Source organism: Adiantum capillus-veneris, chromosome 5, assembly GCF_014529385.1.
Source record: "Adiantum capillus-veneris isolate H3 chromosome 5, ASM1452938v2, whole genome shotgun sequence".
Classification (NCBI taxonomy): Eukaryota; Viridiplantae; Streptophyta; class Polypodiopsida; order Polypodiales; family Pteridaceae; genus Adiantum; species Adiantum capillus-veneris.
In genome coordinates, this window is record NC_140935.1 from 117,681,986 (window position 1) to 117,826,164 (window position 144,179).

Sequence of the window (144,179 nt, forward strand, 5' to 3'; positions counted from 1 at the left end):
CTCATGCATAGAGACCCACCCTTTTTCTTCACAAATAGTATTGGTGCCCCTGCTAGTGACTTTGAATGTCATATAAAGCCCTTGGATAGGCTTTTATCAATGTACCTTCGAAGCTCTACAGGCTCATCTTGGGATAGCTTGTATATTGGACCAAAGGGTGGTTGAGTCACTTCATGTACCTCAATGCTACGATTATAAGGTTGATGCTCAAGAAGCATGCCCATGTTTTTCTTTTCAAATACATCCTTGTAATCATGATATTGAGGTGGCAATGCTTTCATACTCTTTTCTATGGAAGAATCAATTGGTACTACATATATCAAGAATGTCGGGTTTCTCTTGGTTGCTTGCATAAAGATCCTAGCTCCAACACAGAGTGCTTTGCCATGCTTTATTTTTTCTTGTTTTGGTGGTTATCTTTTCTCAATGTTTCAAGACCTCCATTCAGCATTTGGATTGTGTAAGTCTCAAGCCAAGATAGGCTAATAATGACTGGATTTGTTGGGAAATGTATGCCATTGAATGCGATCTTAGAGACTTGCTCATTTATTGTAACCTCCAAAGGTTGGGTTTCATACTCGATGTCTCTTGAAGAAAATGGTCATCCATCAATCACCTTTGTAGATGCCGGAGTGAAATTTTCCACAAGCATTAATCCTTGGTGCTTAGCCAATTATTCATTGATGAAAGAAGCGATGGTGCCACTATCCAATAGAGCTTTCACCTCCAATTGGTCTTTTGTTACGCTAGTTCTTATTGGTAAGGTGAAATTGGATGTTTAATCTGTAGGTAGGAAGAGACCTTGCCGAGTCTTAGTTTGCACATGGTCCAACCGCACGGTCTTTGCTAAAGTTGGACATCTATGTTTCTCAAACTTGATGGAGTTATAATGCTTTGTTTCTTAGGTTTTCTATTTTTTTGGATAGATTTGAGCCATATGTCTAGGTGCCCCACAATACATGCATAGTGGATTTATTGTTCCTTGTTGCCTCTCTAGTGATGAAAGGTGTTTGAACCGTGTTGCATCAATCTGCATGGGTTCGGTATCAATTTCTTGATTCCCTGAACTCCCTTCAATAAAGGATATTTTTGTAAAGACAGTGGGTGGGGTTGCCTCGTGCCTCTTTTCTTCCCATCTTTCAAAGAGCCTACTATCACACTCTATGATTGAGACATGAATTCACTCAGGGTTTGAACCTTTGGCATAGTAAGCAAGCAATCCTTTAAATCATCTCGTAGACCCCACCAGAATTGGTTGATGAAAAAATCCTCATGTTGGTTAAATCACATGTGAGCTGCCTAAATTCAGATGCATAAATTGATGTAAAGCAAGGGCCCTGTCGTAAATTGTGAAGCTTGGTTTCGACAACTCTTGACCTATCTACTTTCCCAAAAGTTGTTGAAATTCTCTTACAAAGGCCTCAAAGTCATAGAGTAGAGGAATGTCCCTTTCATCATAGAGTAGAGGAGTGTCCCTTTCATCATAGAGTAGAGGTGCAAACTAGGAGAGGGTCGTACTTGAGGAGCATGCCGATGGGACCAATTTGGGAAGCACCATTAGGGTAGCACTTAGTCTGCATGCGTATGAATAGCTTCACTTGTTGGAGGAAGCTCTAAAATATGATCTCGCTCCGTCAAACTTTTTGGGTAGGGTGACCTTGGGCTCCTTCCTATTTTGCAGTAGATTGGTTGAAGGCATGGTATGATTATGGCCATGGTTAGCTTCGTGTAGCTCTTGGATCTGGTGTTGAAGTTATTGCACTACCGGACTTAAGGAGTACAGTTGCTCTGCTCTTAATTGTGTATTGCTCTCATCTAGCTCTTGAATTTGTTACTGCAAGTTTTTGAAGGTGGACACTACACCTTCCAATACTGGCTCCATGTCTAGACAAGATTAAGAAGTGGACTCTTGCCAAATTGTTACGGTGCGTCTTGTGCTAGAAGAGATGCGCTCATAATAGTTTGGCAAGAATATACTTCTTAATCTTGTCTAGACATGGAGTTTGTATTGGAAGGTGTAGTGTCCACCTTGAAACAAGAGCTTGGAACTTGATTAGCACTTAATCTTGATTACAAGACTCAATACTTGATTAAGAGAACTTGATGCAAGACTTTGATTACGAGTGGATTAGAAGACTAGAGTACAAGGCAACACTTGGATTACAAGATTGGAGTACAAGGCAAGACTTGATTACAAGAACAAGACTCAAACAAAAAGACAAGAACTAAAAGAGGACTTACCTTGCAAGAGTCTTACGAGTGTGCCACATGGCATGACTTGCATGCCAACACATGGTGCACATGCATTGTGACACATGACATAAGAGCTATGACACATGGATGTTGACAGAAGCGATGATGTAGACAATCGTCTAGAAGCTTCTACTACAAGCTTCATCACATCTTCTAGGATCTTCCTTCTAGAACCTTCCAAAGTTGTCTCAGAGATTGCATCTGTGACAAAGAATTGAGCTTGTATATCCCATAGGACAAGGTACTTGTTGATGCCACAATAATATAACCTAAACTAAGATTGTGAACCATGCATTTGTCATACACAAAAGTTACCTGACAAGTCCAAGCCTTGCTAATGCAAAAACAAACAACAGGTTCTTCTTGATCCCAGGCACAAAATGTACATCAAAAAGTGTGAACAAAATACCATGAATCGTAGTGAGTACAATCTTTCTGACTCCCTAAGCTAGATAAGAGGAACAACATCAAGAGAAGTGAATAAGTCACAATGAGGTGTATTATTTTTTGTAGCATTACTACCATAATTCCACACATGTGAATCTACAGATGCAATCATGCATGCATCATGGACAGAAAGTTCATATTGACAGTATGCACTAAAAGCCCATTCTGAATCAACAACAACATTTATAGATTTTGTAATGGCTACATTTGAAGAAGATTCACTTTCTTTTGTGCATCCCTTTGTAGTGTTTAGCTTAGGTCATTGCTTTATCAGTTGATCACTAGCTTTATACCAACTACAATAAAACTTTTTCTTTCCTTTCTCGGCAAATTTACCACATGCATTGTTGTTATGGGAGGCATTTGTTATAGATGGTTTTCTACCTGAAAAAGAACTATTGGAGGTAGAAGCATTGTTTATTACCACCTCTTCTTTGTGCAACAACAAAAGCTTAATATACAGCACATTGCTTAGCCCTGTTTTTTCTCAATATATCCTCTTGTACCGATGCATCAAACTTAACAACGTTATCATTGCCATGTGTAACAAGCATCAAAGTAGTAGCAAAAGTCTTATACAAATGTGGTAATGCATCTAGGATAGTTTGCAAAAATGAATGGTTGGGAATGACTTCAGCAATGACTTAACACCATTATCATTGCCCTCTGTAACAAGTCTCAAAGTAGAAGCAAAAGTCCTTTACAAATGTGGTAATGCATCTAGGATAGTCTACAAAAGTGAATGGTCAGGAATGACTTCACTTGCATCAATGAGTTTCTCATTGATAACTTTGAGTTTAGTGAGAAAAAATTCCATTTCATCTTCCTCATACATGACCTTTGATTCTAATCGTTTGTGACATTTTTGTGCCCTCATTATTGTGGCAATCACTTGGAGACTTTTGTTAGAACAAAGCATTGATTCATAAATGCCATTTATGTAGCATTACCGAATCAATGTTTTTACAAGGGTCAAGGGACACATGATCATGGTCTAGCCTTGTTCTCTACTTTGCCTAAGCTTCCACAAAACCCTAATGAGGCTATGTCTCTCTCCCATCACATGCTACCTTCTCCCACTTTTACACTAAATGCCGGTCACATTGGAACTTTGTATAATGGGGAGGGAGAGAGATTCTTTGCCTATCTCTTGGCTATACAAGTATGAATGCAAAGACTTTTGGTAAGAGAAATTTGTGTGAGAGAGTGCATGCTAACATGTTTAGCTTGTGCGCACGCGCGCGCGCACACACACACACACACACACACACACACACACGGATAGGGTAGAGAGAGAGAGAGAGAGAGAGAGAGAGAGAGAGAGAGAGAGAGAGAGAGAGAGAGAGAGAGAGAGAGAGAGAGAGAGAGAGAGATTCCATGCTCATCCTTGGAGGTCAAATATGACCTATGGGACCAAAATAAACATTTCATGTGGGGTATGCGGAGCCAAAAAGTGACTCTCAATGGTCAAGGATTGTGGAAATGAGCACCACAATTGAGATTCCACATCATAGTTGGGAGATGATGTGTGTAGGTAGAGCTCAAGATTGAAAATGTGAGGAAAGCAAGTTCTAATATGATAAAATCAATCGAGTAGGGGACTATACTTGGACTCAAGAACTTGCTAGAGGCATAAAGTTCATATTCAATGAGACTCCTCACACTGATGCTCCAACGTCATGTCTTGCATTGGTAGAGAATGAGAGTAAAGCCAAAAGGAAGCAATAATGGAAAAGGCACTTCAAGGTGATACGCTCAATCATGTGAGAGTGGGTGTGGATCCCTCATTTGAAGAAGAAAATGGTTTTGTAATTTGGTGCAACGTATGTGGTGTAATGAATGGTGTGAACCTTTGGATTTCTCCCAAGCCGGGATACATTGATGCTATGAAGGGTTTTTCCTCGATTGTAGTCATGTACTGTACAATTCTCTCCAGACCCACAACCTCAATTGGAAGTGATCCAAGCTCAAGAAGTAAGAGCATGTATGGATAAGCAAATGGTTTTGTAACTTAAAAGAAATCAAATGTAATAAATATTGATTTATCAAACCACTTTTAAACTAGAGGATTCACGCAATATAAGGAGATGTGGTGAAGGGTGGGGAAATTTGAAAGGACCAAGATAAGAGAAGAGATGGTATAAGCACTTGTGGTGAATTAGGGAATGTTACTTTTAGGTCTAAAAATACATAGAGAGATTTTACTTATCAGGGATAGTTCTAATGATGTTTCAAGAGGGGTATTATCAGAATGCATTAAGCAATTTCATACCTTGGCGTGATATGAGAACATTGTACGTAGATTTATCTGCAAAATTTTGCTAAAAAAGAAAGCACTACAAAAAACTTTGTGTTAAATTCAACAACAATCTAATCATACATTGAATTTACGTGGCCAAAAGCCGGAATATCTAGAGTCTATTGATTTTAAAACTGATAATTCGGGAGAGAATTTGTACAAAATGGGAACAATCATAGTGATAGACAGATAGGGGACATGCCATTTTGACAATGAGAAGTCGACATGAATGTGTGTAATCAAAAAATATAACATGAGTGACGTCAATTACCAAAACATAACAATAGGGGGTGGCGGAGGGTTGTGAAGAGAGTGAAATGACATGAAATGCTATAGAAACCGTCTTTAAAATGCCAAAATTACCGATTAAAATAAAGTGAAAAATCCTTCTGGATCTAATCCAATACCTAGTTACAAAAATAAAATGAATTATAATGAAAGACTAAAACTAAAAGTCTAAAATCATCAGATGAAATGTAGCTGCATCGTCGTGAATGCCCGAGGATGCTCGACATCGTGCATTGTCAAAGAAAGTATTGCATTGGAGTCGTAGTGGGACAGGCAAGAGAGAGAGAAAGAGAGAGAAGAAATGAAATGTGATATTGACCGTCTCCCAGTGCGTATGGGACCAAACCCATACAAGCTTTATCCATTGCAAGTGGCCATGAAGGGAAATCCCTACCAGCACAGTGGCACGTATCTGCAAGTCCCGAAGGCCCCCCTTTGGTGACCATCCTTGCCCTATTGTGTCTGGTAGGCCCCAATACTTATGGCCTTAGCGCCCTGCATTCCTCCAAAACAAAACGCTTCTCCTTCTCTCGGATCACCGCTTCAGTCACCCAATGTCACCTCTTTTGCCCTGCTCACGGCCACTTGCAAACGGCACCCTCCAATTGCTCTCCTTTGTTTGGTTCATGGACAGCCCTTTGGCTTTAACATGCAACTCTCGGAGCTTTCAAGATCAACATCTATAATATTCTGCTTTGCCTGTTTCTCTCGCGATCATCCCAGCAAGTGAGGATCTCATACACTGCATGAGGAATGGTTTTGAAATGATCTGTGCGAGAGATTCTTTTTAATGCTGCTCTTTCTCTTGTTTTTTTTTGTGTTTGCGGTCGGGCTTCCTTGGTAATGCTATGGATGAAAGAGAGCGTTGGTTGGCAAAGGCCGCTCATGATGGGTTGCACAATGCACATGTAGAGGTTGTTTGCATGGCAAGCACAAAGTGGAACTGAGCGGCCGCTCGTGATGGGCTACACGTGCAATGGTACCAGGTGAAGCAGGAGATTGGGTGGCGCTGTGGTGTGTCAACTAGAAAGAAAAAGGCGCAATAGCGCTCTCTGCATGCTGAAGATTTAAAAAATGTGGGCGAGCCGCTACCGGCCCCGCTGCATGCAGTGGAGGGCGTGGTTGATAGAAAGCGGCACTGAAAGTCTGAGAGACAGAGAAAGAGAGAGATATGTAGTCGGACTGCTGAGGGAGGAGACCGGTAGCCGCTTGTGTGTGTGTGCGGGTGTACGGGGTAAAAAGCGGCCGTAATGCTGTGGTGATAAAACTGTATGGCTAGTTGCTGTGGTGTGTGGTCGATATGGTTTTCGTTAAATTTCGGCCTGCTAGCCCTCGTGGCAAAGCAACTAAAGCCGGTTGCCGGTTGTTTTCAACCGGCTGGCAAGGTTTGACCAAAAGGGCAACACGGACTGCACACGGCCAAGTCGAACACAGGACCTCTAGCCCAGGATGAGAGACCCTCACCGCTACGCTAGGTGCGTGCGCTTGCGGTGTCAATGATGCCTGCACCTCATATTTTAAAAGCTTGTGGTGCCCCCCCAAAAAGCGTCGTTATCGGCTGTGCAGGTCAGCTTTACCTACACGCATGCAAGCTAGCCGAAATTTATCCATAGCCGGTCGATATCTAGCATGGTTACGCCAAGCAACCATCAACATGATTTGGAAAAGAGAGAGAGAGACAGTAAATGAATAAAACTGCCATCTTATGCATTTATTTTTAATAAAAAAAACTGTACGAATTGCATGCACCGCGAGTCTGATAGCGGCTGCATGTGAGTAGGACAATGGCGGCTTTGGTTAGGTAGCAAGGGACTGGATTTGTTGTAGGTGTTCACAACATTTTGGGTTGGCGTCATGGGTTGTCGTCGACATTGTGCACTCATGGTGAATAGGTAGCTGGTACCTATATCCATCACGCTAGTAGCAACCACCGAATGATCACTGCTGTGTAGCGCTGCTAATGTGCCACGCTTTTCCAACTGAGTCGCATTGGTATCGTCGTCCAGGTCTGCGCATGACAAAGTGCTACAGCTACGAGCTATACTCAATGGACACGTCTGATTCGTTCCCACTAAGGGACCTCATGAATAATGAGGTGTTTTGAGCACCTACAGGGTCTTTTCAGTTCCAGGGGTGTTCGGAAGACTTTGAATACATTTCCTTTCCCCTTGCACTACTCTAAGTGTCTCTTCCCACTACGAGAGGGAGAGACAAAGAAGAAATTAAAAAATAACCGCATAAATTTGTCTTGTTCTTCCTCTGCTACTCGTTTGTCAAGAGAGACTCTCCATACAGTTCTCATCCATATTCCGTCTTCTCCATCTCTTGCTACTTATCGATTTGTACATGGTTCTACTAGTTTAAATTTTCCTTAAAGATTGTACATAATCCCAGTACATTTAAATTTCTTGTATTCTTCCTTGGTTGCATGCATAACATCTGATAGATTGCGACGCTCTTATTAATTGTAATCATAAGATCCTAATTAACTATCCTTCACAACACCTAAGTAATCCGAGGATCACGGTGGTCTAACTTAACTAAACTATATAATGATCAAGCTAAGAAGAAAAAAAACAAACAACGAATTTGACCAATAGAATCATTGTCACAGTATTACAAAAAAATTAAAAATGAGCTTAGCTTTGGAGTATGATTACTATCATAATTCCCTTTGTCAGAGTGATGTCCATATTGCCAAGGACATTTTGCTAGCTCTGATACCACTACTACAAATAGAGGCGCAGCGGCCCTGCAAAATACCAAAATAATACGTTGCAAGCCATAAACGAATGAATATACATACCTGACAAATCGCACAATGCATCGTCCAAGCTGTACGCGAACACAAAGAGAGATAGAGAGAGAGTGTGTGTGTGTGTGTGTGTGTGTGTGTGAGAGAGAGAGAGAGAGAGAGAGAGAGAGAGAGAGAGAGAGAGAGAGAGAGAGAGAGAGAGAGTAAGCAAGAACGTGCAGGTGCACCTCCTAGAGCGGAGTGCTACGTCGGCACGGTGGGAGAGAGGAGAGGAGAGGAAGAAAAGTAACACAGACACTGGTTGCAATCTCCCCCCGTGCAAGAGTGACCATTTCCCTCTTGCACATATTTGATTATAGATTTCTTGAATGGTCAAATTGAGTACAAACTGGCAAGCCGGTCATAAATGGTCGAAGCACTTCAATAATAAAAATATACATAAAACGTAATATCCTTCTGCATAATCCATTATCTGCTGATGCTTTTGCCACTTGCCAGCTACAGTAAATAAAATATCAATTCTCATAACATTGCCATTCTTTTCAACCTATTCCCTTATCTTTATTTCCATGACACAAGTGTGTGTGTGTCTGAGAGAGAGAGAGAGAAGGGGGGGGGGGGGGGGGGGGGGGGGGGGGGGGGGGGGGGGGGGGGGGGCTCGTCACTATATGGCACGGCTCTGGGTGAGAGGGGATCTAGGGCCCAAATTTGGGGGCGCGAGGCGGCTTTAATCTCCGTTGTCGGATCACACAATGAACTAGGGGGGGGGGTGAACTAACGGTGAACTAGGGGTGGATAAGCTAGGGGTGGGTGAACTGGAGGTGAACTAGGGGCGCCTAAACTAGGGTATGATCATGTGCCATGCCAACATGGACAGTGACGTGCGCTAGCGTGATGGTAGGGCATTCATGTGGCAACCGAGACGTCCCAGGCTCGACCCACACCCCGCGAGGCCGGTGAACTAGGGGGGGTGAACTAGGAGTGAACTTGGGGCATCATTTTTGCCCCGAGTTCACCCCTAGGTCACCCCGACTTCACCCCCAGTTCACTACGTGATCCGATGGCCGAAATTAAAGCCGCCTCGCACCCCCAAATTTGGGCCCTAGATCCCCCTTGGCTAGAGCCGTGCCATATAGTGACGAAGGGGGAGGGGGGGGAGGTTGAGTACTTGTATGCTTGGAGCCCTGTTAATTATATATTAAGCCCACCTTTTAGCATGTGGCGCTACCTATTGATTTATTAGACTTTGTTGGGTTTCAAGCGTAGTCTAATCCATGTGGGAATTGCTCCTATGATAGATAGACAAAAATAGATATACACCACTCTTTATCTGGAGTTTGCACGGTAAAAGGAGTGGCTAATGTTAGTCTAGTTCATTGCATGTAAAAAGATTCAATCAATAAAAAACATAGCGTAGTGGAATGCTTTTCCCGAGCCGAATGTGATGTCCTTAGTTTCATTTTCTTTATGTTGTCATAGTCAATAAAATTTTATATGGGTTATAGACACGGCCACAAAAAAAAGCGGCAAGATCTCCCATATTTGTTAGTTTGGTTGAGTTCTTGTTATTCCACTTTTATTGTTGTCTCAATGTTGTGGGTTTGGGGGGGGGGGGGGGGGGGGTTTCCTTTTACTCATGTTTTATTTATGTGGTCTATTAAACTCTACCATATGTTTGTGTAGACAGACACAAATAGATACACACCACTCTTTATATGGAGTTTGAATGGTAAAATGAGTGTCTAATGTTAGTTTAGCTCTCTCTCTCTATATATATATATATATATATATATATATGTGAAAAGGGTCAATCAATAAAAAACATAGCATATTAGATTTTGTTGGTCGATCAAGTCTCTTTCTCTCTCTCTACACTTCTGCTCGCCCATCTCCCATGGCTCTCTTTTGACTACACCCACCATAGCCCCTCCGGATCCTAAGAGACTTCACATTTGAGAATTCCCCAAAAAAAAAAAAGGTTTTGTCATGGTTATGTTTGACAATTATACGGTTCTTCTAGGTTTCTATTTAATGCCAAGGTGTTTAATGTATATTACCATATACCTATAGCACATCCACATCAAAATTCCATTCAATTGCTCCATCATATATTGAAGTGCTCGTGGCAATAAGGGGTCGACTAACAATCCCTGCCCATCTCTTCTCTAACTTGAAATTGTTTCAATTGGTAAGACGTTATTTTTACCACCAATGCGTTGAGTGACAAGCCAAGGTTAGTGCCTCCAGTGCCGAATCACTCACAATTGTGAGTTTTGCTATTAAAATAAAATAAAAACGGAGAAGGATAAGGACGTTCAATCAAGAAGTTGCAAGTCAGCCAAGGCAAGCAAAGCTTTGAAAAGCGAGTTTAAAGCATGTGTTTTTCAAGGGTTGTCTTTCCTTTTCTCTAGACAAAAATTTGGCCTTTTTTTGTGTATGCAAAAGTGAAAAGGGCCACACGTTTCATGATCAAAGGGATGGAAATAAAATTGGAGCCACTCAAAACATGCGTTGATATAAATTGTGCATAGTTTGTTTTGGACTATGGGATTTTTGGACTATGTGGAGACTAACATTAGCCACTCCTTTTATCATGCAAACTCCATATAAAGAGTGGTGTGTACCTAGGGTAAAGGGGCCAGTGGTGGGCCAGCTAAGAGGCGCTAGCTCCCTCCTCCGTTATCAGATTCGAGTCGAAGGAGGCGCAGAAGATGCGCGTTGAAGAGAGGATTTCATAGCAAAAATCTGAGCGCAATCTGCTTATAATTGCAGTATAATACATAGCATAGCGCATTCTCCAATGCAAAATGAAACCTCTCACGTGTTAGAGACAGGCAAGGCCCATTAATAATCAGTTTTTCAGCAAATCAAAGAAAGACACATCACCAAGATTCCAAGCATATTCTAGTTTTTTGGCTCTATATTGGGGGGAGGTGCAGCTTTGTTCTGGTACCCGTCCCCTTATTGGCCCCTTTATCCTATTTGTGTCTATCTATCACACGAGCAGTCCCCACATGGGTTAGACTAAGCTTGAAACCCAACAAAGTCTAATAAATCAATAAGGTAGTGCCAAATGCTAAAAGGTGGGCTTAATATATAATTAACAAGGCTCCAAACATACAAGTACCCCCCCCCCCCCCTCTCTCTCTCTCTCTCTCTCTCTCTACGCACTTCTCCACGCCCATCTTCCATGGCTCTCCTTCGACTAAATCCACCATAGCCCCTCTGAATCCTAACATCTCGGGGGTTCACTCAACAATATGTAGAATAACACGTGTGATTAACAGAAAAGGTTAATTTCTTTTATGAACTTACAGAAAATATACGTACGAAAGGGTGATTTAAATTGAAAAAGTGAAATTTTTGGTACATAAGGGGTTGTTTTTATCGAGAAAATTGGTAAGTAAGGGGTATCTATGTAGAAATAGGGGGTTTTATAAATACCTCTTGAATGCACGTGTTATACAAGATCTCTATACAGTGACAACCCCCCCCCCCCCCCCCCCCCCCCCCCCCCCCCCCCACCAACCTAACATTAGTATCAGAGCCCATGCGTTGGTGGTGGTGGGCATAGCGTATTGAAACACTACCATTTTTGTGGCACATGCAAGGCTTGTCTGCGGCAAGAAGTGCTACGAATGACGTTCGAAAATGCTACTTAGGCTTTGCAACAGAGTGCCAAAGAAGTGGGTCCTTCGTTGGCAACCAGAACACTGCGTTCCAAAATGCAATCCAACAAACATTTGCTAGTGTTTCAAAGTTGTTCGACGATGGGCAGTAGCTAAGCAACCGAGGCAATGCATAGCATTTCAAAATGCCCCATCGACTGCTTATACTGCATGTGCTAAGCAAAGCGGTGGCGTGAGGTGCTAGTTGGAAGAGTTAGAACTTGTAACTCTATAAATGTCATCCAAGCAATAGACCTGAGAGAGAATGATATGGGGATCATTTGGTGGTATAATTGCTTTGTTTTCAAGCTTTTCTTGAAGGTTATGGCTATCTTGTGGGGTTTGTCTATAGTTGGGGATTGGTTTCAATTTTTGACACTTCTGTACCTTGTTGTTCTTTTGTCTCACACTATCCCTACTGTTTATGACACATACAAAGAGCAAATTGAATTGTATGCAAAGGAAGGCTATGCGCAAACACAAAAACATTATAAAAAGGTCAGTATGACAATTCTCAAAAAAAAAAATGGAATGCTTTTCCCAAGCCGAATGTGATGTTCTTAGTTTCATTTTCTTTATGCTGTCATTTTTGTACGGGTTATAGACACTGCCACAAAGAAAAAGTGGTAAGACCTCTCAGTTTGGTTGAGTTCTTGTTGTTCCACTTTGATTGTTGTCTCAATATTGTGGTGGGGGGGGGGGGGGGGGGGGGGGGGGGGGGGGGGGGGGGGGGGCTTCGACTCATGTTTTAGGTGGTCTGTTCAACTCTACCATATGTTTGTTACAAGCCCGTTGTCAATGGTTTGGGCTTGAGGGGGGAATTGTTGGATTTCAAGCCCAGTCTAACTCGTGTGGGAACTCTTCTGGTGGTAGACAGACACAAATAGATACACACCACTCTTTATCTGGAGTTTGCATGATAAAAGGAGTGACTAATGTTAGTTTACTTCTCTATATATATGTAAAAAGGGTCAATAAAAAAAAACATAGCATATAAGATTTTGTTGATCGATCAAGTCTCTCTCCCTCTCTCTCTCTCTACACTTCTGCACGCCCATCTCCCATGGCTCTCTTTTGACTACACCCACCATAGCCCCTCCAGATCCTAACAGACTTCACATTTGAGAATTCCCAAATTTTATTTAGGTTTTGTCATGGTTGTGTTTGACAATTATACGGTTCTTCTAGGTTTCTATTTAATGTCAGGTGTTTAATGTATATTACCATATACCTCTAGCACCTCCACATAAAATTCCGATTAGTTGCTCCATCGTATATTGAAGTGGTCGTGGCAACTTCATCTCTTGTCTAACTTGAAACTGTTTCAATTGGCAAGACGTTATTTTCACTTCCAATGCATTGACAAGCCAAGGTTAGTGCCTGATATTTATCCAAGGCATGCAAAGCTTTGAAAAGCGAGTTTAAAGCATGTGTTTTTCAAGGGTTGTCTTTCCTTTTCCCTAGACAAAAATTGGCCTTTTTTTGTCTATGCAAAAGTGAAAAGGGCCACACGTTTCATGATCAAAGGGATGGAAATAAAATTGGAGCCACTCAAAACATGCGTTGATATAAATTGTGCATAGGCCTAGTTTGTTTTGGACTATGGGATTTTTGCTTGTGAGCTCAAGCACTTTTCACCTTTTGCGTATCAATTAGGTAGCCAAGTGTCAACGAATCAAGCTAGCATGAACATTGGTCTTTTATTCTCGATGGTTCTCTTCCAATGAATGCATGGCGATTGGCCTTTGTGTCATTGGCCACATGTGAAGAAAGAAGGTGGGTGAATACTCTCACATGTTATATAAGCTTGAGGAAGCTATCAATGCAAGTTCTTCACAATGACTAGTGTGGCAAGGTTAAACCCTAAGCTTGTGTTGACACGTGACTTTAAGAGCTCATTACAAATACTTTTCAGACCAAGGCACTCTACACACAATGTAAACAACAAGTGGGGGACTCAAATGGCGAAGCCACTTTGGCCAAAAATGAAGTACTCCAAACAAATGGATGTGGGCAATAACAACACACTTTGTGCATCCCAAAAGGGGCTTAGTAAGTACACTCCGATGTACAAAGAGCCAAAATAGCTCGTAATGATGCTTTTATTGTTGGAAGGATCTTGCATTAATCTTGTTAATTTGACACACATTTTTCTTAGGCCAAGGAAAATCATGCTTCAACACCGACACGCTTTTCTATCTAATTTTGTAATTTGTATGGTAATCAATGAATTATTCTTTTTCAAATGAAATGATGCATTGCGACAATGTAAAGAATACGCTAATTCCAATTTCATAACTTACATATGTCTCCTTTCTTACTAACTGAAATTGTGTCCTACACAAATGAAGGTTCCCAAGAGAGGAGAGCCATTAATTAATGGTAGTAAAATATAGTTTGAAAATATGGACACCAACCATGAAGGCTTCTAGCTCAATTGATAAGTTGTTCAAACAATGCTCTTCAAACGCGCCCTACTTCGTGGTTACAATGTTGTTCGAGATTTTCCATGCACCATGGTTGTCAGGCTTTGTTGAAACCTTGTAGTAGCTAATAGCTATGTTGGTTCACAAAGCCTAGCACTAGCACAAGACTTGTGGTTTTGAAGCAAGCCATGACAAAGGAGGAATCACCTTATTGTTGGCTTGCCCAAAGGCAAGGGCCTAGCATCTCTTAGCCTTTTTTTGCCTCTCTAAAACTCTAAAACTTCATTACTATTTTGAGAACTTTATCTATATTGGGAGAGAAATAAAAGCGTCATTGATGAGATCGTATAGTAGTTAGTCCTTCAAAGGTTATTCTTCTTGTCCTCTCTCTCTCTCTCTCTCTCTCTCTCCCCCCCCCCCCCTCCCCCTTTTGGCAAATGTGATGATTCTTATGATTTATCCGTTGAATTAAGAGTGAGGCCGATTACAAAGCTTTCTTCACAATGTAAGACACTTATTTCATATTTTAGATATCAAACTTTAAAAAATAAGAGATGGGACTTGAGATAGCCTTTTTTTTTTGGCAAGCGTGTGACAGAGTAATTTTTTGACGTATTTGAATTATTGTAAAGTGATTATCTTCCTTTTCTCTCTACGACAATAATATACAATCCCAATGTGTAGTGTTATGCTCCTGGATTTTGCTGCAACTTTATGATTTCCAATAGAGGAACAAAAAACGAAGATTTATCTGCTTCTTTGAAATTATAAATTGGCTAACAAGGCAACATACTCATGCCTATTATGGACTAAGTTGTTGCTTTGGGGTAGAAATTGTGGAGTACAAACCAAGCCCTGATGGCAAGACATTGTCATATATGGGAGGAGCGAGAATTCAAGTTTACATGTTGGAATGCACCTTACATAATGAGCTATTGCTATCTTGTATATGTGCATATATGGGAGGAGCGAGAATTCAAGTTCACATGTTGGAATGCACCTTACATAATGAGCTATTGCTATCTTGATTTATGCCAAACTCGAAGGAGATTTGGGATGCATGAGTAGGGGTGTGTGTGTGTACCCATCGCTTAGGCCTTGGCTAGGAAGGGCATAAAACACATAACATGAAAATAATTTTCAATTGCTTAGTCGCAATGGTGTGTATAAGATGATGCCTTAGGTAAACATCATTCTTTTAGTCAAAGTTCTTGTTGGAGAGTTAAGCCAGAAGCACAAAACCTACATTTTTCCTATGTAGGTTTTCACCCCCTAGTGTCTTTACTCGAGCAAAGAAGTTAATACATGTGAAAACCTACACATGCCTTTGAATGAAAATACAATGCACTTCAAGTTCGGTGCCATATCATTGGCACACTCACCTTAGTTATTAATGCTCCTTTTAATAGGGAAGGAAAAGAAAATTGTTTTCCATTGTAACTTTGCCATATGGCACTGATCAACAAGCTTTATCCAATGGCTCACAATTCCTCCAAAAGATACTAAGATCTTATAGGGTAGAAGTGCTAGTATATAGAGACGATGAGATGGTGGCAATTCACTTAGGATGTGTTGTGGATGATTTTGATTGCTGAGAAGTGGGATTGAAAGCTGGAAACAAAGGCAATGGACAATTGAAGCAATTTAGCCTAGCAGATGATGCATTGTAAAGAGATGTGCGACACCCATCTTCATCTCGCTGTGTAAAGAAACGAGCACCAATACGCACCAATAACATTGGATGGGCACCCTCCAAAAGGTAGAAGCCCGAGCATGGGAGTTGAACATCAATCTGAATTACATGCACGTCAACTCATGCTAACCACAAGCTCACCTAGTTGCATCTCTCTTCTGGAGCAGATGTTGATTTTTTATTGGGCGAGGTGTTCTCTCACTTTTGGGGCCCAACCGCTTACTGGCTCTTCCTCAACACTAAGTAACACCTATATTTAATGCGAGGGAGAGTAATGGGATTGACAGTGGAGAAGTTCACGCACGAAGATCGCAATCGCAGATATCTACTCAAAAACTAAACCCGGACAGGCACTAAACCTGGACAACGTGGGCAATGCACCCCGAACTCACTATATTACAATGTCAAAATGGTTTGGGATACACAATGTGCACGCGGGTGAGGTGGTTAGTCCATACGATCCTAAACGTGGACCCCGAGGTCACGGGTTCAAATCGCGTAAGTGTGCCTCGTTTTTCACGCTGTCCTCCTCATTATATATAGGTGTTACTTAGTGCTAAGGCTGGCTCTTCCACCCTACAGGCCAAAAATGTGGCAAAACGAGAATGTATTGTTGGGCTCATTTTGATATTTTCGGAACATCTTCAAATCCGAGCAGGTTGACAATACCACATTGCCACTTGTAAAAGGAGGAAATGAGCTAATGCAGAACTTCAAACCCTGTCTAGAGGCGCACCTTCCCTGATAGTAGCAGCTTCCATGGAGTGTTTCACGTACTTGACATCTTCTCCATCGATATTAAGCGAGCGAACATCTGCTGGGCTCAGCTCTCTTGCATCGCCCCTTCCTTGTCGTCGCCACTGTAGAACAAAGGTTTCTGCTCCGTTCTCAAGACGCCACAATGTACGCTACATTTTTACATTCGCGTCCCTTAAATCTACGCTGGTGCGTGTTGTGTGTGTGCGTGAGAGAGAGGATGAGAGAGGAGAAACAATAACGTGTTTATATGGCTTTTCTTTCACTTTAAGCTTCAAAATTTCTATGGGATTGGTTTCATTTTAGGAGACACAGCACGACATTTCGATGCATTTTCCCTTTCGGCATTTGTGAAGCTGCCTGCTCGGAAAATTGAAGCTTAGTGACTGGGTTTGTTCTGTTGCAATGAAGTAAAGGTCATTTTAATCTTTTGTGGGTAGCCTGCAAGTTTTTCCCACTGCACATTTCTTACATGAGCAAGTTATTTAGTCATCGCTGTTGGTATCCTCACAATATTTTTACATATTGGGTTGCTCTATTTATAGATTAGAAATTGGTGTTTGGCAGGGATGGATGACACCACGGGAACGAGGTTCAAAGCTACTTGGATGTATCAGAGCAGTCAAGGGAACGGAGAAGCCCACTTGGGATGTTAAGAGTTGGACCAAGGCACCTTCAAACCCGCCCCTTATTGAAAAAGTATGTTTTTGTAAGCCTTAAAGGTTAGCACAGCTGCCTTTTTGTTTTAGCATGGCTTTGCAAGTTTGACATTTTAAGGTGTACAAGAATGGTGATTTGAGTAGCAGTTTGGTTTGATTCAGACAAGATCCATGACTTCATACAGGATAAAGAAGAGGGCGTGGGACCAAAGCTGTCAAACACATATGCAGCATGGGCCAAGCCAGTGGAAGAAGTTGCTGATGATCTTCGAGTTGATATGAACTCGGGGCTGAATTCAATCGCAGTGGAGGAGAAACGGTCTAGATTTGGATGGAATGAGCTAGCAAAGCCAGACAGAAAACCTTTCTGGAAACTAGTTGCAGAGCAATTTGAAGATACTCTAGTGCAAATTCTGCTTGCCGCAGCAGGTGTATCCTTTATCCTGGCCCTTACAGACGTGGAAGAAGGTCAAATAGTTGGCATTGAGGCCTTCACAGAGCCCATTATTATACTCTCAATTATTGTCCTCAATGCTGTCATCGGGGTTTGGCAAGAAAGCAAAGCAGAAAACACCTTGCAGGCACTCAAGCAGATGCAACCTGAGTCAGCAAGGGTGTTACGAAATGGAAAAGAGATAGCAGAGCTTCCTGCCAGAGAGCTTGTTCCTGGTGACATTGTGGAATTGCGTGCAGGGGACAAGGTTTCTGCTGACATGCGCGTTGCTTACCTGAAATCGGGAACAATTCGTTTGCAGCAAGCATCACTAACTGGAGAAAGTCAGCCAGTTCTGAAACAGGTGGAAGGGGCTTTCGATGAGGATATTGAGTTACAAGGGAAGGAAAACATGGTTTTCTCTGGAACGACTGTCACAAATGGCATGTGTGTCTGCATTGTCACAAATACGGGAATGGATACTGAATTGGGCAAGATACAAGCACAGATTCAAGATGCTTCTTTAGCAAATTACGACTCTCCTCTTACAAGGAAGCTGGAAGAGTTTGCTGATAGCTTGACCAAATTTGTTGGAGCAATTTGTGTTATAGTTTGGTTGGTAAACTACAAGTATTTTCTGACCTGGGATGGTAGCTCTAGTTTCCCCTCCAATATCGATTTCAATTTGGAACAAGCAACCTACTATTTCAAGGTATGGGTAGCAAATGCATTGAATGTATTTAATCACGAGCTGACCAACTTGTGAGATTACTTCTTCATTATCTAGTTTGATAAATTTTACATTAATTAATCCATGTTGTCTTGAGTTAGCAATGTTCCAAACTGTAGGGGAAGGTTATGTATTGCTGCAAATGTCATTGCCAAATGATTACAATCTCATTGCTGATAGGCTGTATTTTCCACAATTTGTGAATTGTAATGGATGATATTGAAGGTTGCAGTGGCATTGGCTGTCGCAGCCATTCCGGAAGGATTGCCAGCGGTCATCACTACCTGCTTAGCATTGGGCACCAGGCGAATGGCGGAGGAAAATGCAATTGTGCGCAAACTACCTTCAGTTGAAACTTTAGGTTGTACAACAGTTATCTGCTCAGACAAGACTGGAACATTGACCACAAACGAGATGTCAGTTGTGCAAATTGCGACCATGCAAGAGTCTGGAAAAATGCAGTGCCTTACGGTGACAGGAACAACATACAATCCAATGGATGGCGAAGTAGTTGGCTTGCAAGGTGGTCTAGATTCAAATATTGATGCTCTTGCACAAGTCTGTTCTGTGTGCAATGATGCTGGTATCCAATGCAAAGATAATCGATATGTAGCAAGTGGCATGCCAACAGAGGCAGCTTTATTGGTAATCTAGAAGTTTATTTGAATCAAGGCTTGATAATTGCCAATCTTTTGAATGGCGTTGCTGATTCACATCCTTGCTTCCCTAAGGTTTTGGTTGAAAAATTGGGTTTGCAAAGGGTGAACACGCAGAGCAGTTGCGTGGGAGGTCAAGACAGAAGTGGTGAAGGTTTAGGTATGCTATTTCTTTCCTTTGTTTGCTACCTATGCTAGGTGCCCATTTTGGAAGCATTGGAAATTACAAAACAAAACGTTTAGCTGTCATGTGGAGTTTTTCTGATCAGATTTGCTATCTTTTATTATCAGTCACATTGTATTGTGTTTAATGTTTCTTTTAGTGCTAGGTTTCATATGGCGGAGTCTGCCCTACATTTCTTAGAGTCGCGACTAAAACTTACCTTGCAAACCTTTGTATTGATGCTTGTTCGTGTGTGTGTGTGTGTTTTGTGTTGGGGGGGGGGGAGGTGCATATATTGATTCTACTTCTACACCTACTATTGGGCATTGTTGATGGTACTGTGAATGTAAAAGTATTTAGTTAATACTACATGTGATGGAATTGATGGTTAGATTGACATGAGGATGAATCATGACTCTTATGGGTGGGGAAAGAGACAAAGCGAGGAGTCCTTCACAAGAGAGGGGTGAAGGATTAAGGGTAGGGGTTTGGCTATGAATGGACAATGCCTTATTCTCACACAATACAATTGTAATAGACTTGGACACTCCTCCAAGTCGGGAATCTACCACAACACATGTGAGCAACTGAAAGAACTAAACAAAACTGAGGGAGAGACGACACGGCACGACGTAGTTCCGCGCCCAAAGAGACTGGCCCCAAAGACTGATGTCCGTTTCGGTATCTTTATTATTAATGCTTCACAAGGTACAATGAGGGTCCTCAACTCAGTAGTGCTTCCAAGCTTATCTGCCCGAAACTGAGACCCTGGCACTTACTTTATAGGCCCTAGGCCTTCCAAAAGCAGAAATGTTAGGTGCAGCGGAATGAATGTTTGCGCTTTGCTCAAGATGAGTGCTCCGAACTGTGCTCAAGGTTCCTTTTGTTCTTATGGACGGTAGAGCCGTCCGTTCTTAATGAGAGAATGCTATGATCACAAACAAAACGAATGGACACAGTGCGTGCAAGTGTATGAGATTGAGAGAGAGAGAGAGAGAAGAGAGATATGACACCAAAGACGACGTAAAACCCTCCTCCGAAGGCCCCACTCTCGTCGGCGAGAGTGGTCTACTTATGATTGCACAAACTGGTACAAACTGTAAGCATGAGATTGATGCAAGTCTAGGCTATGTCGACGACCACGACGGGGATGGCGACGCTGACCTAAGGGCTGAAATCTACAATCTTTTATCTGCTGTCCAAAAATGCTATAGGCTGAAATCTGCGGCAAGTCCAAAAGCGCTGATTCTGGGACTGTTCTGTAGGTCTATGTCGCTGAAAATCTGCAGGTTTTAGGGCTGAAAACTGAGGTTCTTAAGGGCTGAAATTGCTGGTCTTTCCGGGCTGAATCTGCTGGTCTTTCTACTGCTGAAAATCGCTAGGGCTGAAGGCTGTAAAGGCTGAGATTTGCAAACGCTGGGATCTCCAAAACGCTAGGGTGCAATCTGGAAAACGCTAGGTGTGCAGGGACTTCTTGCGGTAAAGATCTACTGCTGATGCTCTGTATCTGAGATGCTTGGCGATGATGCAAAATGCTAGGTGCAAGGGAGAAATGGCGATCTTGGGTTGCTGAAAAACGCCAAGAGAAAGGGGGGCTGGCGGTGAGGAAAAACGCTAGGATTGAGTCTTGCTTGAAGGGAAGTCTCCCCAGGGATCTTGCTGAGAAGTTGCCTGTTGAGCTTGGCTCCTGTTGCCTCTTCTGCCATTTAGTGCTAGTTTAGGTTTGCTTATATACAAACTTACTGAATTTGCCCTACCTACTTTCCAACAAAAGTCACTTAAAAATAACAAGTGAAAAATGTCAAGAATAGGGAAAGTAGGCTAAATGCACTCGAAAATTCCCTTGAAGGATTCTGATGGGAATGCTTATGATCATGCTGTGTGCAACTAGAGGATATGCATCTACACTAAGTGATTGGGTATGCACGGTCTACGAATAGACTCACAAAAGTGCCAGATCACTTCTAAATCTAGACTAACTGGACTGACTGAACCGTGATCATGCTGTAGCTTGTCCACGGACACATAGGGCTGGATGTGTCACCTGACAAGAACATATGAAAAGCTTCAAGTCTGAAAGCATTTGGGCCCAAAAGCTAGCACTAAGGAGACTCGAGAGCCAGCGCGATGTGCGGAAATTCGTACAGGTGCCATGTCAGCAACGCAAATTGCAAAAGTCCATACGGCCTGCCACATCATTAGCGGAAATCGCGGATATCCGTATAGCGCCACGACATCAGCCCTCCCACGTCTCTTTTAGCCGTTTGTCCCTCGAGCCCCATCGAACATGACCCCATGAGTTGGTACAACTTATAAAATGGATGTCCAACTAGGCGTGCCTTCTCAAACCGTAGAAGCACCCAATCATCTTCCTTCAATTGCAAGCCATGTCGATGCTTGTTCGCTGTTTTCTTATGCCGTTTTTGAGACTTCTCAAGAGCCTCGAGCACCTCTGCAAAAGCAGTGTCCAGATCTTGAACATATTGATCTGCTTTAAAAATCTTTTCCTTGGTGCTTAGAATAGGTGGAACATTCTTTGATCTCAAATGGCACCTTCCCTGTGTTGTTGCAAGTGTTACCATATACATGTGGTAGTGATGTGTGTGAACACACTTAAGACCGCCGGGGTCCCTGACTAGGAGGTTTTCCCCCCCGTGCATTGTATATACGCCCATCACTCTAGGGCTAACTTATCTTTTCATTGCACACTAAGTAATACACTCTATTGTGTGCCTTGAGCTTCCTTCTTCTTCTCCAAGCAGTGTGTGTTTCCTTGCAACCGTTTTCTGTCTGTACCGTTTTCTGCATACTAGGTCTCTTACAGTTTTCTACGGTTTGTGCTATATAGCACTTGTTGTTCCCGCTTCGTTTCTCCTCTTTTTGGGGAGTTTTCATATCAGGTGCAGGCATTCGCCATGGCTGACAACAACATAGATGATGTGTTCAAGATGCTTGCTGCTGAGAACAGATTGGATGGGGACAATTACCCTATGTGGGCTTATATGATGCAACATGTTCTTGTGTCAAAGGGCGTTTGGAATATTATGCAAGGCATTGATGTACGTCCTTGTTCTGAGGATGTAGGCGATGTTGAGAATGTTGCAGGTTTTGGTGGCAGGATTGCTACTACCAGATTTGTTTTGCCTACAGCTGAGCAAGCTTGTTGGGATGTAAAAGATGCGCAGACTCACGCTTTGATTGCGTTGTCTGTGAAGCGCACTATCACTCCTCACATTCGTTCAACAAAATTTGCAAAACATGCTTGGGATATTCTGGCTGGTCTTTATGTAAGTTGCAATGAGGCAAAAATTGCATTGCTGCGTAAAGAGATGGAGTCGAAGATTATGCATGAGGAAAATGAAATGGATACTTTCCTTGTTGGTGTCAAGGCTATAAATGAGCAACTTGTTTCTACAAGCGAAGTCATTTTTGACAGTTCCCTTGTGCAGACTATTCTTGATGCTTTGCTAGATTCTTACCAGACTTTTACTAGTACTTGGAGACTTATGACCCACGGAAATCCTGAAGTTGTCAAGTTTGATTCATTATGCACCTTGCTGTTGCAAGAGTCACTTTTAAGAAAACAGAGCTAAACAGCGTGCAGTTGAAAAGGCTTTTATTGCTGCTCAAAGAAAAGGTGGTAACAGCAATGTAACCACTTCTCATGGTTCTTGTGTGAGTGGAAAATCTTCTGCTCCTAATGCTTCCGTTGGCAGCACTTCGTCTGGGAATTCTGGTGATAAGGCCAAAAAGAAGACGCGTTGCCATTATTGTAAGCTAATGATCACTTGATTAAGCAGTGTCTGAAATTGAAGGAAAAAGAAGCCAAGAAGAAAGAGGTTGGATCAACTACAGGGTCCAATAGGAGTGCAGCTATTGTAGAATCTTCTGTGAAAGGAGATTGTGATGCTGACGTAGATGCAGAGTGGGCTTTTAGTGCAAAGTGTACTTATGATTCTGCTGTCCATGATGCATGCATGTTAGTTGCTGCAGATTCACTTGTGTGGTATTTTGACAGTGGTGCTACAAAGCACATTACCTCACATCGTGATTTGTTTACCTCTCTTGAGTCTGTCCCTCATGGAAATTGAGTCACTTGTGCACAATGTGTTAGGTGCAGCGGAATGAATGTTTGCGCTTTGCTCAAGATGAGTTCTCCGAACTGTGCTCAAGGTTCCTTTTTGTTCTTATATAAGAGAGAGCCTTCTGTCTTTAATGAGAGAGTGCAATGATCACGAACAAAGTGAGTGGACTCTGTGCGTGCAAGTGTATGAGACTGAGAGATAGAGAGAGAAGAGAGATTCGACACCAGAGACGTTGTAAAACCCTCCTCCGAAGGCCCCACTCTCGTCGGCGAGAGTGGTCTACTTATGATTGCACAAACCGGTACAAACTGAATGCATGTGACTGATGCAAGTCTAGGCTATGTCGACGATGACGACGGTGATGGCGAAACTGACCTATGGGCTGAAATCTGCAATCTTTTATCTGCTGTCCAAAAACGCTATGGGCTGGAATCTGCTACAATCCAAAAACACTGATTTTGGGGGCTGATTTTGATGATCTTTGTCGCTGAATTTCTGCAGGTCTTAGGGCTGAAAACTGAGGTCTTTAAGGGCTGAAACTGATGGTCCTTTCGGGCTGAAAATGGCTGTTCTTATCTGCTGAAAATCGCCATGTCTAATTGCTGCAAATCTGGAAACGCTAAGCATTATGAAAAACGCCAGGGTTGCAATTTGGAAACGCTAGGTCTGGTGGTGTGTGGGCGATGATATCCTGATGCAAAAACGCCAAGGACTGGGACTTGCTTGGCTTGATGAAGAAAAACGCTAGGTGTTGAATTTTGCTTGAGAAGTTGCCTGCTGAGCTTAGCTCCTGTTGCCTCTTTTGCCAATTAGTACTAGTCTAGGATTGCTTATATACAAACTTACTCAATTTGCCCTACCTACTTTCCAACAAAAGTCACTTAAAAATAATAAGTGAAAAATGTCAAAAATTGGTAAAATAGGCTAAATGCACTGTAAAATTCCCCTGAAAGATTTTGATGGATTCTGATGGGAATGCTTATGATCATGCTGTATGCAACCAGAGGGTATGCATCTACACTAAGTGACTGGGGCGTGCACGGTCTACGAATAGACTCACAAAAGTGCCACATCACTTCTAAATCTAGACTGACTGGACTGACTGAACCCTTGTCGTGCTGTAGCTTGTTCACGGACACATAGGGTTGGCTGTGTCACGTCACATGCCCTCCTTTTCAAAGTGAGGTACTGGTACCGAAGTGTATGGTGTCCAGGGAGATCGCCAATAGCATCCGGAATCCTGGAAGGGACTCTTCGCCGGCCCACTCTGATGTGTGGGTCGTGCGGTACTTGAACTTCATAAAGTGCAACGCTGTCATGCCAAGGAAGAGACATGGAATGTGACTTCCGTGAATGCATACTTTTCATCTTTTCATGAACAATCCGCATACATTCGTGCTCATTCATGAGTGAAACGTGCTCAACCTACGAAAAGGGATCACATAAAGATGCTGACTAAAATACAGGAAACGATCACGAATGAAACACTCGAACAACGCGTGCATATGAATCATGCGAAGACATAATACTTCCTGTGGGGGTTCTTTGGACCTAGGCTCGAGAGCCAAGATCGGTTCTTCCTGAGGGATCGAATCGTCTTGTGGGGGTTCTGTGGACCTCGACTCGAAAGCCAAGATCGGTTCTTTGTGATTGATCAAATCTGCAATGAGGTTAGCTTCACTAGAGAAAGTATCAACTAACACATCATCCTTGTGAACAATCACATCATCTTCATGCAAATCATCATGCTTGTGAGAAATCACATCTTGATCATGCAAATCATCATGCTCATCATTATCATCCAAATCATCATGCTTATCATTGTCAATCAAATCATCATCATGCTTCTCATAATCATGCAAATCCTGTGTGTCATGCTTTGGAGACGAAGAGACTGAAAGAGTCTTCTTCTCCTGAATCCTTTCAATCTTGTCCTGCATATTAGCAATGAGAGAGGGAGAATGAATAATGTCCTCTCCACGAATGACAATGGGAGAATCACTTTTGGCATAGAGAGTGAAAGTGTTAGCCTCCCAATCAATGAGAGGGTTAAGATCACGAAACCATCGAACGCCCAAAATCATATCACATCCTGAGAGAGGAGAGACAAAAAATCTTCTAGTGAAGGCAGCTTGTTGAATTGTAAACAACACACCAAGACACTCTTGCTTTATGAGCAATCGCTACCGCCTTGTTGAGGTCGATTGGATCGAAGACTTCTACATCAAACTTGATATAGTCGTTTAACCCAAAAAGTCATCTAACCCAAAAAGGAATGCCTCTTTGCGTTCATCATCCGACTTGCGTAATTGGGTACCTAGCTGCAAAACACGGTTAGAAAAAGACATGACTGGCATACCGTTTTGCTTGAGCTTGCGCCAATCTTCCTTCAATCGTGCTAGGTACTGAGGAGGCATAAACCGCGCCTTGAGCTTGTCTTGGAAGTCAGCCCAACTGAAGGACAGGGGCGTGAATTCGTTGGCCTCCTCTAGGTGCGCGGCTAACTGTGCCTCTTGCCATGCGTGGTACTAATTGATGGCATCACCGGCAAGGTACATGGCTGCCGTCAAAACTTTGCTATTTCCAGTCTTCTTAGTTGTCGCAAAATCAGCATTATATTAATGCAACCAAGAATGAATAACCGTAGCATCCATCTTACCATCATACTTACTGAAAGTCAACTTCTCTGCGACTAGATTGTTGGAGTGTGCATCGTGGCTTGCGCCACTTGAGGAACTCCCACGATCTTTGGCTGGTTCCGACTTCGAGGCAAGTACTTGTCGAACCAATTCTTGAGTGCGTGGTTCTCTTTGAGCCTCACGCTCGACCTCCAAGGCCGCTTTTTGAGCTTCACGCTCGGCCTTCAAGGCCGCTCTTTGAGCTTCCCGTTCCTCCTTTCTTTGTGCTTGTCACGTGACACATCCCAACCCTATGTGTCCGTGGACAAGCTTCACCATGGCAGGGGTCCCGTCAGTCAAGTCAGTTTAGATTTAGTAGTGATCTGGCACTTTTGTGAGTCTATTTGTAGACCGTGCATGCCCAATCACTTAGCATAGATGCATATCTTCCAGTTGCGCACATCATGATCATCAGTATTCCCTTTAGAATCCATCAGATTCAGTTAGGGGAATTTTCCAATGCATTTAGCCTATTTTCCCTATTTTTGGTTATTTTCACTTATTATTTTTAAGTGACTTTCCAACAAAAGTAGGTAGGGCAATTTTGCTAAGTTAATATATAAGCAAACCCAAGTTAGCACAATTGGGTAGATGAGCAAAGAGCACAACAGGCTTCCCCAAGCAGCAGGTGTTCTCTCCCTCTCTCAGCAAGAACCTCGTCAAGCCACTTGGTGAGGTCACCCCCGTCATGATCTAGTGTTTTGGATCGCCTAGCCTCTTCCAGAACCTGGCGTTTTCATCTACAACAGCCATCGCCATCACACACCAGTTCCTGGCGTTTTTCCCCCGCGACAACCCTATCAGCCTTAGCGTTTTTGGGATCGCTAGCATCTGCAAATTCAGCGTTTTTCTTCAGCAAAATCAGCAAACAAACACAGCCACCACAGGGATTTACTAACGCTAGAAATGCTGCCATTTTCAGCATGGAAAACACCTGTTGTTCCAGCGTTTTTCAGCCTAGGACATTGACCTAAAAACGCAGCCAGAAGTGCAACAGTTCAGCGTTTTTGTCATTAGCATGAACCCCGACGGAACCAGTGAATTTCAGCCATAAAAACAACAATGAAGCATTCATTTTCAGCCTTCCAAAGTGGTGCAGACTTTCAGCCTATACCCCATTGTGGACAGCAGATAAAAGAGCATCGAATTCAGCCCTAAAGTCTTCATCGACATAGTCTCCGTTTGCATCAGCCCATGCATCATTGTTGTACACCTTTGTGCAATCAAAAGTAAACCACTCTCGCCGACGAGAGTGGGGTCTTCGGAGGAGGTTTTTACAACCTCTCGGGTGTCGTATCTCTTTTCTCTCCTTCTCTCAGTCTCATTCACTTGCACGCACAATATCCACTTACTTTTTCGTGATAATAGCACTCTCCATAAAGATGGAAGGCTCTCCTTCCCTAAGAACTAAAAGGAACCTTGAGCAAATATAGATCACTAATCTTGAGAAAATACAACATTCATTCCGTTGCACCTTACATTGGTATGAGTGTAACAAACTTGGACACTCCAAGTCAAGAATCAACCGCGACAGCACCAAATAACCACTTCAAAACAATTCACAGATCACAATAGATTTGCACTGGCCCGGCGGAGTTCCGTGCCTAGAGATATTGGCCCCAAAGACTTGCGCCCCTTTCGGTATTTCTTTTTGTATTAATCAATCATCAAAGTACAAGAGAGCGGTTAGGGTTTCACTCTCAGACTCTGCGTCCAGATGCTCTGAGAAGTGAGGCCCTCACCACTAATTTAAAGGTTACAAGGGATGCCCAAAAGCAGAGCCCCAAAAGCTTTTAAAATCAAAAGCATCAGTTCTCTCTCTCTCTTAGAGAGTCTTTTCTCTTTTTTTTATAAAAAAAAAGCAAAAGCAAAATTCGCGTCGCTCATCATTTTCCTTTAAAAAAAATAAAATAAAAAAAAATCCGCCTCCGCGATTTCCGGAATTTAGGGTTTTTGGCAAAAATTAGGGTTTGCAAGAATTTTAAGGTTTCTGGCAGAAATTAGGGTTTCTGCTGTCCGTCACGTCATCACTTTGTGACAATCAGAGATTTGGAAGTGTTCTGTACTACTCAAGGGAAGAACCACAAGAACCACAAGAATTTTTTGTTTTGCTTGTTGCGGTCGCATGAACCGAAGTTAGCTTGGGCGTGTCGATTCCTAATCGTGTTTTGTTGAAGAGTGACAGATATCCCAAGAAAGAAGGGCTTCTCTAGCCTCCCCTTGTGTCTCTTTTCACTCATTGAGAGCGGACCGTGCACTTAGCGGCCGGCCAATCGACGTGAGGTGGGAAAAAGCAACCTTGGTGTGAGCGCAAGGCCACCAAGGGGTGTGCCCGCAGAAAGGAGTAGAACTCGGGTGAAGAGAAGATCCTTCTCCAACGCGATTTGCAAGCGAAAGAAAACCTCAAGAACCTCAAGAACTTCAAGAACCTCAAGATCCTCAAGAACCCAAGAACCAAGACCCTCAAGAACCCAAGTTCCTCGTGAACTTAAGAACCAAAGATCATAGTGCATGGTCGTCACCCGAAGCGGAATGGATATTTCGCATACAGGTGATGAGCATGAGAAAGGCGACGAAGACTTGTCCCCACCCGGAGATGATTTCTTCAACCCTCGCCCTTCGCCATCTACGCCACCAAGTGCACCAAACCCTATGGAGGCAATGGTCAAGCAGATGATGGCCATGATAGATAGACAAGAAGCAAATTGCCTTGCTCAGGAACGTGAGCGCGATGAAAGAAACGCAAAACTTGCCGCAAAACAAGAAGACAATCGCCTTGCTCAGGAATGTGAGCGCGATGAACGAAACGCAAAACTTGCCGCAAAACAAGAAGACAATCGCCTTGCTTTAAAACGCGAGCGCAACGAACGCAAAGAACGGAAGCAACAAAGAAAGGCGGACGAGGCGGCAAGAAACGCGGCCTTGGAGGCCGATCGTGCCGCTCATAGATTGGCTTTGGAGACTGAGCGTGAAGCTCAACAAGAGCTACGCACTCAAGAATTTCTTCGACAAGCACTAGCCTCAAAGAACGAACCACCCAAAGATCGTGGGAGTTCGTCAAGTGGCGCAAGCCACGACGCGGATTCCAACCATCCAGTCACAGAAAAGTTGACTTTTAGTAAGTATGACGGTAAGATGGATGCTACAGTTATTCATTCTTGGCTGCATCAATTTAATGCTTATTTTGCGGCAACTAAGAAAACAGGAAATAGCAAAGTTTTGACGGCAGCTATGTACCTTGCCGATGATGCCATTAATTGGTACCACGCATGGCAAGAGGCACAGCTAGCCGCGCACCTAGAAGCAGCCGACGATTTCACGCCCCTCTCTTTTAGTTGGGCTGATTTCCAAGACAAGCTCAAGGCGCGGTTTATGCCACCTCAGTACCTTGCACGATTGAAGGACGATTGGCGCTCTCTCAAGCAAAATGGTATGCCAGTCATGTCTTTTTCTAATCGTGTTTTGCAGCTAGACACTCAATTATGGAAGTCGGATGATGAGCGCAAAGAGGCTTCTCTTTTTGCATTGGACGAGTATATCAAGTACGATGTCGAGGTACTCGATGCAATCGATCTCAACAAGGCGGTAGCGATTGCTCTCGCACAGGAGATGAAGCACAACAAGGGAAAGCCTTAGGAGAACAAGACTTCCACAAGCACCTCGCAGACTTCTCAGAGCCCTCAGAACGGTAAGAATGGTAAGAATGATAACTCTTCTAACCAATCTACCAACAGTATCTCATCAAAGAATTCTTCCAATGAACATAAGGGTAAGGCTAACACAATTGCTAAACCTAAGCTTACTCCAGATGAAAAGGTAGCACAAGGAATTGTAGGAGGATACATCACCTCGGAAGAACAAAGCACTTATTCTAAGGAAGGTCGTTGTTTTCATTGTCACATAAAAAGAACATGTCCTAAGCTTGAATCGAATGAATCTAAAGAACCCACAGTACCCACTACATCTGTCAATGCAATGAATGATAACACGATTGTGCCCGCAGTTTCTTAGGACCCTCCGATTGATGATTCTCTCATTAAATGTTATGGTCGTACGTCGGGGCACCGTTTTGTCATATTATTTGACCCAGGTAGTATGCATGATGTGATCAGTTCCTCTCTTGTTGAGAGAGCCCGCCTCGAGGTTAGTCCGAGATCTCCTATCGAGGTCTCTGGCTTTCGTCCCGGTATGGACGCTCTCATCACGGAGGAGTGCCTTGATGTGTTGTTTGCAATTCAACAGACTGCCTTCACTAGAAGATTTGTTGTTTCTCCTCTCTTAGGATGTGATATGATTTTGGGCATTCGATGGTTTCGTGATAATGACGCTCTCATGAAATTTTCGACTAACACTATAACTCTCAATGCCGACAATGATTCTCCTATTGTCTTTCATGGAGAGGACATTGCTCATTCTCCATCTCTCATTGCTAATATGCAGGACAAGGTTGAAAGGATTCGGGATAAGGAGATTATCTCAATCTCTTTTTCTCCACAGCATGACACACAAAATTTGCATGATTATGAGAAGCATGATGATTTGACGGATAATGATTTGCACGATGATTTGGATGATAAAGACAAGCATGATGATTTGCATGATCACGATGTGATTTCTCACGAGCATGATGATTTCCATGAAGAAGATGTGATTGTTCACAAGGATGATGTGTTAGTTGTTGCTTTTTCTAGCGAAGCTAACCTCGTTGTAGATTCGATCAATCACCAAGAATCGATCTTGGCTTTCGAGTCGAGGTCCACAGATCCCCCACAAGAAGATTCAATAGATCACGAAGAAGCGATCTTGGCTCTCGAGCCTTTGTCCAAAGAACCCTCACAGGAAGTATTATGTGTTCGCATGATTGATACGCACACATTGTTCGAGTGTTTCATTCGTGACGGTTTCCTGTATTTTAGTCAACATCGTTATGTGATCCCTTTTTCCTAGGCATGACATACTGTATGTTGAGCACGTTTCTCTCATGGATGAGCACGAATGTATGTGGATTTTTTCGTGAAAAGCTGAAAAGTTTGTATGTAAGGAAGTCACATTCCATGCCTCTTCCTTGGCATGACACAGTTTCCAAACGAGCACATGATAGTATGAGCACCAAGCATGGGCATTTCCATTGGGATTTGCCACAGTTGATTGATTTCGATCAAACAGAAAAGATTCGATCTCATTGTTTGCATGTGCTTGATGAACGGTTTGTCATTCCGTCTCTATGTTCATCTACATTGCATACACAGTCTTTAGAGAAGACAATATTTTTTTCCTTCACTTTACATGGAATGGGTATGTTCATGGTTTTGTGTTGGAGATGGTTTCAGGAATTTTCAACCATGGAGATTCTTGAAGAAGAAAGAAGCATGACTCTCAACGAAGTTGAAGCAAGGAAGGAGCCATAGAAGACTTTGTGTCGCTTTCGGCGCGGCCCAAAGAATCAAGCGTTGCAGACCTTTATGAAGTTCAAGTACCGTACGACCCACACATCGGAGTGGGCCGGCGAAGAGTCCCTTCCAGGATTCCGGATGCTGTTGGCGATCTCCTTGGACGCCATACAGTTCGGTACCAGTACCTCACTTTGAAAAGGAGGGGATGTCACGTGACACATCCCAACCCTATGTGTCCGTGGACAAGCTACACCATAGCAGGGTTCCCGTCAGTCAAGTCAGTTTAGATTTAGCAGTGATCTGGCACTTTTGTGAGTCTATTCGTAGACCGTGCATGCCCAGTCACTTAGCATAGATGCATATCCTCCGTTGCACATAGCATGATCATCAGTATTCCCTTCAGAATCCATCAGATTCAGTCACGGGAATTTTCCAGTGCATTTAGCCTATTTTCCATATTTTTGGTTATTTTCACTTATTATTTTTAAGTGACTTTCCAACAAAAGTAGGTAGGGCAATTTTGCTAAGTTAATATATAAGCAAACCCAAGTTAGCACAATTGGGCAGATGAGCAGAGAGTACAACAGGCTTCCCCAAGCAGCAGGTGTTCCCTCCCTCTCTCAGCAAGAACCTCGTCAAGCCACTTGGCGAGGCCACCCCCGTCATGATCTAGCGTTTTGGATCGCCTAGCCTCTTCCATAACCTGGTGTTTTCATCTACAACAGCCATCGCCATCACACACCAGTTCCTGGCGTTTTTCCCCCGCGACAACCCCTATAAGCCTTAGCGTTTTTGGGATCGCTAGCATCTGCAAATTCAGCGTTTTTCTTCAGCAAAATCAGCAAGCAAACACATCCACCACAGGGATTTACTAACGCTAGAAATGCTGCCATTTTCAGCATGGAAAACACCTGTTGTTCCAGCGTTTTTCAGCCTAGGACATTGACCTAAAAACGCAGCCAGAAGTGCAACAGTTCAGCGTTTTTGTCATTAGCATGAACCCCGACGGAACCAGTGAATTTCAGCCATAAAAACAACAATGAAGCATTCATTTTCAGCCTTCCAAAGTGGTGCAGACTTTCAGCCTATACCCCATTGTGGACAGCAGATAAAAGAGCATCGAATTCAGCCCTAAAGTCTTCATCGACATAGTCTCCGTTTGCATCCGCCCATGCATCATCGTTGTACACCTTTGTGCAATCAAAAGTAGACCACTCTCGCCGACGAGAGTGGGGCCTTCGGAGGAGGGTTTTACAACCTCTCGGGTGTCGTATCTCTTTTCTCTCCTTCTCTCAGTCTCATTCACTTGCACGCACAATATCCACTCACTTTGTTCGTGACCATAGCACTCTCCATAAAGACAGAAGGCTCTCTCCTTCCCTAAGAACTAAAAGGAACCTTGAGCAAATATAGATCACTAATCTTGAGAAAATACAACATTCATTATGCTGCACTTACAGTGCTTTTCTTTCGTTTCGTTCATCGCGCTAGCGTTCTAAAGCAATGCGATTTACTTCTTGTTGTGCCGACGCAATTCGATTCGCTTCTTGTTGTGCCATCGCAAGGCGAGTCGCTTCGCGATTGGCTTCTTGTTGTTGGGCCATCATGTCCAACATCGACTTGACCATCACCTCCATGGAAGTTGGTATAACTCGTGGCGTAGATGGTGAAGGGGGAGGGTCGGAAAAATCTCTTGGTGGGGAGAACTCTTCGTCGCCTCTCTCATGCTCATCACCTGTATGCGAAGTATCCATTCCGCTTCGGGTGATGACCATGCACTATGATCTTTGGTTCTTAAGTTCACGAGGAACTTGGGTTTTTGAGGGTCTTGGGTTCTTGAGGGTCTTGAGGTTCTTGAGGTTTTCTTTCGCTTGCAATTTGTGTTTGAGAAGGATCTTCTCTTCACCCGAGTTCTACTCTTTTCCGCGGGCGCACCCCTTGGCGGCCTTGCGCTCACACCAAGGTTGCTTTTTCCCACCTCACGTCAATGGGCCGGCCGCTAAGTGCACGGTCCGCTCTCAATGAGTGAAAAGAGGCACAAGGGGAGGCTTGACAAGCCCTTCTTTCTTGGGATTCCTGTCACTCTTCAAAAACACGATTAGGAATCGACACGCCCAAGCGAACTTGGGTTCGTGCGCCCGCAACAAGCAAAAAAAATTCTTGTGATTCTTGTGGTTCTTTCCTTGAGTGATACAGAACACTGCCAAAGCTTTGATACCAATGTTAGGTGCAGCTGAATGAATGTTTGCGCTTTGCTCAAGATGTGTGCTCCGAACTATGCTCAAGGTTCCTTTTTGTTCTTTTGGAAGGGAGAGCCTTCCGTCTTTAATGAGAGTGTGCAATGATCATGAACAAAGTGAGTGGACACTGTACGTGCAAGTGTATGAGACTGAGAGATAGAGAGAGAAGAGAGATACGACACTAGATACGTTGTAAAACCCTCCTCCGAAGGCCCCACTCTCGTCGGCGAGAGTGGTCTACTTATGATTGCACAAACCGGTACAAATTGAATGCATCTGACTGATGCAAGTCTAGGCTATGTTGACGATGACGACGGTGATGGAAAAACAGACCTATGGGTTGAAATCTGCAATCTTTTATCTGCTGTCCAAAAACGCTATGGGCTGGAATCCGCTACAATCCAAAAACGCTGATTTTGGGGGTTGATTCTGATGATCTTTGTCGCTGAATTTCTGCAGGTCTTACGGCTGAAAACTGAGGTTCTTAAGGGCTGAAACCGATGGTCCTTTCGGGCTGAAAATGGCTGTTCTTATCTGCTGAAAATCGCCATGCCTAACTGTTGCAAATCTGGAAACGCTAAGCATTATGAAAAACGCTAGGGCTGCAATTTTGAAATGCTAGGTCTGGGGGTGTGTGGGCGATGATATCCTGATGCAAAAATGCCAAGGGCTGGGACTTGCTTGGCGATGGTGCTTGATGAAGAAAAACGCTAGGTGCTGAGTCTTGCTTGGAGTGGAGAACCGCCAAGGTCTTGCTTGAGAAGTTGCCTGCTGAGCTTGCCTCCTGTTGCCTCTTCTGCCAATTAGTGCTAGTCTAGGTTTGCTTATATACAAACTTACTCAATTTGCCCTACCTTCTTTCCAACAAAAGTTACTTAAAAAATAATAAGTGAAAAATGTCAAAAATAGGTAAAATAGGCTAAATGCACTGAAAAATTCCCCTGAAGGATTCTGATGGGAATGCTTATGATCATGCTGTGTGCAACCAGAGGATATGCATCTAATCTAAGTGTCTGGACATGCACGGTCTGCGAACAGACTCACAAAAGTGTCAGATCACTTCTAAATCGAGACGGACTGAATCCTTGTCGTGCTGTAGCTTGTCCACGGACACATAGGGTTGGATGTGTCACGTGACACAATACCTCTTATCCAGTTAAGGGAGTTGGGAAGATTGTGCTTATTGTTGCAAATGGCAGTTGTTCACACTTGTTGATGCATTGTATGTATTTGGGATTAAGAAGAATCTTTTGTTTGTATCTGCACATGCTAGACTTAGACTTATAGTCAAATTTGTGGATGACAGATGTACAATACTTAATCTCAGTTTGGTGATGATTTGTTGCATGTGGCATTTTATGCCGTGAGCTGTATAAGCTCACCTTGTATGACAAGTGTGGACAGAATTTTGCAAATGTTGTTGTGGATTCAAAGGCTGTTTCAGATGCAAAACTTTGGCATGCAGGTTTTGGGCATCTGAATTTTGTCAGTTTGCTGCGTTTGCAGAAATCTGATATGGTTGCATCTTTGCCGCCACTTGAATTCCATGTCAAACATGTTTGTGAAGGCTGTATTTTTGAGTAAGATGTAGCGTTCGAAGTTTTTAAAAGGATGGTTCAGTTAGGGCCACATGCAGGTTGTAACTTGTGCATAGTGATGTTTGTGGGTCCATGTAAACTCCGTCCTTGGGTAATTACCTTTACTTCGTGACTTTCCTTGATGATTACTCGTGGCATGCATGGGTGTATCCGCTTAAAGCAAAGTCCGAAGTGTTTATGTGCTTCAAGCAATTTCTGGCTATGGCTGAAAATGTCTCGAAATGTACTATGGGCACCCTCCGTTCCGATGGAGGGGAGGAGTATATGTCTCATGAATTTAATGTATTTCTGGCTAGTCGTGGGATAAAACACCAATGTATAGTGCCGTATACACTTCAACAAAATGGTGTTGCTGAGAGGAAAAACATGTCACTTATGGAAATGGCATGATGCATGGTCAAAAGTCAAGCTTTGCCGCATTCGTTTTGGCTTGAGGCCAACATGTGTGCCACTTATGTACTTAACTGGTGTCCTACGAAAGCTTTGCTATGACTCCATATGAAGCATTGCATGATAGAAAGCCTTCTATTGAGCACATGCGTTTTTTTCTAGTTTGGCATTGGTGTCACAAACTCAACGCAAAAAATTGGATGACAAGGCTGACAAATACATTTATGTTGGTTATAGTACTGAAAGCAAAGATTATAGGTTGTATCATTTGCAAACAAAGCGTATCTTGGTCTCACGAGATGTTGTGTTTGTGGAAGATTCTGTTCAGCCCTTGCTGTCATGTACTAGAGACAGTAATGTAAGCTCACATGACATTTATGACACTTCGTTTCCTCTTTTTAGTGGTGGAAGTTCGAATCTAAATTCAAATGAGGCAAATGTACAGCCTATGGGGGTTTCTGAATATGTTACAGATCAGCCTATTACTCATGCAGATGTACATGATGTACTTGATGAGGAAAGGGCTGAGAATGAACAGGCTAGAGGTATGCCAAAATGGCTGGTGCATACTTTGCGTGACGGTAAATGCACCTTTGTCTAGTCGTACTCTTTCAGGTTCTCACCATGCATTTTATGCATTAGATTGTTATGCTTTGGCTGTGTCTAGCTTATTTGATGTTGAGAAACCTCTATCTTTTGATGAAGCACAAAATTCAAAAAATTGGATGGTTGCCATGCAATCAGTATATGATGCACTTATAGGAGATGACACATGGACTCTATGTGATTTGCCTCTTGGCAAAAAGGCCATTAGTACGAAGTGGGTTTACAAGTTGAGACGCAAGCCAGATGGTGAGATTGATCGCTGTAAGGATCGACTTGTTGCAAAGGGTTATGCACAACATAAAGGCATAGATTATGAAGAGGCTTTTGCTCCCACTTGTCGTATGACTACTGTGGGTTTTCTATGTGCATTGGCAGCTCATTTTGGTTGGGATGTATATCAATCAGACATTGTTATTGCTTTTTTGAATGGTGACATATTTGAGGAAGTGCATGTAACGTAGCCTCGTGGTTTTGTCATTAAAGGGAAAGAAGATAAAGTGTGCAAATGTAAGAAAGCTTTGTATGGGTCGAAGCAATCTCCTCGTGCGTAGTATGAGAAGGCTGATACTCATTTGGTCAAACGAGGCTTTCGTAACAGTCCAACATAAAGCACATTGTATGTAAAGCATGAGGGTGATGCACTTCTTATCTTCGTTCTCTATGTGGATAATTTACTGATCACTGGACCAAATGAGAGACATATTGCTAAATTTAAGGCTGATTTGAATGCTACTTTCAAGGTGAAAGATTTGAGGCTGTTGCATCATTACTTGAGTCTTGGGCATACAATTTAAGCAGTGTGATGATGGTTTTGCCTTGTGTCAGACAAGCTACATAGAGACATTGCTATGTAAGTTTTGACTTGAGGATTGCAAACCTATTGCCACTTCCATGGAAACATGTTTGAAATTGAGTCTTCATGATGCTGGTGATCCTGCCGATGTCACTCTTTACCAAACTGTTGTTGGATGTCTTATTTATGTATGCAACACGAGGTCGGATATTCAGTTTGCAATCTCACAAGTTAGCAGATTTATGCATAGCCCAAGGCCTAAGCATTGGCTGGTTGTCTAGCGGATCTTTTGCTACTTAAGTGGCACTTTACATCTTGGGTTGTTTTATCCCAAGGGGAGATCATTGCCGCCAGATTTACATGCTTTTTCGGACTCAGATTGGGTTGGTTGTTTTGACACGCGAGTGTCCACGAGTGGTTTTTATTTCATGCTTGGCAGTTCATGCATATCATGGTTGAGCAAGAAACAATCTACTGTGGCGACTTCCAGTTGTGAGGTTGAGTACATGGCAATCTTCACAGCTGCGGTTGAGTGTGTACGGCTCATACGCCTTATGGATGATTTAGGTGCTGGACAAGCCATTGCCAACACTATCTACACTGATAGTCAGAGCACATTGGCAGTTGCGAGGAACCAAGTTTTTCATGCTCGCACAAGGCACATTGAGGTGCATTACCACTATGTTAGGGAAAGGCTCTTAGTAGGAGAGATCAGCTTCGCTTATGTGCCAACACGATAACCTTGTAGACCTTTTCACAAAGGCATTGTTGTTAGACTTACACCACTTTGCTGCTTCACAAGTTTAGGGCATACATGTACGGCTAGTATGTCTCCGGGCTGGCCACCCATTGTCTAGGTTGCTCCTGGTCCAGCGGCCCGAGTTCGGGGCCGGCCGTCCACCTTGTCCGGGCGCCCTTATATATATATTTCTTTTCTTGTTGGGTCGTGAGGGATTTTATCGGCATTGTATACATCATTTGATCTCAGTTCTAAGTCTTTTGCTCTGGTACTCAGTGGAGGGGCTGATCGCCCCCTCTTCCCCTACATCAGCGTTTTGTGTCTATACTCTCTCTCTCTCTCTCTCTCTCTCTCTCTCTCTCACGCTTCCGCACACGCGCACTCTCGCATGATATCAGCAACTTCTCTCTCTCTCTCTCTCTCTCTCTCTCTCTCTCTCTCTCTCTCTCTCTCTCTCTCTCACGCTTCCGCACACGCGCACTCTCGCATGGTATCAGCAACTTCAGGCTCTTCATGTCCAAGGCGCATCCTTTTGCATCAGGTACCCCTCCCAAGAAGAAGATCAGTGAGTGATCCGGCTTCTGAGGCCTAGCGCTAGCTTCTCTGCCACTTTCCGTCGCGGAAAACGTCATCAGATTGCCTAGTGTTTTTTGCATCAGGTCTGCGTTTTTGGATCTGCATCTTTCCCCCTTGGCACCCCCTCCTGGCAACAATCTCACCCAATTCGGACCAGTTTTGCCTTGCGTTTTTAGGCCAGATCTGCGTTTTTTGGGACAGCTTGCGTTTTTGGACCTTGCTGTGTTTTTTTGGTTGCTGCTGCGTTTTCAGCACGACAGGTTTGGGGTGCTGGGCCTTACCCACAGATCTTGCCTCCGACTCGGCTTGGCATCCGGTGCCTTGCCGGCGAGATTCTTCTTCATATCATCAGATTTCAGCCGTTTACACCTGCTGTTTTTTCTCTGTTTTCAGCCCTCCGACGGCTGTGCACCAGAGACAAACCCTCCCTACACCCTCTGCACCGCTCTGGACCATGCCGGGAGCGTACGAGCACGCTGAAATCGCTGGACAGCAGCGTTTTCATCAACTCACAGTTGCATTTTTGGGTGGACAGTAGCCTGTTGGCTTGTGTTTTTCACAGAGGATGAAGTTACCTCCTGCTAGGACACCATGCGGTGGTGGTCCATGCGATCTCTCAATGAGTGCTGCAGTACGCGGTATCTTCGACATCCGCTTGATCATCTACTGGTGTACGATCCTTGACTTGTGGTTTGCTATGGACACATCTATGCACTCATTAGAGGAGTTCACACGAGATATGGCCATGCTCATGGCCCATGGGATTCCGACATTCCCAGAGAAGACACCACCGTCTTGGGTGGACAGACACTTATCACTTGAACTCGACACGTCATTTCACTTGCTTACACAAGAGCATCTACATGGACTCAGGGAGAGGATCTTGGATCTCTTCTTGGACAGGTTCATTGCTTGGATCTAGGGTTTGGAGTGGGACTTCAGTGCTTTGGACTCTCTTGGAGAGTTTACCCGCGAGATGCGGGAGATCAGGCATCCCGCGACTACATCCGGAGTCACCCGGAGCTTGGCTTGGATGGTAGTATATTTGCTCTTCTACACTCGTGATCATTTGGATTGCTACCTTCAGGGTTGCTTACACTCACCCTCGGTAACCTCACAGTAGACTTATCCCCCGACCTGGGCAGTAGGCCACTCCCAACTCATTCACATTGAGAGCCACACCGATCTGCGGTTTGGTGGTGCGGATTCTGTTTTGGTTGACACCGAAGGATTGGAGGTAGGAGATATAGGCAAGACGACGCAGACAAATTGGTATGGCCTTTCCTCTTCTCAGAGATTATTCACAGTGCAGACTGCTCAGTCTAGCTTCCCTTCTTCATACATGATGATTATGTTTTGATTGACACCGGAGGATTGGAGGCAGGAGATATAGGCAAGACGATGCAGATAGATTGGTCTGGCCTTTCCTCTTCTCAGAGATTATTCACAACGCAGACCGCTCAGTCTGGCTTCCCTTCTTCATACATGTGATTACGGTGCAGACAGCTTGGTTTGACCACACCTCTTCTCAGAGGCCCTTCACAGTGCAGACTGTTGAGTCTGGCTTTCCCCTCATCTTGGAATACCCTATTTATTGATAGGACACCATTCGGTGGTGGTCCGTGCGGTCTATCTGTGATTGCTGCAGCTGACGGTAGCTTCTACAATGCAGATTGTTTAGTCTGGCTTTCCTTGTTTCAGAGGACGTTTACGGCGCTGATTGTTACATCTGGCCTTCCTGGAGTTTTACAAAGCTTAGCCACTTGGTCACACTGGGTTACAGGTTCATGCATTGACAAGCTTCCGGTCACTCTCATGACGGTTCTTGTGCTTCTCCATTTTCTCCAGACGGTTTGACTACAGACACCACAGATCCTATTGGGCAGGACACTTGCATGCCTATTGGCACTTCTTTTACGACAAGGAGTAGTTTTCACACTCAGCTCGGGACCTTCATGCAGTATCTTCACCCTGTATTGGTGGAGTACAACAGTTTGCTACACTACTCGGGACAACACTTTACAGTGGAGATTTCTTGGCTGTCCGGATACCCCAGTTTGCGGCTACACTCACGGGGTTCGTTGGAGTATTGTCTATGGAGTATTGTCTTTCGGTGGACATGGCAGAAGACATCTTCATCATTTGCCTCACATCTTCAGCTTCATACAGTTTGTTCAACATCCGGTGCTGAGAGGGGGTGTTAGACTTACACCACTCTACTGCTTCACAGGTGTAGGGCATACATGTCCGGCTAGTATGTCTCCGGGCGGGCCACCCATAGTCTAGGTTGCTTTTGGTCCGGCGGCTTGAGTTTGGAGCCGGCCGCCAACCTTGGGTGAGGCCGACGACGTGGTCTATGTCGAAGACGATGACATCGACGACGGGGTCATGCTATTCATGCTTGTCGAAGTCGATGACGATGACGATGACGATGGCGACAAGGCTATGGCTAAATGCCTAACTGCTAACCGTGTTGATGGCAAGGGAACTGCTACCGCGACGAGGCTAGGGGTTGAAAATTGCTGGCGATCAAGGGGCTGAGATCGCTGGTTGTTCTGGGTGATGATGCAATCAACCTGGTTGAGAACGCTGAGCACCTGACTGAAAAACACTGAGGAGAAATTAAGAGGAAACGCTTGACTTGCCAATGTTAGGTGCAGCGGAAGTGTTTATGGATTTAGCTCGGATCTAGTACTGTCACAAAACGGGAGCGTACACGAGCACTTAGAAAATCTGAAAATTATAATTCTTTGAAAACATGAGAGAAGGGAGAAGATCGACACAGTATTGGGGACCAGAAGATGGGCTGGTCCCCCCCCCCGTTAAGAGTATTCTTTTATTTAGGGAGAATTCTTATACAAGCACGAGAACCCAAGGAAACCCCTCCGTTCTGTAGTCTTAGACCCGAAGGTCGTGCTTTCCCGTAAAGGGCTTGGGCACAAGGCCGTTCCTTCCCGTGAGGGACTTAGGTGCGAAGCCGTACTTTCCCGTAAGGGACTTAGGCGTGAAGCCGTACTTCCCGTGAAGGGCCTTCCCGTGAGACGGGAGATTCCTGCAAAACAAACCACACAAAGCAGCAATTCTCAATGCGTATCAACACCTTATACCTGTCGCTCCTTGCTCGGAGAATCAACCTCCGTACTCAATCGTCACGCGAGCACTTGCAAATTCCGTCGCCAGTCTCTTCTCCAGAATCCAAGCGCTTGCACTTCCTGCTGCTTCCGGCTCCTCCAAACTGAAACGCTGGCTACGCTTTTATAGGGTCCGACACCCGGTAGGAATAGGGGTCCAAAAGCAGAGCTTGGCGCTCCTAGAGAGAGGAGAGAGAAAATCGCGTTTTTTAGAGAGAGGAGAGAGAGAGATCGCAATTCAGCCCCCTTGCGTAGGTTTTAGCACTGGCTTCTTTTTTAAGGGCCTTGCTTGCTTTATTTTATTAATAAAAGCCGGGTCACTTAAAAGTGACCGGCCACTTCAATAAAATAAAGTGTGAACCTGTTCAAACTTTAAAAACTCACTCAATTAGTGAAAACAATGCTACACGGACACATTCCAGGCGTCCCCGGGTGCAGGACACGACACAGATGCAATGCAGACACAGACTCCTCGCGGGAAAACATCTGTCCTCCCAGGACTGTTCCTGCTTTTCGTAAAAAGCTTCATTGAACCCATCTTTATTCTTGTGCTTGCGTTCTTACGCGTATTTTCTTACTCAGTTGGGATTTCCTCCTCAGCCTACGGGATGCCCCCTTACTGATGCACCCGTCACCCATCATGTGACGCATCAGAGGCACTCGTAACCCAGCCCTTTCCACCGAACTTACGGAAACTCCTTCGCGATGTTTACCGTCACCCATCAAATGACACATCAGAGTTGTCCGTTCCTGATGGCAGTTCCTGTAGCTACAATCTTTTTAACAGTTCTTAGTGCACATAATAAAATATCCTAAAAAAGAGATTTAATCATTAAAAATAAGAAAATAGTCCAATTAGCAACATCCCTTTGGCTTCTACACAGTTGACCTCAACTGTAGTGCTTGGACATATACCTCCAGTATCTCGGGATAAGCTGCTAATTCCTCCTGTGTCATCCACTTAGCATCTAGATTCGAATAGTTCTTAAACTTAACCAAATACTTCCGTGTTATCTTTCCGGATTTGAGAGACCGCTCCTGATGACTTACTATCTGCTCTGGTTGGAGTATTTCTTCTGTTTCCTCAACCTTAGGAGGTTCCTCAGCGCTAGGCTGGCTCGAAGGCGGTCCTACATACTGCCGGAGTAAACTGACATGGAAAGCATTATGGATCTTCCAATTAGGCGGTAGCTCTAATCGGAAAGCGACATCATTCACTCACTCAATGATCTTAAACGGCCCATAATAACGGGTAGAAAGTTTTACCACTTTCCCCTTATGAGACGCTTGTTTCTTAAGTCTTGCCTTCTCAAACTTGAGTAAGACTAACTGTCCGACTGTTAAGTCTAGATTCTTTCTGTGCTTGTCTGCAGCTTTCTTATGCTTTTCCTGAGAGCGTAGAATAGCTCTCCTAACTTGCCCGTAGGCGGTGTCCAAATCCCGGACAAATTCATCTGCTGCAAAGATCTTATCCTTAGTTAAAAGGATGGGTGGAAGCAAAGGCTTACCATAGAGAATCTCAAAAGGTGCTTTCCCCGTCAATGAGTGTATGGTATTGTTATACGCATACTCGACAAGAGGCAAATATTTCTCCCAATCAGATTGCCGGTCTGACACATAAGCTTTTAACATATCCAATACTGTGGAATTGGCTATCTCACTTTGCCCGTCCATTTGAGGATGGTAGGCAGATGAAAAATTCAGCTTTGTACCAAGATTATCCATCAAGGCACGCCAAAAATTTCCTGTCATGCGAGGATCTCGATCACTCACAATTGACTTAGGCATTCCATGAGGCTTAAAGATCTGTGCCAGGAAGACCCTAGCCATATGATCTGCTTTGATCGTTTTCTTGACTGGTACAAAGTGTGCTTGCTTGCTAAACCTGTCCACAATGGTCCAGATCGTGTCATTTCTAGTCTGAGTTCTAGGGAGGTCCATGATGAAGTCCATAGCAATACTTTCCCAAGGTTCATTAGGCACAGGCAAAGGTTGTAGCAACCCAGGCGTCTTATGCCGATCATAATTCACTTTTTGGCAACCCAAACATTCCCCGACATACTTATCAATGTCTGCTTTAAGGCTAGGCCAAAAGAAATATCTTTCCATTGCTAAGGTTGTAGGGAGAATACCCCGATGACCCGCATAAGGCGAAGCGTGTGCTTCATCCATGATCTTCTTTCTTAATGGTTCCACCACACATATAGCCTGATGGTGGTAGAGATAACCGTCCCGAATGGAATAGGGAAACTCATTCTCTCCACGATGTAGCTTTCCCCAAATGGTGGAGAAGTCTGGATCATTCGGATACAAATCCGGTAGTGCTTCTAATTCTTGGTGATACACCGAAGTGATAGCGTTCACCCTTGGCCGCCTAGACAATGCGTCTGCGACCACATTCTTACTCCCAGCCGTGTGAAGGATCTGGAAGTGAAACATAGACAAAAAGTTTGCCCATCTCATCTGCTTCTCAGATAGTTTCCTTTGCGTAAGAAAATACCGCAAACTCTGGTGATCAGTCTTGATCACAAAATCCGCTCCTAGAAGATAGTGCTTCCAGTTGGATAAGGCGTGAATCACAGCCGTGAGTTCCTTTTCGTAGATTGATGCATGCAACTCTGCATCCTTAAGCCGTCTGCTTTCATAAGCCACTGCATGGCCTTCTTGGTTTAACACTGCTCCGATGCAATCACCTGAAGCATCGCAATGAACCTCAAATGGTTTCCTTAAGTCAGGCACTATCAAAATAGGTCCATGGCTTAGCAAGTACTTGAGCCGATCAAAAGCTCCTTATTGTCTCGATCCCCATTTGAAAGGAATCTTCTTCTTTGTCAAATCATGAAGTGGTCTTGCTACATGAGCAAATCCTCGAACAAACCTTCAATAATATGAACATAATCCCAGAAAGCTACGTACGTCATGTACCGTAGTGGGAATAGGCCAATCTTCTACCACTCGGATCTCGGCAGGATCCATACTCACTTTATTGTGGGAGACTATATGGCCGAGATAGTGTATCTCAGAGAGAAAGAACTCGCTCTTCTTTGCATTCACATGCAACTCATGCTTTCGCAATTCTTGAAACACTAAGTCCAAGTGCTTCCGATGTTCCTCTTCTGACTTAGAGAAGATGAGTATGTCGTCAAAGAATACTCCCGTAAAAGCTAGATACGGGCTGAAAATGCGGTCCATCATGCGTTTGAACGTCGCAGGAGCATTGGTCAAGCCGAAAGGCATTACCAAGAATTCATATAGTCCAAAGGTTGTGCGGAAAGCAGTCTTATGGACATCCTCAGGGGCGATCCGTATCTGATGATACCCACTCTTTAAGTCTATGCGACTAAAGACACTTGCACCTTGCAACTTATCAAGTATATCATCAATCCGAGGGATCGGAAAGCGATTCTTGATTGTGATCTTGTTTAAAGACCGATAGTCTATGCACATTCGAAACGTGCCATCTTTCTTCTGCACCAGTAGAATTGGAGAGTAGAATTGGAGAGCAGTAGGGTGAAGCACTTGGCCGTACTAACCCTTTCTCTAGAAGCTCGTTGACTTGCTTCAAAATTTCCTCTTGCTGAACAAGACTTACCCGATAAGGGGGTTTATTGGGAGGCGAGCTACCCGGTATGATATCTATGCGGTGTTCTTCCGGGCGTACCGGAGGGAGTTCATCAGGAAGTGTTTCCGTGAAACAATCCTTGTACTTTTCAATAAATTGAAGACGCTTAATTTCCAGACTAGAGAGAGAGTCCCTACTAGTTTTATCCTTTGCAAAAATCAAGTAAGCAGAAACACACTTCTTCATTTCTTTCTTAATGGAGATATGGCTTACAATTGGGAACTGCCAATCTCTTGCATCAGCTTGAATCTTTATTTTCCTACCCCCATGATCAAAAGTGAGGGTCTTTTCCACATAATCGGGAATAGGTGTCATGTGGAAGTGCCATGGCATACCCAAGATGATATCACATCCCTCGAAGGGTGCCATCAAAAATGATTCGTGGTCCTTGTACTCGCCAATCCGAAGATTGAGCTGTCCTTGCACGGGAGTTGCATTGGTTGTCAACCCCTCGAATGCCGATCTGGATGTAATCGGTGTGCCAAGCTGAGCCGGTGTGAGGCACAAACGTTCCGCAGTATCTAGGGAGATGAAGTTATCCGTGGATCCTATATCATAAAGAATCAGTACTTGCTGGTTGTTCAAAGACCCCCAGCCCTTCAGAAGTTGACGCTCTTGCCGTTGCTGCTTTAGCGGGTAGTCCGGTTTCATATGTCCTTTCTCGCCACAGTAGAAGCATCTTCCTTCCTCTCTGAAAGTTTGAAGTTGAGTAGGAGAAAGGTACTTAGTTCGCTTGCTAGTGCCCTCTGGCTTCTTAGAATGATCATCGTCTCTAGATGGAGGACGTTTTCTTCCTTGGCCCCCTTGGTCATGGTAGACCCCTCTTTGTCTTGCACGGTAAGTGCTATGCTCCATCTTTCTGGGCGTCCCAGTTGAGTGCAAATCCTCAGCAATGATTGCTGACTCCATCATCCTCTGAAGAGTATCATGCGGATACACCTTCATACTCTTTCGAAGCTGCGGTTGGAGACCCGCTTCGAACTTTCGTTTCTTTCCTCGTCGGCAATCTTCATGAAAGGAGTGACCTTCAGAAGAACTGACCAATACTTGTCCACATAGGTCGTTACTCTTTCATGTTCCTTCTGGGCAAGCCAGTCCCATTCCTTCCGTATGTCCTGCTCGAAGTCAGGCGGAAGAAATTGTTCATAAAATTCAGATTTGAAGCTCTCCCAAGTTCTGGCTTGAGAACCTTCCAGAATCTTGGCTAACCACCAATTACTTGCCGTTTCCTTGAGGTGCATCCCCACATGGCGTAATTTGGATTTTTCTGTGAAGTGCCCATTGGTAAAGGCGACTTCAAACTGTCTGATGAAGGACAGTGCTTTGGGGATGTCTCTCCGTCCGTTGTAGGTTTCGAACTTGATGTCCTTGTCGCCCGATTTGAAGACTCTCATGCGATGTTGAGACTTGCGACCATGCTTCTTGAATCGAGGTTTATCTTTAGGTTGATGTAGGGTAGTGGCAGTAGTAGCGGCTTCCTTCTTTTGACGAGATGATCGAGAATTAGAAGTGCACCTCGGCACGTTCTTCTTCTCTTGCCTCCTGTGGTCTCACGCCAACAGTGTTGTCTGGATGCTTGGCTGCATCAGTTCCATTCGTTTTCTTCATTCCGCCCAAAAGCTTTTGGACGTCTGGCAACAGTAAGATTTGTTGCAACTCCGCAAGATGAGCTTGCACTTGTTGAAGCTCCTCTTCAATGCTTCTCCCTTGGCTCGACATGGTTCTTCCCGGAATCGTCCTTCTTTGCAGAGAAAGAGAGGAGTCCGAGCTCTGATACCACTGTCACAAAACGGGAGCGTACACGAGCACTTAGAAAATCTGAAAATTATAATTCTTTGAAAACATGAGAGAAGGGAGAAGATGGACACAGTATTGGGGACCAGAAGATGGGCTGGTCCCCCTCGTTAAGAGTATTCTTTTATTTAGGGAGAATTCTTATACAAGCACGAGAACTCGAGGAAACCCCTCCGTTCTGTAGTCTTAGACCCGAAGGTCGTGCTTTCCCGTAAAGGGCTTGGGCACAAGGCCGTTCCTTCCCGTGAGGGACTTAGGCGCGAAGCCGTACTTTCCCGTAAGGGACTTAGGCGTGAAGCCGTACTTCCCGTGCAGGGCCTTCCCGTGAGATGGGAGATTCCTGCAAAACAAACCACACAAAGCAGCAATTCTCAATGCGTATCAACACCTTATACGTGTCGCTCCTTGCTCGGAGAATCAACCTCCGTACTCAGTCATCACGCGAGCACTTGCAAATTCCATCGCCAGTCTCTGCTCCAGAATCTCAGCGCTTGCACTTCCTGCTGCTTCTGGCTCCTCCAAACTGAAACGCTGGCTACCCTTTTATAGGGTCTGACACCCGGTAGGAATAGGGGTCCAAAAGAAGAGCTTGGCACTCCTAGAGAGAGAAGAGAGAAAATCGCGTTTTCTAGAGAGAGGAGAGAGAAAATCGCGTTTTTTAGAGAGAGGAGAGAGAGATCGCAATTCAGCCCCCCTGCGTAGGTTTTAGCACTGGCTTCTTTTTTAAGGGCCTTGCTTGCTTTATTTTATTAATAAGAGCCGGGTCACTTAAAAGTGATCGGCCACTTTAATACAATAAAGTGTGAACCTGTTCAAACTTTAAAAACTCACTCAATTAGTGAAAACAATGCTACACGGACACATTCCAGGCGTCCCCGGGTGCAGGACACGACACAGATGCAATGCAGACACACACTCCTCCCGGGAAAACATCTCTCCTCCCGCGACTGTTCCTGCTTTTCGTAAAAAGCTTCATTGAATCCATCTTTATTCTTGTGCTTGCTTTCTTACGCGTATTTTCTTACTCGGTTCGGATTTCCTCCTTAGCCTACGGGATGCCCCCTTACTGATGCACCCGTCACCCATCATGTGACGCATCAGAGGTACTCGTAACTCGGCCCTTTCCACCGAACTTACGGAAACTCCTTCGCGATGTTTACCGTCACCCATCAAATGACACATCAGAGTTGTCCGTTCCTGATGGCAGTTCCTGTAGCTACAATCTTTTTAACAGTTCTTAGTGCACATAATAAAATATCCTAAAAAAGAGATTGAATCATTAAAAATAAGAAAATAGTCCAATTAGCAACAAGTACTGTGCACAAACACAAGGGACACTTTACTTTACTTGAAAGAGATGAACTGAAGTGAAAGAAATAGAGAGACGAGAGAAAAGAGACGACACAAGGATGTTGGGTCCTAACCCTCAAGGGCTCCCTTGCTTTGTTGCCAGAGCAAGTACTTTCTTTATTCTTGCACAAATGCTACTACAATGAGGCTGATGCTAATGGGTACTGATGCTACTAATGCTGGGAAATCAGCCTATAAAGGGCAGCCATTGCCCGGGGCGCCAGTTCTCAGCAGAAGAGGCAGCGCCAGCAGATGCCTTGCAGACCCAGCGTTGGCAGGCGAGGAGACCAGCGTTTTCTCAGTCCCATGGCCAGCGTTTCTAGCAGGAGGCAGTAGGAGGACAAGTCAAGCGTTTCCTCTCAATTTCTCCTCAGCATTTTTCAGCCACGTGCTCAGCGTTCTCAGTCAGGTTGATTGCATCATCAGCCAGAATAGCCAGCGATCTTAGCCCCTTGATCGCCAGAAGTTTTCAGCCCCTAGCCTCGTCGTGGTAGCAGTTCCCTTGCCATCAACACAAATAGTAGTTAGGCATTCAGCCATAGCCTTGTCGTCATCATCGTCGTCGTCATCGAGTTCAACATAGTACCAGTACCCAACATGAATAGCATGACCATGTCGTCGACGTCATCGTCTTCGTCTTCGACATAGACCTCGTCGTCGGGCTCACCGTCTACGACATAGTACCCGCATGATCTGCATGACTTCGTCGTTGACCTCCCCGTCTTCGACATAGAACCAACACGACCCCGTCGTCGTCATAGACCCCGCATGACCTCGTCATCGACTTCACCGTCGCCGACCTAGACCTCGTCCTCGACATAGACCATCTGTACCTCGTCGTCGTCGACATAGACCTCAGCACCTCGTCGCCCGTCAACATCATGGTCATCGACATAGAACCTCAGTACCTCAGTACCCCACTGGGTCGAGCAGGCTGAATTAGACTTCCACGATCCCACTTTAAAATGGCTGAAAATTCACTTAATGCCTTGCTAAGGGGTGGTTCACACGCGGTAAAAGTGCTTGCATGCTAAACTAACTATCTTGTGCAAGAGAGGGTATGCAAGTGCGACTGGCCTGGACATGCACGTCTTGCTATAGGCTTACAGAGTGCCAGGCTCAGTCCTAAGCTACTGGATCATGCTAGATTGTGGCAGAACATGTCCACGTAGCGCAAGTGAAGTGCGCACGTGACAAACAAGGTTTTCAGGGTGCCTATGGTCAATCTAAAGTTCCTGGAATACAATTTGGTATGGCTGGTTTTCCGCAGCCATATGCCCAAAATGCAGATATGACAGGTAAAACAGGTGATGCGAGTGCTGGGATGAACAATCATGGAGCACCACTTTATGTGCGCCTGCTTACGATAATTTGACTCCTTTGAGTCAGCCTAAGGATTACACGGAAGGTGGCAGGGAGTGATGTTTGAGACTTGCAGGGGAACTGAGGATCAACTGAAGGCTTTGACCTTCATACAACAGTTTGATGCAGCTTATGCTGGAGGAAATTTCACAGTGTCTTCGAAGATATGCAAGCTTCCACTTTCTAGAATGGGAATGCGCTTCAATGGTGGACCGCATTGTTGAATCAAGGTCAAGCCCCAACAACGTGGGTCCAATTCAAAGAGCTTTTTGCTCTTGCATGGCTTATAAACACTTTTGAACTGGATGTGATGACAGAATGGCACGAGTTGAATGCTAAATAGTGTGTGAATCTTGAAGAGTACAATAAACAGTTCTGGGCCTCACTTTTGCCAGTAATGTCCTATAGGTTTGTGCCATTGTCATAACAGATTGAGAAATACTGTTGCGGATTGCCCAACAAAATAAGGGACTATTGCACAAAGACTACCGTCATGAATATGACGTAGTTGATTGAGAATGCGAGAGTGGACAGCAATCTGCCGAAGGGAGCCACAAGAAAGGGTCCTAGGGTAAACAATTTTCAGCCAAGGGCAATGCTGCAGCAAAGCCTTTTGTGCCTCCCACAAAGAAACCCTCCACTGATGAAGCTGACACGTCCAAGAAGCAACCTAAATCTTCTTCTGGGCGAGGACAAGGACAGGAAAAGGCATTTTTCTGGCAAATTTTTTGAAGAAAAGAAAGTTCTAAGAGAGGCCAAGAAATGCTACATTTGTGAAGTGGAGGGACATTTTGTTAATGAATGCCCACAAAAGAAGTGTAAGGTGCAGCGCGAAGTGAATGTTGAACTTCGCTCAGGATGAGTGGTCCGAAGTGTGCTCAAGGTTCCTTTTACTTACGGAAGGGAGAGCCTTCCGTTCCCTTAGTGAGAGAGTGCAATGGACACAAACAAAGTGGTAAACACTGTGAATGAAGGTGCTGAAACTGAGAGATAGAGAGAGAAGAATATGACACCAGAATGTTGTCAAACCCTCCTCCGAAGGCCCCACTCTCTATGGCGAGAGCGGTCTACTATTGATTGCACAAATATCTACAATACTTGGACTGGTCGACGATGTCGAACACGATGAGGACGACGACTAGACGGGCTGAAATCTGAAAATGCTAATGGCTGAAATTTGCAAATCTTTATCTGCTAAATTCTGACTCCATGTCGGTGACGATGTGAATGGCGACGATGCGATGACGGCGCACTGAAAATGCAGATGCTGAAATCTGCGTTTTCCGAGCTGAATCTGTAAATTTCGCTGGATCTGACCGTGCGGCGAGGATCTGTTGCGGGAACGTGAGATCTGCGAGGTTCGGAACTTCTTCTGCAAAGTCTTGATGCTGAAAACTGAAAACGCTGGTCTAGATCTCGGTTCCGTCGCGGTAGATCTGCAAACGCTAGATGGTTATGTTGATGCAAAAACGCTAGGGCTGAAAATTGTCCTGTTGTGGAGGACTGCTAACGCTAGGGCTGTTTTGCTGTTCTACAAGTGTCAGGGCTGATCTGCAATGGAAAAACGCTAGGCCTTGTTGCTGATGCAGAAAACGCTAGGGTCTCTTGCGGGGATCCTGCTGAGAAGGTGCCTGTTGAACGTGAAGTTCCTGCTGCCTCTTCTGCCAGAAAGCGCTAGCGCTAGGTTTGCTTATATACTTGGCTACTGAATTTGCCCTACCTAGTTCCCAACAAAAGTCACTTAAAAATAATAAGTGAAAAATATCAAAAATAGGGAAAATAGGTCTATGCACTGTAAAGATGCTCCTGATGGGTTTTGATGGAAATCTGATGATCATGTTGCGTGCAACCAGAGGATTTGCATCTACTCTAAGTGTCTGGACATGCACGGTCTACGAACAGACTCACAAAAGTGCCAGATCACTTCCTAATCTAACTGAACTGAACCCATGTCATGAAGTAGCTTGTCCACGTACACATAGGGTTAGATGTGCACGTGACATCCCCTCCTTTTCGAACTGAGGTACTGATACCGAACTGTGGGGCATCGAGGGAGATCGCCAACAACGTCTGGAATCTTGGAAAGGACTCTTCGCCGGCCCACTCTGATGCGTGGGTCATGCGATACTTGAACTTCATAAAGATCTACAAAGCTTGGTTCTATGGGCCGCGCCGAAAGCGACAAAGTAATTTGAGGCTCCTTCAATGCTTCAACTTCGTCTATAGTCATGCGCTTACCTTCTTCAAGAATCTCCGAGGATGAAAATTCCTGACACAAAAACATAAACATACCCATTCCATGTCAAGTGACTGGAAAAATACCATTCCTTCGAAAAAACTGTGCATGCAATGCAGATGAACAAAGTGACGGAGTGCCAAACTGTTCATCAAACACACGCAAACAATGGGGTTGAAACTTGACTTTCTGATGTAAATCAATCAACTGTGGCAAAACACAATGGAAATGCCTATGATTGATGCTCAATCCTTCTTGTGCTCTTTCGGATACTGTGTCATGCCAAGGAAGAGACATGGAATGTGAATTCCTTGAATGCAAACATTTCATCTTTTCATGAATAATCCGCATACATCCGTGCTCATTCATGAGTGAATCGTGCTCAGCGTACAATATGTCATGCATGTGAAAAGGGATCACATAAGGACGGTGACTAAAATATAGAAAAGCATCACGAATGAAACACTCGAACAATGCGTGCTGACTAATCATTCGTACACATAATACTTCGTGTGGGGGTTCTTTGGACCTCGACTCAAGAGCCAAGATCGGTTCTTCGTGATTGATTGAATCTGCAATGAGGTTAGCTTCACTAGACAAAGTATCAACTAAACCATCATCCTTGTGAACAATCACATCTTTGTCATGCAAATCGTCCTGCTTGTGAGTAATCACATCTTGATCATGCAAATCATCATACTCCTGAGAAATCACATCTTGATCATGCAAATCATGTGTGTCATGTTTTGGAAAAGAAGAGACTGAGAGAGTCTCCGTTTCCGGATTGTTTGCCATCTTCGCCTGCACATTAGAAATGAGAGATGAAGAATGAACAACTTGCTCTCGAAGAATGAACAACTTGCTCTCCACGAATGACAAGGGGAGAGTCACTTTTGGCATTATAAGTGAACGTATTTTCTGCCCAATCAATGAGAGGGTTATGCTCACAAAACCATCGAATGCCCAAAAGCATGTCACATCCTAAAAGACTAGAGACTACAAATTTTCTGCGGAAGGACACTTGTTGAACAATGAACAAAACATCAAGGCACTCTTGCGTGATGAGAGAGTCCATACCAGGAGAGAAGCCAGACACCTCGAAAGGAGATGTCTTGCGAACCTCCAGGCGGGCTCTTTCGACAAGAGAGTCACTAATCAAATCATGCATACTGCCTGGGTCAAACAATATGACAAAACGCTGACCCTTCACATGACCATAACACTGAATGAGAGACTCATCAATGGGAGGATCATGAGAGACTTGGGTCACACTTGTTTTCATTTATTGCATTGGCAGAGGAAGTGGGTTCTTTAGTTTCATTAGATTCAAGCTTAGGACATGTTCTTTTTATGTGACCCTTGATGTGACAATGAAAACAACGACCTTCCTTAGAATAAATGCTTAATTTTTCCGACGTGATATATCCTCCTAAAATTCCTTGTTCTGCCTTTTCATATGGAGTGAGCTTAGGTTTAGCAATTGTGTTAGCTTTACCCTTAGGTTCTTTGGGAGAGTTCTTTTCTGAGAGACTATTGGAAGATTGGTTAGAAGAGTTACTGTTCTTACCATTCTTACCCTTCTTACTGTTCTGAGAATTTTGAGAAGTCTGAGAGGTACTTGTGGAAGTCTTGTTTTCCTTAGGCTTTCCCTTGTTGTGCCTTGTGCGAGAGCACTCGCTACCGCCTTGTTGAAATCGATTGGGTCGAGGACTGTGACATCAAACCTGATATAGTCGTCCAACCCGAAAATGAAAGCCTCCTTGTGCTCATCATCCAATTTGTGTAATTGGGTGCCCAGCTGCAAAACACGATTAGAGAAAAACATAACTGGCATACCATTTTGCTTGAGACTGCGCCAATCATCTTTCAACCATGCTAGGTATTGTGGGGGCATAAACCGCGCCTTGAGCTTGTCTTGGAAGTCGCTGGCCCAATTGAAGGAAAGGGGCGTGCCTTCGTCAGCTTTTTCTAGGGGCGCGGCCAACTGTGCCGCTTGCCATGCCTGGTACCAATTAATGGCATCACCGGCAAGGTACATGGCTGCCGTCAAAACCTTGCTATTGCGTGTCTTCTTAGTTGTCGCAAAATAAGCATTTTAATTGATGCAACTAAGAATGAATAACAGTAGCATCCATCTCACCATCATACTTACTGAAAGTCAACTTCTTGGTGACGGGGTTGTTGGAGTCTGAATCTCGGCTCGCGCCACTTGATGAACTACCAACATCTTTGGCATGATGGAGCTGATGCTTATATTGTCTTGTGGGTGACTACCATGGGTCTATACCTTGCACTTTCCTTTATGGGTGAATCTGGGCTTATCCTGAATTCATCTAGGTATATCTTTGGCCGTGGCTCGGACTTCGAGGTGAGAACCCGTCGGATCAACTCTTGCATGCGTAGTTCTCTCTGTGCCTCACGCTCGGCCTCCAAGGCCGCTCGTCTCTCTTCGGCCGCCTCCTTTCTTTATGCTTTTCTTTCCTTTCGTTCTTCGGTTGCCGAGCACGGTTCGCGGTCCAAGGTTTCCTGTCTGTTTTGGCGTTCACGCTCGAGGGCAACGCGATTCGCTTCTTGTTGTGCCATCACAACGCGATTCGCTTCTTGTTGTTGTGCCATCATTTCCATCATTGACTTGACCAAAGCATCCATAGGATTTGGTACAATCTGTGGTGTAGATGGGGAAGGGGGAGGGTCGGAAAAACCTCTTAGTGGGAAAATTCTTCTTCACCTTCTTCATGCTCATCACCTTCATGCAAAGTATCCATTCCGCTTCGGGTGATGACCATACACTGAGATCTTGGGTTCGTAAGTTCACGAGGAACTTGGGTTCTTGTGGGTCTTAGGTTCTTGGGTTCTTGAGGTTCTTGAGGTTCTTGATGTTCTTAAGGTTCTTGAGGTTGTTCTTTAGCTTGTAATCTGTGTTAGAGAAAGATCTTCTCTTCACCCGAGTTCTTCTCTTTTCTGCAGGCGCACCCCTTGGCGGCCTTGCGATCACACCAAGGTTGCTTTTTCCCACCTCACGTCGATTGGCCGGCCGCTAAGTGCACGGTCCGCTCTCAATGAGTGAAAAGAGAAACAAGGGGAGGCTGGACAAGTCCTTCTTTCTTGGGTTTCCTCTCACTCTTCAAAAACACGATTAGGAATCGATACGCCCAATAGGTCTTGGGTTACGTGCGACCGCAACAAGCAAAAAAAATTCTGTGGTTCTTGTGGTTCTTTCCTTGAGTGATACAGAACACTGCCAAAGCTCTAATACCAATGTAAGGTGCAGCGGAAGTGAATTTGAACTTTGCTCAGGATGAGTGCTCCGAAGTGTGCTCAAGGTTCCTTTTACTTACGGAAGGGAGAGCCTTCTGTTCCTTTAGTGAGAGAGTGCAATGGACACAAACAAAGTGGTAAACACTGTGAATGAACGTGCTGAAACTAAGAGATAGAGAGAGAAGAATACGACACCAGAATGTTGTCAAACCCTCCTTCGAAGGCCCCACTCTCTATGCGAGAGTGGTCTACTATTGATTGCACAAATCTCTACGATGCTTGGACTCGTCGACGATGTCAACGACGACGAGATGGGCTGAAATCTGAAAATGCTAATGGCTGAAATCTGCAAATCTTTATTTGCTGAATTCTGACTCTATGTTGGTGACGATGTCGATGGCGACAATGCGACGACGACGCGTTGAAAACGTAGATACTGAAATCTGTGTTTTCCGGGCTGAATCTGCAAATTTTGGTGGATCTGACCGTGCGGCGAGGATCTGTTGCGGGAAGGTGAGATCTGTGAGGTTCGGGACTTCTTCTGCGGAGTCTTGATGTTGAAAACTGAAAACACTGGTCTAGATCTCGATTCTGTCGCATAGATCTGCAAACGCTTGATGGTTATGTTGATGTAAAAACGCTAGGGTTGAAAACTGTCCTGCTGTGGAGGACTGCTAATGCTAGGGCTGTTCTGCTGTTCTGCAATTGTCGGGGCTGATCTGATATGCAAAAATGCTAGGCCTTGTTGCTGATGCAGAAAACGCTAGGGTCTCTTGCGGGGCTCTTGCTGAGAAGGTGCCTGTTGGACGCGAAGTTCCTGCTGCCTCTTCTGCTAGAAAGTGCTAGCGCTAGGTTTGCTTATATACTTGGCTACTGAATTTGCCCTACCTAGTTCCCAACAAAAGTCACTTAGTAATAATAAGTGAAAAATGTCAAAAATAGGAAAAATAGGTCTATGCACTGTAAAAATGCTCCTGATGGGTTCTTATGGAAATTTGATGATCATGCTCTGTGCAACCAGAGGATATGCATCTACTTTTAAGTGTTTGGACATGCACGGTCGGCGAACAGACTCACAAAAGTGCCAGATCACTTCCTAATCTAACTGAACTGAACCCATGTCATGAAGTAGCTTGTCCACGTTCACGTAGGGTTAGATGTGGGTGTGACAAGAAGTCACAGGATAAGTATGACAAGTTAGAGCATAAAGGGAAGAAGCCAAAGCCCAACGCAGGACTTGTCCTAGATTTGGTTGGTGACCAGCCAAACATAGATGCCACAGAACTGTGCATAGCTTCTGCTTCTTCTGTTGCTTCTTCTAGGGTTTAGACCCCTCGGCCGGGTTTTGCAGATTGGCTCTGTCCTTCAGTGGCTTGGCACGTCAGCAATTTGTGACAATGAGTCTGTTGACTCGCCGTTATACTGCTTCCTTGAATTCATCCTCTTGAGTACACCTTCTGAGCGGGAGTCCTTGTTGTAGTCGGCTTCTTCAAGGATGACTTTAGAGGTGATCTGATGGTGGAGCGCCATCTGGAATGCATCTCGTCAAGTGGGTGCTTGTCCAAAATTTCACATACTGAGGATCCTTCGAGTACTGAAGCATCTGCTGGGCACAAGCGTCAACCTGGTGTTGTTGGTGCATCTCCATCCTTTCGTACTCAATAGGTGGAGATGACCCGTACTCTTCAAAGTCTTCCTAAAATTGACGATGTCCATTTGAATCTTCATTATTCTCTCTCGAACCAGAGTAGTTGGGTACCAAAGTTCCCTCCTGGCGGGAGTCGTCGACTGAATCCATGTGTGCTGTGAGTAATGGGATCGGACCCTATGTAGGAGAAGAATCGACAAAGCTCTGATACCACTGTAACAGACTTGGATGCTCCTAAGTTGGGAATCTACCACAGCACACATGAGCAAACTAAAAGAACTAAACAAAACTGAGAGAGAGACTGTCACAAAAACAAAAGCGTGTACATAAGACTTAAAAACTAATTTCACTTTTACACAAGAGATTCTGCACAAGATATTTACGAGAAAATGACATAGAAAAGGACACAACACTAGGGACCAGAAGATGGGCTGGTCCCTCCCCTTGAAGGAGATTTCTTATTATTTCTGAACAATCACAAGCACATAAATCCAAAACAGCATATGCCGCTCGTATCTCAGATACTATTCTGATGCATAAGTATGCATAAGTTCATAAGCCTATTGGCTGAAATTTTCATACCTGTAGCCGTGAACGGCTAAGTCTGCATCGTATTGAGAATTTCTACGCGGTTCCGGCTTCCTCTGGTATCTACTCGCGTAGGAGATGCCCACACAAGTTCTTCTTGGCCAAATTCTACTTCTGGAACGCTTTAGAATGCTGAAATTTTCATGGGCAGCGGGCGTTACGCTTGTGTGAGTGCGACTTTTCCCCGTAGCGAAGCACACAAGCCCCTAATGGCTGCACTCTGCCTCTGATGTAGGCTCCACAACTCCTGCACGGCCTACACGGAATAGGAAAATCATGAGAGAGAGAGAACGGGCTGAACCGATAGCGGAGAGAGAAGAGTTTGAACGTGGATGAAAACTTTTGCAAACTGCTCCAAAGAGGTAGCGCTAGTATCTTTTTATGCCTGGGCGAGTCTGCTAGACACTTGGCGCTGCATGAGGGGGAGAGAGAGAGAGTTCGTAAAATGTTTCCACGCTGGTTTGCTGTTTTTTCTACGCTACAGCTGAGTTTTTTAATGTTTATTAATCTGGGCGGCGTTCAAACTGGCCGGCCATTGAGTTCATACGGTTTTTAAACATTTGCACTAAACGGGTATTAAATCCCACTTTCCTGGCCATTCTGGGGCATTATCAACCCGATTGATTTCATATCTTTTCCGACTTGATCTGCCAGCTCCTGCCGGGTCGTATTTCCATTGTGTCCGGGTAGCCACTTGTGTGGGCGGCCACAATGAAAATATTTAATTATGACTTTTTTGAGCCCACTAGTAACACCATCTTATTCATGCCCTTGTTCCGATTTGTTGTGCACTGCGTCCGGCTAGTGCTCTACTTATCATACTATCCGGACACGGGTAAATTCCCAGATTACATTGGAAAAATTACTCGTTCTATTTTAAATAATTAATTGGTACCAGTAAATTCATAAGTTTATAAATCATTCTATGTGCACAGAAGTTATTTTCATATTATCTGTAGCCGTAGCTAAAATATTACAGAGACGACACGACACAATGTAGTTCCGTGCCTAGAGAGAATGGCCCCAAAGACTAGAGACCCTTTCGATATTTCTTTATTATTAATGCTTCACAAAGTACAATGTGCGAGGGTCCTCTGTCATGTGCGCACTGCACTTGTGCCACGTGGACAAGCTTCTACTACAGTCTAGCGTCAGGCTTAGCTTAGGACCTAGGTTGGCACTCTTGTGAGCCTCTAGTAGGACGTGCATGCCCAGGCTGATCATAGTTGCATACCCTCTCTTGCATAGTACAATCACCCAGCCTTACGCTCGCATAAAGGCAGCCCTTGGGCATGTGAAGAAAAGGAGAGAAGGGATCTGTAGTACCCACCGATCAACACCAATAGTACCCAGAGTTTTCAATTATCCAACGTTTCAGTTTCAGCCATTGTTTAGCTCAGATTCAGTCAGCGTTTTCAGCATTCAGCCATAGCCTCGTCGTCGTCGTCGTCGTCGTCATCGTCGTTGTCGCCATCGTCATTGTCATACACACAGTACCCTAGCATCTAGCACCCCTTGTGTTTGGCTTGGCTCCTGCATAGCTCAGCATAGGGATCTTCAATACCCTCAATACCCATCAGTATCCGCAATACCCTCAGTACTCGCAATACCCCTCAGTACCCATCAGTTTTTGCAGTACCGCAGTATCGGCAATACCCAACATTAGAACCCATTAGCATCTCAGCATCTCAGCATTTAGCATCATTGTATCAACATTTGTGCAAGAAATAAAGAAAGTACTTGCTCTAACAACAAAGCAAGGGGACCTTTGATGGTTTGGGACCTGACATTTGATGTCGTCTCTTCTCTCTCTCTCTCTCTCTCTCTCTCTCTCTCTCTCTCTCTCTCTCTCTCTCTCTCTCTCTCTCTCTCTCTCTCTCTCTCTTTCATTCAGTTTAGTTCTGTTCTTTCAAGTGAAGTAAAGTGTCCCTTGTGGTTGTGCGGAGTCTGAGCAAAATTCTTAAACACTTTCGTTGCACCTGACATTGTCTCAGCAGTGCTTCCAAGCTTATCTTCTCGAAACTGAGACCCTGGTACTTAATTTATAGGCCCTAGGCCTTCCAAAAGCAGTACATATGAAAAGCTTCAAATCTAGAAGCATCTGGGCTTAAAAGCTACTGTTAGGGAGAGCCAGTGCGATGTGTGGAAATCCGTATAGGTGCCACATCAGCAACACAAATCACGAAAGTCCATATGACCTGCCACATCATTAGCGAACATCGAAAATCGCGGGCGTCCGTACAACTGCCACGTTATCAACCTTCCATGTCTCTTTTAGCCTTTTGTCCCTTGAGCCCCATCGGTTAGGACCCCATAAGTTGGTACAACTTATAAAATGGATGTCCTTCCAATTTTGGCCTCTCGGATTGGTTGTGCAAGTTGGTGGTACTTCTTTTGTATCTTTTAGTAGGGCTCTGACTCCTCTTTGTCCGTGCTTCATTCTTTAGGTCATGCCACATTATCACTTTGTGACAACAACTCCAAAGTGCTCTCAATCTATGAGAGATGAGGCAAATGCTCTACGAGAAGGCCATGTGATCAAACTGTGATGAGACCTCCCACAAGCAAGATAAGTCATGCCATCTCTCTATTTGTATTGTAGCAAAAAGCTTTGTGCCTTTCGGAAAGGCTTTATGCAAGAGCCATATTTGCTTAATCTGATGTTACAATATGGACCCTGATGTATCACATGCACATGGCTTTGTGTGCCACGTGGAAATGCTTCATGGACGTCTCGAGCCAATTTTGCACCTATCCCTAGATAGGAGTGCCTAGAATCCTAGGAGGATTAGTACCGGCAATTTTGTGAGCCTATTCGTTGCATATCCGGACGAGTCCATTAGATTAGGGTTTTCAGTTTTGGAACCCTCTTGCATAAATGGATTGTACAAGGGTTTTGACAGATGTTAAGTACACTTCGGTGGGCATTTGACATGACGAGCACGTAGGTCTAGGTTAGAGGAACGTGTCGGTCTAGTCTTGTCAAATGGGTCACAAAATAGAGAGTTATTATAAAAAAAGTCCCATGTGTGCACGTGACCTAAAATCCCCGACCTGACTAAAAAGTCCTATAAAAGAAGCACATGGATTAGCGTTTTTGCACAAGTGTGGAGCTGTAGCAGAGATCCAGCCCTAGCGTTTTTGCATCAGCCTTCCAGGCGTTTTTTGTTCCAACATGGCAGATTAGCCCAGCATTTTCAGTTTTGACGCCTCTTCCTCGCCAAAGATTGTGTGGATTTGTGGATGCCATCTTCCTTGCTGCAGCTCGGAACTTCGGCAGCCCATTGAGCCTCTTCTCGGCCATTTTCTCACTGCATCGAGTGCTCCCATTGCTTTCCATCAACGGCTCCATCATCATCTGCGCTTTCAGCCCTGCATAACGCGACAGATCTACTGCGTTTTTTCAGCCAGCTTTTAGCCCTTGATTCCTCTCACATTGGGAGCACAATCAGCCCCAGATCTACCTCTCGATGGCCATCAACAATCCCACATTGAGACGGATCCAAAGGTTCATCAAATCAGCCCTGGAGGTGCTTCATCTTGAAAAGTTAACCAGGCGACATTCCCCATTCGAGTCTGCACATGAGGTATTGCATGTGTGTATATTCCATTTACGCAATTAAAAGCAAATACCACATCGGCAACGGAGTCCTTGAGAGGGTTGGTTGGCACCCAATCCGGCGTCATTCTCCTTTTCTCTCTCTCTGCACATCTCTCTCTCTCTCTCTCTCTCTCTCTCTCTCTCTCTCTCTCTCTCTCATTCCTCTCTTCATGGAAAGTAAAAGGAACCATCAGTCAAGTCAAAAGCAATCACTAAAGCAAGGAAGAAGTAAAGGATTTGTGGAAGTGTATAACCTAGATCTTGACCATTTCAATTCCGTTATACTTGACATTGGTATGAGAGCTTTGTTATTTTGCACTAATCCGCTAATGTTTGGAATTTTTTTTTCTCTCTAGTGTTTGAGTGTGTGTTGTAGCGTTTTGCCCAAGGATGTGTCTCTCACTGAGGGAACTGTAGGACTTGCCATTGCGCGTAGGATCGTGCGCTTTGAGCGTAGGAAATGCAAACACTGTACACCGGGGTTACAATTGTGGTGCGCCTGCGAGAAGGTAGTTGACTTGGTGTGCGCGCTCGACCACCTCGACATAAGAAATCCTAGCATGGATATTTGTAGTCATAACTTCTTCAACATGACAGATCGCATCATTGAAAGACATGCATTGGAAACATGAAGATGTTGATTGTGAGTATCAATGGCCTATGAGGACAAAGGAAGGCGCCATCCAAATGAGTCTATTAGCTTTGGAGTCTTGACATTGTTTGAACAACCATCTCTCCCATCTTCTTGGAGAATTCCATCATCTCAGAAGAGGCATTGCATCGTCATTGATCTATACACATCTTTGGCAGCACACCAGGTCCACACCATGTGCATCTTCTTAGCAATCAATAGCCATCAATCCGGAGCCAAAGGGTTCCAATCCGAGGCAACCACCACGGGAGTTCGCAGGCATCGTGAGCTTACATTCGCAGCCACATCTGTTGCAGAGAAAGCATCATCACCATCCTTGTCTTTTGGACTTTTCCACATCACTTGGGGAAGCCTCTCTCTCTAAAAAGTAACCGTGGAGGACGTCATGTAGAAGGCCATTCATTCGAGATCATCTTATGGCCTTTATGGACTTCGGTACTAGTACCTTATCTTAAGCAGGAGGGGATGTCACGTGCACATGGCTTAGTGTGTGTCACAAAAATACGGAAGCGTAAACTGACTTTTAATTATACTTCAAATACTCAAGAGAATTGGAGAGAGAGAGAGAGAGAAAGCTTGACACTTCATTGGGGACCAGAAGATGGGCTGCCCCCCCCCCCCCCCCCCCCCCCCCCCCCCCCCCCCCCCCCCTCTCCAATAAAGAGATTATCTTTATTACTAAGGGAGAATCTTTACAAGCACAGAAACGGGGCAATAGCCCGTCCTCTATTCTTTCTGTTTTGCTTGTGACTGAGAGAGTGCGAAAGCTACTCTTTGAATACTGAGGGGATTTTCCCTCTGCTAAGAGATTTTGGGAAGCTCTCGAAAACGAGAGTCGATCTTCGACAAAACTCAACGGAAGCTCTCGAAAATGAGAGTCTACCTTCCGCTTACTGTGTCCCTTCATGCATAATCATTCCTGCAACAAAAAACAAGGAAGAAACACTCAAAATGCACGCACACATGCTTGCTATAATTTTCTGCACATAACCTGAAAATGTTACCTGAGCACCTTCCAAAGCCGAAATAGAGATCTTTTTCGTGATGGAATTGCACCAAACTTTGTGTACGCGTAGTATAGGTAGAGAAGAACTAGATTCTATGTGTATTTTGTTGAAATTCACCCTAAAATTGATGATTAGGGGCTGAAAACAGAGAATTTACAGCCACCACACTCTACGAAGAGAGTGCCTGCTGCAACTACTCGCGATGAAACTTCACCAAAAGCTGGCTATGGCTATGAGAACCCTTGTTCTAGATAATGGGAGCACAAGGCCACCACATATGTCGCAAGGGGCTACTCAAGCTTCCATGGAGAGCTCCAATGCGTAGAGCATACTTACAATAGGGGGGGTAGGAGCGGTGAGAGTGAGAGTGGGAGAGCTAGTTTTACATTGGTAAGTGTGCCAAGTGGCACACTTAATATCTTTAAAACCATTCAACTTTCACATTTAAAAGTCCCTAGGCTATTAATGAAATGTACAAATTAACTCACAATTGCACACACAGATGCTACTAATGAAATGTTAGCTGCTTCCCAGCACAATGCCGTACCGACACTACTCTGGCATTACCTGTTCGCACTTGTCTGGCCATTTGGTCTAGCACAAATCATTTAAAAGAATTTAATTGACTCATCCTAAGGCCGTAAAAATAATTCAGGCCTTAGGGTTACTGTTGTTCCAAGCGCACCATCTCATTCCTGTGCTTGCACTAATGCACGTAATTTTTTGAGCCTGAAATCTGAGGCTACTATCTACCCCTTCATTGAAGACCCGATTTCCCAATCACTAGGGCTTCAAGGTATTTTCTGCTAGGGTCTCCCTGAGGTGCTCTGGCCCAAACTTGAGCGCACCTGAGGCCCCAGAACTGCTAGATCTATTGTGATGTGCACACAACTAATTAGATAATTCTAATCTCGTAAATAAATTAATTTTTTACCAAGTCTGACATAGTTACAGTGTGCCAGGTGGACATGCTTGATCGACTTCCAGAGCCAAGTTTGCACCTATCCCTGGATAGGAGTGTCTAGAATCCTAGGAGGATTAGTACGGGCAATTTTGTGAGCCTGTTCGTAGGACGTGTATGTCTGGACCAGTCCATTAGATTAGATTTTCCAGTTTTGAAACCCTCTTGCGTAAATGGATTGTACAAGCATTTTGACAAATGTTATTACACTTACGTGGGCATCTGACATGACAAGAATGTAGGTCTAGGTAGAGGAACGTGTCGGTCCTGTATGTTCGTCAAATGGCTCACAGAATAGTGAGTTATCGTTAAAAAAAACTCCCATGTGTGCACGTTTGCACATTTTTTCCGACTTGACCTAAAATTCCCGACCTAACGAAAAAGTCCTATAAAAGAAACACATGCGTCAACGTTTTTGCATAAGTGTAAAGTGCTTGCAGAGATCCAGCCTCAGCGTCTAGCGTGTTTTGCTCCCAACATTTTCTACAAGCAGCAGATCAATCCAACGTTTTCAGTTTTGACGCCGCTCCCTCGCCGGAGATTGGACGCTATCTTCCTTGTTGCAGCTCGGTACTTCAGCAGCCCATTGAGCCTCTTCTCGGCCATTTTCTCGCCGCATCAAGTGCTCCCATTGCTGTCCATCATCGGCCCCATCATCATTTTCATTTTCAGCCCTGCATAACGCGACAGATTTGCTGCGTTTTTTGCAGCCAGATCTGCATTTTTGCAGCCAGCTTTCAGCCCTTGATTCCTCTCAAATTGGGAGCGCAAATCAGCCCCATATCTACCCCTCGATGGCCATCAACAATCCCACATCTAGACGGATCCAAAGGTGCATCAAATCAGCCCCGGAGGTGCTTCATCTTGAAGAGTTATCGAGGCGACATTCCCCATTCGAGTCAGCAGAGTTTGCACTTTAGGTATTGCATGTGTGTACTGTAGCAGACTTGGACACTCCAAGTCAAGAATCAACCGCGACAGCACGAAATAACCACTTCAAAACAATTCACAGATCACAATAGATTTGCACTGGCTCGGCGGAGTCCCGTGCCTAGAGATATTGACCCCAAAGACTGGCACCCCTTTCGGTATTTCTTTTATATTAATCAGATCAAAGTACAAGAGAGTGTCTAGGGTTTCACTCTCAGACTCTGCGTCCAGATGCTCTGAGAGGTGAAGCCCTCCCCACTTATTTAAAGGTACAAGGGATGCCCAAAAGCAGAGCCCCAAAAGCTTCAAAATTAAAAGCATCAGCTCTCTCTCTCTCTCTTAGAGAGTCTATTTCAAATAAAAGCAATTTCCCTCTCTTTCTCATTGCGTAGAATCCAAAAAGCATCGCCCAAAAGCAGCTGCCGTAAATTGCGCCGCAAAATGCGGAGTTCTGTACCAGCTGCCACGTCAGCATTCGACGGCGGCAGATTTAAGGTTTTGCTGAAATTAGGGTTTCAGCCAAGAATTAGGGTTTGCTACAATTTAGGATTTCAGCCAAAAATTAGGGTTTTGCTGCAATTTAGGGTTTTTGGCAGTTTTTTTGGGTTTGTAGAGATTTTAGGGTTTCAGCTGCCCGTAGCCACGTCATCACTTTGTGACATACCCTCCTCTTGAAAGCATTGTAATTGACCGCGATTACGCCTGCAAAACCGACAAAAGCCATAAACCATCTTAGGAGACACTGACTGTTAGTACCTACGTACTAGGAACACACATCTAGCACATGTACAAAATCGACAGTCTCATCACACGACATCACAAGACATCACCAGACATCACAGGACATCACATGACATTCAACATTCATTCGGATCTTAGACCATGATTTATCGGCAATGTAGCTAGCAATCACATCTAGGTCCAATCGGGACCTCATCGATGTCCGATTTACTAACCCCTATTGCAACCATGTCTATTTGAGATCAATCAGACCAAAATGCTGTAGCCATTTCGGCTATCAGTTCCTGCACTCAAAAGTATTCAAGAACAAATCAGTATCATTATCACGAATTCCATTTCATAAAGTCATACAGCAGAATACTGTCAGCTCTCAGTATCCCTGAAGCTTAAAGAGACATCAGTGACTTTAGTATCAAAATCAAGGCATCTGTTGACAAAGGAGTGGAGTGACTCCCCTCTTGTGCATCCCACTGCACTAGATCTCCGGCCAAGCTGAATTCTGGGTTCCATTTGGAGTAGACTATGCTAAACCAAAAGCATCGAGGTAAAGTTTCACAATCTGAGGAGTATCTGCTAGGTCCTTCTCCTCCATCCACTTCGCATCAAGTGCAGGATAATTCTTGAATTTAAACAAAGAACCGCCTTCGGACTTTACCCTTATTCTTCTTATCCTTATGCGCCAAAATCTGTTCAGGATCAAGGATCTCCTCGTTTTCTTCCACTTCGGGTTGCTCATCAGGCTCCCCATCATCAGGCACATCACCTTTAAAAGGTTTCAAGAGACTCACATGAAATGCGTTGTGAATCCTCCAAGTATCTGGCAGTTTCAATCAGAAGGAGACATCATTTATCTTTTCAGTAATCTGGAAAGGGCCGTAGTATCGCATACTAAGCTTTGGAAAAAGCCTCTCCTTTCCCTTTTTCTTTCGTAGGCGTGCCTTCTCAAAACGTAAGAGCACCCAATCATCCTCCTTCAATTTCATGTCGCGACGATGGCGATCCGCTGCCTTTTTCTGTCGTTCTTGAGACTTCTGCAAAGTCTCGCGAACCTTGGCAAAAGCCGTATCCAGATTTCGCGTATATTCATCTGCTTCAAAGACCTTATCTTTCGTGCTCAGGAAGGGTGGAACCTTCGCAGCACCTTCAATAATCTCAGATGGCGCCTTCCCCGTCGAAGAGTGTATCGTGTTATTGTAGGCAAATTCCACCAAAGGTAAATATCTTTGCCATTGAGTCTTCTGATCTGAGATATAAGACTATAATAAATCGAGAACCACTGAATTGGCAATCTCGGATTGCCCGTCAGTCTGCGGGTGGAACGATGACGAGAACTGCAATCGCGTGCCAATGTTCTCCCAAGTTGCCTTCCAAAACAAACTCGTAAATCTGGGGTCTCTGTCGGAGACAATCGTCTCAGGCATGCCATGTAATCTGAAAATCTGGGCCACAAACAGTCTTGCTAAGTGATCCGGCTTGACTGTTTTCTTTATTGGAATGAAATGAGCCTATTTGCTAAATCTGTCAATAACAGTCCAGATACCATCGTGACCACTGTGTTCTCAGGAGATCAAAAATGAAATCCATCGCTATACTTTCCCAGGGGCGGGTGGGTATGGGTAAAGGCTGTAACAATCCCTATGCCTTATGCCTGTCAAACTTGACCTTCTGGCATACCAAGCAAATCCTTCTTGGGTCTCGGCCAAAAGAAGTATCTCTCTACCCCTTTCATGGTGGTAGCAATGCCGCGGTGACCCGTAAAAGGTGGACAGTGGCATTCAGTCATAACCTTTTCCCTCAACGGCTGTGTAACGCACAACATAATCTTTTTCATCAAGTAGCCTTCCCGAAGGGAGTATCCAGCTACTATCTCCCCATCCCGTATCCGTGTGAAAATATCTGCAAAATCTGTATCTGTGGCATACTGATCGACCATATCCTCGAAGCAACCTCTGCAAACTTTCGTATGAACCACTTGTAGTACGAACACAGTCCCAAGAAGCTTCTAACTTCATGGACATTCTTCAAGTCGGGCCAATCACGAATAGTCTCTATCTTGGCCGGATCCATTTGCACTCCTTTTGCTGACACAATGTGTCCCAAAAAGTGTATCTCTGGTAGAAAAAATTCACTTTTCTTTGCATTAATCACTAACTTGTGATCTCGTAATGCCTGAAAGACCTAAAGCAGATGATCTCTGTGTTCTGCCTCATTCTTGGAGAAAACAATGATGTCGTCAAAGAGAGTGCCAATAAATAGCTTGTATTCTCGAAAAATCCAGTCCATCATCCTGTTAAATGTCGCAGGAGCATTGATTAAGCCAAAAGGCATCAGCAAAAACTCAAATAACCCAAAAGTCGTCCGAAAAGCCGTCTCGTAGACGTCTCCCGATGCTTTTGTGATCTGATGATATCCACTCTTCAAGTCAATCTTGCTAAAGCATGAGGATCCTTGTAACCTGTCGAGTATATCATCGATCCTAGGGATCAGAAATCTGTTCTTGATGGCGATTTTGTTGAGAGCTCTATAATCGATGCACATTCTCCAAGATCCGTCTTTCTTCAAAACCAACAACACTGGAGAGCAATACGGTGAAGTACTAGGCTGGACAAGACCCTTTTCCAAGAGGTCTTTCACTTGGTTCATAATCTCTTCATTTTGTGCTCGGCTCACATGGTAGGGTGGCCGGTTCGGTGGTGTACTACCAGGTATCAGATCAATGGTATGATCTTCAGGACGAGCAGGTGGTAACTCTCCTGGCAGGCCTTCTGAGAAGCAATCGGCGTGAGTGTAGAAAATCTTGGCGTTCTTTATCAAGTTTAGACATATTTGTCCTTTCATAAAGATCGAGTAAACAAACAGACTGGATTTCTTTAATTTTGAAATGGCCGAAGCCGATACAATAGGGACAGACTCGCCCTTCAGTTTAATATCAAGTACAATTGTTCTACCCTTTTCTGTAGTCAAAGTCGCTTTTCTCTCCCGATAATCAACCACGGCGTTGTTCTTGTGGTACCATGGAATCCCGAAGAGAACATCACAACCCTCCAAAGGCATTATGAAGAAGTCCTCATGCCCCAAATACCGCTGACAATGCAACCGAAGTTTGCCAATGACAGGTGTAATGTCTACGTCCCTGCCGGGTGCCGCTAGAACTGCCTCTGCAAGTGGTCCCATCCGATCGGGAGTAATCTCAAGCCGCGCCACCAATTCTGGTGAAATGAAGTTGGCCTTGGCTCCTCCATCAAAGAAAATCAGGGCCTCTTGATCTTTCACTTTGCCCCAAGCTCGGCAAAGTTATGTACTCTCATCCATGGTGTCGGCATCAGTACCCACACAATCTGGAACTAGTCCTGTTTTCATCTTGCCTTTTTGTACACGGTCCTCGGCTGCTCTCGAACTCTCAGGCCTTTCGTCGTCCTTGTCATTGCGTTCTTTCTGTGCCTTTTTAGGGCACTTCGCGGAGATATGTCCAAGTTCCCCGCATCCAAAACACTTCCCCTCCCTGTTGAAGCGAGCTCTCTCGTGAGGAGTAAGCTTGGGTCGTGCATCCTTTCTCTCTGGGTTGCTCTTTCTCTTTCTACTTTCATTCCCATAAGTCTGTCCGGGTCGTTGTGTCGTGACCTCATCTGTGGGGTAGGTCAGACTGCCAGAGTGAATTGCAAAGCCCCGCTTCGCATGACTCATCAACTTCTGAATAGAAGCTGACTTCTGTTCCAAGCAGTGGTCTCGGATCTCTGTAGGTAGACCCAAGGTAAACCGCTCAATCTGTTCTCTGAACGAGATCTTCTTGAATGAAGAGGCGGGTAGAAAAGAGCTCCAGAATCTTTCACAGTAGGAATTCACTGTATCGCTCTTTGTCATCCGCAGATGGTTCTAAGCAGCTCGTGTATCTCGCTCAAACTCTTGAGTCAACCAAGAAGAAATAAAAAGCCTCTTGAATTTCAGCCATGTAACTGGCACAGTCTTGCTTTATAGAAGCGTGGACCACCAAGTGCGAGCATTCCCCTTAAAATAAGAGGCAGCTCTCCGAATCTTGGAGTGCTCTGAATAGCGTCCTCCCGCGAAAGCAATGTCAAACTGCTGTATAAAAGACAAAGCCTTTGAAGCATCGGAGTATCCCGAAAAAGTATCAAACTTAAGTGCTTGGTCACCTTCCTTAAACTCTCGGACTTTCTTGCTTTTATCTTTGAGAAAGTCATTCTGGTTGGCTTTGTAAAAATTCTTGTTCGCATAAAAGTTTCCGTTGTCAGAGTCTGAACTTTCCGTAGACGAGTCCTTTGTAGAAGTGTCACTCACTGGGCGAGACTTAGACTTCTTTGCCTTTTTCTTGCCCTTTCCGAAGCGTTGTTTCTTGTTTCGCTTTTTTGCTTTTCCTGTCGTCTTCGCTCGAGTCTGAAGAGCTAGAAGAACTGTCAAAAGAAGAAGAAGAAGAACTAGGTAAGCCTTCAAACTTGACACGCTTCTTTAGTTTCTTTGCCTTGTCTAATGTCGACCGACGACCCAAATATCCCGGGAAGTCGGTGCCTTTCTTCTGCTTTTTGCCGTGCTTTTTGTCTTTCTTTTGCACGTCGAAAAGCTGAGCAATCCGTGCATCAACCACGTTCTCCAGTTCCTTCTCCGTATATTTCTTGGAGGCAGGAGGTTTCTTGAGAGCGGGTTTCGGGAGTGGTGTTGTGGTTCTTTGTCACTCCGTTTGTACCTCTTTCAAAGAGGTTTGGTTTATATATTTTGCCATCTTCCGGTCCCTGGCAAAATTGAGCATCATCTTTGTTGCATCATCAATCAATTGACGTCGCTCCATCTCTCGCTGCTCCGCCTGAGTAGGCCTAGGCGGGCCATACTCCGTGCCGGAATCTTCGTTGTGATCCCTGCCCGCATCTCCAGATGCAAAGGGAGTTGATTGATCATTGCCTGAAGCCATAGGTGCCGCGGAAAAAAATTTCGGGGATCGGATTTCCCGTAGAAGAGAAATCAGCCGTGCTCTAATACCACTGTAACAGACTTGGACACTCCAAGTCAAGAATCAACCGTGACAGCACCAAATAACCACTTCAAAACAATTCACAGATCACAATAGATTTGCACTGGCTCGGTGGAGTTCCGTGCCTAGAGATATTGGCCCCAAAGACTGGCGCCCCTTTCGGTATTTCTTTTATATTAATCAGATTAAAGTACAAGAGAGTGGCCAGGGTGTCACTCTCAGACTCTGCGTCCAGATGCTCTGAGAGGTGAAGCCCTCCCCACTTATTTAAAGGTACAAGGGATGCCCAAAAGTAGAGCCCCAAAAGCTTCAAAATTAAAAGCATCAACTCTCTCTCTCTCTCTCTCTCTCTCTCTCTCTCTCTCTCTCTCTCTCTCTCTTAGAGAGTCTATTTCAAATAAAAGCAATTTCCCTCTCTTTCTCATTGCGTAGAATCCAAAAAGCATCGCCCAAAAGCAGCTGCCGTAAATTGCGCTGCAAAACCCAGAATTCCGTACCAGCTGCCACGTCAGTGTCTGACGGCAGATTTAGGGTTTTGCTGAAATTAGGTTTCAGCCAGGAATTAGGGTTTGCTGCAATTTAGGATTTCAGCCAGAAATTAGGGTTTTGCTGCAATTTAGGGTTTCTGGCAGTTTTTTTGGGTTTGCAGGGATTTTAGGGTTTCAGCCTGAAATTAGGGTTCAGCTGTTCGTAGCCACGTCATCACTTTGTGACATGTACATTCCATTTACGCAATCAAAAGCAATTACCACATCGGCAATGGTGTGGGGGGTCCTTGAGAGGGTTGGTCGGCACCCAATCTGGTGTCATTTTTTCTATCTCTTACTCATCAGATTTGAAGGCATGCATTGAAGAGGAGCATTTTGAAGCCTTGGATGATCAGCACCAGATTAATGAGAGTGTGAATGTGCAAGTTGTGTATATAGATTGAGGCGAAGAAACTTAGTGTGAATCTAATAAAGAAGAATGATAAGGCTACAAGTGATCAGATACAAATACTGCCTCATTATCAACCTATGAGAGACCATCCCTTATTGGTTGTTGAGCGAAGAAGTCCCATCCGTGGCAAGCAGTTTACTGAAAAGTAAAAATTCTCTTTCCCGAAGGAAATTGTGGAGTTTTGTAGTGTAGAAATATCATTGAACTCTTATTGATCAACCATTCTATTGCCAACGGGTCTGTAGGCTAGTGGTAAAGTGTTTTCCTGGGTGTCTAAAATCTCAGGCTCTTGATTCCCAAAGATGCTCATTCCTGCAACCTAAAATTTTTGTGAAACAATGTTTTGAAGGCGAGATAAAGCATCAGTTGGTAAGTTCAATATAATAAATCCCAGAGAAACCCCATAAGTTGGCAGTTTGGAAAGCAGTGGTTGACAGCTCCAAAGATGCATTGAAAACAGTGTACCCTCTTTTACCTTTTTAAACCAACAGGAGATGCATCACAGGATGTGTAATCTTTTATTTTCCATAACTGTTACGTGTTTAAAATGCCTAACAAACTTCCACTCCAGCAGTTGCTGTGTCTATAGAGGTTGCTTTAGTTTGGTGCATGTTCACATTCACCTCCTGTTCCTGCTGCTGTGCACATGAATGCAATGCATCTAAGTGTTTTTATGCTGTGCAGATGTGTGCTGCACTTACCGAAATGCTTGCAGAAGGCTTTTCAGTTTAGAGTTTGATCGGGTGAGAAAATCCATGGGGGTGATTGTGGAAGAGAAAACAGCTTTTGAAGGAAAAAACAAGCTTTTGGTGAAGGTCAGTCAGCTTGTTTGTAAGCATTTAGGCTCTTGAGATTTCATGTGTTTCTTACCGTTGGTACTTCTTGTGCTGTCTAGGGTGCAGCAGAGTTTGTGTTGGAAAGGTGTGCAAGTGTAATGCTAAAAGATGGCTCCATTGTGCCCCTTGTGCCAAATTTGAGGGAAGAGATCATGGCAACGATAAATCTTTTGGCAAAAATGGGTTTACGAGTTCTTGCTTGTGCATGGAAACAAGATTTGGGGCCCCTAGACGAGTACACTGGTCCAGACCATCCTGCACATCAGTTACTCATGAACACAGAGAATTATGCCACCATCGAAAGTCAACTCACTTTTTTAGGTCTTGCCGGAATGCAGGTATATATTTTACTATATGCATCTGCTTTTGTTGTATAGTGGTGATTCTTTCTGTAGAGGAGCATGCCAGTTTGAAATAAGAACATATATAATATTTTGTCGTAATTATCGTCATCAATCGGCTATAATCAACTATCATAAATTGCAGTTGCACCACCTTCGTCTATGTATTTAAATATTATGCATATGCTTGTGTGTGTGTGTGCATGCATGCACCACATCCACCCAACCAACCCCACATGTGTTCTCACGCACACACGTGTGCACGCACCCCCACGCATGCGCACGGACTTCTGTCTCGCTAATCATAAATACTTTGGCTCTCAAAAGGTGGTCCATGCCAATTTCTTAGTCAAGTCAAGAATTTTTCTATTCTCATTGAATTTCTCTCGCCCAAATCTTTCCTCTCTCTAGGGAGTACGGATTTCTACACCAGATTCTCCTTATAGATTATTTCCTCTGTCCGTAACATTTCTCTTGTGACGGGTTTTAGGGTTAGGTCTCTATGTCGAGGCATGGATGCAACTGATCATTGCGTTCGTTTGACCAGTCGCGCAGACTTTCTCTCTCTAGAAAGGTGGTCCATTCCAATCTCTTTGTTAAAGATAGAATCTTGTTTGCTGTGCATTGATTTTCTCTCTCTAGAGACTCGTCTTTTTTTGTTTTTTTTGCAATAAAAGTAGGGCTTTGATCCTTAGCATTACACAAAATCGACCATAGGCCCATATACAAGTAATATGAGAAGATATACAATGAGATCATGGGAAAAGTCCCAAAACAAACCACAGGAAACATCTAGGTATGAAGGTACTCTAAGTAGGTGGTGAAATGTAGCTTCTGGGATTGTGATCAAGTCTACAAAAATGTGCCCAAAGCTTTGTCCAACTCAAGCGATGTAGCAAAAGCCTCAAAGTTCAGTGTTATGTATTTGACTGATATAAAGCATTCGTAAAAACCTCAAAGTCCAGTGCTGTGTGTTTGATTGATATAATGCATCCGCTGTAGCAGCTCACAAAAGCTAAGGGACTGTGAAACCCCTAGGCCATGCCTCCAAAATCATTCACATCCACTCTTAACATTTCCTAATGATGTACCCCAAAAAAGGATGGAGATCTATGGCACAACCATACTATAAGAGAGGCAAGAGGGACCCACTCGTAGACCACCTCAAAAGCCAAGGGAAGGTACATCTCTCTGACTAAACCAACTTCCCCAAGGCCTCACTAAACTGACTCTCAACCAAATCTGCAAATTGTTTGATCTCCATAAAGTATTTGGCCTCAACCATTGTTTGCTCTTGTATGGTATCATAAACAGCCTCCCTCGTCCAAAAGGAGTCCTCATGTAAAACCTGCACTGTGAACTTGATCATGGGACTATCTCTGGACCAAGGAAAATGTGACGTGTTCTTGACAATTGCAAGAAAAACATGGTAGACGCATAGTGGCCCACTCCTCAAAGAGACATCTGCAAATCTCCATGTACCAACTCCAAAGAACCGTGCAAGCAAGATCTCAAATTATGGGGCATGTACTGGTACTGTAAAACCTGTCGAATAGTCAAACTCATTTGCAAACTGAGAAGATTCACTATCGTGCTCCCCCTCAGTAGTGCCTGATATAAGAGGCACTTGTGAGATTGAATCTCCAAGAGATCCAACAGTATGCTGAACTGGCCTACCCTGGTGCTAGTCCCTTGCTGGATCCATCCTGCACACATGACATGACGCACGCCAAACTCACACCTAGACACGCATAGTGAGTGGACATCAGGCTCACCTCCCAGCAATAGAGCCAATATGGGCTCGCGGGAGCCTCCAGCCAAACGGGCTAGTCTCTACCACAAGGGTTGGTGTGTGGTCATCTGCCATGCCCTTGGCACAAACCATCAGTAGACCTGACTATGCTCCGCGATGGTTTTTGCACATTCAGCAGCATGCCGTATGACCACACTAGGGAGGAGGAGCCGCAGGGCGTTTACTCTGCCATGATTGCTTTGCCTGCTCCATAGAAGGGGCTGTGCCTCATGAGGGCGATGCCCTTGGGTGGTGCCTACAAGGGGAAACACCCCTTTGGGCGTTGGGCTGCAATGCCTCTTGGGCAGTGGCAGGCCGTTAGCTGGTCAGATCAGGGCAGGACAAAAATAGCCCAGAGGGCGGTCCCTTGCCTAGGGCACCCATAGCAAACCCTAGCAAAGGGGAGGGCAGCTGGGCGGTTACCTAAATCGACCTGACAGCCCATATAAGGGTGGGGGAACTTCTCTATGGGGCATCCACTTGCCAGATCCCCCGCATCAGCCCTCTCTCTTGCCCTCGTCAAAGCCCTTATCCCATGCTCCTGCTCTCACACCTCCTTTGGACGAGGACTTCTCCACCGTTACTATCTTCACGGACATGGCTTCACACATAGCTTCTCCGCACGAGATTGGCTTCGCCAACCCGCTTCAATCCCTGGAGGAATTGCTGCCTACCCCTCCAGACTCCACATTCACACTCGCCGGACATACTGCAGACGCCCATCCTGATGTCAAGGGACGTAACGCCAAGGGCAACTCAAGCTGCTCCTGAACTGCTATCGATTGCTGGTGTTTCTCTATCCCTCTGTCCCGCTGCTTTGAGACTTCATCTCGATTCTGATCTGGTAACCTCTCCTTACGAGGTCTGGCGGGGGTTGCTCCTTTTCCAATCTCTATCTCACTACCCGTCTGTAAACAAGGATAGGATGTGCTTGTCTCGTTCTGTCTTTGTTGCTGTGTGCAATCAACCTTTGTGTTGCTTATGAGCACTCTGCTGTTGCTGACTTTGACCCCTCTGATCTTTATCATGTTGTGCAGGGCCCCGCTGTTGTGCAGAACTCTGCTCGGTCTATTGTGGCTGTGAGAACTATCCCTACTTGCAACCCTTTTTCTCTGCCGTCGCCCTTTAGGGCAATCCCTCACTAGATGCCCCATCTCATGGCACCTAAGGCATTGGTATGAGGCAATGGTGTGGCTTGCCTAAACCACAATCCTCTGCGAGTGTAATTGTCACGTGACATATCCAACCCTATGTGTCCGTGGACAAGCTACAGCATGATCAGGGTTCAGTTCAATCAAGTCAGTCTAGAATAGGAAGTGATCTGGCACTTTTGTGAGTCTGTTCGCAGACTGTGCATGTCCAGACACTTAGATTAGATGCATATCCTCTGGTTGCACACAGCATGACCATCAGATTCCAGTCAGATCCCATCAGCAGCATTTTTATAGTACATAGGCCTATTTTCCCTATTTTTGACATTTTTCACTTATTATTTTTAAGTGACTTTTGTTGGAAAGTAGGTAGGGCAATTTTGCTAAGTTTGTATATATAGAAACCTAGCGCTAGCACTCTCTGGCAGAAGAGGCAGCAGGAGCACAGGCTCAACAGGCAACTTCTCAGCAGAACCCCCAAGAGGCCTAGCGTTTTTGCTTTATAGCATCAACCTAGCGTTTTGGACCAGATCAGCCAGCGTTTTTGGATCTTGCAGATTCCTGGCGATAGCAAGAAGCAGATCAGCCTAGCGTTTTGCATTTGCAAAATATCTGGCGACAGCAGAACCATTTTCAGCCTTAGCGTTTCTGATTTGCAGATCAGCCCCAGTATTTTGCAGATTTATCGCTACGGAACACCAAGAACCATCAGTGTTTTCAGTTTTCAGCCCTTAGACACCGCAAATCAAGCCCTGAACCTCACAGATCTCGCCTTCCTGCAACAGTTCCTCGCCGCACGGTCAGTTTCCGCAAGGTTTACAGTTTCAGCCCAGAAATCGCAGATTTCAGCATCTGCGTTTTCACTGCGTCGTCGTCGCATCGTCGCCATTGACATCGTCATCGACATAGAGTCAGAATTCAGCAGATAAAGATTTGCAGATTTCAGCCCTTAGCAGTTTCAGATTTCAGCCCGTCTCGTCGTCGTCCTCATTGTCGTCGACATCGTCGGCAAGTCCAAGCATTGTAGAGATTTGTGCAATCATAAGTAGACCGCTCTCGCCATAGAGAGTGGGGCCCTTGGAGGAGGGTTTTACAACTTTCCGGTGTCGTATTGTCTTCTCTCTCTATCTCTCAGTCTCATACACTTGCACGCACAGTGTCCATTCACTTTGTTTGTGATCATTGCACTCTCTCATTAAGACCGGAAGGCTCTCCCTTCCATAAGAACAAAAAGGAACCTTGAGCACATTATGGAGCACTCATCTTGAGCAAAGTTCAAACAATCATTCCGCTGCACCTAAAAGTAATACCCCTTTCCACTCAAAGGGAAAGATTGTGGAAGGGGTGGTAGCTATCTTTATAGATGACAAAAATGTCTCGATCTGTACTAAACACATGAATGGTATGCCAAGATAGGATCCATTTGCCTCAACATGTTTGGCAACCAAAATTGTGCAAGCAACTTTGGAAAAGCTATTTTTACAAGACATGTCGGCACCTGATGCTTGTCCTCAAAAGCAACTAATGTAAAATGCTCGTACCACGGATGCAAAAAAGCCAACCGAAGCTGAGAGGAGTGTGGCTGACGGCTCTGGACGCAAGCTCTTGTGATGAGAAGATAGCAATGAAAATGTCTCTATCGAGTAGGATGATGTCCTCCATTGTGTCTTGATGCAAAGCGGCTAGAGTACACTTTAGCCACTTGCGAATGTTGACAAGGGCGTAGGTACATCCAACTCGCTAGCTGACAACGCCTTGAGAGAGAGAACCTCAACACAATCGTCGATTTTCTGTTGAAGATCCTCGGATATGATGAGAGACAACGCCATAATACTTGAAAGAGGGAGCCAAGTCCCAAGATTCTCTCCACTCTTTGTAGTGAGTGCTGATTTTCTCTCTTAACCTGGATTTTTTATTTTCTCTTTATCACAGATTTTCTCTCTCTAGAACAGTGCAAAAATTTCTCTCTGTAAAACTAAACTTTAAAATAGCATAAAGTAAGATCGCTTTTCTTCTCTCTTCTTAGAAAGATCCTAGTGCCAAGAAAAAAAGTAGAGGGGGGGGGGGGGGGAACAAACTGCTAACGTGTCGACCTACTGAAGAACAGAGCTACCGATCGAGGGGCCTAAACCCTAGAAGAAGCAGAAGCAACAATAGATTTCCGGAAAATTTGCTGACTACTGATGTGGCAGAACTGTATGGATTTCCACTTTTCATGCTGGCAGTGCTGATGTGGCAGAACTGTATGGATTTTCGCTTTTTACGCTGGCAGTGCTGATGTGGTAGGACTATACGGATTTCCGTGATTTACGCTGGCAGCTTTTTTGCATTGCTTTTGGATCAGAAGCTTTTGAGTTTTGAAGGCTTTTCACTGTAGCTGCTTTTCAAGCCAAGGGACTTTAAATATGAGGTTAGGGCTCATTCTTTGGCATGCTTCCGGGAGAAGGTGCAGAGTGGAGTATCAGCTTGTATTGTGTTGATGCAATATAAAGAAATACCAAAAGGGTCGCCAAGGTTTGGGACCAATACTCTCTGGGTGAAATTTTGCCACTCCGTGTCGCGTGTCGTCTCTCTCTCTCTCTCTCTCTCTCTCTCTCTCTCTCTCTCTCTCTCTCTCTCTCTCTCTCTCTCTCTCTCTCTCTCTCTCAGTTCTGTTTTTTTATTGAAGTACTAAAAGTCTGTTCAGTCTGTTCTTTTCTATTGGCACGTGGTGCCTGTCTTGTGACAGTGGTATCAGAGCATCAAGCGTGTGCTTTTCTGAAAGCATACCGGTCCTTCCAAAGAGTAGACAGAGCAAGATCGCACTTCCAAAGTTCATTGTGAAGGAGTACGAGCGGAAGTGCGACGCGAGAGAGAGTGCGAGAAGAAGAGCACGACGATATGGTGAACTCACTCTACTGTAATGTGTAGAGCATAGTGAGTTCTTATTAGGTTTTTACAAAAGAATATGTGTACATACCTGGCGGCCCGCCCACTTACCTGGGCGACCACATTGGGCTTTATACCCCAACAACCTCCCACTTAAAGTCCAATGTGGTACTTTAAGTGTGAGAGAAGCTACTATACAAGCTAATATACAAGAGATGTAGAGAAGTGATGTACTACCCTACACCTAACTGCTTGCGAAAATGCGCAAAGCTCTCTGAGGGAAGTCCTTTTGTAAGTAGATCAGCAGGATTTTCTGTGGTGTGAACTTTGACAAGCTGAAGTTGCTTATCCTCGAGCATTTCCCTGATGAAATGATACTTCACATCCACATGCTTTGTCTTTGAGTGATAAACTGGATTGCGAGCCAATTGTATAGCACTTTGACTATCACAATATAACACAGGCATCTCTTCTTTGATTCCCAAATCTGTTACTAGTCGATTAAGCCAAATTGATTCTTTGCATGCCTCTGATGCTGCAACATATTCAGCCTCTGTAGTAGACTGAGTAACACAATCTTGTAATCTAGACCGCCATGATACTGCTCCACCAGCCAATGTAAAGACATACCCTGACGTAGACCTTCGGTTGTCTAAGTCACCTGCATAATCTGAGTCTGTAAAACCCTTTACACTTAGCTCCTGACTCCCATAGCATATACGCATACTCTTTGTAGCTTTCAGGTATCTCAATATTCCTTTCACTACCTCCCAATGTTTCTTGCCTGGGTTTGACATGTATCGACTTACTACTCCCACTGCAAATGCAATGTCTGGGCGAGTAGCAATCATTGCATACATCAAACTACCCACTGCAGACGCATATGGAATCTTATCCATTTCAGCCTGTTCTTCCTCAGACACAGGACAATCTTGTTTGCTAAGTTTCACATATGGTGACAATGGAACACTCAATGCCTTTCCCTTCTCCATATTGAAACGTTGCAAAACCTTGTCAATATACTCTGTTTGAGATAACCAAATAAACTTCTTTGATCTGTCTCTCTCAATGCGCATACCAAGTATATGACTTGCCTCACCCATGTCTTTCATGTCAAACGATTTTGCCGTCTTTGACTTCAAAGCTGAAATTTCTTCCAAGTGCTTGCCAGCAATCAACATGTCATCCACATACAAAATAAGGATCAGCCAACTGCCATCCTAAGCCTTCTTTGTATATAGACAGTGATCGAACTCACTACGTTTGTAGCCTTGAGAAAGCATAAACTTGTGGAATTTATGGTACCATGCCCTCGGTGATTGTTTTAAGCCATAAAGACTCTTTAACAACTGGCATACCCAATCTTCCTTGCCTTTCTCAACAAACCCTTCTGGCTGCTGCATGTAAATTTCCACATCTAAATCACCATGCAAGAACGCTGTCTTGACATCCATTTGGTGCAACACCAAATCTAATATGGCAACCAATGCAAGAAAGCATCTCAATGTAGTCATTTTGACCACCGGAGAGAAGACTTCATCAAAGTCAATGCCTTGTTCTTGCTTAAATCCCCTGGGAACAAGCCTTGCTTTGTACTTTGGCTGACTATCATGAGCGGTGATCTTATACCTGTAAACCCATTTACAGGGTAGAGCTTTTTTGCCTCGTGGTAATTTAACTAGCTTCCATGTCTGGTTTTTATGCAGAGCTGTCATCTCTGACTGCATGGCCAATTGCCAATTCCCGGAGTCCTTCATTTGCACTGCTTCCTTGTAACATGAAGGCTCATTGCAATCAGTCAACATGACATAGTTCATAGATGGAACAAACCTATCAGGAGGTCGCGTGACACGTCCAGATCTACGCACAATAGGTGGCTCAGGCTCAGCCACAACCTGTGGTTCCAATCTATCCTGTCCTTGCTCCTCTTGAACCCTGACATTTTGTCTTGCACGTGCAGGTCCATCTTCTTGGAAGACAACTCTTCTAATCTCCTCAACCCTCTCTGGTTTAGAATGATATTTGGATTCATTAAAGTGAACATCATTGCTGCGGATAACCTTTCTGGATTCGGGATCCCAAAGTCTGTACCCCATCTCACCAGAATTACCATAGCCTAGAAAGATACACTTTCTACTCTTTGGCTCAAGTTTGTTCCTAAATTCCTTTGGAACGTGAGTATATGCCTCACAGCCAAAGACTCTGAGATGCTTGTATGAGGGCATTTTTCCTGACCATACCATCTCTGGCACTGAATCCTTCTGCAAAACCTTGCTAGGAGATCTATTTACAAGATGAACAGTTGTTGATACAGCTTCAGCCCAAAACCCATTTGGCAGCTATGCATTAGACAACATACTTCTGACCTTCTCTTGTATGGTCCTATTCATCCTCTCAGCAACACCATTTTGAGGAGGATTGTAAGGAGCAGTAAGTTCACGTTTTATACCTTTTGACTCACAAAAGTCCTGAAAGGCCTTTGAAACATACTCTCCACCATTGTCAGTGCGTAAGCATTTAAGCTTCTTGCCACTCTGGTTCTCCACAAGTGTCACAAACGTTTTGAAAACACTAAACGCTTCATCCTTGTGCTTGAGAAAGTAAACCCATACTTTCCTCGAGTAATCATTTATAAATGTCATAAAGTAAGAAGCTCCCCCTAGAGATAGATTAGGCATAGGTCCACACAAATCACTATGAACAAGTGCCAACTGTGTATCTCTTCTACTGCTTCTATGCTTATGTGGCTGCTGTGTTTGCTTACCATACAGACAATGTTCACAGAATTCAAAATCATTAAATGAAAAGCCAGGCAAATAACCAGAACGAGACAAGATTTCCATTCCCTTCTTGGACATATGTCCTAACCGGCTATGTCACAAAGAAACGTTCGGTTGCTCGGTTACATTGATTACATTTTTAGAGACATTTGATACATAAATCATGTAAAGTCCTCCGGACTTTACTCCATGTGCTACTGTCATAGAACCCTTGGATATCTTCCACATTTTCTATCCAAAAATGGTGACGTAGCCAGCATCATCAAGTAAACCTGTGCTGATCAAGCTCTTTGTAATTGAGGGAACATGTCTCACATTCTTCAGCGTGAAAGAAGAGCCATTCTGAAACTTCAATTGAACATCTCCAACACCTAAAATCTCACATGTCTGCCCATTGCCTAGCCGAACATGATCTTTAGTGGTCACATAAGAAGTAAACCACTCCTTGTTTGGAGACTCATGAAGTGATGCCCCTGAGTGTATAATCTTGTCACTCAGTGCATTTCCATCAGATGTTGTAAGAAGAGCTGAGTCCATTGTATTCTTCAAGAAGTAGATGTCTCCTGACACGAGACTGTCATCCTCTGCAACAGTGTTTGTCACATTTATTTCTTGAATCTTCACTGAGGACTTGTTCTTCTCACCATGGTCTTCAGCTTTCTCTTTGCCTTTTTTTGCTTTCCATTCTCTGCAGTCTCTTTTCATGTGACCCTTCTTGCCACAATGGTAGCATTCTATGTCACTCTTGCCTTTAGCACTGCGGGACTTGCTACGAGACTGATTCCTCTTTCCACCTTTGTACTTTTCTTTGGTCCTTCCCCTGACAACTAAGGCTGTTCCTTTGCCTTTGTCCATTGTCTTTCTATTGGTTTCTTCAGTAAGCAGACTTCCTTCTACACCTACCATGTTCAAACTATCTGGAGGTGCAGAATTACTCAAAGCTGTGCGAAAAGTGTCCCAACTTTCCGGCAATGTGATCAACAGGAACATAGCTCTAACAGGTTCATCAAACTTGACACCTTGAGCTGACAACTGACTATAGATTGTGTTGAATTCATTCAGATGATTGGACATAGGTGTCCCTTCTTTCATCTTCAAGTCAACAAGCTTCTTAAGCCAGTATACCTGTGAAGCTGCACTCTGCTTCTCATAAAGATCACTCAGCTTTAACCATGTTTGATAAGCCGACATCTCGTCTGCTACATTGAAGTAAACGCTTTCTGCCAAAGTCAGCATAATGGTAGAAAGTGCCAATTCATCCATTTCGTTCCATTCATCTTCGTCCATATCTTCTGGTTTAATCCCCTTGAGCTTTATAGGTTTTATCTGCTTCTTTTGTACCAACACGTGCCAAATCTGCTTCTTCCACAATGGGAAATTGGTTTCATCGAGCTTCTTGATATTGTAAAGAGCAGTGTCCTGTGATCCAGCCATAGCTACGCTTCACAGTGGTTTACTTTCGTGGAAAAATTCGGCAGAGTTTCCCCTGTAAATTGACCTCTGAACCAATATCAACTTGTCAAATGAACCAAGAAAGCTTCAGATTCTGCATAAATTTCGGCAGAGTCTCCTTTGTAAAATGGCTCTTGTGTACTAAAAATAGACCAAAAAACAGCTCAAAAAACACTCTCTCTGACACTGTAAGCTGCGGGTAAACCTGTCCTGCACCTGTACTGTCTCTCACTGTCCTGTCACTGTCCTGTAAGCATAGACTGTGACAATGCCTCAACGGCAGTAAAACAAAGATGCAATCCCAATTGTCTAACTCACAGTCAATACATCCTAGCTGCCTATCTAAGGGTGCTCGAGGGATCGCTCCAAGACCTGTATCACCGAAAGGATCTCAACATTCGAGAATCCCCCAGCTCAATAAAACCTCACTCGACCCTCAACAAAGGCTGCAGTAAATCTGACAGTACATAGACTTTCCACAAAGTCATACATCCACAAATTTCCCACTATATGCTTTAACCGCTGCGGCGGTTGTTTGCTGCATGACTCACAGCCAGCAAACCTTCAACAGACATACATCATCTCTGACAATACATCCCATGTGGAAGTACCTGCAATGTCAGGATGAAATCTGGAATATCAAGCAGCAAACACAAGCTACTTGATGAACTAGTGGATGTCGCCTACAGTCTGTGTGTAGATGCGCCCGTGTCGTAGGTGACACGCCTCCAAGAACTGTGAGCCGTCCTTCGATGTGTAGACAGCCACAAATCAACACTCTGGGAGTGTCGATATCCTCAGCACCTGCAGTCGTAGGCCGAAAACCCCAAATTTGCAGAGTCGGATCTGCACCCGCCGAGACCACGTAGTCGAAAATGGCCTGCGCAGACCTTTGTCGAAGCCGAACGGTGGCCGAAATGACCTCAGAATGAAATTCTGAGAACACCAACTCCTTCGGGCTATCCCACAGGATTTGGGGCCGTGTCTTCGCCTGTCGAATTTCACTCCAATCTAAGCTGGTGACTCTACCCTCTTGCAGTGCTGCCCCGAGCCTCGATCTGAGCTCTGATACCAGTTGAAGGAGTACGAGCGGAAGTGCGACGCGAGAGAGAGTGCGAGAAGAAGAGCATGACGATATGGTGAACTCGCTCTACTGTAATGTGTAGAGCATAATGAGTTCTTATTAGGTTTTTACAAAAGAATATGTGTACATACCTGGCGGCCCGCCCACTTACCTGGGCGACCACATTGGGCTTTATACCCCAACACATTGGAAATTTTAGGTCGTGCTCCGACCGCGGACTTATTAGCCACTCCCTCCCTTACTTCATCGCGCATCAGGCGCGCTCCCGTCTTCACCGCTCATGGCTTAGAGGACATAAGCCATAACGATCACTTGCAAGAGAAGGATCCTGATTTGTTTTGAGTCACTGTTTTTCTCAAAAGCAGTGCCATGCAGATGTTGATGTCTACAGCTACCAAGCCGCACACTTCCAAGGACTTGACAAGCTTTCAAGAAAAACTTTTCCCGAAGTTATATGGTTTCTGACATCTTCCTTCGGAATGCAACTTCTGGTAGAGTTGGGTATCTTGAAATGCTAAAGGATTGAAATTAAGCAGGACCCACACACACACACTGAAAGTCTTGCGTGGCAACTGTACGAAAATTCTGGAGTGGCTCACACCTCTCGAGTCAGCAACGCCCAGATGGATGGGGGCCTTCACGCGAGTGGAGGTTCTGATCTCAGTTTAGGCTTGCTCAGCGACTGTATCCTCCCTGTTTTTTGAGCTATAGGGTGGGAGACGCTTACACCGAGTTGCAATAGAGGCCCCACAGGTGCCAGAGTGCTGTTTTCAGAGGATCCGAGTGGTGGGCAATTGCGGGAGGATTTGTGTCATAGATCGTGACCCAACAGCTCTTGCGATTGGCCACTGGAGACTGTGGGCTTCGGAGAGCTGTCCACTGGCACGAGTACAGTGGGATCCTGGAGAGTGGTTTTGGAGGGACCCTTTCTCCTCAGCAGACCATCCAGGCGTCCCTTTCTTTCAGTACAGTGTTCGACTGGGACAACACATACTGGCAGCGAGAGAGGCTCGTCCTGTTGCAGCACCTCATTGGCAGGAGGAGGGTCTCACAATTGAGTTTTTTTTTTTTTTCCTAGAAAAAGATCCTTCTATTAGTTAATGAAAACTGCCAATAGGGCTACAACGACCTCTACAAGAGAGGGCTACAACAAGCATGATGGGGAGACTCTCCCAATGAAAAAACAGCATATATACAATGAGGCTAAATCAAGAGATGGGAGGAGGGAAGAGCCACACAGGTGGACAGTAGTGCCATCTGAGCACCCCCTGGACTATGGTATAGAAAGGCCCAGGGCGCCAGAGTCGAAGGAAAGCCTCGCGGCGCTCCCGCATGCGGTCGGAGCTGCCCTGTAGTCCCTCAAGCTGTCCTCTGAGAGTATGGATCAGCTCTAGCCAAAAGTCACGAACACTCTCTGCTGGTGGAACAGGGCGAGCCTCAAAGATGCGGAAACAGCGGGCCCGCCAGATGAACCAAAGTGTCAGGCCATTGATGAGCTCCCAACACTCCTCTCTCTCACTGCACCACTCCTGTGGAGTAAGCTCTGTAGCAGGCTGGAGTGTAGGTCGCCCCCCCTGCATCATTATCATCCTGCTGGTGGAAGATAGCTCAAACTGAAGTGCCGGGCCCGTGAGGGTGGACCAAGCCGCTGCCCCCCAAGTGTACTGACGAGCCGTGGAGAGAGCAGGCATCAGCCGAAGAACTCGTAGCCACACCTGCTGGGCCGAGGGACAGTCCCAAAGACAGTGACGCTGACTCTCCACCAAATGGTCACAAGCTACACATGTGGCCGAGAGACCACTATGCACTAGCTAGCTCCCTACTGCTGTGGCTCTGTGTGCGACCAGCCACTGAAACAAGGTGACTCGCCTCGGCTGTCTGGAGTCCCACAACCTCTCCCAAAAGTCTGCCAAGAACTCGACTGTGAGACCCTCCTGCCAATGACGTGCTGCAGCGGGGAGGGCCTCTCTCTGTGCTGCTAGTATATGACGTCCCAGTCGAACAGTGTACTGAAAGAACGGGACTCCTGGGTGGTCTGCAGAAGAGAAGGTGTAACCGGCCTGTACAACGTAGAGGGCGGTACTATTTCAATTACCTGTTAACTTTACACAGAGCACTGAGAAGGGAAGAGAACACAGTTGCGTCCAGCAACTAGAATGTCATTGTGCACACGAGACCGACACCCTGTAGGCCCCAAAGACTGGCGCCCCTTTCGGTATTTCTTTATTCAAATTAAGGTAGACGATCCGACCACTTCGCACAAGCTTTCACAAAGCTGTCCAAACCTGGCAAGGGCTGAAAACGCAGGTTTTCGACCTGATTTTGGCAGCATAACGGCGCAAAAACCCGTGTAGGTCAAAAGCACCTGTCTAGGACGGATTCCCTCGCTATCTGGAAGCTTTCTGGTGAGCTGTGACAGAAATTCAGCGGGCTGTAATTCCCTGTTTTTCACTGTCGGGTGCCCAAAAGCCTGTACACACATCCCAAGGCTCTCACGAGGCTCCCCCGGGGTTCCCTTGCAGTTTAGGTGCGAAACCCTAAACCTGCAGAAAAACACAGTAGGCTGTAATTCACTGTTTCGGATCGTTTTTAGCGGAGCGAACACGTCTACGCATGTCCCAAGGGCTCCCGCACGCAATGGGACAGTTCCCCTGTGAATTGGACGAGTTTTCAGGTGAGAAAACTCTCCGAACTCGCAATCTTTCGCGATGGAACTGTGTGTACCTGTGGGGGATTAGCAATTAGCTAATCTTGTTCCTGTTCAGAAGGCTCTTGCCTTGGCAAACGCACATAAACCCCCAGAACTGTACATGTTCAACTGAGTAGCCCAACTAGTGGGGCGTTACCATATGTGCCAAAGGGGAGAGAGAGATGCACGAGAGCAAGTCATCGCGCTACATGAGACAGAGGAGAAGGCAAGCTTTCCATTAAAGTTGTAGACCTGCACCCACTACTCACACACACACACTGTAGGTCACTTGTGTTAAAAAATCAGCCTCCTCTCTCAAATTGGGTGCCCCCTCTTCATGCTGGAAGTGGCAAAATTGCCTGGAGCCGCCATGTGTCCAGTTTGCCCCTTTTGAGTTAATTCTCTAGTTCCCACTGACTTATAAAGTTATAAGTGACTTTCCGAGTGGCCCAGACTTCATTTGGCGCACACAGGCTTCCATACTCCTCAGAATTCAGTGCTAACTGGCCCGACCAGTCCCAGACTAATCGACCAAGACTCCCGCTGTGAGAAACCTATTCGGCCGCAGCCGTTTCACATTGGCCATGCAATGTCCACTTGCACCTTTTCAAGGGTTCCGGGGAAAACAAGTAAAAATAAAAATAAATAAAAATATCTAGTACTTATTTACGGAAGGCAACAGGAAAAATACACCTCCTGGTGACACACCCCACCCTTGAAATACTGCAAGCGACCTCGCTTGCATGCCAATAATACATGCGGTATCCGTTGATATGACACATATTCTATGATGGGAATCCAAGATATACATGCTTTCGGAAATGTAGCGTTGGACAATTAAACAATCCCACCAACCTGGCTACGACACATATATCAAGCATAGAAGCCTTCTAGTGTACTCTAAAGCACAAACTTCTCTAGCTAAATTCTGTATGGAAAGAGTAGATACAATTGCTTAACTACTCTCTTGAGCATCATGAACCATGCTCTGGCCTTGCTCCAAAAAGTCTACATCAAGTCACTGTGGGTTCCATCTGAAAGGCTTCAAGATACAATTGCAATAGCTGAGGTGAATCAAGCAATTCAGACTCTTCCATCCATTTGGCATCCAAGGATGGATAGTTCTTGAACTTCACCAAATAGCGTCTTGCAACCTTTTCTCTAACCTTTCTTTCTTTATGTGCCAATATTTGTTCAGGAACAAGGATTTCATCCAATTCTTCAACTTCGGGTTGTTCCTCATCAAGCATATTCTCTGGCACATCACCAACAAAGGGTCTTAGAAGGCTGACATGAAAAGCATTATGTATTTTCCAGCCTTCTGGTAGCTTTAACCTGTAAGCTACATCGTTGATATTTTTTGAAATCCGAAAAGGACCATAATATCGCATACTGAGCTTAGGAAACAAGCGTTCCTTGCCTTTCCTTTTCCTTAACCTGGCCTTTTCAAAGCGCAAAAGCACCCAATCACCAAGTGAAAATACAAGTTCACGACGGTGATGATCAGCAGCTTTCTTTTGCTTAGCCTGAGTCTTCTCAAGAGCAATCTTTATCTTCCTGTATGTTTCATCCATATCTTGCACATACTTGTCTGCCTCAAAAATCTTGTCCTTAGTCTGCAAAATGGGCGGGACTTTCTTCCCTCCTTTGACTATCTCAAATGGTGCCTTACCTGTTGACGTATGCACAGTGTTATTGTAAGCATATTCAACCAATGGAAGATGATGTTCCCAAGTTGCCTTGTGCTTTGACACATAACATTTGAGCAGGTCCAGAACAGTAGAATTTGCCTCTTCTGACTGTCCATCAGTTTGCGGATGAAACGAAGAAGAGAACTTTAGCGTAGTGCCTATGTTCTCAAACAATGCCTTCCAGAAAAGACTCGTCATACGTGGATCCTTGTCACTGACAATTGACTGAGGCATCCCGTGATATTTAAAGATATTGCTCATGAATATCTTGACCATGTGTTCTGGCTTTATCTTCTTCCTCACAGGAATGAAATGGGCCTGCTTACTGAACCTACAAATGATAGTCCAAATCCCATCATTGCCTGTTTGCGTCCTTGGAAGATCAAAGATAAAGTCCATTGCTATGCTTTCCCATGGCCTATCTGGGATCGGCAATGGCTGCAATAATCCCGGTTGCTTTTGTCTGTCAAATTTGACTTTTTGGCATACTAAGCATGATCTTACAAATGTGTCAACATCTTGACGTAAAGTTGGCCAATAGAAGAATGCCTCAACCCCTTTCACGGTCGCATCAATTCCACGATGCCCAGCATAAGGTGGAGCATGACTTTCCATCAAAATCTTTGGCCGTAACTATTTAGTAACACATAACTTTCCATGCATCATGAGAAAGTCGTTCTTAAGCATATAGTGCTCATGATGTTGCCCATCAACAAGCTGGTCATAGATCCTTGCAAAATCTGAATCTTCAGCATATTGTGTCTTCATTTCGTCTAGTTCACAATGGTACGGAACTGACACTGCTGAAATTTGGGGCTTTCGTGACAACGCATCAGCCACCACGTTCTTTTTCCCTTGCACATGCACAATCTGAAAATGGAACATTGACAAGATGTTTGCCCATCGCATGTGCTTCTCAGACAACTTCGTATGTGTGAGAAAATATCGCAAGGTTTGATGATCCGTTTGGACAACAAAATCAGCCCCTAGCAGATAGTGTTTCCAACTAGTGAGAGCATGAATTACTGCCAGCAATTCTTTCTCATAGACTTGCAAGTTTCTTTCAGTCTTCAAAAGAATTCTGCTCTCATATGCTACTACTCGGCCATTCTGCATTAGAACTGCACCAAGACTATGGCCACACACATCACACTGAACCACAAAAGGTTTTGAAAGATCTGGCAAAATGATTACCGGATCTGAAGTCAGCTTCTCTTTCAAGTGTTTGAACGCTAAAATTTCCTTGGCTGTCCACTTGAAAGTAACTCCTTTTCCTTGTAGTGCATGGAGTGGAGAAGCAATCTCAGCAAAATTTCGGATGAACCTCCTGTAGTAGGAACATAAGCCTAGAAAGCTTCGATGTCATGTACGGACTTCAAGTCTGGCCATGACCTAATTGCTTCCACTTTAGCGGGATCCATGCGCACCCCATCCTTTGAAACAATGTGCCCAAGGAAGTGAATCTCTTGCAAAAAGAATTCACTCTTCTTCGCATTAATGAGTAGCCTGTTCTTACGTAACTCATTGAAAACTGCAGTCAAGTGATCCCTATGCTCCTCTTCTGACTTCGAATAGACAATCATGTCATCAAAGAAGGTACCCACGAAGTTTCTATGTGGTCTAAAAATTATGTCCATCATTCTATTAAACGTGGCAAGAGCATTTGTGAGACCAAATGGCATGACAAGAAACTCATAGAGACCAAATGTTGTCCTGAACGCAGTCTTATGGACATCTTTTGGTCTAATGCGTATCTGATGGTACCCACTCTTTAGGTCTATTCTTGTAAACAATGACGCTCCCTCAAGACGATCAAGAATGTCATCTATCCTCGGTATGGGGAACCTGTTCTTGATGGTATTCTTATTCAAGGCGCGATAGTCAATGCACATGCGCCATGAACCATCCTTCTTCTACACTAAGAGTACAGGCGAACAAAAAGGGGATGAACTGGGCTGAATCAGCCCCTTCTCTAAAAGCTCGTTGACCTGACTCATAATCTCTTTCTGCTGGGCTGCACTAACCCTGTATGGTGGTCTATTCGGTGGACTAGAACCTGGCACAAGATCTATGGTATGATCCTCAAGTCTCTCAGGAGGTAACTCCCCTGGCAAAGAGTCCGAAAAACAATCACTGAAACCACTCAAAAAAGTTGACCTGTCTTTATCTAAGGTAGACAAATTAGATACAACTTGAGGTACTTCTTTTGCAAAGATCAAGTACGTAGAAAGATGATTCTTTATTACAGATGAAATAGCAGAAGCAGAAACAACTGGAACAGACTCGCCTTTAAGCTTTACATCAAGGACACGAGTCTTTCCTCTATGTACAAGGGTAATCTTTTTGTTGTAAGTATCCACCATAGCATGCAACCTGTAACACCATGGGATACCCAGTAACACATCACAGCCCTCAAGTGGCATAATATGAAACTCTTCTGCATCGACATAACTCTGAATGTGCAGACGAAGCTTCCCCAAAATGGGAGTAACGGGCTCTGAATGACCTAGGCATGCCAAACCTGCTTCCCTTGTCATACCCATCTCCTTTACACGAATGCCCAACTTTGATGCCAATTTTGGTGATATGAAATTTTCACGGGCTCCTGGATCAAAGAAAACCAGCATTGTCTGGTCTCTAACTTTGCCCCAAGCTCTGCACAGCTCTATGGCATCTGTGTTTGGCTGGTCTCCAACCAAATCTGGAACAAGTGCTGCACTTGGCTTTGGCTTCTTCCCTTTATGGTCTGACTTGTCATCCTTATCCTGTGACTTCTTCTGTGGGCATTCATTTGCAAAATGTCCTTCCTGTTCACAAATGTAGCATTTCTTGGCCTCCCTAAGAGCTTTCCGTTCTTCAAAAGTTTTGCCCTTGTCCTCGTCCCGAAGAAGACTTAGACTGCTTCTTGGACGTATCACCTTCTTCAGTGGAGGGCTTCTTTGTGGGAGGCTCAGAAGTCTTTGCTGCAACATTGCCCTTGGCTGAAAACTGTTTGCCTTGGGACCCTTTCTTGTGGCTATTAAATCCATCGGAATCTCCCTTCGACAGATTGTTGGCCACTCTTGCATTCTCTATCAACTGAAACATATTCATGACAGTAGTCTTTGTGCAGTAGTCCCTGATTTTCTTGGGCAATCCGCAACAATACTTCTCAATCTGTTCTGACAATGGCACAAACCTGTAAGAGGTGACTGGCAACAGTGCGGGCCAAAATTGTTTATTGTACTCTTCCAAGTTCGCACATTGTTTAGCATTCAACTCTTGCCATTCTGTCATCACATCCACTTCAAAAGTGTTTGTCAACCATGCAGGCGCAAAAAGCTGTTTGAATTGGACCCACGTTGTTGGGGCTTGACCCTGGTTCAACAATGCGGTCCACCATTGAAGCGCATTCCCTTTCAAGAAAGTGGCAGCCTTGCGTATCTTTGAAGATTCCGTGAAGTTTCCTCCAGCATAAGCTGCATCGAATTGCTGTATGAAGGTCAAAGCCTTCAATTGATCCTCAGTTCTTCTGAAAGTTCTAAACTTCACTCCGTGCCCACCTTCCTTGTAATCCTTCAGCTGACTCAAAGGAGCCACATTATCATAAACAGGTGCCTGTAACAGTGGTGCTCCATGAGTGTTCATTCCAGCACTCGCATCAACTGTTTTCCCTGTCATATCTGCATTTTGTACGTATGGCTGCGAAAAACCAGCCATACCAAATTGTGTTCCAGGCACTCGAAACTGGCCATAGGCACCCTGAAAACCTGGTTGGACACCCATGTTCGCGTACATAGGGTTACCCATGCCTGTTTGCATTGTCTCGAACACATTCCCTGGCATATAACCTGTGGAAGGTCCAGCCATAGCTTGAAACATTGAACCACCTCCAAAATAACCAGGATAAGTATTAGGTAATGGAAGGGTCTGACGCATAGCGTGTTCATTACTCCCTTGACCATTCACAATTGGTTCCTGTCCAGCTAAAGCAAGTTGCTTTGGATCATTGGACACCGCTAGTTGCTCAACCACATGGGCTTTCCCTCGAGCATCATGAGTCCTCTGCGCATTGGAAATCTCCTTTTCCTGCAACGGCTCAATCATGCCCTGTGTAGGAGGCTGAAAACCCTGTGTCGGAGCCTGTAAGAACTCCTGCATCCTTGGGTTGTTAGCCAACTGCTGAAACATGTCCATGCAGCAACGCATTTGAGTTCTAAACAACCTGTCCTCTTCTTGAAGAGTTGAAGGAACTTTCTCCGTGCCATGTGAGGAAGATCCCTCTTCAGGTACTTGGTCTCTCTTCTCTGCCATAACGACAAGCTTTGTGTTGCTTTCACCCACAACTATCCACGCTTCACTTTTTGAAGAAAAAGTGACTATCCCGTCGATGGAACCATGTAACCGGCCTGTACAACGTAGAGGGCGGTACTATTTCAATTACCTGTTAACTTTACACAGAGCACTGAGAAGGGAAGAGAACACAGTTGCGTCCAACGACTAGAATGTCACTGCGCACACGAGACTGACACCTTGTAGGCCCCAAAGACTGGCGCCCCTTTCGGTATTTCTTTATTCAAATTAAGGTAGACGATCCGACCACTTCACACAAGCTTTCACAAAGCTGTCCAAACCTGGCAAGGGCTAAAAACGCAGGTTTTCGACCTGATTTTGGCAGCATAACGGCGCAAAAACCCCTGTAGGTCAAAAGCAACTACCTGTCTAGGACGGATTCCCTCGCTATCTGGAAGCTTTCTGGTGAGCTGTCACAGAAATTCAGCGGGCTGTAATTCCCTGTTTTTCACTGCCGGGTGCCCAAAAGCTTGTACACGCATCCCAAGGCTCTCACGAGGCTCCCCCGGGGTTCCCTTGCAGTTTAGGTGCGAAACCCTAAACCTGCAGAAAAACACAGCAGGCTGTAATTCGCTGTTTCGGATCGTTTTTAGCGGAGCGAACATCTGTGTTGTCATCTCCGGCCTAGAGAACAAACGGCTCTCGTAAGCTATGACATGGCCTTCTTGCATCAAGACCGCACCCAGACTACGACCACAAGCATCACAAAATACTTCAAATGACTTCTGCAAGTCCGGCAAAGTCAAATCTTGTCCTGTAGTCAATTTCTCTTTCAATGTCCGAAAGGCAGTCACCTCTGTGGGTCCCCACGAAAAAGGTACTCCTTTCTGTGTCAAGGTATGCAAAGGGGAAGCAACCTCTGCAAACTTTCGTATGAACGGCCTGTAGTACGAACACAGTCCCAAGAAGCTTCTAACTTCATGGACATTCCTCAAATCGGGCCAATCACGGATAATCTCTATCTTGGCCGGGTCCATTTGCACTCCTGTTGCTGACACAATGTGTCCCAAGAAGTGTATCTCTGGTAGGAGACGCCTACGCGTGTCCCAAGGGCTCCCGCGCGCAATGGGACAGTTTCCCTGTGAATTGGACGAGTTTTCACGCGAGAAAACTCTCTGAACTCGCAATCTTTCGCGATGGAACTGTGCGTACCTGTGGGGGATTAGCAATTAGCTAATCCGGTTCCTGTTCAGAAGGCTCTTGCCTTGGCAAATGCGCATAAACCCCCAGAACTGTACATGTTCAACTGAGTAGCCCAACTAGTGGGGCATTACCATATGTGCCAAAGGGGAGAGAGAGATGCACGAGAGCAAGTCATCGCGCTACATGAGACAAAGGAGAAGGCAAGCTTTCCATTAAAGCTGTAGACCTGCACCCACTACTCACACACACTGTAGGTCACTTGTGTTCAAAAATCAGCCTCCTCTCTCAAATTGGGCGCCCCCTCTTCATGCTGGAAGTGGCAAAATTGCCTGGAGCCGCCATGTGTCCAGTTTGCCCCTTTTGAGTTAATTCTCTAGTTCCCACTGACTTGTAAAGTTATAAGTGACTTTCCGAGTGGCCCAGATTTCATTTGGCACACATAGGCTTCCATACTCGTCAGAATTCAGTGCTAACTGGCCCGACCAGTTCCAAACTGATCGACCAAGACTCCCGCTGAGAGAAACCTATTCGGCCGCAGCCGTTTCACATTGGCCATGCAATGTCCACTTGCACCTTTTCAAGGGTTCCGGGGAAAACAAGTAAAAAATAAAAAATAAAAAAATATCTAGTACTTATTTACGGAAGGCAACAGGAAAAATACACCTGGTGGTGACAGAAGGGGTCCCTCCATAGCCACTCACCAGGATCCCACTCTACTCGTGCCAACGGACAACACTCCCAAGCCCATAGCCTCCAGTGTCCTGTCTCAAGAACTGTTGGGTCAGGGTCTATGACGCACGTCCGTCCACTGATGCCCACTACTCGGATCCTTTGAACACAACACTCTGCTACCTGCGGGGCCTCTACTGCAACTCGCTATAGTCGTCCCCCACCCTGAAGCTCGAAGAACAGGGTTGAGACAGACTCTGAGCAGGCCCTGACTGAAATGAGAACCTCCAGTCGTGTGAAGGCTCCCATCCACCGGGGTGCTACTGGCTTGAGAGGCGTGAGCCACTCAGTTGGAACTGACTCTGAGATGTCCTGACACATGCTCTGCACCCCTCTCATGCCTTGTAGCTGAAAACCTTGCACCTCCTCTGACAAACCTATGAACTCTAGCCAGTCACCTAGAGAGCGTGCTGGACCTACTGCCATGGGACCCCAAGAAACATGAGGCCAACTACCAACCAAGTGGCCTCTCTGAGTGCTAACCATGGGGTTCCAGACGAGGGGCTGCCGTAGGCGCTCCTCCGTGCACGTAGGCAGTCTCTGCTCTAGGCCACGCCGTAAGAGCTCCCAAGATCGAAGCAAACTCACAGCAAAGCGGTCCTCCAGTCTCCTGCTCAAACCAACTCGGCGCATCTCTGTAAAGATCCATCTGGTCGAAGGTTGCCAAGGGCCTCCTGACTGAGGCACCCTGGCACGAAGCCTCTGCAGCAAGAACTCCTTCCAGGGCTCCTCTCCTGGAAGAAGTCCTCTGACTACGAACTTCCGAAGAAGGGCTCTGCTGTGCTGTGCTGGATCAATGATCCCAAGCCCTCCCTGAGAACAAGGAAGTGTGATGACCGACCAAGCCACCTTGGCTCAGGCAATCTGAGTGTCACGTCCTGACCAAAGGAAGTTCCTGATCAGCCTTTCTACCTGGCTGATACAAGAACTCGAAAAGATCCAGCAAGAAGTGATGTACCACATAGTCGCCAACAACACCTGGTTGGCAACTACTACTCTACCAGCCAGCGAAAGTCGTGCTGAGCTCCAATGTAGCAGCTTTCTTTTGGTGGACAGGAGAAGAGGAGCAATCTGCTGCTCGGGGGATAAGTCCAAACCAACCTGACAACCCAAGTACCGAACTGCAGTCCCTGGGGGAATCCACCTGAAACCCTCTCCTGGCATCCAATTTGGCACAGGAGCACTGCCAACCGAGAAAGCCACTGTCTTTCTCCAGTTGATCAGTGAGCCCGATGCACAACAGAAGGTCTCCAAAGCCTGCTCACATCTGTGCAGATTGGCCTCCTTGCCCTCCAAGTACAAAGCTGAGTCGTCGGCAAACTCAGCGTCCAGAAGCTCATCCCCCCGTATAGGGAGTGCTAAGCCCCTCAGACCAACCTGCTGTGACACCAAAAGTCTGCTCATCGCCTCCGCATAGAACAGAAAGAGAGGGGGCAAGAGGACAACCCTGTCTGACTGAGCGTGTGAGCATGAAGCGCTCACCTCTACCTCCTGCCAAAAGCACCTGACTGTGAGCCTGTCTGTACAAAGCTGACACCCCTCTGATCCAAGCATCTGAGAAGCCCATCATGCGTAGAGTGCCCTCTAGAAAGTCCCAGTCAACTCTGTCGTATGCCTTCTCAAAATCGAGAAGAAGAATCACAAGGTCCTCCCCACGGAGCCGTGCCATGGCAGAAGCCTCCCAGAAAGTGAAGATGTTGTCAAGGATACTGCGTTCCTTGACAAAACCTGTCTGAGTCCCATATATAAGGCTCTCCAAAAGTGGCTGAATCCTCAAACTCAGAGCCTTGGCAAGAATTTTGTAGGCTGAGTTGAGGATGGTGATGGGGCGCTACTGTCGAATCTCATCCAAGGAGCCACCCTCCTTTGGAATGAGGTAAATCAGGCCCTCACTCATGCTATCAGGCATCACTCCTGTGTGCAAAATGTACTGAAAGGCACTACACAGATCTGGGCCAAGCAGGTCCCAGTACTCCAAGAAAAAGCTGGGAGCTAGCCCATCCTCACCTGGACAACTACCACGAGGGAGGGCCCTAAGAGCCGTGTGCAGCTCCTCAAGCTGAAGTGGCATCTCTAGCCTCTGGCGCATCTCCTCAGTCACAAGACAAGGCATCTGTGCCCAAACCTGCTCCCTGCATGCATCCTGCCGCTCTGGCTGGGGCTCAGCCGATAGTAACTCACGGTAAAAGTCAGTAGCAACTGCACGCATCTCCTCGGGCTCACAAACAACTGACCCATCGGGTCTCCTCAACTGATTGACCTTGGCATGCGAGTGCCGAGGTCCCACTGTCTCAAAAAAAGCACCAGTCACTCTGTCACCCACCTGAGTCCACTGAGATGCCTGTCGGTGAAAGGCAAACTCATGACGCCTCTCCTCTGTGCTAGCAAGCTCTTGTGGAGCCTGCTGTAACTGCTCCTCCAACCATGGACTGTCTGGATGCTGCTCCTGCATCCTCTGTAATGAAGCAATGCCTCGTCTGACACGCTGCTCCTCCTCTCTCGCTGCAGCCCGGCGAGCCAGAGACTCCTGGAGAAAAAAGTGGCTAAGCTGAGCTAGGCCTAAGGCCACTATGTGCAGGTAGAACCTGGCTGTGCATGCCCTCTGTCCAGAGAGCCTCTACCCTGTCTCTAAGTCCAACAAGACCCGCTCTGGGATGCGAGGCATCGTGCTCCCACTCCTGTGCCTGTTTGCCACTGTGAGGATCACTGGTGCATGGTCCGAGAAGGATGTCCCTGCCAGGATGCCCACTGATCCCCCCAAGTCACTGAAGTGGTCACTAGTGTAGAAGCGATCTATCCTCGATAGATTCACTCCTCCCACTCTGCGGTCCGATCTAGAGAAGGCAAGACTAGCTGGAGGCCTCACAAAGCCAGAGTGTTGCCATGTATCCGAGACCCTCAAAGTGATACACAACCTCTCCCAAGCTGCTAACTCGATTCCATGCACAGTAGCATGGCTGCCTCCTATCCTGTCAGAAGGGTCCTCCAACATGTTGAAGTCCCCTCCTACACACCAATGGTCAGCCTGCGGCAAAGACTCAACAATCTGTGACCAAAACTCTGCACGAGCACTCGCCACATTGGGCGCATAGATGTTCAGGAAGCCCACAATGCCACCTTGAACCTGCATAGTAATCCACTGAGCCCTGCCTGCACAATAATCCCTCTACCCACAATGGCCTGCTGTAATGAATCCGCAATAGTCATACATACCCCACCCTGGATGCCTCCAAGTCCAAAAGCAGTTGACCAAAAGGTATCATATCGTCCACGCAAAATCTGACCACATCGCCGAATGCTGCTCTCACACAGATGGTGCTCCTAAAGTAGAAGGAGATCAATCTCTCCTCCCACAAGGCAACGCTGAAGCTCCTGACGGAATCGGCCCCGCTGTCGCTGAAATTGGGGCCCACCTAGTCCCTGCACGTTCCACGAGACGATCCTCATGGGGAGCGAGAGAGAATAGATGCTGCCGCAGCAGCAAGACGGGCTATCTTCGAGGCTGGCTTGGATGGGGATTAATCCGCATCCGAGCGTCCTCTAGATAGGCGAGACTGCAGTGAGTGCCTAGCCCAAGCCCAAGCTGAGCGAGCCGTGCGTAAAGCAACCTCCTCTGTCCAGGAGTCCTCATGAATGTAGCAAGGCAAACACTGCGTATCAGCAAAGAAGTATACCACAATGTGCCTACATCCTGCTGAGTCTAGGGGTGTCACCGCAAACTTGGCCAGTGGCCACAAAGTCTGTAGCAAATCTGTAACTCCAAGTTCTCCCATGTGATGAGAGAACTCGAGAACCTGTGTATGTTACCATCCCACAACTGAGTCGAGGGACCACTCTGTCTCGGCCCTACCACAGAGGGGGAAGGAGAAACCAACTGCTGAGTCCAAGGCCTCTGTCCCCCTAGCGGCGAGGAACAAAGCATGGACCCTGAAGGAGGCTGCCTCGTGGTCTGCTGCGGAATCGCCGAGAAAGCGAGTGAACCCGTAGTCAAAGAAGTCCCAGCGGCGTCGGAGGTCAATGCTCGTCAGACCACGAGGGATAGCTGCAAGGGAAGATGTTTGAATCTGCAGAGGGGGCCGCAAGAAGGGCTGACCCTCTCTCGCTAGGTGACTCGTGGCAAAGGCGCTGCCAAGAGATCTCCTAGCCGCCGGCGAGGCACCAGTCTCCTGAGTCGACTGAGGAACTGGAGCAGGAGGGGGGGAAGGAGCTGGGGGGAGCAGGGGAGAAGAGGAGCGGGGTGGGGCGACAGAGGTAGAGGGGCGAGGTGGAGAGGTGACGGGAGCAGAGGGCGAGGGGGAGGATGAGGAGGAGGAGGGGAGCTCTAAAGGGGGAGCGGCTGTCGAGGGTGAAGCGGAGGTGGAGGCTGGCGTAGGGGACTCCTCCTGCTCAAGAGGACCAAAGCGGTTTCCCGTGGGAACCCACTGCTACTGAGTAGGTACCTCTGAGTACCAGGATGTCGCTGTGGCCCCTGGCGTCGACGGCCACGGGCCTGCTGCCACCCCTCCTCTACTAGAGCCCCAGGCTCGGGGGGTGGCTCTGAATCTGTGCGTTGTGCCGTTGACTGAGGCTGGGGCTGAGGTTGAGGTGCAGGTCGTGGCCTCCTCTGTGGATAGGCCTTCGCAAGGTGGCCCATCTGTCGGCAAATGAAGCACTGGTTTGGGAGGCCCGAGTACTCCACACTCTGTCTAAACCAACCCCCACTCACCCGAGGCAGAAGGATGACCTTCGGGAGCGTGTGGGTATCTCTGACGAAAACTCGAACTGAGGGCATGCCAGCCGCCTTGGCAGCATAAGGCCGCCTTGGCTGCTACTGATGCTGCCGTACGAGGTGTCTCGAGGACAGTCCCGAGGGCGGAGCCAATCCTGGAAAGAAGTGGTAGGTACTCCCTCCGTAAACCCGGAAAGCAGACTGAGATGGGGATGTCTGCCTCCTCTACTAGAACATCCGAAGTCGGGTCAAAACCATGTCGCCACTGTCGAAAGTGGACGCGTGATGCTCGGATGGCCACTAGACTCATAGCTATGACCTTGGAAGCCATCTCGGAGGTCTCGAACTCGATCTGATAGTACCCCCGTCCGAGAATCTGGACATCCAAGATCTTGCCCACCTCTGCGAGAAGGCGGGCCTGGAGAAGGTCTCGCAGCTCTCCTCTGCTAGGTCGGGTGGCGAGAATCTTGCAGATGACCGAGGTCGCTTGCAATCGCTCTACCTCTGCGGCAAGGCTCGCTTGCTCTGTAGGTGAGAGAGCAAGTCGAATGGTGGGCTCAGCGGGGTCGGGCGAGGGGGCTTCTGGCTCGTCCCTCTGTGGCGAAGCTGGAGCCTTCATCTGTGTCTACTGCTGTGGCGTAAGAAAGGGACGACGGGATGGCACTGCAATTGGGCGTGTGAACACTGCTCCAAGGAATTGAAGCACTGCCGAAAGTGCCGAACTGCAAGGAGTAACCGAGGGAAGGACCCCAGCGGGCGGACGAACGGGCCGAGGCGGGGGGGGGGGGGGGGGGGGGGGGATTTTTCTTTTTCTTTTTTTTGGCGGGCTGTTGCAAGCGGACATGTAGTGCACAAAAGGTGGGGCTGAGGGCGGGCGGCGGCAACTGGGGCTGAGGGTGGGGGCGGCAGCAGGGGCTGAAGGCGGGCGGACAAGGGCAGCGCGAGGGGGGGCAGCGGGGGTTGAGGGCAGGCAGGAGCAGCCAGCTGGGAGGCCAGCAGCGACGGGCAGCGCTGAGGGGGGGGGGGGGGGGGGGGGGCAGCGGGCAGCGGGCAGCGCTGGGTGGGAAGGGGGGGGGGGGGGGGGGGGGGAAGAGGCACAGCAAAAGCGAGCGCGCAGTCGTTGCATGTGAAAATTATTCATTTCACAACTGAGTTCTTAGCAGCTTTTTGGGAGAGGTGGTGGGACTCCAGACAGCCGAGGGGAGTCACTTTGTTCCAGTGGCTGGTTGCACACCGAGCTACAGCACTTCGGAGCGGGTTCGTACATAGTGGTTTCTCGGTAGCATGTGCAGCTTTTGACCATCTTTTGGAGAGTCAGCGTCACTGTCTTTGGGACTGTACTTTGGCATAGTAGGTTTGGCATAGTAGGTTTGGCTTCGTGTTCTTTGGCTGATGCCAGCTCTTTCCACTGCTCGGCAGTACACTTGGGGGGCAACTGTTTGGTCCACTCTCACGGGCCCGGTACTTCAGTTTGAGCTATCCTCCACCAGCAGGATGATAGTGATGCAGGGGGGTCGACCTACACTCCAGCCTGCTACAGAGCTTACGCCACAGGAGTGGTGCAGTGAGAGAGAGGAGTGTTGGGAGCTCGTCTGCGGCCTGACACTCAGGTTCATCTGGCGGGCCCGCTGCTTCTGCATCTTCGAGGCTCGCCTTGTACTACCAGCAAAGACTGTTCAGGATCTTTGACTAGAGCTGATCCATACTCTTAGAGGACAGTTCGAGAGACTCCAAGGCAGCTCCGACCGCATGCGGGAGCGCAGAGAGGCTTTCCTTTGACTCTGGCGCCTTGGGCCTTTCTTCACCATGTTCCAGGGTGTTCTCAGATGGCACTACCGACCACCTGTGTGGCTTTTCCCTCCTCCCATCTCTTGATTTAGCCTCATTGTACATATGCTGTAATTCCATTGGGAGAGTCTCCCCGTCATGATTGTTGTAGCCCTCTCTTAGAGGTGGTTGTAGCCCTATGGGCAGTTTCATTAACTAATAGAAGGATCTTTTTCTCGGGAAAAAAAAAAATTACTGTGTGGGGGCACCTGACTTACAGGCTTATGCATTTGGGAGTGGAACTTTGCCACTCCCATGTCTTGTCTCCAGTGTTAAAAGTATTATGCATTTTCAAGTTTGGTCGTGTGTTTGCTGTTGATTCACAGCCTCACCAGTGGCTTGCCAGTTACATCTTATATTGTCAATGATTGAGATTGGTGCGCGACAATTCTCAGATGGTAAGTTTTGAAAAATGAGTTATCGGAAGGTAAAGCCGTTCAGTAGTTGGAGATTGGAAAGAAAATTAGTGAGAGGCGTGCAAAAGGTGAGGGGAATGCACTATGGGTGGCGTGAACTGTAGGATGGATCTCAAAGTGGTAGATTCTAGATTGTAGAGCAAGAGCAGCGATGGAGGATGAGAAATGTGTATGATTGTTGGTTGGTCCTTTTCTTGGTGATACTGAATTTTAACTGGACATATAATGAGGATTGATATTCCTTCTTGATGTAAATATGTTGTTTTTAGTGATGCTGACTTTTTGGATATTTTTTCTAATGGTGAAGCTTATATAGTGGATGTGTTCTGGTGGTGATTAATTGCTAAACAGTGTCAATAGGTTCTAAAAGCTCTGAGACAGCCACACACTCTCTGGTAGAGGTTTCTAATAGATAATACGGAGACGATGGTGTAGATGTATATCTCAAGTCACGTTTGTGTATGTGCAGGATCCTCCTAGGCCAGAGGTCAAGGATGCTATAAAAGACTGCAAACGGGCAGGTATAGGGGTGGTAGTAATAACAGGTGACAATAAGAACACAGCTGAGGCGATCTGCCGTGAAATCCGGCTTTTTGAAGAGACGGAAGATTTGAGCTTCAAGTCATTTCTAGGGAGAGATTTCATGAGGCTTTCTCAAAGTGAACGCCGCAATATTCTTTTTGGGAGCACAGAAAAGAGCTTTGTTTTCTCTCGAGCTGAACCAATACATAAGCAAGAAATAGTTCGGGTGTTGAAAGGTGGTGGAGATGTGGTTGCAATGACAGGAGATGGCGTGAATGATGCACCAGCCTTGAAGCTAGCTGACATTGGCATTGCTATGGGCATCACTGGCACAGAGGTTGTATAATACACGATTGTTTCTTTTTGCAAGTCATGAATGTTTGTTCTCACGAATCTACCCTTGGGGGCTGTCTGCAGGTTGCCAAAGAGGCTAGTGACATGATCTTGGCTGATGATGATTTTGCTACCATAGTGGTAGCGGTGAAGGAAGGTCGGGCTATATATGACAACATGAAAGCTTTTATACGGTATCTGATATCTTCAAACATTGGAGAGGTGGTGGCTATTCTTTCAACTGCTTTGTTAGGTTTCCCTCAGGGTCTCATCCCTGTACAGCTTCTATGGGTAAATCTGGTGACCGATGGTGCTCCAGCAACTGCTCTAGGATTCAACCCACCTGACAAGGACATTATGGAGAGAGCACCAAGGTCCCCAGATGAAGGTCTTATCAGCGGGTGGACACTCTTTCGGTTTCTAGCAGTTGGATCGTATGTGGGTTTAGCAACAGTTGGGATATTTGTGCTGTGGTATATCAATAACACCTCATGCATGGGTGTAGATATGTCATCAGATGGGCATACGGCAGTCACACTCGATCAGCTAAGTCATTGGGGGGATTGTTCTAAGTGGCTGGATTTCCATCCCAGCCCTTACACAGCTGGCTCTCAAGTTTTCACCTTTTCTGATCCTTGTAGCTACTTTACTGATGGAAAGGTCAAGCCCTCCACACTGGCCATGTCCACATTAGTGGTAACAGAAATGTTTAATGCTTTAAATGCTCTTTCCGAGAGGAACAGCTTGCTCGAAGTTCCGCCTTGGGTTAACCGTTGGCTTCTGGTGGCAATTGCGGTGTCAATGGGGCTGCATATCACGATCCTATATACTCCTTGGTTGTCAGAGGCTTTTGGAGTTGTTCCTCTGAATTACAATGAGTGGCTGTTGGTCCTGTTGTTCTCCTTTCCGGTAATCCCACTAGAGGAAGCTCTCAAGCTGATTGGACGTATTCTTTTTACACCTCAAGTCAAGAGGAGAGAAGGGCTGTGATTCATGGACAAAATATGAAATAATCAGTCAATTTTTATTTGCAAAGCTGTTTTGGTCTCGTTTTCTTGCACGTTTTTTAGAGAATCTGTGCTTGTATTGAAAAGTTTTTCTGCAATAAAGAAGCTGCCATGTAGCACTTCGTTCATTATTGTGTTTGAAATGAACTAAAATGCTTTGGCCTTTGTTTATGGTCTTAAAAAGGTTTCAATGTGCCAAAGACCAGCTTTTTCATATAGCAAGATGCTGACAACTGATCCTGGCCTATAATCTCTCAATCTCTATCCTTTCTTAGGTCACTCTCTGGTCATTCAGACCATAGTAGATGCTCTACTTAGCTTTCAATGTGTCATATACTAGCTTTTCACATAAACAGGAAGCTCATAACTAAGCCTGGCCTATATTCTGTGAACCTCTTTCCTTATCCCTCTTGCTACATAACTGCATATGGGCAATAATAGTAGAGGCAAAGGCAATAAAGCTAAAGATTTTTGACATTTAAATTGGATTCCCAGTGGGCTCTTGGTGTAGGCCGTGCAAAGATGGTTGTTAGACCAGGACAAGGTTGCCTTGTTTGATGGAAGACGATCTGGCCCGTCCCATCTGTTCTGTCCCTTTCAAGCTGTCCAGTTTCATCTGATGCTGTCCTATCGACCTGTCCATTGGCTGGCAGCGTAGGATCCGTTTTTCCCCTAGGTAGTTGACTCTGGCTATGTATGCCTTTTTTGGGCCACCCTTTGGAGGCTCGCACATGCTAAGGGTCAAAAGATCAAATATTCTCTCTCTCTCTCTCTCTCTCTCTCTCTCTCTCTCTCTCTCTCTTTGGATTTCTGTATTAGAAAAACATAATAAGAGTTATGTACAACGATCAATGTGAAACGGCTAGTGAGGGAGGTCGCAAGATAAGAGCCATCACTCTCTATAGGTAGACCATGTCTGTGAAGTCTAGCTAGTATTGCTCGCGATCATCCTTTTACCCACTACCTCATGCCGGTGGTAAGCCTAGGTGACAAGTCATCCCAGGCGAGCAAAGTGTTAAGCTTGGTATCTCAAACTCCCTCTCAAGCTCAACGCCATCCCTTGTACTCCCAAGCATAGCTTGAGAACATCATTAAATTATCCCTTCAATATTTCTCCCAAGGTGAAGTCCACTTTGCTATTAAAAATTGTTTCCTCCAATACCTTCTTTGTATTTGTAGCCAGTTCAATACCATACTTCAATTTATATGATGCTCCTCTAGCTTTTCCTTATTACTTCTCCACTTGAATCTCTTCCATTGCTATCCCCGGTGAAACTGGATTCACCTTCTCTTTGGTTGCTAAATTTAGTAGCTCTCTTTGAAGAGCCTGTAGTGTTTTCTTATGTCTTCCGCTTTCTTCCACAATCGCTTCATTATTTTGAGTTCTTCCAATATAAACATAAACTGAAAAAGAATCCTCCCATCCAGTTATTGTCATAACATGGTTACTCAGTTTTGACATAATTTTTTATGAGCCACTTCCATTTTTGTGTGGTCTTCGTAGCATAAGGCTTAAAATCTCCTTTACGTTGTACTTTATTATCAGGATGCCCCTGGTAATTATATTCTACCTAGAAGCCATAAGTTAGAGCATCAACGAAATTGCTATTATCTTGAATTTCCTCCATCACCTTTTTCATGCTTCTCTTTACGAAGTCATTTCTGAGAAGTAGGCCAATTTTCCTCAAATGAAGCATCTCGTCTTTCCAAAAGATCAAATTCCATCTTATTGCTTCATTGAAATCACCAGAGTCTTTACGTGTATGGTCAAAACTATCACATCACCCACATGCATCAAAAAGTACCACCTTCTTAACTTAGCGTAGGTGTAGAACCCTTATCTTCAAGCGTGACAACTTTCAGATTCAAGTTCAACTCTTGAATGTCCTTTTAATCTCATCCAAAATCATTTCGTCTACCCTTAATCCTTTGTCTCTAGGTTGCATGATTAACTCCTCAATGTCATCGACTCATGTGCTTGCTACAATCAATTTATCCACTCAGTAATGCTTCTTTACAATAATGTTAACTGCTTTTGTAACCTCTTTCCATTCTAACTTTAATCCCACTTCACTTGTAGGGTCCTCTACAAGATCCATCAAAATCTTTTGGAGCTTCTAATTTGCTTCTTGCACAAAGAGCTCTACTTTCTCTTAATTTAAAGGCCTTTTTCATTTTTAAATTGTTGGTCAAACATCTTTTCAAATTCTCTTACCAATTATTGAGCGGAAAAACCTTTATTGCGTTGTTGAATTCACTGCATAAAGCTTTGCTTTGTTACTTTCTTTAGGGAATCATTTGTCTATTAATTATTCCAAAATCAAACCCAATAAACCAATACAATCTATTCAATTGTATACTTGGAATTCTCGTCAATACACACTTTGAGAAGATCACCCTAAGCTCTCGTGAAGCATGGTAAGCTTCTTCAACAAAAGAAAACCCTAACTCTCTAAATTTTCAGTATTTTCTCCACCTCTTTTCTTCGTTCAAGAGAGCTCAAAAAGATGGACTAGATCCAATTTGAAATTGTCTCGAGGGACAAAGACATTGAGGAGCTCTCTCTCCTCCTATGATGCTTATGAAGGTATTACTTCTCCATCCAAATCCACCATACATGCACCGCATGTGGTATACACATAAACAAACTCATTGCCATTTCCCACTTTAAAACTTATTCAAGAAATATTCTTTTTTGGCCTACAGATTGACAAGATCTCTTCCATGAGCTCAAGTAAACACTATCAAGCCCTTGTTTTGACATACATATCAATCAAAACACCAATTTTTTTAAAAGAAGAACCTATAAATAGGTATCCTATATCTTCACCTCTTGGTGTAAGGAAACACGATAGTGGTTCTAAGTGTGTTCACACATAGTACTACGATAATATGGTAACAAATCCCCCTAGGAGTGATGCGGAAAACATGATCTAGCACTCATGGATAGGGAAATGTGAGATCCTATGTGATCAATCCACAAAGGGAAATAAGCCCAAAGCTTTACTTCAAACTTCTCATGAAGCATAGCCTTTGTGAAAAGTGTTACCTTGCATATGCCTTCACTAGGAGGTTTTTTTCTCGTGTTTTGTAAATACACCCATCACTCTAGGGCTACTTATCTTGTATTTAAACACTTAGTAATATATTCTCAATTGTGTGCCTTGAGCTTCTTCTCCGTCTCCAAGCTATGTGCATCCATGCAACCCTAACTCCAACAATTGGATTTGGGTGAGCTTTGGCAAGCATTAGCAGGTCGATCAATAAGCACATTATATCCCACCGTGATTTTTTCACTTCTCTTTATGTTGTTTCAAATGAGAATATAGCCACTTGTGTCAACAATGCCTCTAATCTAGGTCACGAAGTAAAAAATATTGTACTCACTACAGCTAATGACAGTTCCTTCACATTTTTTTATGTACCTTTTGTGCTTGTGATCAAGAAAAACCTGTTTTCTTTTTTTGCATTAGCAAGACTTGGTTTTTTTGTGTAAAATTTTGTGGATGACAAATGCATTGCTCATGATCTTGGTGTAGGTGATACTATTGTGGGACTAGGTACCTTGTCTCATGGATTAGACAAGCTCAATTCTTCAGACGATTGTGTGGAAAACTTTGCAAATGCAATTACAGATTCTAAAGGTGTTTCAAATGCTAAACTATGGCATGCACATTTTGGGGATTTGAATTTTGTCAGTTTGATGCGTTTGCAAAAATCTGATATGGTTGTCTCATTCCCCCCTTCGGAGGCACCATTTAAGCATGTTAGGCTATATTTTGGAAAAAAATGTAGCATTCTAGGTTTTTGAATGGTGGCTCAGTGCTTTTACTCGCAACTTGTAGTTGTCATAGTGATGTTTGCAATCCGGTGCACACTCGTTCTTTGGGTATTCATTTCTACTTTGTCACCTTCATTGATGATCACTCAAGCCATGCATGGGTATATTTGCTTAACGCTAAGTTCGTAGTGTTCATGAGCTTCAAATAGTTTTTGTTTTTGTGATAGTAAATGTATTCGATTGTATTGAGGGTACCCTCCATTTTGATCGAAGAATATATGTAAAAATAATTTTATGCAATCTAGATGATCATGGAATAAAACACCAATGTATAATGCCCTTTTACACCTCAATAAAATGGTGTTTCTTAGATGAAAAAATGGGTCATTTATGGAGATGGCACAATGTATAGTCAAATGCCAATCTTTGCCACATGATTTTTTGCTAGAGGCTATCATGTGTGCTCCCTACATACTTAACAAGTTCCCCACCAAAGATTTGCAATCTATTACTCCATATGAGGTAGAACATGATAAGAAGGCATTTGTTGGTTACTTGCATGTTTTTGGATTCTTGGCTTAAGCTCTAGTCACAACAAACATAGGAAATTGGATGATAAGGCCAGAAAATGCATCTTTGTTGGCTACAATGTTAAGAGCAAGGGTTACAGGTTATAACATCCGCAGTCCAAACGTATCTTGACTTCTTGTGATGTTTTTTTGGTGTGGAAGATTTAGTTTAGCTCTTGTTGTCATGTACTAAAGAGATAAGTATAAGCTCAATGGACCTTTTTGATACCTTGTTGCCTCTTTTCAATTGCATGAATACAAATGTAGGTCCAAATATTCAACCTATGTAGGTTTCAAGTGATGCCATAGATAAGCCTATTTCTAATGCAAATGTAAATGATGCACTTGATGAGGATAGGGCTGAAAATGAGGAAGTTAGAGGTATGCCAAAAATGGCTAATGCATACTTTGCATGACAGTAAATTGGAGATACCTTTGTCTAGCCATACTCGTTCGATTCTCATAATGTTTCTTGTGCATCAGATTGTCATGATTTGGTTGTGTCAAGTATGTGTGTCAAAAATGAAACCCGTACATTTAATGAATCAAAAAATTAATAGAATAGGCCATTGATACAAAGTGGTTTTATAAGTTGAAACGTAAGCCAAATGGTACAAGGAAAGGTTTGTTGCAAAAGATTTGTGGAGTGAAAAAGGGCATTGATTATGTAGAGATATTTGATTCCACTTGTCATATGGCTACTATTGTTTCATTTGTGCATTGGTAACTTATTTTGGATGGGATGCATATCAATCAAACATTAAAACGGATTTCTTGAATGAATATGATCGCTACAAGGCAAGGCTTGCTGCAAAAGGTTAGGTTGAGCAAAAGGATATCGATTATGAAGAGACATTTGCTAGCTCCCACCTTCATATGACTACTATTTGTTTCATTTATGCATTGTCAACTTATTTTGGATAGGATGTATATCAATCAAAAATTAAAACTGCTTTATTGAATGGTGACTTGTATGAGGAAGTGAATGTAATGTAGAGTCATGATCTTATCAAGAAAGGACATCAAAAGGAAGCATGAAAATGTATTAAAGTATTGTATGGTTTAAGCAATCTTCCCACGCTTAGTATGAGAATATGGATAATTATGTGACTTCACATGGCTTTTGAAATAGTCCCAGTGAGAGCATTTTACATTTAAAATGTGAGAATTATTTCTATCTTATCGTTGTTGTGTATGTGGATGATTTACTGCTCACTAGTTCAAGTGAAACAGATATGGCTGAATTTAAGGCTTATTTGAATGCCGCAATTGAGATTTCAAATTTTAGGCTTTTGCATCATTGTTTGGGCGTTCAATTTAAGCAATGCGATGAGGGAATTGCAATATGTATTATTAGAAAAAGGATGTGCAAACTTTGCTAAGCAGATTTGTGATGATTGCAAACCAATTTCCACTCCTATGGAAATAGATTTAAAGTCAATTCTACATGATGCTAGAGATCCTGTGATGCTACCCTCTAATAGACAGTTGTTGGTTTTATTTTGATATGCGTTACAAGGCCATATATTAATCTTATAGTCTCATAAGTGAGCAAAATTATGTATAGCCTAGGGTTTAAGCATTGGCAGGCAATTAAGAGGATCTTTTTCTACTTGGGTGGCACCATACATATTGGGTTTTCTTATTTAAAGGAGGGATCATTGCCGCTAGATTTATATACTTTTCCTGAATAAAATTGGGCTCTTGCTATGACACAGTTGTTATGAGTGGTTTTTGTTTCATGCAAAGCATGGTTGAGCAAGAAGCAACTTACTATGGCCACCTCTTGTTGAGAGGTTGAGGATAGGGTATCTTTCACAGCTATGGTTGAGTGTGTGTTGCTCAGATGCATTATGGCTAATTTGGGAGTTGTACAAGGGTCTAGAAATCTCATCTACACTAATAGTCAAATCGCATTAGCAATTGCAAGAAACCCAATCTTTCTTGCTCATAAAAAGTACAATGAGGTGCCTTATTCATATGCCAGGAGAGGGATTCACCTAGAGAGAACATCTTGACTTATGTTCCGACATAGGACAACCCTTTGGATATGTTCACAAAGACATTGTGTCATGAGAATTTTGAAGCTTTACAAAAAGCTTTGGGCTTGCTTTTCTTTGTGTACACTAATAGTAAAATCGCATTAGCAATTTCAAGAAACACAAACTTTCTTGCTCATAAAAAGTACAATGAGGTGCCTTATTCATATGCCAGGAGAGGGATTCACCTAGAGAGAACATCTTGACTTATGTGCCGACACAGGACAACCTTTTGGATATGTTCACAAAGACATTGTGTCATGAGAATTTTGAAGCTTTACAAAAAGCTTTGGGCTTGCTTTTTTTTGTGGACTGATTGTTTTTATAGGGCATGTCACGTCCCTATACTCTATGTGCCATCTTCCATTCACCGCATCACTCTCAGGGGGATTTGTTACCATGTAGAACATGGTAGTGATGTGTGTGTGAACACGCTCAGGACCATCGATATAATTTTTATCTTAGTAGGAGGTTTCTTTCCCCATGCTTTTTATATATGCCCATTACTTTGGGGCTATCTTATCTTGTATTTTTGCACCCAGTAATATATTCTCACTCGTGTGCCTTGAGCTTCTTCTTCATCTCCAAACTGTGTGTATATTCTTGAGACCATAACTCCAACAAAAAGATCAATAGGGTTTCCCTACATAGGCACATTATCCAAGATGACCTCTGTTTGTAGAGAATCTCTCCCTTGCATAATGATAATGCTCCTTGATTATATTTTTGCGAGCATGGAATGTTAGGTTTCTCACAACTGCCAAAGCACTCAAAGTTCTAGTGAAAATCATGGTCACAGAGTGTTGTCCAACATTTAAGTCAATCAAAAGGCGTATGAGACAAACATGCTCAATAGTAGATATAAAGGATACCCTGTACTTAGCCTCACAACTAGAAGTGGCCATTGTATGCTACTTCTTGCTCAATCAAGGTACTATTGAGCATGAAACAAAAACCATTGATAGACACTCTAGTGTCATAGCAACCAACCAATTCCAAGTTTGAAGCATCATGTAAAGCAGGTGGCAATGATCCCCCCTTGGAATAAAACAACCCAAGATGTATAGTGCCACTCAACTAGAAAAATATATGCTTCACTATCTTCTAATGCGTAGACCTTGGGCTATGCATAAGTCTACTCACCAATGAGACTATATATTGAACATTTAGCCTCATAATACATAAATTAGGAAACCAATAGTATGCTGATAATTGGTCTCCGAAATTATGAGCACTAAGCTTCAAACCTATCTCCATAGGAGTATTAATAGGTTTGCAATCAGCAAGGCTTAATATACGCAACAATGTCTCAATGTAACTTTGTTTGACCCAAAGAAATACCTCCATCAAACTGCTTAAATTGTTTGCCTAAATGATAAATGCAAAAGCACCAAATCTGACATCTAAAAAGAGGCAATACCTCCATCAAACTGCTTAAATTGTTTGCCTAAATGATAATGCAAAAGCACCCAATTTGACATCTAAAAAAAGCCAATACCTCCATCAAATTGCTTAAATTGTTTGCCTAAATGATAATGCAAAATCACCAAATCTGACATCTCAAAAGAGGCATTCAAACCAGCCTTAAATCAAAAAATTGTCCCTCATTTAGTCCAATGAGCAACATGTCATCAACATAAAGCACAATGATTAGAAATATGTCATCCATATGCTTAATACACAAAGGCCCACAAATGGGACTCATATGAAAACCATTTTTAGCCAAGTAAGGATGAATCTTTTCATACAAAGCAGATCGATTTGTATATGCAAGGATTTCAAGTAGAAATGGTAAGAGAGCTCTTCAATTCTTAACCATGTGTGTAGACCATTAAAGAACAAGGATAGTCTCCGGAACCAATTGCTACCAAAGTTAAGGAAGGAATTGAAAGAGTACATAGATATATATGAAAAAATTTTAGTGTCATTATAAAGCAGGAATATGATGATCCGCTCTCCCCAAATGTTGATGGTCAAGAGGAATTTTCTTTGGGACTACCGGGGATAACTTTTGAAGGTTCAATATCTTACAAGAAATATAAAATTATGTACATGGGAAAAAAATATTTATGCACTACTTAAAGAGATATCTAGGGATGTGAAATGATGGATCCCGATGAATTATCTCAAGAGTTTTGAAAAAGTTTCCTTTGTGGATACAATGATAGAACTTGATTGTTTTGCTCAATCTAGGCCTTAGATCGGACTTGATTATTTGAAGGATGTGTATATAATTCTCATTCATATGAAAGAAGATTTGGAGGATGCAAATAAGGTAAAGGTTAATATAAAGTAAAAAAAAAGGTGACAAAAAGGGCTAGAGTTGTCTACCAAAATAAAATCAAGATTATGGAAAAGGCTTCTAGCAACCAACTTTTAGGGATCTGGGGAAGGTAGGGTAAAAATTTACCAAAGAGACACTTCATGAATTGAAGATTGGAGATGAGGGTTTTCTTTCATATGGGGAGATTGATTGTTTTTTTTCAAGATATGTTGTAAAGACATGGGAAAGATCTTTCTTTCCAACCATATGAGATTAAATGTGTATATCCTAATATTGTAGCACCATTGGTTATTCTCATTGTTTCACATATGCCATATTATTAAAAATCTACTCAACTTCCAAAGGCTCATCTACCAAAGTTGATTGACTTTCTTAATAAAAAGATTAGGATGGGGATTTTGGAACCATCTTGTGCATCCTATTCAAATAGATGGTCTACAATTCCTAAAAGAATGATGCATTATGATTTATTTAGGAGGATCATTTATTCTATGGTGGATCTTTACTTGGGTTATGATAAATTTTAGTTAGCTATGGAAAACAAAGATCTAACTATGATGTGTACATCATTAGGGGTGGTAAGGATGTATACCTTACCATAAGGGGCAATCAGCTTGGTTGCACATGTTATGAATGGTATGAATAAGGTGTTAAGGGATTTCATTTCTCAGATCATCATGCCTTTTATTGATGATGTGCTAATAAAAAAGTGTGAAGAGGATAAAAGGGATATGGCAATAGATCAGAGGGGGTGTAGGAAATTTTATGCTAACCATATTGCAAAGATGACATGATTTAAAACGAGCTTCTAGAGGTTAACCTTACACTTTTAGGGAAACAATGTATGTTCAGAGTCATAAAAGATTTGATTGTGGCTAGTTGCAAAGAGAACAAGTCTAGTTAAAGTTAAAGCTTTGGAAAAGATGAAGGAATCATGCACTTGAGTTACAAAAGGCTAAACATTCTTAGGTGCTTGTGTTTTCTACTTGATTTGGTTACTTCACTTTTCCCATGATACAGAAGTACTATATCAATTGCCACAGAAAGGGGAGAGAAGTTTATGTGGAGAAAAGTACACACAAATGCAATAAGGAAGTTGAAGAAGATGTTACAAAGTGCTTTGAGACATTGCAGAAAGCTGATTACGAATGTGGAAGGCCAATTTTTGTGACTCTCTTGTGTCTGTTGATACTAGCCCTCTAGGAATTGGATAAGACGGTTAGAATGGACATTCATGCCATGCCACATATGGACTCAAAGAGTGCAAAGCTTTGGTGGGACAACTATTAAATCATAAGCCACGCAACCAAAATCATGCAAGTAAGCTTCTTTAACGCCATGCCTCATATGGAGTCAAACAATGCAAAACTTTGGTGGGACACCTATTAAGTATGTAGGCATGTGGAAAAGCTTGTATTTTCTACCATGCATTGATGCATCTCCATAGGTGACATGTTTGTCCTCTTAGCAACACCATTTTTGTTGAGGTGTATAAGGCACTGTACATTGAAATTTTACGACCAACCAAAAACGCATCAAATTATTTTGATATATATCCCCCCCTCCCCACAATCAAAGCGGAGGGCCCATAATACAACCAGATATATGATACTATTTGAAGCACATAAACACTTTGGACTTAGCCTTAAGTAGATATATGCATGTATGTCATGAGTCATTAGGAAATTTTGGAGGTCATTTGGAGGGCCTTATTGAAGAGAGAGAAAAGAAGGCGTAGCCAATGAGCAGCAACCTTACGTAACATAGAAATACATGGAAAACAACAAAAAAATGAAAGAAAAAATTTTAAAATATTGAGTTTTGTCCCATTTTTGTGAGGTAACTTCCTGGGTTTACAAAGTAGGGCCCACTGCTAGTAGCTGTCAAGTTCATGACTCCTTACTACTGATTGATAGCTAGCTCTCTCCCTTCATTAAAAGATATCCACTACCTTTATGAAAGGCTTTCAAACCTCATTCTCCATCCATTTTACCTATGGCTTCGTCTTCTACCTGCCCAAGGAGTTCTAGAGGTTGCTCTACACTGTCCCCAACCAGCCTCACCATTAGTGTGCCAAGAAGACCATGTAGTAGCATAAGCACTATCTCAATCTCAAACTCTCTCACTACAGATAATAGGTGGCAAGAGCATAGGATAAGCAAAGGTTCTTGGGTTCTTATGCAGCCAAGAAGGAGAAAAAGCTCGAAAGAAGCAAACATAGTTCGTTTTGCATGGAAAGCAAGAGTTCTCGATTTCAAAGTCGAGGTCGGAAAGAAGACTGTGAAAGAAGTCTTTGTTCAACATGTTTTCACTCACTCTGATGTGATTGCTAATGGAGGCGATGTCTCCATGGTGCATAATCGACTGTGCAACTGTAAGTTAATTATTTAGCACTCCTCTATAAATGTTATCTTAATTTCAAATGAGAATCTGTTTTTTTCTTCTCTTATCACAGGTATATAATTAGGTTATACAGATGTTTGTATTTATTTCTATTCTATTACATTCACAGTTGTTTATCCTTCATCATATGAGGAATGGGAGCCACTGGAGTGCATTATAGGTCTCATCTCTGTGACCCATGCTCATATTGGAGTCTTGCAATATGCTGGCAAAACTAGCAAAAGCCTGGCAGACGAGGGTATTTTCTTATATGACCATTTCTACCAACTCAATCAAAGGAATTAGAGAGGAGTGTTGGTGAAGGTTCCATTACCAACCAACTGGAACTCCATGGATTGGGCCATTCCCGACACAACAATGAGTGAGGCATTGAGGAGCAGGCTCTGTAGGGATGTTCATAGGTCTCTTCGAAACTCTGTACCCACTAAATTGGTGAAACTTGCAAATTTTTGTCATATTGGTCTCTTTGTTGTTGAGTTATTTCGTACTTGCAAAGTACATGTTGCTAAAACAATGCTGCTCTGCAAATCATTTGATTCCCTCTTGTGTGATAAGCTTCTTGATCGAGGGTGGTATGTGAAAGAAACAGATGGCATATGTTGCGAGATTGCTCTTGACACTTTCATTGTCAAGTATATGCTTGCGACATAGATATTAATAATCTCCTTTTGGTACAAGCGTTCTCACATTGTTGAAGGTTGCTATGTGCCTATGGATCAAGAGGCAGCAAGTTTGGCAAACAATGCTGTCATAGATGTGGAAGTGGTGGACAATGACCTAAATCTCATGACAGTAATTACAATAAGGCAGCAATGCAATCTTTTGCAACTTTGACACGACATAGTGGAGGAGACTGCCGACATTGACTCCGTAAACTTTTCTTTCTTGCTGGAGGGACGAAGAGTAATGCAACGAAGGGAGAAGCATTTTTTATGTGGAGATCTCTTAGCCGTATTCAAATTGTGCCCATGTAATCATCCTTGAATGGCTTCAACGAAATGTAAAATTTTTGACTAGTTTAATCTTAATATCAAGTGTTTGCTCAAGGCTCTCTCTCTCTCTCTCTCTCTCTCTCTCTCTCTCTCTCTCTCTCTCTCTCTCTCTCTCTCTCTCTCTCTCTCTCTCTCTCTGAGTATTCGAAACACATAGACAGATAGACAGTATCAATTTAAGGTATAGTCAATGAATTACTAAGTACATTTGTAAGTACAAATTCCGATGTGCTCAATGGGATTAAATACATTGCTTGCAAGTATGGGACCAAAATGTCCTCTAGATAAAAATCGTGAAGATGCCTTCAAACGAAGGTGGGGATATAGTAGTGCCGGATGGATTAAGTAAACCCTTATGTGGTGTGTCATCAATCAATAAAGTGTTGAAAGCATCATAAGTCACATTGATCTGCTCAAAGTTCTTGTAGAAAAATGGTACATCCCGCAATGGTATTACAATTTCTTTGACTATACACAAAATAAAAAGCCGATCGCTGAATTTCAACCAAATTACAAACTATGGAAACAAGGGGATTCAGGTTATGGGCCTGCATTGAAGACCAGATAGCAACCCTAAACCTTGGAATCAAAAAATTCAAAAATTCCTTTGTGCCTGGTCGAATTAATACTCTGACATTTCCCAAGCGGAAACTACGTAAATCGGAGAACTCTGTATGTACACTGTACGGTTGTTGTAGCAATAGCAATCCATTGAGATCCAAGATAATCAGTCTTTGCAATCATTGTGTGCATACATATAAGTAGTTAGAAACAAAAAATCATTTATTATTTAAGTACAATGGATATTACTGGAACAACCATATCTACTTGAAGCAAGAGTCCATACTGGTCATTTCTAATGTTGACATTTTGTTGTTGAGTGTCGATGTTTCCTTGTGTATTGCCAAGGGTATCCACCTCTTGTGCTTGTGCAGTACATAACTCTTGTGTTTCCATGGCCGAATGGTTAACCTGTTCTGTTGTCTGTTCCTGGCCTTGATTTGCAATATTGGCCTCCTCCCCTAGCACTCCCTTATCCTCCTCTACTTGGCCTAGAACCTCTATTGCATTCTTCGTCTCTGAGGAGCATTTTACATCTATATTTTCAGGGGCTTCGTCTACTTCACATTGCTCAACCCCAACTTCAGATTCAGCCGCTCCAACTGCAAAGTTTACCGATGTCTTTCCTCTATATGGGGTTAGTTTGAGGAATTTGGTTCAGGGTGTTGGAAACTGGCCTGACTATCTCTTCACCGGTCATTGTTAAAGCTATAATATGGTCGTCGACAAAACTGTCTTCTGCATCTAAAATTCTTGGGGTTGAAAGAGATAGTAGATGTTGAATAATTGAAGCGCGGTACCTTTGTAAATATTCCAATGTATAATTTTCCAGAGCATTCTGCAAAATTAGGTTAACTTGTGGTCAATACTTTAATTAATAATAGCGCTAATGTTGGACCATACCATAACAAGGAAATACCTTTGACATAAATGGATGAAGAGTAAAAAAACTCTGGAGTATATACTCTGCATGGAGAAGACATCTCCAACCACAGGAATTTGGATCTATCTGATTAGGTACTTTGACAGCTCTAAAGTGGAATTCAAATGGAAGAAAACGCGTGTAGGAGTCTTGCGTCTTGGTTGCAGAGGATGTCACGGCTGTAGGTGTCTCTCTGTCTCTCTCTACTCTCGCAAAGGTCGACTTTTCAGTTAGCTATCTCCTTCTTCTTCTCGCAGAGGTTGTCTATGCAGGCTTTTTCTGTCTCTCCCTCGCTCTCTTTGTATTTCTTCTCTCTCGCACTCTCTCTCTCTCTCTCTCTCTCTCTCTCTCTCTATCTCTCTCTCTCTATCTCTCTCTCATGAAATCAAGTGTGCATTTGTTACTATAAATGTACACGTATTTTTGGGTTGTTAAAAATCACTTTTTTGGTCGTACCGCCCATTAAATTCATGTCCTTGTAACACACCTTCAATGTATGCAGCTCGCATCGTTAAAACGCCAACGGTAATATCTATTATTGCATGAAAAGGGGAGAGAGAGAGAGAGAGAGAGAGAGAGAGAGAGAGAGAGAGAGAGAGAGAGAGAGAGAGGAGGAGGAGGAGGGAGAGAAAGAGAGATTAACTGGTGTAGTCAAGCTAATCACAGACCTCGAAAGAGACGGAGATAAAGCCTTGAGAGATAGAGAGAGAAAGTGAGGAAGTGGGAAAGAGACACCTAAGAAGGCCTCTGCCTCCTTCAAGGTGTAGAAATTAGAAGCTTGAAGACTCAAAACTACATTCCCAATCCAAAACCTCTACTCCAACAACAATGTCTATTCCTGGAAAAAGGTAAAGCCAATCCCTTCAGTTTTACTATGTCCTTAGTTTAGTTGTGTTCTGTGAGTGTGCTTCAAAATGTAAAAGATCATTTCACCATTCAAATTCCATAATTGGATCACAGCGCGCTAGTTACGTTATGAAGATTCGTTTACATACTCCACGCGCCGTTATCCTCTTCTAATATTTACAAAGGGATTTTTTGTATAATAATATTGTAGGTATTTCAATGCATCAAAGCCTGCTAAGTGGATCTCGGCGCGCCAACAATGTTTTTAGCATTAATTTACATACTCCACGCACCGTGATCCTCTTTGACTTTGTACAAACGTTCTTTCTGAAAGTACAATTGCTTTGATGTATTGGTAGCTATTCTATTTTCTGAAAGCCGATTAAGTGGATCACGGCGCGCCTATAGATGTACGGATATTTGTTTATGTACTCTTCGCGCCGTGATCCACTTGTATGGCTTTTACTCCTCACATATATAACCCAGTTTTGCCTAGTTTTGCATTTAATCCATAGTAATCATCTTATTTTATTGACTACATGATTAGTTGGTAACAATTGTGAGATACCTAATTATAGTTTGTTCAAAACTTATATGATCATGTGGTGCTCTTCTTTTTATATATAGGTTTCAGATCACATAGGAGGAAGAGGCAGAAAATTGATCCCGAGCGCATTGTTGGCCAAGGAAACCTTCCAAGAAGACTGTCGGAGCTGTTAAAAACATCAATGAAGAGGAATGTAGACTTCACAAAACCCATTCATATAACTGCTACAGAGCCTGCCAGTAGTTTGGAGGAGCTAGCTCTAGATTTGGAGGAGCCTGATACTGACCCAAGTGTAGAAATGGAGTCCCCTTCTACTCCAAGATTTGGAGGAGCCTGATACTGACCCATCTGTAGAAATGGAGTCCCCTTCTACTCCAAAATTTATTGTACCTACTTTGCAGAGTGCCCAATGTATTGCAACAATCCAAAAGAAAAAAGAGACAATTATTTATGAAGACCATACAATGATTGATGGAAGGCTTTTAGATTTTGCAGTTACTTTTGGGGCTGGTGATAAATTTGATTTGGTCTCCTGCATGTTTAATGCTGTTTATAGCTGAACATAGTGAACACTTGAAGCTGGAATGAGAGAAGTTTGATCATCACACTCAAGAGGGCAGGGTTATTGTTGGTGAAATGGTGGTAGTCCATTTAAAAGACTGTGATCCTAAAAGACAGTCTTACAAGAAGTATAATCAGCTACCTCTTATGTACAGGCCCCATTGGTGCAACTTACATGATTGGGAGTGCAAGCTGATTCAAGAGTCCTTTGGATTTCTAATATTTTTAAATGGATTATTTACAAGTCTTATGAAAGATCCTAAGGAGGTCATGGAGGAACAAGATTTACCAGTAGATGAAAAAGAGAAAAAGAATGAGGAATATATTGAAGTGACAGAGATAGAGGAATCCATTGATCTTGAAGAAGAAGCAAAAGAGGTGAAACGAAGCAATCTTCTCTCCGTGAAAACCTCAGATATCAAGCTACCTCTAGATGTGTCAGGTTTCAATGAGCGGCAAGCCACCTTAATGCTACCAGGGGAGTGCCAGAGTTTAAATTTACAGATAGGTCGTACATTTTCCTCCATGATATACAAAGTATTTTTTGTTTGCGGGAGGACTTTGCACTGGCCACTATCTCCAAGTATCAGGAGGAGAGGAATGAATTTGTTTCAGATGACAATAGTGATAATGAGGCAATGGAGATCTCCAGTAACCCATTGGGCTGCCATAAACTCTGCTTTGAAAAGGCAAAAAAGTATAAAGAAACCCTTCCTGATGAAGCCACATTTCAAGCTATTCAAAATAACCTTAAGCCATCAACTAGTAAACAGGATATGGAGGTTTGGTTTAAGCGACCAGCGCAGGAGTCAACCGGATTAGTCAACCTATGGAAGGATGAGCTTTTTTTCAAGATGAGAGTTTCATGGTATAAATTCCTCCCCCCCCCCCCCCCCCCCCCCATCTCTGTCTCTCTCACACATACACAAACACTTCTTTTGTTTACAGTCATGGATTGCTGAAAAGGACGACTTTCTTCGTCGTCGAAGAAGACAGTTCCGTGGTAGGGATGTAGCTCTAGGACAATATCTTCTTTGTTTATGCAAGGCACCCATCCTAATCTTCCACAACGGAATGTCACAAGAGGGGAATACTGCAACCTATGCTTTCAAGACATTATCTCGCTTCTTAGGCGGTCCAATGCTGCCACAAAATGCTAACAAAGTAATCCTCATCGACAAGGTTTTTGGGAGAGAATATTTTGGTTACTCGCCAGGATATACTGGGGGCCGTGCAGCATATTACTACACATACACAACAATGGCATTATCTTTAGGGAAATAAAAACCTACTGAACTCTTAGAGTATGGAAAACATTTAATGATCAGATACAAGGGCGAGGTTCCAAATGATATTTGCAAATCATCAAAATGTTGAAATAGTTGTGGTACATAATGAATTTAATTCTATAGGCATTTGGGGTACATCTATCGTCTAAACTCTCACTCTCATGTTCCACCGATGATTGGCATATTGCATTGTCTCTCTCCACCTGATTTGACTTTCAAGAGCACTTGAGTTGTTGAATGCATCTACTCGCTTTCTTTTCTGAATTTGCAAATGTCTGATTGCCTGTACGATTGCTGAAGAGGCCAATACTTGCTTTTGTTGCATGCGATGAATGATTCTGCGATAAAACCACTGAAATAACTCCTTTAGACTGTTTGCCTTATTTCAAGAGCCTCCATGTTGTGTGTGTCTGAAGTAGGCATTTCTAGCCATATAATAAGACTTCTCCAGGCCCTGGGTGTTCCATATACCTGGATTCCCATACTTTTGGATGAAGTATGGAAAATAATTAAAAATAATGTGCTGCAAAAGAAGAAATTTATTTAGAAATTTAGACACACACTTAGTACTAAGACTAAATGAGGCGCTTTGAATTTACCATGTAATGAGTGATTTGAGTGTCAATCCATGTTGTCTTGAAGGACTTTTTCAGTAGCTGAAGGTTCTGTTTAAACTTGCTGAGATTATCCTGCGACCAATCATCATTCTCACACATTTGAAATAATATGTCAATGGAACGCCACACATCACCCTTTGCATTGCGAGTTGTTGGCTCTTGGTCTTTCACTGCTAAATGAAGTTTTTTCCAGTGCATATACTCAACTTTGCTAATGTAGGTAGAGTGATATACTCTCCCTCACTTTGCTAGCTTCACATCTTTCATACCTTGAGGTTTAGATAGAAAACGGCGTGCCTTGACCCCACCTATGGATGGTTTGCAGGGTACATCTTTCTCATTGGTTGACCTTTTTTCATCCCGTTGTATTTTCACATTGCCCCCATGTAGACCAATATCTGACAAAACTAGTTCCAAAGCCTCTAGAGCGACTTGTCGTTCAGATGACTTTTTGATTTTCCAAGCAAACCCAATGTATAGATATACGAACTTCTCTACAATTCGGCAGAGAGCATGCATTGTACAAATATGGACATTAACAAGTGGTATATTCAGAATTGGTCAAAAATTAGAGTCTTGATTGTGACGAGTAGGAGCCTTTCGCCACCACTTTGGGTCCATCACTTTTGCAGGTTCCATGCAATACAAGCATGGAGACTTTGCTATGACACCCATTCCACAATTATACATACACTTCAGTGTTTTGAGGTCACCTGCAAGATGCCATTGAAATTGAAAGTCTCCTCTCCCATCTACAACCAATACCTCTCGTTGATTCATTTGCCTATCAATGATATCTGGAATAGGGTTTGATGGAACACCCAAAATAAAATGTCATGGTCTTCTTTCTTTACCTGCAAGATCAATCCTTATGAGATACAAAAATTAAATTTGAAATTTAGGTACAATAGAGGGCTTGCTAGAGCTACAAAATTGGAGATAACTGGATTACCTGAAATGTACCAAGCTACCATATATTTGTTTCTGATTGAACACTGAAGTATGAAGGGTCATCAGTGGCACATTTGGAAAGGGTCGTATTCATTAATGTGATTGTAACTCTCTCTAGCTTCTTCTCTTTAAGAATCTCACACTCATCTAGCTTCAAAACAAAATGTAGAACACCACCTATCTCTTCGAATGTGATATTGTAGAACTCTACCATTCTAGTTTGCAGCAAAGTGAGGTCCATGAAGATATTGTTGTAAGCATCATAAGTGACAGTAGTTCCTTGTGAGCTATAAATATCTTGAATATGAAATGGACATCCAATGAAGTCTGTCTGTTCATTATTGAGCTGTAGTCTTTCCTTCCAAACACTTGCAGCTGTTGGTAAAAGCTTAGACTTTATTCCCTTCTTCACAAACATGGAAGAGATAGACTGTTGAATAGCTGAGTAACCTCTTTTACTAACTCCAAGGGAGTCCAATGTACCCTGTATATGCGTAGTAGGCACTGCATTCTTTGAAATGAATCTGTCAACGACATCTCGTTGAAAAACCTTAAACTTTTTTTCATGTATGATATCCTTTGCAAGACCACTAGTTATCAATGCTTTAAGTGCTTTCCTATATTGGCCTTCGGGTCTATGTTTTCTTTGTCTGGATAGATGGAATCTCTACAAAGAAAGCATAACTAACATAAACAAACACTTAGATTAATTTAAATTAATTAGATAGTTTACAATGCTCACCTCAATGCTTGGATTCTTTTCTTAAGGCCGCCAGAGCCTACCTTCAGCGTTTCAAGATTCCCTAGCTTTTTCTTTCGCACACGAGTGCCTAACATTGTCTCTTTGTTTTGTTATGACCGTACCTTTGTTCGCAAGACCTGTGATTCTTGTGTGCGTTGCATTACAGTGTTTTGGTCCTCATGATGCAAGTTTGAAAGTCTTTGAATCTCATTTGCTTTGTGCTTCACCATGTCTTTATAAGTTTCTGATTTGTTGTTTAGAGCTTTACAGTAGCCAAGAAATCCATTCTCTCCATTACCTGCAAAGCTCAATAAGTTAGTGGGATTTGAAAATGCTAGGAAAGCATTTGTCATGGGATTCAATGGATGGAGTGAGCCTTTTGTCCAAATATCTAAGTGTTTTGCTCCCTCTGCTCTGAGTCTCTGTCATGATCGGTGTCACTTTGATGTTAGTTTTGCCTCGCTTACACAGTGGCGTATATTGGGGATCCAGGTCAATGTGTAGATGATAGAAGGGTCTCTTAAGGAGGACATTTGTCGGGGTGGAAGAAGAATCCATGTGTGCAACAGGGCAAGAAAGGGAGGATTTCTTTAAGGTCAGCGCACAAACAGTGCGAGAGTAAGGAGAGAGCAGGTTTGGAAGGATATTTCCTTTACTCACACATTCCATGTACAAGAAACTCCCTCCAATTCTAGGATGTTCACTAAATGCTACTGAAAACGATTTATTCTTCAATAATCCCGGTCGTTATGACACTGTGGCAAGAATCTACTTGTAAGTACACTTTTCGAATGGTTATTCCAACTTTACATTTTCTTTTACCACACCTATTTTCTAGAGAGAGAATTTCAATTTTCTATTTTTCTTAGAAGGCCCTCCAAATGACCTTTGAAATTTCCTAATGAATCATCACAAAGTACAAATTGTTACAAAATCAATGTGCATCGGGCCACAAACATCATCGTGAACAATTTGCAACTTGCACATAGCTTGCACTGAACCATCTTTTGGAAAATTAGAACATTACATTTTCCCAAAATATAGCCTTCACAAGCATGCTTAGATGGTGCCTCCAAAGGGGGCAATGAGGTAATCGTATGAGATTTATATAAATGATCGAGCTCGCAAAATTCAGATGTCCACAATGTGCATGCCATAGTTTAGTGTCAAAAAAAAAAATCAAATTTGTAGCTACATTTGCAAGTTTTTTCACACACTTATCATAATAACTGAGCTTGTACAGCCCACAAGACAAGGCACATGATGCCACAATAGTGTCATTTGAAAAAAAAAATTGTAAAGGAACTACCATTGTTTGTGAGTTCAATTTTTCTGACCACCTAAATAGGATAAGAGGGATTGTTGGTAGCACAAGAGTGAGTATTCCCATTAGAGACACCATCAAGAGAAGTTAAAAAGTCACGTACTATCAAAATACCATATATCATTGGATCTACAACCTCAATCATTCATGCATTATGGAAAAAAGGGTCGTATAAACATTGTGTACTTAAAGTTTATTCTACATCAACAACATGAATTGCAGATTTTGCAATGGATGCATTTGAAGAATGTTTTACTTTCTTTCTAATGCACCTCTTTAGCCTTTAGCACATTGCTTTATCAAGTGATCACCATCTCTGCAATAGTTGCTATGCAATTTTTTTTGTCCTTTCTCAGTAGATTTACTGAATGCATTGCTATTATGGGAGACATTTTTCATGGATAGTTTGCTACTTGAAGAAGGAACATTGCAAGTAGTAGCATTGTTATTTCTCCCCTTCTTTGTACAACAACAAAAGCCTAATCAACAACATGTTGCCCTATTTTCCATTGACATATCCTCTTGAAATAGCACATTGACCAACCCATCAAAATTAAAAGTATTATCATTGCCTTGTGCAGCAAGCCTCAAAGTCGAAGCAAAAGTCTAATACGAATCTGACTATGTATCCAGGATGGTCTTCAAAATTGAATGGTTGGGAATGGCATCACCTCAAATAGTAAGCTACACATTGATATCTTTGATTTCAAAAATAAAATTTTACATTTCATCTTCCTCATGCATGATTTTCATTCTAGCTATTTGCACATGTAGGCTATATTTGCCTCATTGTGACCTGCATACAATCTAGCTAGAATCTCCCAAGTCTTATTGTTTTTTCTAAACAAATGTGAGGAGTAATGGTGTGCCTGATGCATGGCATATACATTGTATGTGTCTTTGCATCTCTACTATCCCACTGAGCATGTTCAACTCTAGGTAAAATAACATGAGCATTAAGAGAAGAACTGCTAGAACCTACAACATCCTCCACGAAACCTAAATCCGCAAAACTTGGGTATATATCAAAACCTTTAACAATGTTCCTTACAGCCTTGGAAACAAGTACATGGTGTATCATGCAAGCCCGCAATGGATAGTTGTCTTCATTGTCATCAGCTCTGACAACATCTTAAAAACATCATTGCTATGAGCCATAGTGAAAGACTAGACTTAATGTAAAAATTTCCCAAACTCATTAGAAAGTGAAGGGCCATTGTTTGTGATATATAGCACAAACCATAGTACTAGACTCCCAAAGACCTGTTATGAAAAAATTTGCAGTAAAAGAAATCTTATACCAAAGAACGAAATTCCTTGTGCAATACTTGTAGTAGTGGAAATGGAGGTCGAAATGAGTCCACATTGAAACTAAGCACACCAAGCTCTACAAGTCTTCCCAAAGTATTTTATAAATCTATTGATGCTCACCAAAGCTCACCCAAATTGGAGAAAGTGAGCAGGGGTGGATTGGCGACACTAGTGACTATGACCGAGGGGATGCAACGTGCTCTAATACCAATTGTTGGAGTTAGGGTTGTAGGAATGCACATATAGCTTGGAGATGGACAAGGATATCAAGGCACACAAAACGAGAGTGTATTACTAAGTGTATAAATGCAAGATAAGATAGCTCTAGGGTGATGGACGTATCACGGAGGAAAAAACCTCCTAGTGAGGGGAAAAACTACCTCAGTGGTCTTGAGTGTGCTCACACGCATCAGGTATGCAATGACATTGGATGTTAAACTGTTTATTTCTTGACAAAGATCATATCCTTAGCTAAAAAGAGTTTTGGGATGCTGTAAACTACCCTAAGGTGTGATAAAGAGTATTTTATGGGTGCTACAATGGTGGTAGAGATAGATAGTTTGCCTCTTTTATGAATGATAATGAGTTTTTTACCATCAAAATTTGTTATGTTGCACTAGATTGCTTACATCAAGTCTCTTAATCTTGAATTTTAGCACGTTATAGGAAAACAAAATCTAACTATGAAGATGAAGATGAAGATGAAGAGGACATCGTTATGAAGGGCAAAGATATAGGTTTGAAGTGTTTTTCCCTCTTCACACATGCATGTAGGTTGTAGAAAGTACGTTTATAATCTATTTCCATGTATATGGTAGTTAGGTAGCGTATGGCAAGAAGATGAGAAGGGAACAAGACCGTAGGAGGCATAATGGAGAGATGGGAGTTCATGGCGAGGAATATCATGAGTGTATCCACCATTCTTCTTCTTGAAATTATGCCTTCAACCCTTCATTACAAGTGTGTAGAGGTATGGTGCTCTTTTTTTTTGTGCATGGTGATGGTGATAGTGATGGTGTTGTGATTATGTGATTAGGGTTCATGCTACTAGCATGTAGCACAAGGGTGTGTATATGTAGGGGTGTGTGTGTGTGTGTAGTGTCCCCTTTACAAAAGAGAAGGCCTCCTTTTATAGGCCAAGAGAGTGATTAGGGAAGAGTTTATGAGAAAGAGGAGTTATTACAGAGTAACCTCAGTTAGAGGCATTCTCCCAATGAGAGAGCTCCGTGTGCTTTGCTTATTGACCAATTTCCTCCTAATTGCCTTCATTATGGCAAGCTTTGTCTCCATTCCACCTTCCATAGCTTGAGTCCAAGAGAATCTTGATAAACTAAGAAAAAATACAACAATAATGGAGAGAAATCCATAAGAAATTGTGTGTGGAGTTGGATAACCATAACTTTTTCCCACAAGTGGACAGATAGGCTCCACCATTTTGGCCATACCTCCCAAACCATAGCTTCAAAAATTATTTAAAAAATAGGGGTGGAAAGATCAGCTCAACGCCTACAACTTTGCTGTTGAAAATATTTTCCAATTCAAAATGAAAAAAATAGAGAAAAATCCCATAAAAATATGTGTCTATCTTTTCCTTTCCAAAAGTCTTCCAGGTGGTCCCCTCTCGACTTCATGTGCAAGCCTTGTGTCCACAAGTGAATTATGATTGAATTTGATAATATTTTGTTGACTCCAACTCCATAATGCATAAGATTCTCCTCCCTTTCACTATTGACTTTTACTCTTCACATGTAATAACTGTCAGGTAGTGACCGTTGGGTAGAATCATCATCCAACGATTTTTCTTTTCATAGGGTTTCTTCCTACCTCTCCTTATTCCAAGATCCAAATGTGTCAAAACCAGAGCTATGTACAAAATAAATACATAGGTTTTTTTTGTGATCTTCATGCATCAAGTGCATACCAAGAGAGAGGTGGAGAAAATTTTTGAAAAATGGCCCTCAATATGTGTGACATTTTTTAGTCTACTATGATGACTTATGTTAGATTGCAGTCTCATTCATGTCAACACTTGAGATTTTGGCATTGTGGTCACACATGGCACATTAGATGTCATTGCTTTTGATGCATGTGGGAGCAACACAAATGTATGCGTGATGTAGAGACAATTTTGACATAGAGTAGAGAGGTGGCTTTGTATGCTAGTGATGGTGATGTCACATTTACGTCTAGTGCTCCTCTTGATTTTATGCCTGATAGAGATGCCACTTGCTCTTAATGGCTATTAGATGAGTCTACAATGTTCCATGTCACATCATGTTGTGAGTGGTTTAGTACCTTTTCTAGTGGGAGCCTTGGTCGTGTGCATGTAGCTAGCAGATCAACATATGGCATAGAGGGTGTAGGAGATGTATGCTTGTCATCACCCAGTGGTGCATCCATGCTATGACATGTAGGCTATGTTTCTCAGCTAAGACAAAGTTTGATCTCAGTGAGACAATTAGCAAATTGTGGATGTTAGGTACTTCTTAGAGAACAGTTTTTCCAATGAGAGTTAGCAAATTGTGTATTGCTTAAGAGAGCAATTTTTCCAGATGCATTGTGGTTTGCTAGTCATTGTGAGAGGGGCCAGGATTGGCTTGGTCTACCCCATGCATGTATCTAAGGTGCAAGACAGTATAGTCTTGATCATATTACAATCATGTGAGTGAGAGATAGCTACATATCTTTCATAGATGAGCTTCAAAGTGCTGTGCATGACATATTTGTAGATGCAAACTTAGAGAAGCTATGATCTAGCGAGACATAGTAGATTGATCCTCTTAGGAAAAAGATGCCTCTTATCATGAAGATGATCGATATATAGCTCTTTGACATGCTCATGCTAGAGGTTGATATGGTGATGCTAGGACATCTGGATATAGTCCCAATGAACAATATGGCGTACTTTGACATGCTCATGCTAGAGGTTGATATGGTGATTCTAGGACATGTTGATATAATCCCTATGGATTATGAGGGAGAGAATAATACCATGTATTGAGGATTAACACGTCCATGTGTGGCTAGTTTTGGTGGTGATGTAGTGAGTGTTGAGATAACTATTTCAGATAGATTGGCAGAGGTCACTGCACATGGCATTGATGCAATTAGTATATCGGTAGAGATTACACATTTATCATCAATCTTTAAGACTCTCATGTACAAACTCTTAGTATCAAGATTCGACATAATAGATATAATGCGAGCATTTACAGTTGGGGTTATGAGTCGAGTGATGATTGACACTATCATGATGCATCATGGATCAATGTAGGTCATTACAAGATACTTGCAAGGTATGCATGTTGATCCTAGCAGAGATTTATGCTTTTGCACACTGCTAGAGCCTATATGGCCGCATGCATTGACTTCAAGAGAGCCAATGGACATAGGTTGAGATGAGATTCCTCCTTGTACCTCTTGTACATACTACTAGGTCCTATAGTAGCACCACTTATCGACACATTCGCCTTTAAGTGGGAGATTTTTGGGGTAAAAGCGATGTGTCTCTTACCTTGATCGGACGCGTTAGATATGTTCAGGCGTCCATCACTTGGGGTTCTCTCTCACACATTATGGTGAGCTACTCCACCCACATTTTCTCTCTCTCTCTCTCTCTCTCTCTCTCTCTCTCTCTCTCCCCCCCCCCCCCCCTCCTTCTCGCTCTCTACATATGCACAATATTTGCGTACTCTTAACCATCTAACAATATGCCTTCTATTGCAAGGTTTTTTCACCAAGTACAATAGTGCTTGATGATCCATAAAGAATACAAACTTATTTGCAAGAAGATAATGTCTAAAATTCTTCATTGCGTAAACCATTCCTAACCCTTCTCTTTTTGTGTTTGTGTAATTCTTTTCTACACTATTCAAATGTCCATTGCAATAACTTATAAGAAAATCCATATTGTCCTCTTCAGGCTATGCTAGAATGTATCATATAGCATAAGTTGATGCATTGATGTGAACAAGGATAATATTTGTCCAATCAACAGCTTTCATAATTGGAGCAGAAATCAATCTCTGCTTCAATTTCTGGAATGCTTCCTCACATTTGTTGGTCTGCTCAAATTTTGTGATGAGAAAATAGAGAGGTTAAGTAATTGGCATACATGTAAATAAATCGCCCGATAGTGTAAGGGGATCCTCCTAGTCCTTACTCTTAACCACATTTAAACCATTGACTAAAAAAGGAGAGTAAGGTAATGAGCAAAGAGAATCCCTAAACGATTGAAAGAGATAATACTAAGAAGTTCTTGTTAGCGAGATGCTAAGAAAAGAGAAAGAGAAAGGTAAGGATACTGTAAAAGAAGAGGATAGATTGCACCTTGTATAGATAAGCAAACTACGAAGAATGCATTAGCATAACCTAGAAGTTAAAGGTGTAACTTACAGATGAAGATTTACCGCGTTCCTTTATTGTTTTGAGCTGAGAAAAACTCTTTCTTTTTGTCGGAGTGTTTGTAAGGGCCTCCTCCTAGTGCTCATTTTTAAACAACGCATCTAAACCATTAAATTAAAAAAAAAGGTTGGGGTAAATTTAGACTACATCCAAGCACCAAAGCTTGAGCAAAGTTTACTCATGAGACGCTTTAGGATTTACACCATGGGAACATGGGCATAACCAATGCATGAGAAATTATCTTTTCATCTCAAGAAAAATAGCATAAAGAAAACGACAAGGAAAAAGGAAACACATAAGGAAAAAGAAAAAGAAACAGATAAGGAAAAAGGAAACGATAAGGAAAAATAAAAGGAAAAGAAAAAGAAAGAGAAGATAAGGATAAGGTGAGTAAGTAATTTTTTGAAGAAGGGTTGGAAAGAAGAACAAGTTGTCAAGATAATTAAAAAGAAATTATCAATAAGGAAGATAAGCTATGAAGATAAGTGAAGGAATAGCTAAACTATTTTCACCAGACACCTCCTACACACCCAACCTACCCCCCCCCCCCCCCCCCCCCCCCTCTTCTCCCTCAAAGAGAAGCCATGGCCAAGACCCTAGTAAAGTTTGTCATGAATTGATCTTTTTCTTCTCATTACACTCTCTCTATCCTCTCTCCTAACCCTCAAGCTTTCCAAAGAATGAATCTCCTTTTTCTCTTTCCATTCTCTCATTCCAAGTAGCATAATTGGATGTCTTCAAGCGAAGTGAAGAGGGAAAGAGACGACTACGCCACCAAGATTCTTTGGTAATTCCCAAAGTGAAGAGAAGACTCTATTGAGTATGGAGCCTGATTTACCCCTTGTAATTTTTTGCATTAAAAATGCACATTTGTAAGGCCCCTATTATGAGGAGAAGCCATCATGCATGAAGAAAAATCACTCGCCCAAAACCAAAATTTTCACGGCCAGCTTCTTTGGAATATTCCTTTTTACCAAAATATTATGGCCATATGTCGGTCGAAAAGTGGTCGAAAAACGGTCGATCATTCGGCCGGTTGGCCGGTGGTCAGAAGTCAATGGCCGGTGGCGATAGTTGAATTCAATGGTGGCCAATGGCTGATTTCAAAGGCGGACTTTTCTTCAACAAGGGCGGCCACACATGGGCGGATTGGAGAGTCCAATTTGGACTTGTCTACACAAGGGCGGCTACGCACGCCTGCCTCTCATGAGAGAGGGTAGCCCTTTTGGCCTATAAAAGGAGGCATTTCTACACACATTTTGGAGTGTGAGGTTGATGCAACAAGGTGGGTGTGAGGTGGTGAGAGTGAAGCAAGGCGAGAGCTCTATTAAGGGTATAATCCCTTTGTAACCTACTTCTTGCTTGAAGTACTAAAGCCATTGCGTAACTTCTTTCTCCTGGATGTAGTCGACATTGGGTGAACCACGTATATAGTGTGTACTCTGAGCTCTCTCTCTCTCTCTCTCTCTCTCTCTCTCTCTCTCTCTCTCTCTCTCTCTCTCTCTCTCTCTAATCTCTCATGTGTGAAAATTTGTCTCTCTCCATTAAGTAAGCTACTCAAATATCTATTTAGCTACGTCATATTTACTAAACTAGTATCAGAGCAAGGTTTGCTCGTAGCTAAAGTATCTCAAGGAAAGGATTCCTTGAATTGACTGGGAGTAATGATAGAGGAAGGGGAGCTCAAGATCAAGAAGTTCAACGGCAAGAACTACCAACACTGGAAGATGCAGATTGAAGACTATCTCTACTAGAAGGACCTTTATTTTCCACTAGACCGTCTTGCAAAGAAGGCCGCAATGATGGAAGATGAAGCATGGATTGTCCTTGACCAAAAGACACTGGAAAAAATCCGGTTAAGCTTGGCATCAACGGTGGCCTTCAATGTTTTGGAGATGAAGACCACGGCGGACTTGATGAAGTCACTTGACGGCCTCTACTTGAAACCATCGGTATCCAATAAGGTATTTATCATGAAGTGCTTGTTCAATCTAAAGATGGTATAGAATGGTTCAGTTGCAGAATACCTAAATGACTTTAAAACCAACATAAGTCAACTTCGATCAGTGAAAATCAATTTCAATGACGAAGTGCGAGCTCTCCTTATACTATCATCCCTATCGGATAGTTGGGACAACCTTGTGATGGCTGTAAGTAATTCTATCTTTGGCACGAATACTCTTAAGTTTGATGATGTTGTGGGTGTTCTCCTAAATGGAATTTCTAAAAGGATGAACTGAACAATCATGGAGCGAGCATGAAGCATGCGGCTACATGCAGGCTTACCACTTGAGTTGTGGGTGAAAGCAATAAGTATGTCTGTGTACTTAATCAATCGGTCACCCTCAACGGCATTGGATGGGGCAGTTCCAAAGGAGGCATGGATAGGTAAACCGGTGAATTATTCCTTTCTCAAAGTGTGTTTGGATGCGAGGCTTTCATGCACATAGATAGAACCATAAGGTCAAAGTTAGATGCAAAGTCCAAAAAGTGTTTCTTCATTGGCTATGGAGAAGGTGACTTTGGGTATCGCCTATGGAATCCTGAAGATGGCAAAATCTTTAGAAGTAGAGATGTATTTTTCAATGAACAAAATATGTTCAAAGATTACTTGGAAAGAAAACAAACAAAAGATACAGGTGATAAGTACATGGATCTTGAGAACAATGAAGACTCAAGGAGTGCAAACAGTGACAATATACAACAACGCCAACCAAATGAGGAGCCTCAACCTATTCCCCAAGAGCAAGTAGACCTCCAGAAAGTTTTATTCCTTCCTTCAACCATCTCTTGATCTCAGATTCAGGAGAGCTAGAATCATATGAGGAAGCTATGCAACACAAATCCAAAGAAGAATGGATAAACCGAACGCAAGTAGAGATGGACTCATTACATTGCAACCGAACATGAGAGTTGGTTGAGTTGCATAAAGGTAAGCGGGCACTTCAGAACAAATGGTTGTACAAGCTGAAGGAAGAAGAAGGTGGGAAGAAAAGGTACAAGTCTAGGCTTGTGGTAAAAGGGTTTTCTCAAAAGAAAGGTATTGACTTCAATGAACTATTTTCTCTTGTTGTAAAAATGAACTCAATTAGGCTTGTCTTAATCCTTGTGTCTGCTCATGATTTAAATCTCGAGCAAATGGATGTAAATACTGCATTCCCTCATGGTGATTTAGAGGAGGAAATTTATATGCTTCAACCAAAGGGGTAAGAAGTAAAAGGTAAGGAGAAAATTGTTTGCAAATTAAAGAAGAGCTTGTATGGTTTAAGGCAAGCATTAAGACAATGGTACTTGCAGTTCAATCAATGGATTTTGGATCATGGATTCAAAAGGTGAAACTTAGATCATTGCATCTACACGAAGAATTTGGGAGATGGGAAGTTCATCATCCTAATGTTGTATGTTGATGACATGCTGACTGCAAGTGCTAACATGCAAGACATCAAATACCTAACAAAAGAATCTGTCTAAAACTTTTTCAATCAAAGATTTAGGTGCTGCAAAGAGGATACTTGGTATGAAGATATCAAGGGACACGACAAATAAGACAATAAAGCTATCTCAAGAGGATTACACTAAGAAGGTACTAAAAGGTTTGCAATGCAAAATGCAAAAACGGTTTCTACACCTTTGGATGGTCTATCAGGACAAGGGTAGGACTAGTCCGGGCCAAGGGCCAGGACGGACATGCAGTCAAGGGGGTCCCTATATTTAGAAGGCCAAGGGCCTATATAGGGCATGGCTAGGTGGTGATGAGAATGTTAAGTTCCCCTGTCCTTTCACTAATATCAGAGCTCAGAGGAGAAGGGGGAGGAAGAAGAAGGAGGCAGGGAGGAGCTTGCCATGGATCTTCGATTTCTCTCTCTCTCTCTCTCTCTCTCTCTCTCTCTCTCTCTCTCTCTCTCTCTCTCTCTCTCTCTCTCTCTCTCTCTCTCTCTCTCTCTCTCTCTCTCTCTCTCTCTCTCTCTCTCTCTCTCTCTCGTTAGCCTTAAGGAAGAAGATGGCCAAAGGGACTGTATGCAAGTTTTCGATTTGAATCACAATTGATGCAAGAGCTTGTTTTCTCTCAACCAAGGCTATGGAATTTGACAAAGGGTAGAAGTCGCGGGACCGAGCCCTTGCATGAGCCCTTGCACAGGCGGCAGAAAAGCCTCTCTACTGGCGGAATCCGGGATATGGGAAAGCACTCTTGGCGGGAGCCTTGCTCAACCAACCTGTGCAGAACCTGGAGCTATGGAGCTCGACGGGAGCGCACCGACGTGGGGTTAAAATCTCGTCACAGCACCGCCTTGCAAGCGGCACTTGCTCACGCTATATCTGTGGTTCGGTCTGCGCGCAAGCAACCACTCTATCATCGCTGCAGCAGTAGGTTAACAATTTGCTTTTATTTTTTTCATTCACCAAATTCAGCAGGGCATCGTTCCCATAGGCAGCAGGGTCTCTTCTCTCACATGCATGGCCAATACAAGGCATGCGTACCTTATCAGATTCCATACTCGTGCCATGCAAGGGCATGCAGGCACGGGAATGCAGGCCAGGCCTCGACAATGATCCTCGCTTTCTATACATGCATGGCATGTTTGCATCATAGACTCTTCATGTGAAGCAAGACCATGCTATTGGCCCCGCGCCTTGTCTATACGGTTTGCCAGATCAAGGGGGCACCCACCATTCCGGCAAAGACTACAACACAAAGGTGCATGACGACGAGATGTCACATAAGTATGTCGACATGCGAGCAGCTTCCTTAATTCATACAATGGCAAGGCCATGTCTTCCAGCATGGAAGGGTCCCGACAAGGAGATCAACATGGATGATGGTTATTGCTTGATTCAAGACACGTTGCTTCAGGCGGAAATTGACAAAGATAAACGTTCATTACGGCTACAACAAGTCCTCAACCACCACTCGAGAGTCCACATAAATCATCGCCAAGGTATGCAATAGTTTTTTGTTTTGGTTGATTATGCTTTCAAACATGCTATGTAGCTCTTGCATGGAGGCACAAGCACAGCTTGTGACAAGTTCCGTACGCAGTCAACTTTTTTCCACTGCTTTGTTTGCAAAGAGCCACTGTTTGGTTGAGCGATCAACATTGAGCGGGGCTTGACTACACACTATTCAAGCCATGCAAAAGGAACTGATACTTACAGGGATCGACACTGCCGATAATTCTTACTGCTCAAGGGTAAAAAGTTGTTTGGTAGGTGTACTTCATGAGAACGGTTCCTCAGCGGTTCAATTTCATGCCACTCCATAGACAATTGGAGTGGCAATAGCCGCATCAGTTGGCTATTAGAACTGATAGATTTTGGTGAAGCAAGGCTTCAATTTAGGGATCTTGCATTGTGGCCTCCCACGTTTGGCCTATGCTATGAGCATATACAATAGGGAAGGAATAGGCAAGGTGTTTGCAGGTGAATTCAATTTTGCAGGTTATGGCCTTCTGTACCAGACGAGTGTATAAGACATACGAGAGCGTCTGTGCAGATATGGCTATGGGCCGTTTTGGAATGAGTTTTTCTCCCAACTTTCATGACAACTGGCTGCAGCAACAACGACCAGGTTAGCCAAGTTTAAGTTTTTCCTATTTCTTCCTGTTTACACTTTACTTGGCAATTACTGACATTGTGCAAAGCAAAGTGCTTTGGTAATTTTATAGGAAGCACGGCTTCAGAGAATTGGCAAAATAGGGGATATCAGCTCACAGAATCCCTACCAGTTTAAATTCTGCAAGATACTTACAATTTTGGTTCTCACGGTTGAGGCCATCACTCTACACAAGGGCTTACCATTCTTTATGCAAGGCATGCTAGGGACGTGAATTCAATTCTGCCGCTTCATGCATTACGCTTCCGCTAACACACTCGCAACTCTGTCAAGGACAGAGTATGGCTGGATTGTTGGTTGCTATCAACACTCAACAATACTAAAAAGAACCTACAATTTCGTCTAGATTCATCGGCAAGGTGCCCCTTTCAAGTCATCCTCATACAGTCACGACCCTACACGGTAGACAGTCAAGATTTAACTTGTGTTTTCTGTTGCCTCTCTCGATGAGAGTGTCATACAGACAGATTGTGGAATGCTTTTAGAATAAGCTGCAATTCAGGCATAAGATGTCTAAGAGCACACATTCTGGGCACATACTCTACAAATTTAAGGAAAGTTCCCCAACCCAGCATGCTCTTCTTTTCTCTCTTTTTCTTATTTCTTTCAAGAATAACGAAACTCTTCTAAGAAGCTTTTGCTGCATATTCTACTCGTGAGTCAGCTTGAGCTAAGGTGCTCTAACTCACAGCTAGCACGTGGCTAAGATGCTACTCAAATTATTCTTCATCAGTTCGTCGATTGAACACTACTTTGCATAAGGGCTATGAGCCAAACAGGCTAAGAGCCGATGTCAGGAAAAGGGTAAGACCCAACTATTGGCATTCTTTGGGTGATTGTTTTCAAGATATATCCAAGGAAGTACACATCGAAGTTAATGGACAAGCAAGAGTCTTGTCATTATGGATGTTTAGGGTGTCATTTTTGCACTATTTGTTTCTAGTGCGATGCTCAAGTTGAGTTTTTTATACTCTTGCACTTACATCAATTGATCTATACCATGGAGTCTAGAGGCAGCACACAGTTGAGACAGCATGGCTGTTAATACGAGCTAGACATCTGACTTATGTGGATTTCTTGCTCTCACTATAGCACTACGGCGTGTCTATGGACATACTGCTTTTGAGGTAAGACTCGGCGGGTGATTGTTACATCACCCCATAGGCATTAAGGATCACAGTTTGATCTGCATTGAGGATCATCGTTGATCTCTCCTAGTTATACTTTCAAGGAAGAATTCCGCAATCTACCACGCGGTAGCAGACGAACACACTTTTCAAGTTGATTCCAATCAACCTGTACACGGTTGACTATGTTGGTTACCGTTATCTGCTAGTTCAGCAGTTTCTACAAAGAGTCTTATCAAGGGGTTTGACTACGTAGATTCTAATCCAAGAGCTTGGATTGAAAAGGCAATACACAGGCTTCCCAGTGCAATGTTGTTTGTTTGTCAGGTAGGGGACGTGCTCCTCTCCATTTGAATACGGGTAAGTGAACATTACGTTCAAATCTCCAGGTATGCATCTATTGATTTGGTGTTATTCCGTTTTTAGTATGCTTTGCTTGGTTTTCAAGACGTATAAGTATGCTTGAATGTTACAGAGTCATGCCAAGGGCATGTCGGCACAAAGTATTTTTGGCCAAGTATCCAATCTATCTTTCTGCCTTATGCTGTTACGAACCTACTTGTAGGGTTCAATTTGGCACATGTTGTCACATGGGATACAACATGATCTAGGAACTCAAGGAGTTCGGTTTAGCGAGTGTGGAGCAATGAATGAGGGTCCCTCTCACTCTTGTCGTAAAGTGTATAGAGCTACCTCCACACACAAGTACATCGTTTACTTGTAGGATGTTTTTTTTCAGACATCCTTAGTTGAGACATATTCCACATGTGGCGAATATGAGTCTCTGGGACTGACACTGGTGCCCCCTATTTCAAATATTTGTCACAACAAAGTCCCTAAGTGCTGGTCACATCTGTTTTCTAGACCATTTTTAGCACGACGTATCAGGAGCAATTTCGTGGCCAGAAATTGTCGGATACTTAGAATGACTTGTTAAGGTACAAGTATTGCTAAACAACATTACAGATGGTTGTTTATACATATAGAAAATGAAAAAGTTTCATTGTTTGTATCTGGAAGTGATCACTGTTTCACCTTCTATTATGGTTCAGACGTTTAAGCAAAGCTTGCAAAAGATTGTAAATGAAAGTATTTAGTTTCTTTTCAGAACTATTTACATTCATGTTAATGTGTGCTAGGCGCATCACATTTTCCATAAGTATTGGCAAGAATTACCATGGAAATACAGGTTTGGATCTGTTTTTCGCTAAATGCATGCACACTAGGTGTTATGGGACCTAGTGTTTAGCAAAGGCTGATTTGGAACAACATGCATATTCCTCAAGTTGTTGCTTATGAAGCATTTTGCACTTTATGTGCACTATCTTTATGAGATTACCTTTAAGTCTACTAATCACCAATAGAGTTCATGGCTCGGTTTGGGTGTTTGTGGATTTTTTAAGTTAGACACGATGGTTAGTCCACACATTGTTGATTCCTCAACAATGTTATACGCTATTGTGATTTCCCGTTTACCTACCATCTGGGAAGATTGTCTGTAAACCGTGGGGGAAACACACCTCAGTATTGTCAGTATCCAAGGGGATTGACAGATTACAAAGTGTAATCTTGGGCTAAAGGACATGCAAAGTGCGTACATTAGCTTCATAAGCATTTATTGCTCTTTTTGGAGTTTACTTACTATCAGTTAACGCATGTTGCGACTAGGTAGTCTCTTCATGTATAACTCAGGTTCTCAACCTTGAACACTCCCTAGGGTGGGGTTGTTTACAGAGGGCCAAGTCAAGGACTTAAAATTGGCTGATGAGTTATGTCAGCAAGTTACTTTCATGGAAAGTGACAAGAGGTACTCTTTTTGGTACACCTATGTTGTGATAAACTCGTTTACCATGCTCATGAGAGTTCTAAATGGAGTCTACACACTACGTTTGGATAGGAACCGGTACCATCAGATGGTTACAAATGGACAACAATGTAGAAAATCAAGATGTTACTCTTGGTTTCATTGAACCTCCTATTGAACCGGGCTCCGCTCGAATGAACCGTTGGATCCATGTGGGATGTTACGGTAGAAAACATTAGTGTTCTTATGAAATTACCATCACTTGTGTTTTCGCGGACGAAAACGCTTCTCCAAGGGGGGAGTAATGTCAGGACAAGGGTAGGACCAGTCCGGGCCAAGGGACAGGACAGACATGTAGTCAAGGGGGTCCCTATATTTAGAAGGCCAAGGGCCTATATAGGGCATGGCTGGGTGGTGATGAGCATGTTCAGTTCCCCTGGCCTTTCATGGTCACTCTAAACTAACCAAGGATATGTGTCCAAAGACAGAGATAGCATATATGTCTAAAGTTCCATATGATGCAACGGTAGGTTCTCTTATGTATGCTATGGTTTGGACAAGGCCAGACATTACACATGCAATGGGAGTTGTACGTAGGTTCATGGACAACACAGGTAAAAAGCATGTACAGTGATAGCCAAAGTGCTATCCATCTTGCAAAGAACTCATCTTTTCATTCAAGGACAAAGCACATTGAGGTGAGATATCACTTCGTACGCACACTTTTGGGAGAGGGACAGCTAAAGCTAGGAAAGATGCATACAAGTGAAAATCCTGCAGACATGTTTACAAAGATGGTCAATAAGGAGAAGTTGAGTTTCTGCTTACCTTCAATTGGCATTCAGGATAAGAAGCTAGGATGGAAAGCAATCACAGGTTTGGTATGGAGATCAGTCTCCAAGTGGGAGATTGTTAAGTATGGAGCCTGATTTACCCCTTGAAATTTTTCGTATTAAAAACGCGCATTTGTAAGGCCCCCATTATGAGGAGAAACCATCGTGCATGAAGAAAAATCACTCGTCGAAATCCAAAATTTTCACGACCAGCTTTGCGAGAAAATTCTTTTTCTTCAGAATATTATGGTTGGACGTCGACCTGAAAGTGGTCGAAAAACGACTGGTCGTAGGCCGGTTGGCCAGTGGTTGATGGTCGAAAGTCAATGGCCGGTGGCTGGTGGCCGATTTTAAAGATGAACTTGTCTACTCACGGGCAACCACACATGGGCGGATTGGAGCTGGACTTGTCTACACAAGGGCGGTGAGAGCGGATTTTTGAGATGGGGCTCAACTCAAGGCTCCCACCAGACAAACCACTCCGTGAGGCCCTACATGTGCGTATTTAGTAGGGGCACCACCCTCTTTTATGGAGAAAGAAGGAAACCAAAACAAACCATATGCAACACACACACACACACACCTTCCTTATGTGCTTCAACACAAAATGCCCTTCAACCATTCAACACACACTCCTTAAGCAATCCCTTTGAACACTGCACAAACTCACATGCAAAGAGTGACCTTCACCATATTAGTGCTCATATACTTCTAAGAAAAGCAAGCACACAATCTCTTAGCAAAGCTCAAAACACCATAATGCACAAATACTTGACAACTCCTTTCCTCTCCCAAAAAAAAGAGACTACTTACACACATAAGGCGGCATGCATAGAGAGCTCTTCTCCATCTATGCAGCCCCGAGACTTACTTACACACACCATAAGGAGAGAAGCCAAGAAAATAGACACCATGGTCCACAAAAAAAACTTTCTCAAAAAAACAAGCAACCCAATGACCACAAAATATGAGAAGCTGCCAAGATATGCTTACCAATTTTACAATCGTTTAGAGCAATAGTGTGATGACGACACCCCAATTGCAGCAATTTGTTGATCAAACCATGAGATATATCATGGAACTTGATATCTTTGCTCTCATATAGAAGCTACAATCCTTATTTATGGATGAGTATGGTAAGAGAAATGTTTGTAAGAGAATGGTAGCAATAGCATATTGATGCTCTCTCTATGGCAACGCTTATGATAGCGAGCTTGGGAAATGGATAGGGAGACAAGAGGGGAGAGATATTAGGGCTTCCCTAACCTTAGAGGAGCTTATTTGCAGCAATGGATTAGGTGTGTGTGTTTTTGTGCTTGCCAAAGGGCCTTTTTATAGCTGTACAAGACCTTGGGTTAGGTTAAACTTGACTAGGGTAGGTGATTAACCATAGTTAGATTGCCTTTTGACCATTCCTTCAATTATGCAAATAAGTGACTTATTTTCTCATTAAAAATAGCCTTTTAAGTCGTGGAGGCTCCATAAGGGTTGATAATGTATGTGGGCCCCACCATGATGTCCCTTCAGTGGCTCCTGCAGAGTGTCCCCATCCTGTTTGTTGTGTCTCTGGAAGCATCTTGAGCCGACCCCTCCACATGCAAGTGGTTTTTAACTCCCCATTGGTATTTTAGAATGTTGAAAAAGTGAAGAAAACTTTTCACCTTTGTGTTTTACCTGATTGTAACTTTGACCTGCAGTAACAGTGTCCGCAGCACCTTGTTTTCACCATAACTTTCAGCCTGTAACTCAGAATTGGGTGCTGTAAAAGGCAAAGTTGACCTTCTCAAAGTGTTTAAGATGATTTTGGAGTGTTCTTCAAGTATATCCATGAGCTAAGGCGTTCAAGATACATCCAAAACACCTTTTGCACCAAGTCTCCTTGTAGGGGACCCTTTAGCATGCATCCAAGGTGTAGCATGCTTTTTCAAAAGAGAATCCACCTTAAACAAATGAGGTAGGCTCCAATAAAGTTTGATTTATTGGGGATATACATTATATTTAAGATTTTTTGACCAACACAAGTAAATGATCCAAGAGTTGGGTCACATAGTGGTGGGGAAGGGAAGGCCTACAAGGTTAACCCTACCCTTGAGAGAAGATGGGTAAGATAAGTGCCCATAAATTATTTATTTACAAATTATGGGATGTAGATAGCTATTTAAATTAGTAAAGGTAATTAGTTAAAAGAATATGCAGTAAAAAATTAGGAGAGTAGAATTAAGTTTACTATTTACATTTAGCATGAAGAGAGAAATATGATATAAATGCATAAAGATCTAAGAAGGGTAAGGTGTTTGTATGGAAAAAAGCTATTACGGAAAGAGAGAACGAACACTAGGTTAAAACTTTGATAAAAATATATATACATTTGAGTAGAAATGTAGTGCAAATGCAAGGTTATCGTTTAACGCTACTCATATTAGCCCTCCCCCTTCATCTAGGATCATTCATGCTCCTAGATGAAACAAAAGAGTTCTTCCTTTTTCTTCTTTTTTCTTTTTTCTTCTTTTTCTTTTTTCCTTTTTTTTCTTTTTTCTTCTTTTTTTCTCTTCTTTTTTTTTCTTTTTTTTTCTTCTTTTTTCAAAAAAGGAGGAGTGATATGCACCCTTTTACTCTCTCAAACCTGTACTTCGTTACAAGGATCCCAAGGTAGACCTTGCAAGCTTGAAGTCCCCGTACTCAACAATCCTTGAGGAGTTGAAGGAGAATCTGCTAAATTGGATGGAGCATTTTCACACTTAAAATGAAGGCTCCCTGCAAGTGGATTAATTCTTTGTAAATAGGGCTTCAATCTTCATCCATTTACTCGGGTCTTGTGGACTTTCCCAGATAAATCTGCTAGTCTATAGCTACCATTTCCATACCTTTTCATTATCAAAAAGGGTCCCTCCCACCTTTGTAAAAACTTCTTGTCATGGCGTACATCAAAGCGATTATCATAACGAAGAACTAGCATACCTTCCATCAAGCCCTTCTGCTTGAGACTTTTGTTGATTTTGTCCCTTTGATCCGTGGCTTGGGCAATGTAATAGTCGATGGACTCTTCTCTATCAAGCTCAAGTCGTTGAAGATCTAAAATTCTTTCCTGCAAAGCTTCTTTTGGCCTCTTTGCTCCCCGTGAGAGAATGCGTAGGCTTGCAAGCTCCACCTCAATAGGAAGGAGTGCCTCCTGTCCATATACTAAATGAAAAGGAGTGAATTGAGTGGATACCTTGAAAGATGTTCTATATGCCCATAGAGCTGCGGTCAAATGACGATCCTAGTCGTTTGCTTGATCTGTAACCTGCTTAGAAATGATCTTTCATATCATTCCATTCACCTTTTCGACCAACCCATTGCACTGAGGGTAGTAAGATATAGAATGCAAATATTTGACTTTGAACTTTTCCAAAAGATTATCTAGGAGCTCTGCTCTAAACCCTAGACCACGATCTGACAAAATCTCTAATGGTGTGCCGAATCTACTGCATATGTGATAAAAGATAAATTTTGATACCTCCTCAGCTGTAATTCGTGTTGTACTTGCTGCCTTCGCCCATCGTGTCATGTAATCTACTCCCACAATGATGAAGACCTTCCCGGTAGATGTGCGAGGTAAGGGGCCTATTGCATCCACACCCCACTTCTCAAAAGGACCATACAAAATTATTGGAACTCGAGGCTCGTAAGCGAGTCGTCGATCTCCAGCAATCTGACAACCTTTGCATGACTTACACCAATGATGGACATCATGATGTAGACTTGGCCAAACAAACCCTGCTTGCAAAATCTTCTTGTTTGTAATATCATGAGAAAAATGACCCCCACAGACATCATCATGGCATGAAAAGAGGATTCTCTCTATTTCTTGAACAGAGGGCACCCTTCTTAGCACCAAATCCTTCCCTTTATGATACAAATCATCTCCTATGATCTGGTAAGGAGTTGCCTTTTTTACCAACCTATGCCTTTGCACTTTATCCAAGTGTTTAGGGCACTCACCAGTTTGGAGAAAAAATATGATGTCCTTCAATTCCTCTTGGCCTTGGTACTTTGGTTCATAGAGCTTCACACCTCCCACCATGATCTGAAGTTTCTCATTGGCAAGAGAATCTGCTTCCTTGTTGAGGGTTCTCACAACATGCTATACCTGTGTAGCTTCAAAGTTCTTTATCAAAGCCTTCACCTGTCTAAGCCACTCCATTAGAGTAGGGTTCTTGCACTTCCATATCCCTTGGATTTGCCTAATAACTAGTAAGGAATCACCTCTTATTATAAGTCTTTCAATGCCAAGTTTTCTGCATTCTTCAAGCCCCAACTTTAAGGTGACATACTCAGCCTCATTATTAGAATGAACATTTTCCAAGGTGATACCTTTCTTAACAAGAACTTCCCTTTGTGGACTTAGAATAAGAACCCCCCCTGCTGCCTGATCGTATTGTCATCGGTAAGCTCCATCAAAGCACAAAATGTGTGCGTTGTCCATCTCCTCCTCATTATTTTGTGGTGTAGCTTTGTCTCCTGCCTTTGGTGACTCTTTCCTTTCTCTCACTTTGTATGTGATAATGTCTGCAAGTTCTGCCCTTGTGCTATCTTCCACAAGAAAAGTGTATTCGAACTCTTGAAGTTATAGAACCCATTTGGCTATCCTAGATGAGAGGCTCATGTGGTGCACAACATATGGTAAATTGTTTTCCATGGTGAGAATGACAAATAGTGCAGGTAAGAGATATGATCGGAACTTTCTTACCGCAAACATAATTGTGAATATCACCTTCTCCATATCGGTGTATCCCTTCTCTGCAGCGGTCATGACTTTGCTTGCAAAGTATACTGTCCTCATGTAGCATGTTTTTGGGTCTTTTTGCATGAGAACTACACCGATGGCCTCCATTCCTACACTTGGCGTGATGTAATATGTATCCTTTGGATTTGGTGGCATTATTGTTGGAAGAGATTTGAGAATACCCTTTACTTCAGTAAAGCATAATTCATGTTCCTCTCTCCATTCAAATGTAGGTTTGTTTGCTAGCTTGTGCAAAGGTGCAATAGCTTCTGCTAGAAGGTGAATGAAACAAGACATGTACCTTACTTTGTGGTTGAAAGTCATGAGCTCCTTGGTTGTCGTTAGTGGTTGTAGTGACAAGAGAGCATTTACTTTTGATGGATCCACTTGAATTCGTTGCAAAGAAACCACATGACCTAGCAACACCACTTGTGACTCTGCAATGTGACACTTCTCAGGATTAAGCTGTCCCCCAAATTGATGAAGCCTCCTAAGCCCCTCCTCAACTTTTTGGCAATGAAGCATTTGGCTACTATAGATACAGAAGTCATCCATAAAAACCCTAATTGACTTTCCAAAGAAGGGTTGAAAGACAAGAGTTGTAAACCTTATAAAGGTACTAGGAGCATTTGTGAGCCCAAATGGCATCACTCTATAGGCAAAGCAACCCCAAGGTGTGATGAAAGTGGTTTTTAACTGATCTTCTTCTTCTATTCTGATTTGAAAATACCCTGAATACCCATCACACACTGTGTAACATTCATAGCCGGCTACTTCGTTTAGGATTTCATCTTGGAAAGGAAGAGGAAAATGATCCCTCTTTGTTGCAGCATTGAGCGGTTTGTAGTCAACACAGACCCTCCATTTTCCATTCTTTTTAGGGGTTACTACAATTGGGGACACCCACTCAGAGTTAGACACAGGGTAAATGAAACCAGCTTTGAGGAGTCGGTTAACCTCTATCAAAAGTGCCTCTTGTTGTATTTTTCCTAGGCGCCTTAGCTTTTGAGCTACAGGTTTAGTACCTGGTTTTAATTCTATGCCATGCTCTATAACATCCACACCTCTAA

General features: G+C 43.7%; 1 protein-coding gene and 1 pseudogene across 7 annotated transcripts; one reads left to right on the top strand and one right to left on the bottom strand.

Annotated features, from left to right (window-relative positions):
• The first annotated feature begins 16,431 nt into the window (after positions 1 to 16,431).
• LOC147457976 (calcium-transporting ATPase, endoplasmic reticulum-type-like) lies at positions 16,432 to 102,867 on the top strand. Of its 7 annotated transcripts, none has more exons than XM_086512731.1 (9): positions 16,432 to 16,774; positions 17,153 to 17,284; positions 17,430 to 18,389; positions 18,633 to 19,052; positions 19,139 to 19,223; positions 71,810 to 71,940; positions 72,021 to 72,299; positions 101,434 to 101,823; positions 101,904 to 102,867. In XM_086512731.1, exons 1-9 carry the CDS (start codon positions 16,589 to 16,591, stop codon positions 102,807 to 102,809), a joined length of 3,489 nt encoding a protein of 1,162 aa, XP_086368857.1. In that variant the 5' UTR covers positions 16,432 to 16,588; the 3' UTR covers positions 102,810 to 102,867. The 7 variants fall into 7 exon arrangements, with proteins under 7 accessions (XP_086368857.1, XP_086368858.1, XP_086368859.1 ...); XM_086512732.1 differs by having other exon boundaries at positions 16,433 to 16,732; XM_086512733.1 differs by having other exon boundaries at positions 16,433 to 16,702.
• Positions 102,868 to 140,961: 38,094 nt separating this feature from the next.
• LOC147457977 (uncharacterized) lies at positions 140,962 to 142,051 on the bottom strand (annotated as a pseudogene).
• Positions 142,052 to 144,179: the final 2,128 nt, after the last annotated feature.

What these genes read in the sequence shown, in the direction of transcription:
- LOC147457976 (XM_086512731.1), top strand. Translation starts at nt 16,589, where the DNA reads ATGGAGTGTTTCACGTACTTGACATCTTCTCCATCGATATTAAGCGAG. An exon ending in TAGGTCTTGCCGGAATGCAG is followed by an intron (nt 72,300 to 101,433) that starts GTATATATTTTA and finishes GTGTATGTGCAG; the next exon opens with GATCCTCCTAGGCCAGAGGT. An exon ending in TGGGCATCACTGGCACAGAG is followed by an intron (nt 101,824 to 101,903) that starts GTTGTATAATAC and finishes GGCTGTCTGCAG; the next exon opens with GTTGCCAAAGAGGCTAGTGA.